The sequence below is a fragment of the Salvelinus sp. IW2-2015 genome, linkage group LG5 (assembly GCF_002910315.2).
Source record: "Salvelinus sp. IW2-2015 linkage group LG5, ASM291031v2, whole genome shotgun sequence".
Classification (NCBI taxonomy): Eukaryota; Metazoa; Chordata; class Actinopteri; order Salmoniformes; family Salmonidae; genus Salvelinus; species Salvelinus sp. IW2-2015.
The window spans coordinates 25,803,045-25,946,005 of record NC_036844.1 but is presented as its reverse complement, the minus strand read 5'-3'; the positions used below and the strand labels follow the sequence as shown (position 1 = coordinate 25,946,005).

At 42.6% G+C, this 142,961-nt stretch overlaps 9 protein-coding genes across 24 annotated transcripts in view; 8 read left to right on the top strand and 1 right to left on the bottom strand.

Annotated features, from left to right (window-relative positions):
• The first annotated feature begins 3,504 nt into the window (after positions 1-3,504).
• Positions 3,505-5,835, top strand: LOC111964122 (NF-kappa-B inhibitor-like protein 1). Of its 4 annotated transcripts, none has more exons than XM_023987859.2 (5): positions 3,506-3,654; positions 3,802-4,109; positions 4,199-4,311; positions 4,491-4,602; positions 4,693-5,835. In XM_023987859.2, the coding sequence occupies exons 2-5, from the start codon at positions 3,836-3,838 to the stop codon at positions 5,280-5,282; spliced, it is 1,089 nt and encodes a 362-aa protein (XP_023843627.1). In that variant the 5' UTR covers positions 3,506-3,654; positions 3,802-3,835; the 3' UTR covers positions 5,283-5,835. The 4 variants fall into 4 exon arrangements, with proteins under 4 accessions (XP_023843628.1, XP_023843627.1, XP_023843626.1 ...); XM_023987858.2 differs by having other exon boundaries at positions 3,506-3,706; XM_023987860.3 differs by having other exon boundaries at positions 3,505-4,109; positions 4,696-5,835.
• A 969-nt stretch (positions 5,836-6,804) lies between these two features.
• Positions 6,805-18,878, top strand: LOC111964121 (V-type proton ATPase 116 kDa subunit a 2). 3 transcript variants are annotated; one of them, XM_023987857.2, is made up of 20 exons: positions 6,805-7,021; positions 8,478-8,556; positions 8,987-9,087; positions 9,442-9,579; positions 10,170-10,264; positions 10,364-10,490; positions 10,599-10,681; positions 10,814-10,907; positions 11,071-11,283; positions 11,651-11,801; positions 13,704-13,843; positions 13,960-14,117; positions 15,348-15,438; positions 15,893-16,011; positions 16,141-16,351; positions 16,498-16,617; positions 16,713-16,847; positions 16,944-17,061; positions 17,190-17,361; positions 17,599-18,878. In XM_023987857.2, the coding sequence occupies exons 2-20, from the start codon at positions 8,541-8,543 to the stop codon at positions 17,699-17,701; spliced, it is 2,385 nt and encodes a 794-aa protein (XP_023843625.1). In that variant the 5' UTR covers positions 6,805-7,021; positions 8,478-8,540; the 3' UTR covers positions 17,702-18,878. The 3 variants fall into 3 exon arrangements, with proteins under 3 accessions (XP_023843625.1, XP_023843624.1, XP_023843623.1); XM_023987856.1 differs by lacking the exon at positions 6,805-7,021 and adding an exon at positions 7,028-7,531 and having other exon boundaries at positions 16,713-16,832; XM_023987855.1 differs by lacking the exon at positions 6,805-7,021 and adding an exon at positions 7,028-7,531.
• Positions 18,879-37,951: 19,073 nt separating this feature from the next.
• ewsr1a (EWS RNA-binding protein 1a) lies at positions 37,952-47,447 on the top strand. Of its 3 annotated transcripts, none has more exons than XM_023987854.2 (16): positions 37,952-38,062; positions 38,641-38,677; positions 38,840-38,894; positions 39,103-39,229; positions 39,624-39,825; positions 40,173-40,456; positions 40,570-40,756; positions 43,870-43,907; positions 44,480-44,497; positions 44,587-44,702; positions 44,813-44,942; positions 45,086-45,205; positions 46,125-46,293; positions 46,384-46,478; positions 46,582-46,825; positions 47,075-47,447. In XM_023987854.2, the coding sequence occupies exons 1-16, from the start codon at positions 38,047-38,049 to the stop codon at positions 47,112-47,114; spliced, it is 1,878 nt and encodes a 625-aa protein (XP_023843622.1). In that variant the 5' UTR covers positions 37,952-38,046; the 3' UTR covers positions 47,115-47,447. The 3 variants fall into 3 exon arrangements, with proteins under 3 accessions (XP_023843622.1, XP_023843621.1, XP_070299735.1); XM_023987853.2 differs by having other exon boundaries at positions 40,173-40,483; XM_070443634.1 differs by lacking the exon at positions 44,480-44,497 and having other exon boundaries at positions 40,173-40,483; positions 44,569-44,702.
• Positions 47,448-48,938: 1,491 nt separating this feature from the next.
• osbp2a (oxysterol binding protein 2a) lies at positions 48,939-67,531 on the top strand. 5 transcript variants are annotated; one of them, XM_023987850.2, is made up of 15 exons: positions 48,939-49,783; positions 51,700-51,905; positions 59,441-59,691; positions 59,946-60,114; positions 60,421-60,544; positions 60,819-60,888; positions 61,372-61,506; positions 61,605-61,850; positions 61,975-62,095; positions 62,246-62,349; positions 64,264-64,359; positions 64,442-64,626; positions 64,780-65,000; positions 65,162-65,318; positions 65,439-65,551. In XM_023987850.2, the coding sequence occupies exons 1-14, from the start codon at positions 49,620-49,622 to the stop codon at positions 65,302-65,304; spliced, it is 2,235 nt and encodes a 744-aa protein (XP_023843618.1). In that variant the 5' UTR covers positions 48,939-49,619; the 3' UTR covers positions 65,305-65,318; positions 65,439-65,551. The 5 variants fall into 5 exon arrangements, 4 of the variants coding, with proteins under 4 accessions (XP_023843618.1, XP_023843616.1, XP_023843620.1 ...); XR_011479910.1 differs by adding an exon at positions 65,595-67,531 and having other exon boundaries at positions 48,949-49,783; positions 65,162-65,517; XM_023987848.2 differs by having other exon boundaries at positions 48,949-49,783; positions 65,162-65,551.
• A 3,784-nt stretch (positions 67,532-71,315) lies between these two features.
• LOC111964118 (solute carrier family 35 member E4) lies at positions 71,316-81,476 on the top strand. 4 transcript variants are annotated; one of them, XM_070443633.1, is made up of 4 exons: positions 71,316-71,444; positions 71,949-72,078; positions 74,143-74,756; positions 78,503-81,476. In XM_070443633.1, the coding sequence occupies exons 3-4, from the start codon at positions 74,162-74,164 to the stop codon at positions 79,021-79,023; spliced, it is 1,116 nt and encodes a 371-aa protein (XP_070299734.1). In that variant the 5' UTR covers positions 71,316-71,444; positions 71,949-72,078; positions 74,143-74,161; the 3' UTR covers positions 79,024-81,476. The 4 variants fall into 4 exon arrangements, with proteins under 4 accessions (XP_070299734.1, XP_024002848.1, XP_023843613.1 ...); XM_024147080.2 differs by lacking the exon at positions 71,316-71,444 and having other exon boundaries at positions 71,869-72,078; XM_023987845.2 differs by lacking the exons at positions 71,316-71,444; positions 71,949-72,078 and adding an exon at positions 73,345-73,618.
• A 2,245-nt stretch (positions 81,477-83,721) lies between these two features.
• LOC111964117 (smoothelin-like) lies at positions 83,722-95,601 on the top strand. The gene is made up of 8 exons (XM_023987844.2): positions 83,722-83,932; positions 87,666-87,832; positions 93,526-93,601; positions 93,747-93,872; positions 94,250-94,304; positions 94,423-94,543; positions 94,719-94,870; positions 95,147-95,601. The coding sequence occupies exons 2-8, from the start codon at positions 87,689-87,691 to the stop codon at positions 95,292-95,294; spliced, it is 822 nt and encodes a 273-aa protein (XP_023843612.1). The 5' UTR covers positions 83,722-83,932; positions 87,666-87,688; the 3' UTR covers positions 95,295-95,601.
• A 1,312-nt stretch (positions 95,602-96,913) lies between these two features.
• Positions 96,914-107,361, top strand: LOC111964116 (inositol polyphosphate 5-phosphatase K-like). Its single transcript, XM_023987843.1, has 13 exons — positions 96,914-97,622; positions 99,343-99,945; positions 100,444-100,551; positions 100,734-100,842; positions 101,121-101,237; positions 101,784-101,959; positions 102,421-102,532; positions 102,833-102,942; positions 103,062-103,272; positions 103,478-103,615; positions 105,762-105,827; positions 105,973-106,077; positions 106,190-107,361. Exons 2-13 carry the CDS (start codon positions 99,347-99,349, stop codon positions 106,658-106,660), a joined length of 2,322 nt encoding a protein of 773 aa, XP_023843611.1. The 5' UTR covers positions 96,914-97,622; positions 99,343-99,346; the 3' UTR covers positions 106,661-107,361.
• A 20,524-nt stretch (positions 107,362-127,885) lies between these two features.
• On the top strand, positions 127,886-132,996 carry mat2aa (methionine adenosyltransferase 2Aa). The gene is made up of 9 exons (XM_023987840.2): positions 127,886-128,120; positions 130,395-130,472; positions 130,679-130,801; positions 130,932-131,044; positions 131,159-131,302; positions 131,504-131,722; positions 131,906-132,088; positions 132,301-132,434; positions 132,615-132,996. Exons 1-9 carry the CDS (start codon positions 128,030-128,032, stop codon positions 132,715-132,717), a joined length of 1,188 nt encoding a protein of 395 aa, XP_023843608.1. The 5' UTR covers positions 127,886-128,029; the 3' UTR covers positions 132,718-132,996.
• Positions 132,997-134,285: 1,289 nt separating this feature from the next.
• LOC111964115 (prosaposin) overlaps positions 134,286-142,961 on the bottom strand; it is a 16,477-nt gene continuing 7,801 nt past the window's right edge. For both annotated transcript variants that reach the window (XM_023987841.2, XM_023987842.2), the window contains 6 exons: positions 139,665-139,848; positions 139,362-139,504; positions 139,189-139,269; positions 138,344-138,454; positions 138,061-138,131; positions 134,286-134,767 (listed from right to left, as the gene is read on the bottom strand). In XM_023987841.2, coding sequence (XP_023843609.1) covers positions 138,096-138,131; positions 138,344-138,454; positions 139,189-139,269; positions 139,362-139,504; positions 139,665-139,848 — 555 coding nt within the window. In that variant the 3' untranslated portion in view covers positions 134,286-134,767; positions 138,061-138,095. The remainder of the gene's footprint in view (positions 134,768-138,060; positions 138,132-138,343; positions 138,455-139,188; positions 139,270-139,361; positions 139,505-139,664; positions 139,849-142,961) is intronic.

The window sequence follows — 142,961 nt, the reverse complement described above, 5'->3', positions numbered from 1 at the left end:
GAGGCTGGGGCAAGGTAAGGGTTCCTGTCCAGGGATATCCTGTCTTTCAGCAGTATCGCTCCGCTTCATTCCCCTGGCCCGAGAGACGCATGCCCTGCCTAACCCCATGGGAGTTCAGGGTGTTAGCAGGAACAGCTACGTAACACTGTGATATGATCTGATCAAACCTGGCACATGACCCCACTCTGAGGCAATGGTATGGGGGAGGTGATCCAGCTCATCTTGCTGAAACAGACTGTCAGTGAGAATCACATCTATCGCTTTCAGCCCAGTCTCTACAGAGAAGTAAGGATGTGACCCAAACACCTGAGGTGAGCATGTGACCCAAACACCTGAGGTGAGCATGTGACCCAATCACCTGAGATGACAGAGTGGAGCCTTCTCTCTGACATTTCAAAGGCTTTCACACAAGAGGGGTATCGTTAAAGGAGTCACGTCGTTTCCGACAGCCATGTGGGTGGAAGGGGGTTGTGACTGGGGGACCGCTCCGGATCTACGGGTGTGAGGAACTGAATTATCCCGAACAGATCCTCCTCTCCAGGGCACAAAGCACCCCTTCATCTCCTTCTCTATCCCCTCCATTGTGARGGAGCCCTCTCTCTGCACAGAAGGCCTCTCCCTCCCTCAGACCCACCAGAGGGCTAAATGAAGCCCCTGTCATCAGCCCCAGCACAGAGGCAGTTCAGCTGGACTCATTCAAGCCCTATGAGCATAACATTACTGCATCTCAGGGACTGACAGGTACACTGAYAGACRGACAGACCTGGAGACAGGTACAAATGTGTGAGGTTTGCTGCACTTTAGGACAAGAGTTAGCTCAGCTGATTCCATCCTTATTTGATCACAGGGTAAGTTTGTAATACAAATACAGTGCATTCTGAAAGTATTCAGACCCCTTGACTTTTTCCACGTTGTTTCGTTACAGCCTTATTCYAAAATTGATTACATTACTTTTTYCCCCTCAWTAATCTACACAGAATACCCCATAAGGAGAAATCAAAAACAGTTTTTACCAATTTTGCAAATGTATAAAATAAACAGAATAACTTATTTATATAAGTATTTAGACCYTTTGCAATGAGACTGGAAATTGAGCTCAGGTGCATCCTGTTTCCATAGATCATCCTTGAGATGTTTCTACAACCCATCGAATGAATTGTCCGTAGAGCTCCGAGACAGGATTGTGTCAAGGCACAGATCTGGGGAAGGGTACCACAAAAGTTCTGCAGCATTGGAGGTCCCCAAGAACACAATGGCCTCCATCATTCTTCAATGGAAGAAGTTTGGTACCAGCAAGACTCTTCCTAGAGCTGGCCGCCCAGGCAAACTGAGCAATCGGGGGAGAAGGGCCTTGGTCAGGGAGGTGACCAAGAACCCAATGGTCACTCTGACAGTGCTCCAGAGTTCCTCTGGGGAAAAGGGAGAACCTTCCAGAAGGACAACCATCTCTGCARCACTCCACCAATCAGGCCTTTATGTTAGTGTGGCCAGACGGAAGCCACTCCCCAGTAAAAGGCACATGACAGCCCGCTTGGAGTTTGCCAAAAGGCACCTAAAGACTCTCTGACCATGAGAAACAAGATTCTCTGGTCTGATGAAATCAAGATTGAACTCTTTGGCCTAAATGCCAAGCATCACGTCTGGAGGAAGCCTTRCACCATCCCTACGGTGAAGCATGGTGGTGGCAGAATCATWCTGTGGGGATKTTTTTCAGCGGCAGGGACTGGGAGACTAGTCAGGATCGAGGGAAAGATGAACGGAGCAAAGTAGAGAGAGATCCTTGTTGAACACCTGCTCCAGAGYGCTAAGGACCTCAGACTGGGGCGAAGTTTCACCTTCCAATAGGACAACGACCCTAAGCACAAAGCCAAGAAAACACAGGAATGGCTTYGGGACAAGTCTCTGAATGWCYTTGAGTGGCCCAGCCAGAGCCYGGACTTGAAYCCGATCAAACATCTCTGGAGAGACCTGAAARTAGCTGTGCAACGACRCTCCCCATCCAACCTGACAGAGCTTGAGAGGATCTGCAGAGAAGAATGGGAGAAACTCACCAAATACAGATGTGCTAAGCTTGTAGCGTCATACCCAAGAAGACTCAAKGCTGTAATCGCTGCAACTAAGTACTGAGTAAAGAGTCTGATTACKTATGTAAATGTGATATTTCAGGGGTTTTTCTMAWACATGTGCAACATTTTCTAAAAACCARTTTTTGCTTTGTCAATATGGGGTATTGTGTGTAGATTGATGGGGGGGAAACAATTTTATCCATTTTAGAATAAGGCTGTAAMATAATAACATGTGGAAAAAGTMAAGGGGTCTGCATACTTTCCGGATGCACTGTATGCATTGATTACTATTTATAGACATTTTCAGATGAGTTATGATTAATACAAATGGGGGACGGCATTAAAATGTGTGGCGAAATCTGTGTTTATCAAAATTCCCTCACACACACATTCAAATCCACACACACAGATACAAAATATTATTATTATCACTGCATTGTTGGAAAGAGCCCTCAAAGTAATAATGTCACTGTACTATTTTACACCCATTGTATCCTGTACACGTGGCGAATAAACTTTGAAACTTGAAACACAAATTACTCTTGTAAAAAAAAAAAAGAGATTAAGTCTGATGTTCCACATTTCTGCATTTTGGTTATGTTATTCTGTTATTTCTGGCGCCATTGATGTTGGTGCCTGCGACAACAACTAGCTGCTGCCCACCTACACAACACCCACACACAGAAAGACAGATGCTCTCTCATAGCCTACATAGTYTCCTCTTCCTGACAGGTGGTAAACTGAAAGGACCTCCAGAACAGATGCATGGCARAGCATCAACCCCCAAATGAGAGGAAAGGAGGAACTTGACATGAGAAACGATGATCAGACCAAAATAATTTAATATAAAGATGTAAGGGGGCCAACCAACAATTAAAAAGAGAAAAATACACTTGCTCAACAAACTTCAGCTCTATAGCTACATCATATGTTATGTAATTTATGGCTAAGATTTATATCAGTTGCCTAGACACAATCAATCAATGACACAAATTCACATTGYTATTTAAAGCAGCACAGGGGATCAYCAGCTCCTCCCCTGCTAAAGCGGTCTACCTCGAAAAGTATGATCACTTGGATTAAAAGCAGATGTTAGTTTTACCAATCTGCTTGGTGAAAAAAATTGCATAAACTTTAAACACGAGCAATCAGAGCAAGAGATTAAGATATCAATTAAGTGCAGTGCATAAAGCCAGTAATTTAACGTTTTGATTATAGCAGTATACCGCCACTTAGTGATTAAATACAGAATTACAACCCACCCGGAACTGAATGACTCGGAAGAAATATACATGGGAGGAATCTCAATTGAATTCTCCTCGCGTCTTTCTCAACCYCCATTGGAAGAAAAGGTCAGGGAGGCGGGATCTCTGGCTTTATTATCCAATGGGWTTTGAGGACGCGGGAAATCGATTTGAGCTTTTCCCACGATATTGACTTTGTGTTACATTGTTATTTGTCCGTGCTACCTCAAATTTGGTCGATGTTACAAGCATCAGCTAATCGGCAAACTAGCTAACTAATGGGGGATGCGAGCCATTGACATTGGCTTAATCAATTGACAAAAACCTTTATGCACCAAAGACGGGTAATAGGATTACGCCATCCATTTTTGGTATTTTATGACAAGCTATAGCTAGGTATTATTTTTTGTTGTTGTTGAGTTGTTGACTAGCTAATTTGGGTAACGTTAGCTGAATTATCAAACTAACGTTACTAGCTATTGTTGTTACAGCAGATTACAGTAAATCACCATACGGAGGCAAGTCATGGTGACTCGTACACAGAAAAAGATGATAAGATACGTGGAAGAGGGCAGTTTAATGAAGCTGAAGTCATACTTGCGGAAACACTCCGACCTTGACGTCAACTTCTCCCAGGGGAAAAAGCGCAGGACTCCCCTGCACCTGGCCTGCTCGCTTGGTGATGACGCCATCCTCCGGCTTTTGTTGAAAAATGGAGCCGACATCCTTTTGAAAGACAAAAAAGGGGACACGCCTCTACACATTGCTGCTAACAAGGCTCTRAAACATGGCAAAATAGGTAATGGACTGCCAATATTAGCTACTAAACAACAAAAATATGTAGAATAATAAAAACATGCCTTAACCTTGTTCTTCTTTTTTATCCAGTATATGATGACCTCGTAGTGCCCCTTCAAAAGAGTTGCCCAGAAGCCATGGTTGCACCAAATAATGCAGGAATTACACCTCATGACCTACTGCAATGGATAAAATTTGAGACGGTATGAATGTCTCAGCCATATGTATGAGTTGCTAATATGTGTTTTAGGAGAGTGCTGGGACATAACTTCGTACAACCATCCAGAAGTCTTGCACACTTACATTTGGTAACCAGTCTGGTAATTATGAAGCTAGGGGTATGGTTGTATTGTGTGCACTGAATCTTTCTTTTCTCTAAAAGACTGCACCGAAGGGAAACATTTCTAAAGAAAAAGACGCTGAGAAAGAGTGGCAGGAGAAGCTTTTTGGAGAATGCCAGGATGAGTTCTTTGAAACCTTTGGACAATATGATGGTAAGGTGGCAAGATTTCACTCCTGAATAATCTGATTTGATTTAGATCATTGTCCATTTGTCTTCTCTTTTTTTMTTTTCTCTCTTACAGCAGATTATTTATTTGAGGACGATACCGATGAGGAGGACTTTCAAGACTGGGCAGATAGAATTAGACAAGAGTATGTCACAAAACGGCACGCAGAAGCTCAAAGACTGGCATCCTCAGGCTCTCATGGGAAGARGAAGAAAGGAAAGAAAGAGGCAGAGGAGGAGGAGCGGGCTAACAGAGAGCTGCATGAGAGGCTACAAAGGGAGCATGAAGAGTACCTGGCGCGTGCGGYACGAAAAGAGGAGGAGACACGTCAGGGGAAAAAACTGCGCTATGAAGAGCGATGTGCAGCTACCTTCAGCACTGACACTGCAGCAGCAGTCACCACAAAGCTGAGTTATGGGGACATACCCTGGCCGGCACCGAAGGGTTCAGTGGAGGAGATGGTGGAGGTGATGTTGCATGGCGCAGACAAGAAAGATGTTGCAGTGTTCCGTAAACATCTCCGGCGCCAGCAGGCCGTTTGGCACCCAGATAGGTTTGCCCAGCGCTGTGGGGCCCGGCTGGAGGATGGAGACAAGCAGAGGATCCTGAACACTGTCACTGCTCTCTCACAAGAGCTCAATAGACTGGCTCAGAGCCTCAGGTGACAGTTAGACTGGAAAAGGGCTTCTGAGACCAGCCACAGCTGGTCCTGTAAATGCAGGRCAGTGGTTCTTTCCAGTGGAGGTCAGTTGTTTTGACCTGTCAAAACAAATCTCCACTTGAATCACCTAATTTATTGGATAAACTTGGCTACGCTTCTGATATGTTAAGTGAATTACATTTTTCTCTGACTGTGTACTTCTTGGCACTAGTATAGTACTTTGTAAGAGATGATGTTGCTAGAGAAAATAAATGTTTACAGTGCCTTGTGAAAGTATTCATACCATGAGTTTTAATTTCTACAATTGATTAAAAACAAATAACCTGTGATTTCTTAATTGCTTAACTATTGCTTGAATCAATACTTTTTGGCAGCAAATTGCCATTAATCTTTATGCACACCTTTGTGCAACAWTTATCCATTCTTGGCAAAAGTTATGCTGAGTTAGGGATCATTGATGGACACTGGACATCAATCTTCATTTTTTTAAATCACTGATTTACAAAGTGTCAGAACTGRGAATATTTGTACCCACAAATAAATGTTGAAACAAGTTGTGTAAAGCCTGTGTGTGCAACATTATATTTAAAAAAGAAGCAAGATGAAAACATCCAATACCACTATTTAGTAAGCACTTACTAAACACTTTTTTTGTAATTGCTACTAGCATCAATAAAATGATCATGTCATGGTAAACCTGCAGAAAAAAATATGTAGGTCATAAGACACTTGTTACTATGATGTCAGAAATCCTGTCTGCCTCATTCAACATGTTACCCAACTGGATAGATTATGCTATTTGGGTTAAGGATTGGGGTGATGACGAACTGAACAATTAMACTCTACCCTCTAATCTGGTCATGAAGGCAAAGTGCTGATGAGATCAAAGTGGGTTCTGAAAAAAAAMCATCACAGTAAACAGTTTGATTGAAATACACTTGACTTGACTTAAAATTATAAACTAGTGGATATTATTTATGACTCTACCACCATCTACAATCATCGCACAAACCTACACAGACTAAGAAAGGGCAGATGGTCGGCCCGAATTTGAATGATGGAATTGAATAAATCATAGGATGCCTTGGTTGCCAGAATAGGTCCACATTGTAGCTATGGTGCTTATTAGTCCCGATGTATTAGTCTCCATACAGGCTATCAGAAAAGTGACAATTTCTTGAAGTAAATATAGACTAATACACATTAAATGGGAATTCATCTACAATGTTCCGTGTTTTTGGAAATGTTATAGAAAAATATATTGACTGTACTAGGCCTACTGGATTTGTTTATTTCTCTCTTGCCACAAGGGTTCATAAGCTTTATCGAGAATAATGTGGTGTTTGCGCATTAGTAATTTCGCAATCAAAATGTGGTCATATTTAAGTGTATAGACTGTGGGTGTAGTAGTCTATACCCTACCTTTATACACTTGTAAGAATAACTTTTAAAACTAACGCCCTATGTAAAATCTAAAGATCAGTGTTGAAAGAAAAATATCTGGCAACCAGGCGCAATCTGTCGCTATAGGTGGCCGATGTACTGGGATCAAGGCTGTATTTATATTTACCCACAGTTTAACTTGTACTTTTTATTTATATGTATAATTTTTGGATATTATCTTATGGCACGACTGATTTTATATATATATATATATTATTTTTGTTTTGCATAATGAGCAGTCTTGCCCAGCATTGCGACGGGGATAGAGTTGACTCGTTGTGATAGCGACAGCTATTAAAGGTACAGGATGACGCGTAGTATGTGGCTCGCTCGATAAAATAGGTGCAAAGCGATAGAAGGGTTAGGGTGGGTTATTGTGTATTCTTTGTATAGTGTATTCATAATTTAGGGGATCTAAGGACTCGAGCGCTATTATCGATTAAATAACTAAGACGGCTACTGTCACCAGGCAGAGTAATTTAGCAAAATTGAGAGAGCTCATACTCGATACGATGTATTAATTTTCGGRAACGTTATTGCGAAACGTGGCAYAGTAGAAACCKACAGAGTTGTGTTGTCGCTTTGTTATGATTTATTGAACGCAAGCAACTAGGCAACTGCTACAGTTCACGTAGTGTAAATTAATAGGCCTAGGCCGGAGATTTCGTCAGCAAGGTGCCGGTGGCAGATAAGATGGGCTCGGTGTTCCGAAGTGAGGAGATGTGTTTGGTGCAGTTGTTTCTGCAGTCCGGTTCTGCATACGATTGCATAAGTGAGCTGGGAGAAATGGGTCTGGTCGAGTTTCGAGATGTAAGTAGTTGTCAGTTGTCAACATAATTGACAACTGACAGGCACTGAGCAGGCCTAACTGATATACACTTGTGCTGGTATTATTGCATTGCAAGTCTGTACATAGGCTCGACAGACACCTGTCAGTTGTCAATTATGTCTGGACCAAACGTTTTCTCTGTGTGTCTGTCTGTCTACCTCTCTGTCTGTTTGTCTGTCAGTCTGCATCTATGTGTGTGTTACAAGACTGCCAGTGCACCGTCCTTAATCCTAAATGTGCCTGCCTATCATCATTCATCCTACATGTGTCTGTCTATCATCATTCATCCTACATGTGTCTGTCTATCATCATTCATCCTACTTGTGTCTGTCTATCATCATTCATCCTACTTGTGTCTGTCTATCATCATTCATCCTACATGTGTCTGTCTATCATCATTCTTCCTACATATGTCTGTCTATCATCATTCATCCTACTTGTGCCTGTCTATCATCATTCAACCTACATGTGTCTGTCTATCATCATTAATCATAAGTGTGTCTATCAGTCCAGTTAATGTGATACTTATTGACCAATTACTTGTCAAAGAAGTAGCACAAGCTGATTAAGCACACCATTAAAAGCCTAATTGGATCACATATCGTTGTTCCCCCTATTCTGTGATTGACTGGTAGTATTGATGGAGGTCTCAATGCAGCTGTGTGGTCTGACTAGATTCGGGGGCTCCAAAAACATCTTACCCAGGTACCATGGTCACATGGTTTGTTTAGTCTAATTGAACTGACCTGGCCTAAATTTTAAAAGCAATGGATTTCGATCTTTCAAAATTAAATGTTGATATTTGAGTGATACATTCTGCAGAATAGWAAATAATGGACTGGAAAGGCATCTTTTTGATGAATTCCATGGTGTGAGCATTGGTCCACCTGGCACTGTCACCTAACCACTGTGCTCCTCTGGTTTCAGCTCAACCCCAGTGTCAACTCGTTCCAGCGCCGTTTCGTCAGCGAAATCAAGAGATGCGAGGAGATGGAGAGAATTCTGGGTGAGGTCATTGAGATGGACACTAAAGCAGGACWACTACCACCATACATTTGATTTACTGGTGGGGTTTGATCAGGCTCTGGTCTACTCTACAGAATGACAGATTGCTTTTGGTAACAGCCATGCAGTCGGATTGAATTACAAGTCATGCTAAATATAGTGATGACAACAGCAGGAGAATGTATTATCAGCTAATGATATATATTYTTTGCTGTGAAAGACTAGCTTTGTGCTAGATATAGATCTCAGTTATTCCTCCACAAATATTTTTAGCAAGGCCTCTTTATGTTTTGATCAAACGTGTCTGGGTTTTCTAAATGTGGATGTTTCAACAGATTCCCATAATGATTGTGTGTTCTTATGTGCTCAGTCAGTGTTTGTTTAACTGATTAAACAATAACTATTTTTTCACCTTTTTTTTCTTTGGACAGGGTACCTTTTGAGGGAAATCCGAAAGGCAAATATTGCCGTGCCAGAAGATGACGAAATCTGTCCAGTCGCCCCTCCCCCCAAACATGTCCTTGAGATCATGGTAGGTCTGAGATGCTGTTTGTCATGTAAAAACAAGTGAGTGATGTGGTTGATGGGCACTGCCATTGAGTGCACTGTATTTAGGTTGAATCGCTGAGTTGGTAAATGTTTCAAGATAGTATTGAGCAGGGTTTAGGGTATTGATTTTGTGTTAATAATGGTTGAGGGGAACTGATTCCCATATGATTGCTGTGGTCAAGGGGAGTTGACCGTGTGTGGTCTCTCTGCTGTGGTCAAGGGGAGTTGACCGTGTGTGGTCTCTCTGCTGTGGTCAAGGGGAGTTGACCGTGTGTGGTCTCTCTGCTGTGGTTAAGGGGAGTTGACTGTGTATGGTCTGTCTGCTGTGGTCCCCCAGGAGCAGCTCCAGAGGCTGGAGGTGGAGCTTAGTGAGGTGGCCAGGAACAAAGAGAAGCTGCAGCGGAATCTTCTGGAGCTGACTGAGTACACACACATGCTGAGGATCACGCGCACCTTCGTACACAGCCGCTCCCGGGTTAGTGCCAGGTTATCATGTCTATTTACACCATACACTCTACTATTACATGACCTCGCCTCATAACTACCTCATGCCATTTAAGTAACGCATACTCTTATCAGACTCACCCTTTGCTCTATTGCCCTCCCAGACGCATTTGTTTGTTGACAGTGACACCATATTTTGGCTCTTGCTGTCCTCTCCATGTGAGTTCCCATAACCTGGAATAAGACAGGGTGAAGCAGAGACCGTTCTGACATGATACGGTCACACCACGCGCATGAATGTCACCTGACTTTGAACAATGAACACAATATGTCATTTGGTCATGTGATTCCACAGCCTATGATGCATGGTTTTTAGCTTGCAGATTATAGGCTACACTTGACAATAGGTGTAGCAATGAAGTTCAACCATTATGTAATAACTTTGCAAGTACAGATTTACAAACTATCTATAAACTAGTAAATTAACATTTAATAACTACTTAAATACCATTTTATTTAATCATTACCAATTTTTTAAAGAATTACCAATGTGTTTAATTAAATCTAGGCTACTGGTGTTTGTGTGTTGATAATGCTAACCTGGCCTTTCCTTGTATGCAGCATGAGGCCCTTGGCCCCCAGTATGAAGAGTTCCAATCCATTGAGTCAGACTCTGCAGGCTGCACTGGTATGCAGAGACTGGGAGCCAAGCTGGGGTGAGTTTAACAGAGAAATAGACACTCACATTATGTGTAGCTAATCACATTCAGAATCAGCTTGAGTTCTGAATAGTAAAGTCTTCCTCTTGGCTGTAGGTTCGTGTCAGGTCTAATCCACCGGGTGAAGGTGGAGGCCTTTGAGCGCATGTTGTGGAGGGTGTGTAAGGGTTACACTATCCTCAGCTATGCAGAGCTGGGCGAGAGCCTCGCTGACCTGGACACGGTGAGTAGAAATAGATAGATTCCTCAAATCCGTATTGCTATGTCCACCATATCAATTAATGTCATAATAAGAGGAATACTATACATGTCATGTGTGTGTCCCTTTCAGGGTGAGATCAGCACAAATGTGGTGTTCCTCATCTCATTCTGGGGTGACCAGATTGGACAGAAGGTCCAGAAGATCTGTGATTGGTAAGTGTACTTTTGCCTTCACAAAACAGACAAAATCATCCATTATCAGCATCAGATCTGCATCATTTGACAAGCCTGTCTGTCATTGATCTGTATCAGGCCACAATTATATTTTTTATTATTTTCTTCCAGTTACCACTGTCACCTTTACCCCCACCCTGAGAACGACGAGGAGAGGGCAGATGTGATGGACAGCCTAAGGACACGCATCCAGGACTTAAACAATGTATGTATATGTCTCTGTTTTTTTATGTCTATGTCATGTTGAGGCAAAGCCCAAACAAAGTATGACAGAGGATGGCTAGATGATTTGCATTAACACTAGTAATAAGACTACATGCAAATGCTTGAACGTGCAACATCTTGTAAATGTCCCCTGGCTTCACCAGGTGCTCCACCGCACYGAGGAGTACCTGAGGCAGGTGCTGCAGAAGGCCTCAGAGTCAGCCTTCACCTGGGTAGTGCAGGTGAAGAAGATGAAGGCTATCTACCACATCCTCAACCTGTGTAGCTTTGACGTCACCAACAAGTGTCTCATAGCTGAGGTGTGGTGCCCTGTCAATGACCTGACCAACCTGCGGGGGGCGTTGGAGGAAGGCTCGGTGAGTGAGGCTGTTGAGGATGCTGTAGTCCTACAGATACGCACGTCGACATTTATTGGGATGAGTCTTGTCCTGATCGATTTCCACTAGATTGGCCATTTTGTAAAAATTCATGAAAACAAACATTTGCTTTTTGGTCTTAATTTAAAGTTACGGTTAGGCATTAGGGTTAGCAGTGTGGTTAAGGTTAGGGTTAGGTTTAAAATCAGATTTTATGACTGTGGCTGTGCCAGATAGTCACCACTCTGCAGAGCTGCCTCCAGTACGTGAGTCATTCCAATAAATGYTAACCTGCTACAGATACAGTTTGTTTAGTCAAATCTGGCAGTAGTGTATAAATGTAATACATGGATTTTTCCCTTATCAGAGAAAAGGTGACGCCACTGTACCATCCTTTGTAAACCGAATCCCAAGCAACGACACTCCGCCTACGCTCTTGAGAACAAACAAGTTCACCTCTGGCTTTCAGAGTATCGTAGAGGCTTATGGGGTTGGAGACTACAGGGAGGTTAGTCCAGGTGAGTACAAATACAGTTCACAGACAGACCTACAGGTAAGCTAGTTTGGAACACTTCAGACACAATATTTAGGCAAGCTCAGCTGAGCACTTTTATTATTTTTTATTTTATTTAACCTTTATTTAACCAGGAAGGGCTCATTGAGATTTAAAATCTCTTTTTCAAGAGCGTCCTAGCCAAGATAGGCAGCACCAAGTCATTACAAAAATTACAGACAGACAACATGAAAAACTACAAGTAATCTAGTAAAAACCATTGAATTCACAAGAGTATAACAAAATCAAAAACAGCAAATTAAAAACATTGACAGGTCAGGGAATCAGCCTCAAAATCCTTCATCAGTGATTTAAAAACACCAATCGGGACAAGTTCTTCCAGTTTAAAATTATTTTGTAAGGTGTTCCAAGACGATGGCGCAGAGTACATAAAAGACCTTTTACCAAATTCAGTTTGGACATTTGGAACAGTTAGCAGGATAAAGTCYAGCGAAYGAAGAGAGTACCCACCACATTTCTGAACAATAAAAATGCCCAAATAAAAAGGTAGTAAACCCAAAATGACTTTGTAAATAAAAGTATACCAGTGACTGAGCCTATGAGTGACTAGAGAAGGCCAGCCAACCCTGGTATACAAAGTGCAGTGGTGCGTAAGGGTTTTGCAGTTTAAAATAAATCTCAAAGTGCCATGGTAAAGWATGTCAATTGATCTCAAACACTGAGCGGAAGCATTCATATATAAAATATCCCCATAGTCTAGTAAAGGCATAAATGTAGTTGATACTAGCCTCCTTCTGGCTTCAAAAGAAAAACAGGCCTTATTCCTAAAATAAAATCCCAATTTCAGCTTCAATTTTTTTGTAAGTTGTTGAATATGCAATTTAAAAGAGAGGCCGTCATCAATTAGAATTCCAAGATATTTATATGAGGTTACAACCTCAATCTCCTTGCCCTGACAGGTAGTAATAGGTGAAAGGTTCAGAGGTCTATTTCTTGCATTAGAAAACACCATTAGTTTAGTTTTGTCAGTATTGAGGATAAGCTTCAATTGACACAAGGTATGTTGAACAGTATAAAAAGCAGTTTGCAAGTTCTGGAAAGCTTTTGTAAGAGACGAGGCACAACAGTAAATAACAGTATCATCAGCATAAAAATGAAGTTGTGCATTTTGAACATTTTTGTCTAAATCATTTATATAAATAGTGAATAAGAGAGGACCAAGTACAGAGCCTTGGGGCACACCATTAAGGACAGACAATTTAACAGACATAAGCCCATCAAATTGAGTGCACTGAGTTCTATCAGAYAGATAGTTAGCAAACCATGCAACTGCATGCTCCGAAAGAMCTACACTCAACAATCTCTGCCTKAGTATAGCATGATCAACTGTATCAAAAGCCTTAGAGAGATCAATAAAAAGTGAGACACAGTGCTGTTTTTTGTCAAGGGCTTCAGTGATATAATTTAAAACCTTCATGGCTGCTGTAATTGTGCTATGCTTCTTCCTGAAGCCCGATTGGTACATTGATAAAATAGAGTTAGTAAATAAAAACTCTTTTAGCTGTTCACTTACAAGGGTTTCAAATATTTTCACCAGGGGTGACAGCTTTGAGATTGGCCTATAATTATTTAAAAGAGTTGGATCTCCCCCTTTTAAAAGTGGTAGGACAAATGCTGATTTCCAGATCTTTGGAATTTCATTACATTCCAGGGTTAGATTGAACAGATATGTAAGTGGTTCAGCTATGAAATCAGCTTCCAGATTTAAAAAGCATGGATCAAAAAGTACGAAGTACGACTAACCACTTCATGTAATGCAGACAGGTCAGGTTGAGCAAAGTTACATAGGACTGAATGAAGGCCAGCAAAGTTGTCCATGCTGATCATGTTTATCTCTGATTGGCAGCCCCCTACACCATCATTACGTTCCCGTTCTTGTTTGCGGTCATGTTTGGGGACCTTGGTCACGGCATGGTCATGGCATGCTTTGCCCTGTGGATGGTGCTGACAGAGAAGAGCCACAAGCGCAAGCGCTCTGATAATGAGGTAAGAACGTTTAAAGAGAAATTTCTATCACATTCGACTGCGTTTTTGTGGTCATCTTGATTTTGCTGCATAAATTGATAGATTTCCATTAATATTGGTTTCTGTGTTGTCCTCAGATCTGGACAATGTTCTTCGAGGGACGTTATATCATACTAATGATGGGCCTTTTCTCTGTGTACACGGGGCTGATCTACAATGACTGCTTCTCCAAGTCACTCAACATATTTGGCTCAGGCTGGAGTGTTAGGGCTATGTTCACAGATCAGCAGTGGACGTGAGTCTAAACTAACACACAAAAACATGCACAAGCACAGTACGCACGTACATTTTTGTCAATGTACGMTACCGTTCAAAAATKTGGGGTCACTTAGAAATGTCCTTGTTTTTGAAAGAAAACCACAAAACTGGCCTTTAGACTAGTTGAGTATTGTCACGACTTCCACTGAAGTCGGTTCCTCTCCTTGTTCGGACGGCGTTCGGTGGTCGGCGTCGCCGGTCTTCTAGCCATCGTCGATCCACTTTCCACTTGTTTTCCTACACACCTGGTTTTCATTTCCCTCATTAATTGTTGTCTATTTAACCCTCTGTTCCCCCCATGTCTTTGTGAGGAATTGTTTGTTGTAAGTGCTTGTGCACATGTTTACTGGTGCGCGACGGGTTTTGTACCCATGTTTGTTATTCTTTATGCCGTTGGTTTTGCAATTAAACTGCTCCGGCTATTACCTAGTTCTGCTCTCCTGCGTCTGACTTCCCTGCCACCAGTTACGCACCCCTTACAAGTATCTGGAGCATCAGCATTTGTGGGTTAGATTACAGGCTCAAAATGGCTAGAAACAAAGAACTTTCTTCTGAAACTCGTCAGTCTATTCTTGTTCTGAGAAATTAAGGCTATTCCATTGCCAAGAAACTGAAGATCTCGTACAACACTGTGTACTACTCCCTTCACAGAACAGAGCAAACTGGCTCTAACCAGAATAGAAAGAGGAGTGGGAGGCCCCAGTGCACAACTGAGCAAGAGGACAAGTACATTAGAGGGTCTAGTTTGAGAAAAATACGCCTCACAAGTCCTCAACAGGCAGGTTAATTAAATAGTACCCACAAAACASCAGTCTCAACGTCAAAAGTGAAGAGGCGATTCAGGGATGCTGGCATTCTAGGCAGAGTTGCAAAGAAAAAGAACACCGACACTGGAACTCTGCCTAGAAGGCCAGCATCCCGGAGTCGCCTCTTCGCTGTTGAGACTGGTAGATATTCCTTAATTATTTATTTTTTATCCGTTGCCAGCTACAATAGTMATTTACAATATTAACAATGTCTACACTGTATTTCTGATCAATCTGATGTTATTTTAATGGACCCCCMAAAAAACTGTGCTTTTCTTTCAAAAACAAGGACATTTCTAAGTGACCGCAAACCTTTGAACGGTAGTGTACCTGTAAATGTGTAGTTTCATTTAGCAGTAACTGGCTGAGGTTATTGTACTCATCTTCACCTTTTATTCCAGAAATGAAACACTCCAAACAAATACTTTGCTCATCCTTGATCCTAATGTCAGTGGTGTCTTCGTTGGACCATACCCTTTTGGCATTGATCCTGTGAGTATACATGCACAGACACAAATAAATAGTTTAATGCTACACACAATTATACTCTTCCTTGTGCCTTTCACTGATCTCAAATATCCAGATTGCAACGAAGACGCAGGGAGTCAGGAAGCAGGTGCAGTCTGTGAGTTTAATACGAATGAACATAAAGTGAATACACAAACAAGCGTAGCATCTGAACATGAACACATAAACAATAYCACCTGATGGGTAACAACAACAGAATGCTAAATAAATCAGGGAAGTGATGATGTCCAGGTGTGCCTAAAGATGAGGCGCAGGTGTGCGTAAGGATGGTTGCCAGGTGATGTAATGATGTGTTGCCAGGACCGGTGGTTAGTAGACCGGCGACGTTGAGTGCGGAGGGGGGAGGGGGGTAGACGTGACACAGGTATTGATATTGTCTGATGTTATGTTCATGTTATGCTTTGTATCACACCTACAGATATGGAACATGGCAGTGAATCGCCTGTCCTTCCTGAACTCCTACAAGATGAAGATGTCTGTCATCATAGGGGTCATGCACATGAGCTTTGGGGTGGTGCTCAGTGTTTTCAACCATCTGTGAGTGACCAGTTAGTGGATCCTAACAGTAGTTACTACTGTGGAATACAAAACATCAGAAAGAGTTCCTCTACATTTATATAAATTCGTTCTTCCCCTTCCCTTCCCTCTTCTCTTCCATTTATACAGGCACTTCAAACAGAGGTTCAACATCTACCTGCTGTTCCTCCCTGAGTTGCTGTTCCTGCTGTGTCTCTTTGGCTACCTGGTCTTCATGATCATCTACAAGTGGCTGGCGTTTGGTGCACGTGACTCCCGCCTGGCCCCCAGCATCCTCATCCACTTCATCAACATGTTCCTAATGCAGGGAGGGGACAACACCCCTCTCTACCCCGGACAGGTGGGTGTTAGTGACGGAGTCATGATTCAGAGTGTCCCCCCTGACTCTGGGTTTTCTCAGCATGTCTATCTGAATCTCTGAATGTCTCTTTTGACCATCTCTGTACATGTGGCTCTGTGTTTGACCCTGTGTATTTTGCTCCACAGACTGKGCTGCAGGTCTTCCTGGTGGTGGTGGCTCTGCTGTGTGTGCCTGTGCTGCTGATAGGAAAACCTGTCTACCTCTACTGGCTGCACCGTGGAGGGAAGAGCCTGCGATTGCGCAGGGTGAGTATGGTGGAAAGAGTCGTGTCATGAGTTTGTTACCCATGTGTTTTTAGTGAATAATATATGTGCATTTTAATGTCTTGTCTGTATTTTAGGGTTATGAGAGAGTTCGGCGTGTGAGTGAGGATGATATGTCCCAAGCACCAGCTTACGCTGATGATGAGGAAGAGGGATTTGATGACCTCATGACCAGCAGGGACACCCAGCCKAAGGAGGTCAAAACCGCAACTGTACATACATCTCATATAAATATTTGAGTAAGAGCAGTTGGATTTCAGTCATCACTGTTGCCTTTCTATCTAGTCAATGTGTTGTACATCTTTCAGTTTGACTTTGGGGATGTGTTCCTGCACCAGGCCATCCACACCATAGAGTATTGCCTGGGCTGCATCTCCAACACGGCGTCTTACCTACGTCTCTGGGCCCTCAGTTTGGCCCATGCTCGTAAGGATCGTACTCACTACACCTTTAAAAGGCCACAGGGGGGCAATTACTATCAATTACTGTCTCCRTGTTCAGATATTGATTCATAAATCTCCCTCTTACTGTGTGTCCATCTATGTGTTTGTCAGAGCTTTCCGAGGTGCTGTGGGCCATGGTGATGCGTCTGGGCCTCAGGATGACCTCCAGACTGGGGGTGCTGTTTCTGGTACCAGTGTTCAGCCTGTTCGCTGTGCTCACTGTGTCCATCCTGCTGGTCATGGAAGGGCTCTCCGCCTTCCTCCATGCCCTCCGGCTGCACTGGTGAGTCTATCTTTATACTTAACCAAATGATGCCTTACTGAATGACTCATTCTGTCAGTCAATCAATCACTCTCTGTTAATCACTCATCCACTCTCACATACTCTCTCATTCCCCAGTGGTCACCTACTCGGTATACTTTTTTTCATCTTTAACTCTCTTCTAATTATTCACTCAGTCATTTATTCATGCATGCATTCATACTGGTTATTTACATATGTGAATGCTCTCCTTTGTAGGGTGGAGTTCCAGAATAAGTTCTATCATGGGACGGGTATCAAGTTTGCCCCCTTCGACTTCTCTGCCCTGCCCTCAGTCTTTGAGCAGGACGGTTTACTGTGACCAGCAACAACCAGATTCACTGGAATTGAATTGGAAAACATGTACCAGGAAGGATGCTCTGAGTTAGAGCAAGATGGCATACTGATGATGAGGAGAAACTGCAGAGCAGTGGTGGGATGACTTGTAGCAAAGTCTTTCAGCATATGACTTTTGACACTATTGGCTGCACTGACTTCCTTACATCATCATTGCGTCCATATCCAGCTAACCTCAATTCAGTGGGATTCAAAAACTTTCATCTAGGTCTGTTGATATGTACTTTGTAATATTCTGGATGAATTGATGCATCTCATATAGTGGTCACTTTAAGTCAATTTGGTGGCTTTGAGCATTTTATTTGCTTTTTGTAGAAAATTATTATTATWATTTTTTWAAGTTAATTTATTACTTGATTCATATTCATCCGAGGCAACTTTAAAGTACAGAAGAAGAAAAAATATAGAGATTCAAAACATAAAGGACTGGAGGTCTTATCAAATATCCTGATTTCTAGTGCCATAACAATTTCTTCCCGATAATGACAAATGTGAATGCCATGGCTGCTAATTGTGCAGTTTTTCACAGTGCTTATCCACATGAATACAACTCTGAAGAAATAGTATTGTCTAATGAATTGTAAACTTGTAGAACATATGTTCCTCTGGTTTTGCCATTATACACTCCTTGTGGCATTTCGGGGAGGATAAAAGATGACAGATCAATTACGAATTTTTGCAGAGGACATTGCCACAGAGCACTTTTCAAAGAACAATGCAGAAATGATTGTACAATAAAAGTCAGCATTTTCACTGATAACTATTACTCTGACGATGCCAAATGTTAGGAGATACTTACACCAAGACAAATTGCACAGGCTTGAAATATTTGTTTAAATGTTGGTGGTTAAGGACATCCACTGAAGTTGACTTGAAGCTCAAATTATAATTTTTGTAGACATTAATTGGACTCTGACCATGGACTGTTGATCCGTCTGGATTGTGTCTGTAGTGAAGGGAGGTGCAATTTATTTGCTAGTTGGTAAATGGATTACTGGTATCATCATGATTCATGTCATTTAGCTACATGTATTTATTTATGTCTTTTTAAGAAGCTAGGATCTTAATCCTTTTTTAGAACTAGTTTTTGGATGTGATGCACAAATGCCAGCAAATAAAGAGTCAATGTTCAATACCATGAATACAGACTAATCAATGACATTTTCTAGATCTTGTAAATATATCTAATTTAATATGCCATGAATACAATAGGTATTCCAGGTAGTTGACTTACAAGTTCCTGTGTGGATTAAAGTTTTCTTCAGATTGATGCCATGTCCATTCACACTTTTACTGAAGTATTTCAGAGAGGAAGAGGCGAAGCGAGAACTTTTACTCAGCTCAAAATCTGCCCACGAAAATAAGCCTACAAAATTAGGCATTTTTGTATGGAGGTCAATGATAGTGTCAAATTTGGTCAACAAAAAATATAATTGCCAATTTGCCATGTGAGGGTTATTTGATTGAATATACGTTTTGTAATGGTTTGGATGTTAGGAATGCACTGATATAAATGGACGCATGTGGCATTTCTTAACTTTGAAAAAAAAAAAACTTAATATCATATTAATATTAATGCCTGTTGGCATAGAGCTAGATAGAAGATTCATCATGGATATAACCCATTTTAGCATGAACATTGCCATTGAGGGCTTCCGCCATTTTAAAGTAGTCAACTGAGTGAGGATTCCTATGAGTTGGGAGAAATCAGCCAATGAAGAAGAAAATGTATTACTTTAAAATAAAGATAGCTTCAATGGTGCTGCCCATGCTGTCACAGACAGCATAATGGCACAGATACAAAGATGAGTCCTCTATCTCTATGGCCTGTTGTTCACATTYGTATCTGCCCTCTCATTGGCTAGAATGGTCCCACCTAATCTTACATMTTTGAGGACATCTATTTCCATTGTTGGAGCAGTCACTTGACTATCTTGTCAATATAATAGACTACCTTTGACTGTGTCCAGTCCTCAGGGTTTTGACTAGTTACCACAGCCACAAAGTGAAAATTGGCTATATCGTAAAAATTCATGAAAACAGGTTAGGATTGAGGTTAGGATTAGGTTTAAAATCAGATTTTAATAAAATGAATGGTAGTAGAAGCATCAGTGTGTAGGAGGGAGATTCTTAGACATGAGAAGTGTGCAGGCGGACATGAGACAAAGGAGTGTATAGTATTGATGGAAGAAGTTGTGTGTATAAACTGTAGGGGTACCCATGGTACTGGAGATCAGAGGTGTCTGGTGAGAGAAAGGCAGGTTGAGGGTGCCAGGATCACAGTAGTGCAGAAGGTGTAGAGGAAGAGTAGTAGAGGAAGATGGGGCCCAGGGTGAGGGATTCTAAGAAGATCCTTGTGAGTAGGCCAAGTCCAATAGAGAGGGATGGGAATAATGTCTTTCAGGAAGGTTGTTTTTTTGTCGTTCATGGCCATGGTCGTCAATTGTACAGCAGAAATGGAATGTAAATCACAGAGGATAGATGTTGTGGTGGCAGCTGCAGAGAAGTACTTGGGTGTACGATATTTTACTGCAGAAGCGTTACAAGATGTTTTGAACTATAGTGTTTAGTCCTCCCAGGCTGCTGGCCTGGAGTAGGATCAGATAGAGCCAAAGTAGTGGAATAGTGGTGAGGTTGTAATGGGTGCAGTGTTAGTTGGTAGGGCAAAATATATACAGTACCAGTCAAAAGTTTGGACACACCTACTCATTCCAGGGTTTTTATTTTATTTTACTATTTTCTCATTGTAGAATAATAGTGAAGACATCAAAACTATGAAATAACACATATGGAATCATGTAGTAACCAAAAAAGTGCTAAACAAAAACAAAAAAATATATATTTCAGATTCTTCAAAGTTGCCACCCTTTGCCTTGATGACAGCTTTGCACACTCTTGGAATTCTCTCAACCAGCTTAATTTCTTTCCTTCTTAATGCGTTTGAGCCAAATTGTTGTGTTGTGACAAGGTAGGGGTGGTATACAGAAGATAGCTCTATTTGGTAAAAGACCAAGTCCATATTATGGCAAGAACAGCTCAAATAAGCAAAGAGAGACGAGAGTCCATCATTACTTTAAGTCAATACAGAAATTTTCAAGAATTTCAAGTGCAGTAGCAAAAACCATCAAGCGCTATGATGAAACTGGCTCTCATGAGGAACGCCACAGGAAAGGAAGACCCAGAGTTATCCTGCAGAGGATAAGTTCATTAGAATTACCAGCCTCAGAAATGGCAGCCCAAATAAATGCTTCACAGAGTTCAAGTAACAGGCACATCGCAACATCAACTGTTCAGAGGAGACTGTGTGAATCAGGCCATCAGGACAACGCTGGGCCAAATGTGCGCCGCCCTATAGGACTCCCAATCAGGGACTGTAGTGACGCCTCTCGCCTCTTGCATTGAGAAGCAGTGCCTTAGACCGCTGCACCACTCGGCAGCACTTGCAGCAATTCATGGTCGAATTGCTGCAAAGAAACCACTACTAAAGGACACCAATAAGAAGAGACTTTCTTGGGCCAAGAAACACGAGCAATGGACATTGGATCGGTGGAAATCTGTCCTTTGGTCTGATGAGTCCAAATTTGAGATTTTTGGTTACAACCACCGTGTCTTTGTAAGACGCAGAGTAGGTGGACGGATGATCTCTGCATGTGTGGTTCCCACCGTGAAGCATGGAGGAGGTGTGATGGTGTGGGGGTGCWTTGCTGGGGACACTGTCTGTGATTTATTTAGAATTCTAGGCACATTTAACCAGCATGGCTAACACAGCATTCTGCAGTGATACGCCATCCCATCTGGTTTGCGCTTATTGGGACTATCATTTGGTTTTCAACAGGACAATGACCCAACACACCTCCAGGCTGTGTACGGGCTATTTGACCAAAAAGGAGACTGATGGAGTGCTGCATCAGATGACCTGGCCTCCACAATCACCAGACCTCCACCCAATCGAGATGGTTTGTGATAAGGTAGACCGCAGAGTGAAGGAAAAGCAGCCAACAAGTGCTCAGCATATGTGGGAACTCCTTCAAGACTTTTGGAAAAGCATTACAGGTGAAGCTGGTTGAGAGAATGCCATGAGTGTGCATAAGCTGTCATCAAGGCAAAGGGTGGCTACTTTGAAGAATAAAAAATATATTTTGATTTGTTTAACACTTTTTGGGTTACTACATGATTCCATGTGTGTTATTTCATAGTTTTGATGTCTTCACTATCATTCTACAATGTAGAAAATAGTGTAAATAAAGAAAAACCCTTGAATGAGTAGGTATCCAAACTTTTGGCTGGTACTGTATTTATATTTTTTTCACAATTGTAATGAATTCATACTACAGAATAGTAGGCTGAAACACAACCAATACAATAGGTGGCGGCATGCACCTATAACATTTGTTTGCGGACCACCATAATATCAAAGAAGAAGAAGAAGAAATGGTAGAAATGGGAAGGGTTATTACTTTATGGCTGTGGTAACTAGTGACGACAGGTTAGGGGTTTGATGAGCGCAGCACAGAGTGGGTTCAGGAGAGGGATGTCTGCCATGGATGCCCTGGTGACAGTTAGTACAGAGATAGCCAAGGCCCTGATAATAAAAGAGGTGATGAGTGTTGTGTATTTTGACATTGAGAAAGCTTACGATACCATGTGGAGGGAAGGGTTGTTGATCAAGTTGCGTACATTGGAGGACATCTGTATAACTGGATCATGAACTTCGATCGAGTCATATGGGTGAGGGTGGGGTCAGAATTGTCARTGCGGTTTGAAGTGGACAATGTTACTCCTCAGGGAAGTGTGGTTAATCAGGTCTTGTTCATCCTGATGATAGATGACATGTTTAAAGAGGTGGAACAGAGAGTGTGTGTGGCCTTGTATGCTGATGATAGGGCTGTATGGAAGAGAGGTGGGAATGTGAAATATGTGATGAGGAAGATGCAAGTTGTGGGAGTTGTGGAAGATTGGTCTCTAACATGGGGGTTTAGGATGTCTGTGGCCAAGTCCTGCGTTATGGTGTTTTCTAGGAGGAAGGTTGAAAATGTTAGGCTGCAAATATACGGTCAGGATATAGGCAGGGTGTCTGAGTTTAAGTATTTAGGTATGTGGTTTGATGAGAGGATTACATGGAAGAGACATGTTGAGCATATTGAAATTAAGTGTAGGAAGGTGCTGAACCTCATGAAGACACTGGCAGATATGATCGGGGGTCGGATAGACTAACACTGTTGTATATGTATCAGGCATTGATCAGGTCATTTTTGGATTATGGGTGCTTTGTATATGGATCGGCAGCCGAAGCGGTACTACAGCGCCTAGATAGGATACAGTCAAGGGCCCTGAGATTGTGTTTGGGTGCCTTCAGGACAACGCCTGTTGAGGCATTGCAGGTGGATAGTGAGGAACTGCCACTGAGGATAAGGCAGGACAAACTTGCATTAGCGTACTGGGCAAGGTTGAAAGGGAGTTCAGAAGGACATCCTGCGGTCACGGCAACTGGGGAATGCTGGGAGCGAGGAGGGGGTAAGCATAGGGCATACAGGTGGACAATCGGGCAGAAGGTGGTAGAATATATATATAGTGAAGACAAAAATTACTGTTTTTCTGATCCACACCCCTACCTTTTATTTTGGATGGAAATGGTGATCTGATAGAAATTAAAGAGCTGGTGTGCCTGAATGAATGGTGTGCCTGAATGAAAAGTCTGCCTTGGACCTCAATCCGTCACGCCCTGATCTGTTTCACCTGTCCTTGTGATTGTCTCCACCCCCTCCAGGTGTCTCTTATTTTCCCCAGTATATTTATCCGTGTGTTACTGTCTCTCTGTGCTATTTTGTCTTGTATGTTCAAGTCAACCAGTGTGTTTTTCCCGTGCGCCTGCTTTTTCTATTCTCTTTTTGCTAGTCCTCCCGGTTTTGACCCTTGCCTGTTTCTGGACACTGTACTCGCCTGCCTGACCATTCTGCCTGCCTTGACCTTGAGCCTGCCTGCCACTCTGTACCTCCTGGACTGGGAACTGGTTTTGACCTTTTGCCTGTCCACGACCGTTCTGTTGCCTACCCTTTTGGATTGTAATAAATATCAAAGACTCAAACCATCTGCCTCCTCTGTCTGCATCTGGGTCTCGCCTTGTGCCCTTATACAATCTGGCATCCAGTAAGATAGGATGAATCGACAGTATTTAAAWATATATATATATATTTCCCCTTTATTTAACCAGGTAAGCTAGTTGAGAACAAGTTCTCGTTTACAACTGCGACCTGGCCAAGATAAAGCAAAGCAGTGTGACACAAACAACACAGAGTTACACATGGAATAAACAAGCGTACAGTCAATAACACAGTAGAAAAAAATAAAGTCTATATACAGTGTGTGCAAATGGCGTGAGGAGGTAAGGCAATAAATTGTCCATAGTAGCGAAGTAATTACAATTTAGCAGATTAACACTGGATTGATAGATGAGCAGATGATGATGTGCAAGTAGTGATACTGGTGTGCAGAAAGGTAAATAAAAACAATATGGTGATGAGGTAGGTAGATTGGGTGGGCTATTTACAGATGGACTATGTACAGAAGCAGCAATAGGTTAGCTGCTCAGATAGCTGATGTTTAAAGTTAGTGAGGGAAATATAAGTCTCCAGCTTCAGCGATTTTTGCAATTCGTTCCAGTCACTGGCAGCAGAGAACTGGAAGGAAAGGCGGCCAAAGGGGGTGTTGGCTTTGGGGATGACCAGTGAGATATACCTGCTGGAGTGCGTGCTACGGGTGGGTGTTGTTATCTTGACCAGTGAGCTGAGATAAGGCGGGGCTTTACCTAGCATAGACTTATAGATGACCCTGAGCCAGTGGGTCTGGCGACGAATATGTAGCGAGGGCCAGCCAACAAGAGCATACATGTCGCAGTGGTAGGTGGTATAAGGGGCTTTGGTAACAAAACGGATGGCACTGTGATAGACTGCATCCAGTTTGCTGAGTAGAGTATTGGAAGCTATTTTGTAGATGACATTGCTGAATTCGAGGATAGGTAGGATAGTCAGTTTTACTAGGGTAAGTTGGGCTGCRTGAGTGAAGGAGGCTTTGTTGCGAAATAGAAAGACGATTCTAGATTTGATTTTGGATTGGAGATGTTTAATATGAGTCTGGAAGGAGAGTTTACAGTCTAGCCAGACACCTAGGTATTTGTAGTTGTCCACATATTCTAGGTCAGAACCGTCCAGAGTAGTGATGCTAGTCGGGCAGGCGGGTGCGGGCAGCGAACGGTTGAAAAGCATGCATTTGGTTTTACTAGCGTTTAAGAGTCGTTGGAGGCCACGGAAGGAGTGTTGTATGGCATTGAAGCTCGTTTGGAGGTTAGTTAACACAGTGTCCAAAGAAGGGCCAGATGTATACAGAATGGTGTCGTCTGCATAGTTGTGGATCAGAGAATCACCAGCAGCAAGAGCAACATCATTGATATATAAAGAGAAAAGAGTCGGCCCGGGAATTGAACCCTGTGGCACCCCCATAGAGACTGCCAGAGGTCCGGACAACAGGCCCTCCGATTTGACACACTGAACTCTGTCTGCGAAGTAGTTGGTGAACCAGGCAAGGCAGTCATTAGAGAAACCAAGGCTATTGAGTCTGCCGATAAGAATACAGGGATTGACAGAGTCGAAAGCCTTGGCCAGGTCGATGAAGACGGCTGCACAGTACTGTCTTTAAACGGTGGCGGTTATGATATCGTTTAGGACCTTGAGCGTGGCTGAGGTGCACCCGTGACCGGCTCGGAAACCGGATTGCACAGTGGAGAAGGTACGGTGGGATTCGAAATGGTCAGTGATCTGTTCGTTAACTTGGCTTTCGAAGACTTTAGAAAGGCAGCGCAGGATGGATATAGGTCTATAACAGTTTGGGTCTAGAGTGTCACCCCCTTTGAAGAGGGGGATGACTGCGGCAGATTTCCAATTTTTAGGGATCTCGGACGATACGAAAGAGAGGTTGAACAGACTGGTAATAAGGGTTGCAACAATGGTGGTGGATCATTTTAGAAGGAGAGGGTCCAGATTGTCTAGCCCAGCTGATTTGTACAGGGCCAGGTTTTGCAGCTCTTTCAGAACATCTGCAATCTGGATTTGGGTGAGGAGAAGCTGGGGAGGCTCGGGCAAGTAGCTGCGGGGGGTGCGGAGCTGTTGGCCGGGGTTGCGGTAGCCAGGAGGAAAGCATGGCCAGCCGTAGAGAAATGCTTATTGAAATTTTCGATTATCATGGATTTATCGGTGGTGACCGTGTTACCTAGCCTAGGTGCTCTTGTTCTCCATGGACTTTGCAGTAGAGAGTGATCATTACCTCATAGTATGCACAGTAGGCTGGAGGGAGGAGGAGGTGTCAGTGGATGGAATAGGCAGGTGGGCGTTTGGAAGGGCAAAGTGGGATCCGTTTCAGGAGCTGAGGGAGCAGGTGATGGCTCGGGTGGATATGAGAGGGGATGTGGACAGTATGAATAACTGGGTGAGAACAGCTTTAGTGGGGCAGCTACTGAGTCTATTGTTATAACTTTAATGGCTTACAGAGTTAATGTTTAAAGTTAATTAATCTTTACAGTTATTTACATAAGYAATTGTATTAGAATTCGTGTGTTGGAGATTGAGAGAACTACATACATATTTCTGTTGTATTGGTTAGTATTGGATTACGCTATTGACTTTAAGTTCCAGAATGCCTTGCGAAAGGAGGTAGCGAGAGAGAGCGCACCATTTATGTACAAGTGASAAGTGATTATCCTGACTTTCGCTAGCAACTTTCTTTTATTGTTTTGTAGAATCTAAAATTGTTAAATGTAACGTGAACAAGTAGTATTACTAAAAGAAGCTTTCATTTCAAACCCGACGTCCCGAGTCATTACTCTGAAGATAATTATTCTACATTTTGGTGCCGAAACCCGGGACAAGTATGAGCTGCAACGAAGATCATTGGGATGAAGCGGCTGAAATTGCTGAGGAGGAACGTCGGCATGCAGCAGAAAGAATGAGACGAAMGCGGGGTACCATACGAGGTGCCACAACACGGATTTTGAATCAGATTGACGTGGAAATAACCCAGTCAAATTCGGATACCGATCACTTGAGTACATTGTTGGAATTGCTGTCGGCTAAGGAGGACAGTTTGCTTTTACTTGATCATGGAATTGAACAGTTAACGCTTTTGGACGGATTGGAGGCTGAGATTACATGCACGGAGGATTACAAAGAGCGCGTTATCATGCTGAAGAGCCGTGCACAAAGAGTGATAAAGAAAAAACAGGACCTCAATCCACTACCAGCACGGGTGCACGCTAACTCAAACAGATCACAGAGACAATCAGTAAGGMTAMCRAMGTTGATTATTGAGAAATTCTATGGAGATGTCAGTATGTGGCAGGAGTTTTGGAGYCAGTATGAGACYGCTATTCACAAMAATGATTYACTGTGTAATRAARAGAAGTTTACCTWTCTGAAAACATATCTCACTGGACCAGCTGCAAAGGCAGTAGCAGGACTGATGTTAACAGACAGTAACTATGATGTTGCAATCGCTCTGCTCAAGAGCAGATTTGGAAGGAAAGATYTTGTGATTAGTGCTCACATGTCAAAGCTGCTGAATCTCACTCCTGTGAAGAAATCCTCTGATCTAAATGCATTGAGGCAGCTATATGATGAATCTGAAATTCAGATTAGGATCTTGGAATCACTGGGTGTAGTGTCCGAAACCTATGGAAGCCTACTRTGCCCAATCTTACTGCAGATGATTCCAGAGGACATATCTCTTGACTATAGTCGTCAGAGGGGAGTAGATGATGAATGGAAAGTGCCTGAGATTGTCAGTTTCCTACAGAAGGAGGTTCAGAGCAGGGAGAGAGCACTACAAATGACAAGATCATGCAACCAACAGAAAGAGAGCAAACCATGGAACCGGTCATGCTCCTCCAATGAAATGAAAACAAAAATACCCAACATGCCATCTGCTGCGGCACTGCACACAGCCAGCCAGAAGGAACAAAACTGTCTATTCTGTGACAGTGCAGACCACAAATCAGAAAACTGCTCTGACCACAATATTGCTACACGCAAAGAGAAACTAAAGAAAATCGGAAGATGCTTTGTATGTGTAACGGATGTGAAATGGCTAGCTAGTTAGCGGTGGTCCGCGCTAATAGCGTTTCAATCGGTTACGTCACTCGCTTTGAGACCCTGAAGTAGTGGTTCCCCTTGCTCTGCAAGAGCCGCGGCTTTTGTGGAGCGATGGGTAACGATGCTTCGTGGGTGACTGTTGTTGATGTGTGCAGAAGGTCCCTGGTTCGCGCCCGTGTCGGGGCGAGGGGACGGTCTAAAGTTATACTGTTACATATGTTTAGGACAGAAACGCATAGCAAAATTCTGTAAAGTCAAAGATGTGTCATGTGCAACATGTGGAAGCAGACATCACATTGCTGTGTGTACCGGAAAGAGGAGTGAGGTGCAATCCCCTACTGTTTCTGCAGATGCTGTTTTTCCTCAGTTATCCCCCATTCAGTGAAGATGAAACCAGAYGGACAGAACACTGTGTTGCTACAAACGGCAAAGGCATGGGTAGAAGGCCCATCGGGCAGGAAGATAGCTCGTTGCTTACTAGATGGAGGCAGTCAGAGAAGCTTTGTACATGAAAACCTTGTGAAGGGCTTGAAGCTTCCAGTAATCAGACAAGAGGCACTCACTCTTCACACGTTTGGCTCCTCTGCTCCAGCAACGTCCCAACGCAACAGAATGAAAGTCATCTTGGAGAATGTCTGGGACAAACAGCAGAGAATAGAGATGGAGGCAATTGAAAAAGTGTGCACAGCTGTGATGAAGGTTCCTGGTGAACAGATTCAACATGAGCTCAAAAGAAAGGGACTGCAGCTCGCAGACTTTCCAGGAGATGACAATGATCCTGAACTCTCTGTCCTGATAGGAGCAGACTACTACTGGCAGATAGTATCAAGCAGAGTGGAGTGACTGACGGAGACGCTGGTTGCTTTAGAGAGCACCTTTGGATGGTCGGTGCAGGGACCAGTGTCCATGTCAAGTGTCACTGAGGCAACATGCATGTTCATCCTACTTGATGAAGACACACTAGTCTCCAAACAACTGCATGCATTCTGGGAACTTGAGTCTCTGGGTATTATAAGCAAGAAAACACAGAACCCAGAGGAAAACGAGGCTCTACGGAGGTTCGAGAAAACAACTACCTTCAAAGATGGACGATACCATGTGGAGTTGCCATGGAAACGAGAAATGCCAAAACTCCAAGACAACTATAGAATCGCCAAGAAACGGTTTRAAGGTCTGAAGAAGGATGTGACGTTGTACAGCAGATACAATGAAGTAGTAGAGGACTACTTACAACAGGATATGGCAGAGGACGTGCCCAAAGACAACGCATCAAGGGCAGACAACGTAAAATACTACTTACCTYACCATGCAGTACTCCGAGAAGATAAGGTGACGACAAAACTGAGAGTGGTATTTGATGCCTCGTCCCATGAAGATGGCTGTCCATCCCTCAATGACTGTCTACTCACAGGACCGAACCTGAATCCGGATCTGCTCAGCGTTCTGATAAGGTTCAGACTAGAGGTCGACCGATTATGATTTTTCAACACCGATACCGATTATTGGAGGACAAAAAAAGCCGATACCGATTAATCGGCCGATTTATAAAAAATAAAATGTTTTATATATATATATATATCATACACACACACATTTTTGTAATAATGACAATTGCAACAATACTGAATGAACAATGAACACTTATTTTAACTTAATATAATACATAAATACACACACACACACAGCTCTGAAGTGACAATGATACTGAAGAGTCTGCTTAGGAGACAAATACTCTCAACTGTTTGAATAAAAATTGAGTTTAAGTTACCTGKGATGAATGAAAACAAAAACTGTCATTTCTATATGCAGGAAATCCTATTTTAATAATGGGCATGGTAAGAATTGACGACCAAAGTGCGAGTCATAATTCCCATGACACCTTCTAGCAAAATCTGAAAAGCGGTTCCTTCATTTATTCCATAGGATATTTTTAGATTCACTTAAAATAAGGTCTGTGTTTTGTGTATGCTTACACCACCTTGCCAATTTTATAACTGTAGATATCCATAGGACAAGGTAACTATGATCAATATTGGCTAAATATAAGCGAAGATCATTTTTTTTGTAGGGTGGATTTATGAAAATATGTTGACAAACGTTACCTTATCCTAGTGAGATTTGCACGGGTATCAAAACGTCGAGGCGGTTTAAGCCTGCACGAAACACAGACCTTATTTGAAGTAGATCAAGACATTCTCTATGGAAGACATGAACGGTAAAATAACGAAGGAACCCCTTTCAAGTTCAGCCGCAAGTTATTACAGGAATTATAACGCGTCGACTATTTCTCTCTAAACCATATACCTTTGACTAATCCGGAAACTGTTAGGATTTATGTTTATGCATAATAGCCTGTTAGCATATTGGTTGAAGAGGAATATTGTTTTGTTACACACATGTACGCACACCCCGCTCTGTATAGTGTGTGTAGGTGTAAGGACTGACCAACACAGGCCATAAAAGTTGTGGACAGTCTGGAGAGGGGAAGGGTGCAGCTCTAGACCAACCAAGAGGTTAGAATACTGGACAATACCATATTAGGAACTGTTTTAGTGTAGAATCGACAGACCCAAGACGGAGCTAATCTACCCAGCAACCAGAGGAACAAAGGAACGCGCCAAGGGGCCAGCAAAGGGGGGCAGAGTCTAAACCAAGCCCAGCCTCTACTGTGATAGGCTAACAGACGCGTTGAAACGACGTCATCACGGTATAAGAACAGCTGTTTACGTACTTCTTGCCAGTTCCCTGTTCATCCTGCGCGGTGAAACAGCGAACCCGTATATACGAAAATTGCATTTGCCATTCATTGTTTGCGGTAATTAAACATAATTAAAGAAAGTTAACAGACCTTGCTTTTTATGTATCCTGACACCGGATGTGTTACACGCAGCGTTCACAAAACTATCACCTCGAAAACAAAACATTTATTCCGTTCCGTATTTTATCTAACGGGTGGCATCCATGAGTCTAAATATTCCTGTTACATTGCACAACCTTCAATGTTATGTCATAATTACGTACAATTCTGGCAAATTAGTTCGCTAAGAACCAGGCGGCCCAAACTGTTGCATATACCCTGACTCTGGCCGTGCACATGACGCAAGAGAAATGACACAATTTCACCTGGTTAATATTTGCCTGCTAACCTGGATTTCTTTTAGCTAAATATGCAGGTTTAAAAATATATACTTGTGTATTGATTTAAAAAAGGCATTGATGTTTATGGTTAAGTACACATTGGAGCAATGACAGTCATTGATTGATTGTTTTTTATAAGATAAGTTTAATGCTAGCTAGCTGCTCGCGGCACAGGCAGGCTCCTCGTGGAGTGCAATGTAATGGTGTTAGAGCATTGGACTAGTTAACTGTAAGGTTGCAAGTTGGATCCCCCGAGCTGACAAGGTAAAAAATCTGTCGTTCTGCCTCGTTCCTAGCCCGTCATTGAAAATAAGAATGTGTTCTTAACTGACTTGCCTAGTTAAATAAAGATTAAATAAAGGTGTAAAAAAATACAATAAAAAAATCGGCAAATCGGTGCCCAAAAATACCGATTTTCCGAATGTTAGGAAAACTTGAAATCGGTCGACCTCTAGTTCAGACTACATGAGATCGCATTCATGGCAGACATCAAGAAGGCTTTCCTGCAGATATCCCTAGCAGAGAGAGACAGAGAAGCCGTGAGATTCCTATGGCTCACAGKCCCACCAAGGGGAGAAAATGAAGAGGAGCTGCGTGTGCTGAGGATGAAGAGTGGTATTTGGAGCTTCCCCAAGTCCATTCTTCCTGGCAGCTACAATCAGGAAGCACCTGAAACAATATGAAACAGAACAACCAGAAGTTGTGGAGATATTGAGAGTCACTCTATGTAGATGACTTCATTGCAGTTCACACAATGTTGAAGAGGCTTACCTTGTGACAACAACTGCAAAGCGAATGCTGTCGATTACAGGCATGGACCTCTGCAAGTGAATTACCAACTCTCCTGAACTGAAAACAAAATTGGAGGAGAGTACGACAACTGACCAACCGTTGATGCTAGAAACACAAGGAGTAGTGCTGAAGGTTTTAGGTTTAGTATGGAGACCAGGAACAGATGACTTTGTGTTTGACCTCAGGCCGCTACTGAGCATTCTAAAGAAAAACACAAAGAGAAGTGTTCTGCAGTCGTCTGCACGTATCTTCGACCTTCTTGGTTTCCTTGACCCCCTTCACCATCAGGATCAAGTGCATGTTCCAGGAAATGTGGGAGAGGGGACTCAGCTGGGACTAAAAATTACCACCTGATCTGACACGAGAATGGCAACAGGGGTGTTCAGAACTAACCCAGTTACACCAACTCGCCATACCAAGGTGGTACAGAACAGACATGCGGCCACAGAACAGCCACACCCTGAAACTACACGTGTTCTGTGACGCAAGTGAAAGGGCTTACGGTGCAGTAGCTTACTTGCAAGGTGAATCGGGAACAACGACAAGTCTAGTCGCATCCAAGTCCAGGGTAGCCCCACTTAAGAAAATTACGCTGCCACGCCTGGAGCTCATGGGAGCTGTGATTGGAGCGAGACTAGCAAACAACCTGATGACCACACTGAAAATGGAAGAAAAACAGATCAAAATGTGTACAGACTCGATGATCGTGCTGCATTGGATTTGCAGCTCAGCTCAGAAATGGAAACAGTTTGTCGCGAACAGAGTGACTGAGATCCAGTCCTTGACCAATCCAGAGTCATGGTCACATATTGAAGGGAAAACTAATCCAGCCGACCTCCCTACAAGAGGACAAACTGTTCGAAACTTGACACAGAGCGAGCTATGGTGGAATGGACCCAGAATTCTGACATCACCCAATCAGTCCAGACTGATAAGGTTCCAGAAGAGGTAAATACAGAACTCAAGTCCAGTCGCCAGGTTACTGTACAACTCGCAGCAAACAGCACAGACGGCRCTGAACCTGTGTTGGAGCTTGAAAGGTACAGCAAACTGAAAAGAGTGTTCAGAGTCACCGCCTGGATAAAGAGATTCTAGCCAATACTCGTACAAACATAAAGATGCAAGGTGAACTGACTGCTTAGGAACTGTTCGATGCAGAAAAGTACTGGATCAAGGTAACGCAACAACAGAGTTTCGGACAGGAGATCAAACTACTGAAGGCAGGAAAAGGCCTAACCAATGACTGTAAAATCAGAGAACAGAAACCGTTCTTGGACGAACACGAACTACTCAGTGTAGGAGGAAGACTGCAACAGTCCAACTTCACATTCAGAGAGCAGAACCCATGGCTTTTGCCCAACAAGTACAGATACTCAGAAATGCTGATACAGTACCACCATGAGAAGGTGATGCATTCCGGAGCAAGAGAGACTCTAGTACAAATCAGAGAGTGATACTGGATCCTGCGTGCTAGGCAGCTAGTCAAGAGCACAGTGACAAGATGTATAGTGTGCAAGAGATTCAAGGCAAGGGCCGGACAGCAGGTCACCGAGCCTTTACCAAGGCTCGGTGACCTTACCTATCCAGGTGTGGATTTTGCAGGACCGCTCTACGTGAAAGAAAATGGTTCTGTGAAGAAGTCACCAGAGCAGTGCATTTTGAACTAGTCTCAGATCAGTCAACAGAGACATTCCTGTTAGCTCTAAAAAGATGAATCTCAAGGAGAGGACTATGCAAGGTAATCTACTCAGACAATGCAAAAACGTTCAAGAGAGCTGATCAGGACTTGAAAGAGCTGTGGAAGGCAATCGAAGAGCCCCAACTCTTGGCGTTCTTCTCAGAAAGGGGCATCACCTGGAGGTTTATCGCTGAGCGAGCAGCCTGGTGGGGCGGATTCTGGGAAAGACTCGTCAGGTCAGTGAAAACATGCCTGAGAAAGGTTCTTGGGAGAGCTTCACTCAACTTTGATGAGATATGCACAGTCCTGACAGATGTTGAAGCTAGCTAAATTCTAGGCTTCTGACCTTCGTGCACAATGAAGTGGATGAACCACAACCCCGGAYCCCAGCACACTTCCTGGTGGGTAAAAGACTAACTTCTTTGCCGCCAAAGCSAGTTAGGTCATGTTCAGTTCATACTGCGTCAGGAACTTTGTTGAGGAGACCTGTTCAGTTGATATACTGCTTTGAGATTTAGATGAACACAGTTGTTCATCGGGGGGAGGATGTTGTAACTTTAATGGGTTACAGAGTTAAGGTTTACAGTTAATTAATTGAGCTGTATCTAAAGATATTTTCTTTACAGTTATTTACATAAGTAATTGTATTAGAATTAGTGTGTTGGAGATTGAGAGAAACTACATACATATTTCTGTTGTATTTAATTACGCTATTGACTGCAAGTTCCAGAATGCCTTGCGAAAGGAGGTAGAGAGAGAGAGAGAACGTGCCAGTTATGTACAAGCGACAAGTGATTATCCTGACTTTCGCTAGCAACTTTCTTTTATTGTTTTGTAGAATCTAAAGTTGTTAAATGTAACGTGAACAAGTAGTATTACTAAAAGATGCTTTCATTTCAAACCCGACGTCCCGAGTCATTACTTTGAAGATAGTTATTCTATAGCTATACCTAAGTTCAGGGAGGAGGAGGAAGGAAGCTGTCCCGTGTGGGGCAATGGTGAGGAGTAGGAACAGGGCATTTAGAGTACTGAAAAGGACGCATAACTTCCAACTGATTCAGTATAAGCAGTTCCAGGCCCTGGTGAGGAGAACTATCCGTCAGGCAAAGAGGTCATGTTGTTGTCGGTTCTGTGACACCATTGGAAGGCGACACCTGTGGGAGAAGTGTGGGGGAAGATTAAGAGGTCAAGGGTCAAAGAGGTCAAGTGGGGTCAAAAGAGAGTGGGATTATCCAGTGTTGAGGAGTGGGGAGGATGTGGCAGTAGCAGATGAGAAGGCAGAGATGATGGCAAAAGCGTTTGTCCAAGTGCATAGTTTGCCAAATTTGTCAGAGGAGGGTTAGAGGGGGAGAGAGAGAACAAGAGAAGAGCACCCTGGAGTGCTAGATAGTAGGGAGGAGGTAAATGATGCGTTGAATGCACCATTTACAATGACAGAGATGAAAAGGGCAATAGGTAAGGCTGGGTTAACTTCACCTGGGAAATATGAGGTGTGCTATGTTATGTTGGCCCGTCTTAGTGGCACTGGATTTTGGTGTACAACAGAGTTTGGGAGGAGGGGAAACTACCATGCAGCTGGAAGGAGGCAGTAGTGGTACCAATCCGGAAGCCAGGGAWGGACCCAACGAAGCCAACAAGCTATCAGCCAATAGTTTTAACATCACATGTATGTAAGATTATGGAATGTATGATTACGGAAAGGCTAACTTACTTCCTGGAGGGGAAGGGGGCTAGTATCGCCACAGAGTGAGTTCAGCAAGGGGAGGGGAACTATGGACCCAGTGCTCTGCTTATAAGCAGAGGTCAGGAAGGCTCAGGTGAACAAGGAGACTGTTGTAGCTGTATTTTTCGATGTGGAGAAGGCGTATGATATGATGTGGAAGGAGGGGTTGTTAATCAAGCTTGATATTATGGGGGTATGAGCAGTAGAGGTGCGTAGGTAAAATCACTGGGGAAGCTAGGAACAAAAGCCATATTACAACCTATGTGTTGTGATAATTGCGTTGTTTGCTCTATAACTTGTTAGTTCATATGTCTTGCCAATAAATTCAACCAGTATACTGTCTAACACTCTGTCATACAGTAAACCTTCTATCACTCTGTCATACAGTAAATGGTCTATCACTATGTCATGCAGTACACTGTCTAGCACKCTGTCATACAGTACACAGTTTTATTTTTGTTGTCCTAGGCTACCTGGCTAAAATGCTTGCTCKCTAGCCTAACTTCCTTTCATGCACAACACTAGCTAGTTAACATTAGCCTACTACATCTAGCTACATATTGAACTTCAACCCTCTCAGGCCAGCAGCACAACAATGTATGAATTAATGGTTGGATCAGAATCACCGTTAGAATCATTGCCAGTATGTAAAATKAAGTCCATATCCCTATTTTCATTCATGGATAATTTAGGAAAGGGACAATTTTAACTAGTTAGCTAGCCACCGAGGACAACAACACAACCACAACGAGATGCAACAACTCAAGTTGTTTCTGCCAATGACGTATGCTCTCAATGCGATTTGATAGGAGTGATGCCAAATCCAAACTGGCTACCCTAGATACTTTTTTTTTGGTGCGCCAAGACCATTCACAGTTGAGCTCAATCAGTTTAGCTCAACGCTGATTGGCTATTATGTTATACTTTTTTTTGATCAAGGGAGGCCAAATGCTCGCTGGCTTCCCTTGCATTCAATGCTACGGGCGGCAACAATGTCATACTCTTTTGGATCAGACAGCATCAGATAGTTGTTATCAATCATGATCAGTGACGTTTACTCTCAGACATTGGGCGGTCATTATTTGCAGATGATGGGGCCTTATGGGAGAGGGGAAGAAAACTGCCGTACATAGTCAGGAAGGTACAGGAAGTAATTGATGAAGTAGAGAGGTGGGGATTCAGGTTCTCTGTCGGGAAAACTCAGACAGTGTTCTCTACCAGGAGGAGGGTGTGAGATGAGGTACGCTTGAGGTTATATGGGAGAAACTTGGAGAAGGTGGGGTCCTTCAGGTTCCTTGGGGTATACTTTAACACTGGACTAACACGTTGAGAGAGTGGTGTGAAAGTGTAACATGCTGACCAGACCAGACACGTCGCGTGCGCGAGCGTCGTAAAATAAATTTAGAAATCCATGTTATTCAATAATTGCACCCACACTGCTTGTGCGCGCCAACGAGCGTCTGCGACACCAAGGGCTAAAATAGATGTTGTTCCTATTTCTGACGCAGATCGCGCTGCATGTCCTGCCTCTCCCATCTCCTCATTGGTTTATAGAAGCAGGTACCCACGTGCCATCTCCTCATTGGTTATACCCACGTGGGTGATAGAAAGACGAACTGTTTTGCCGGTAGTCGTGCTAATACAATGAAAGTTTAGATGCGATCACCATATAATTTAAACGATGAAAAAGCCTGGAAGGAGGAGAGATGACTAGAAACGATTCGGTTGGCCGTTTTATGTGTGGATTAATTGTCGGAGTAGAGATCCTTGTGCATTTCAGGTAAAATAACAACTCAATGTTTATATCCCAGGACAAATTAGCTAGCAACAGCAAGCTAGCTAAATAGGACGAATTAACGTTAGCTAACTAGCTAAATTACCATACATGTTTAATGCTTTTCGACCTGTCCCCAAATTAATGTCATTGGTTCAGAGTTTGTTTTGATATTTTAACCTGCGTGTCGTGATCGCGCTTGGTGTGGGGGGGCAAAATAAATGTATGCACGATAGCGCTCACCAATCCACACACAATAGACCATAATGATGAAGTATAAACAGGTTTTTAGAAATGTTTGCTAATTTATAAAATTTAAAAAACTGAAATATCACATTTACAAAAGTATTCAGACCCTTTACTCAGTACTATGTTGAAGCGTCTTTGGCAGCGATTAAAGCAGTGAGTCTTCTTGGGTATGATGCTACAAACTTGGCACACCTGTATTTGGGGAGTTTCTCCCATTCTTCTCTGCAGATCCTCTCAAGCTCTGTCAGGTTGTATGGGGAGCGTTGCTGCACACTTATTTTCAGGTCTCTCCAGAAATATTCCAGAAGTCCGGGCTTTGTCTTTGCCACTCAAGGATGTTCAGAGACTTGTCCTGAAGCCACACCTGAGACTTTAAATGTGATAGGAAAGCATCCAACAGGAAAGTGGGATTATTTCCAGGAAACAAAGACTGTGGAGCATGTATTGCTACAATGTGGGCAGTATCAGAGGGAAAGAGAGTGAGATCTGAGATCTAGTATGAAGAAGAACGGGATACAGGAAATTAGTTTAGAGTATATTGAGTAGAACGTCATTAGATATAGTCTTATATTGTATTATCTTTCTTAAGAGTAATGGGGCTGGCAGGTAGGATTCATTATCTCCCTGTCTCTGTCCCACACTCCAGCACAATAGGTGGCGGTAATGCACCATAACGTTGGATGCCAACCGCCGATAAACCCCCCCACAACGAACAAGAAGAAGATCGTCCCTTTCAGTTAGGTCCGCCTTCGTTTAAAATCAGGCCAGCTGCGCGGGCMTGAATAGAGAGAAGAACATTCTGTGAAGACCAGACATCGAAATGGCATCAGCAGCGGGTAAGGATTGCGAAACCGTAGTAATAGGTCTACATATCAGTTTATCAATTTCAATATTAGGTATTAGACATGTAGGCAGCAGCTAAGTACCGTTATGTGCAGTGCGAGCCATTTAGCTACATTACCTTGTATGGGGGAGGGGTTCTTTCGCTAGCTTTTAATGCTAGCTAACTAGCTATAACTGTTACTGCATTTTGGAATTACATTTTCAAAACCCCAAGCCTATAACTATTTTTGAACCGGTTGTGAGTTATTTTCCCGTCGAACTTACATCTCATTCCTCTAGTTTGCTAATTCTAACTATAGTATCGTCCGATGGCTCTTACTAGTTAACGTTAGCTAACTAGCTTTTTCGTTAGCTGAGCGAATGCGCGCCTGTTCTAACGTTAGTTGGTGTGGACACTGTAAAACAAGCTGATAAAGGCGGCCATTTCTTGAATTGAGCTTTGTCAACTAATAGCCAGGTTTTGGAGACTGCATTTTCCACAAACAGTAATTTTGACATGGTAAAGAAGCATGTTCATGATGACATTTTATTATCAAAATGGAACTGTCCTCATGGTTGTTGTATTTTGCAGACTACAGCTCCTATGGACAGGCGGGAGGCCAACCGGGGTAAGTGTTTTCTTGCACTGAAAAACGAATGTATATAATTGAACTGTTTATCGCGTTGATAGTACCCCCGAACATTAGTCTGACTCTACAATTATTGTATTGACGAGTCAATGAAGATGGTGGGGGGTGGAGTATAGCACTAAGGCTGTTTTATTTTTGTAGGTATGGCTCCTATGTGGCTCCGCCCTCTCAGGCTGGCTATGGACAAAACACACAGGTAGGATACTTTTGTTCTGACCAAAGCCCCTTTCCATAGCCCCTAGCTTTTTAGGGTTCAATGATCTTTAAGGACTCAATGAATTAACACAATATGAAGCTTCTCTCCTGRGTTTGGGAGGGCAGATTTCAGAAACGTTTTTTTCTGAAGAAACAACTGATCTGTAATGGTGTTGGACTTTCGATAGATGACATCTGTTGTTTTTCAGCCGAGTTATGGCCAACCGCAGGGATATGGGTCATACAGCCAGCCGACTGAGTCAACCTATCCCCAAGGTGGTAGCACCTCAAGTGGTTACGCTCAACAGGGTTACAGTCAGCAGCCACCCGCTGCAGGTGATAACTTTGATCTATTCTGATAAAAACATGATCCACTAACTGAAAAGCATTGTACTCAAAAGTTATACAACTTTTTATGTGAGACCAGCACGCATCAAAATGTACAGTTTTATGCCACTAGCCCAGGGATGAGCAACTCCAGTCCCTGAGGGCCTGGTTGGTGTCACTTTCTCCATCCCTAGCAAACAGCTGATATTCAAATGGAATTCTAAACTGAAGATCATGATTAGGTGATTTTTGGAGTTGGGTGTGTTAGCTGGGGCAAAACTGACACCTATCAAGCCCTCTGGGACTGGAATTGCCCACCCCCTGCATTAGCCCCTAGTTTGTTGTGGGGCAGCTGGGGCTTGTGTATGCAGTTTAACACTGACTTATGTTTTTCTCCTCTCAGCTGGTTACGCTGCCACTCCTGCTGCCCCTCAGGGTTACAGCCAGCCAACGCAGGGGTATGGAGCTGGAGGGTATGCTGCAGCCCCCGCTGCTGCCACCACCACCAGCAGCAGCCAGGCCTCTTATGGGGTCCAGGGTGGATATGGAGCCCAGACTGCATACCAGGGATATGGGCAGCAGCCGGCCGCTGGAGCACCACCCAGGTGTGTCTTTGAGCCCTCAAATTTCACACTTAMAAGTTTGCTTAACTGTCAGCTCAAGCTCCTTTACCTGAACACTGGTTAATATGATATGTGCCATTTGGCAGGCACTTTAATCCAAAGCAACTTAGTCATGCATGCACTGGGAATCTAACTTACGATCCTTGGCGGAGGCATTGGTAGTATCCCACCCATCATATAAAATGTTATTGATCACATGCAATAACATCTGCTAAATGTGTGAGTGAAGCCAAATGCTATGTATTTACTAATCTGAGAAAGACCAAGCTGCATTATGCAGGCTGGAGGTTTGACCCAATTTCTCTTGTCCTCATCTCCTGTCCCCACAGCTACAGCAGCAGCAGCCAGCCACCCACCAGCTATGAGCAGAACTCCTACTCTCAGGCACCCCAGCAGGGCTCCTACTCCCAGCCGCCACAAGGTGGTGGATACCAGAGCCAGCAGAGTGGCTACACCCAACAGGGTGTCGGTTACCAGGCGCCACAGGCCCCTCCACCCCAGCAGCAGGCCCCACCTTCCAGCTATGCTCCCACATCCGGAGGGTCCTACAGTCAGCCACCTGCCAGCCAGTATGGACAACAGGGTGGACCAGGAGGCAGCTATGGTCAGCAGGGTGAATATAGAACGCCTAGCCAGTACAGTAAGTCTTATGGCATTGTATGATTTTATACTGGTTATACATAGTTCTTAATTGTGGTGGGTCCTAACTGTCTGCTCTCTCCCCAGGCAACTACAGGCAGGATCATTCCAACGGAGGGGGCTACTCGGGGCCAGAGTCGGGTGGATATAGGGGCCGCGGTGAGGGCCGAGGCATGGGTGGGGGGGAGAGCCGGGGCCGCGGCCGTGGGGGGTTTGACCGCGGCGGGATGATGCGTGGTGGCGGCATGCGTGGTGGAATGAGCAGAGGCATGGGGTAAGTGCTCGCCCGTCCTCTCACTTCATCAAACCTTTTCTCCTACAGGAGCAGAGTGAGGCCTGCACTGGGCTGAGAGTGGCACATCACCCCTYACTGGATAGGGCAGTTAGCCAAATTAAGCTCCGCAGAAAGACATGATACACATGATTTCTGCTGTTGGAATTAAGTGGGGAGTTGAGGCATAGGATGTAGGTTACATTTTAAACTACACTGAACAAAAATATAAATGCTACATGTAAAGTGATGGTTTCATGAGCTACTATAAAAGATCCCAGAAATGTTCAATATGTACAAAAAGCTTAATTCTTTCAAATGTGCATAAATTTGTTAACATCACTAGTTAGCATTTCTCCGTTGCCAAGATAATCCATCCACCTGACAGGTGTGGCATATCAAGAAGCTGATTAAAYAGCATGATCATAACAGGTTCACCATGTGCTAGGGACAATAAAAGGCCACTCTTAAATGTGCAGTTTGTCACACAGCACAATGCCACGGATGTTTTGAGGTAGTGTGCAATTGGCATGCTGACTGCAGGAATGTCCACGAGCTGTTGCAAGAGAAATTAATGTTAGAGAATTTGGCAGTACATCCATCCGGCCTCAGAAACGTAGAGCATGTGTATGGCGTTGTGGGTGAGCGGTTTGCTGATGTCAACATCAGGAGTGCCCCATAGTGGGGTTATGGTATGGGCAGGCATAAGCTATGGACAACAAACACAATAAGTTATCTGAGACCARCAGATGCATATCTGTATTCCCAGTCATATCCATAGATTAGGGTTTAACACATTTATTTCAATTGACTGATTTCCTTATGAACTGGAACTCTTTGAAATTGTTGCGTGGTGTTATTTTTATTCAGTATAGCTTGATGACCACATCCTTTAAAATATTATGTGAAATCAGTCATCGCCCTAGTAGATGTATGTTGTGCCACTGGTTGCTGCTCTCAGCCCTCCCACTGTATGGCCAAAGGTAAGAAGGTATCCACAAGCTAAAGACCATCAGCAAATATCTCCCCTTTGGCCCCCTAGTCTAGGGGTGTCACTCATTCCACGGAGGGCATAGTATCTGCTGGTTTAAATTTTTTCCTTCAATTAAGACAGACAACCAGGTGAGGGGAGTTCCTTACTAATTGGTGAGGGGAGTTCCTTACTAATTGGTGAGGGGAGTTCCTTACTAATTGGTGAGGGGAGTTCCTTACTAAATTGTGGAGGGGCGTTCCTTACTAATTGGTGAGGGGCGTTCTTCAATTGAGTTAAAGGGAGGAGTGTAAATCCGCTGACACTCGGCTATCCGTGGAATGGGTTTGAGATGTGACCTAGACCCTCCCAACTGAACTTTGTCAAGCAAATACCGGTTAGCCATCTTCTGGGTAGCCCATGTTGAGAGAAACTTTCCCGTGGGAATTATTTTCAATCACAGGAGCACACAGGAGCCAAAGTCAGTTGGGATAATAAGTGGCAGGCATGTTTATTCTACAAGGATGCCCGTGGGCCTTTTTGAATGAGGGCACTTCTGGTCACATTCAAATAAATGGTCATGAAGGAGTGCATTTTGGATAGGCTATTCAACCACGTTGTTCTAATGGGACTGAGTGAAATTAATTAAATCTTTCTGGTCTTTATGTTTTTTAAATTCGGGAAATAATTTTCTATAGATTTAGCCATTTCTCATTTTGAAGGTATTTAGTTTGTGCAGACTTTGGCACTCCTTTAGGTATACAATGCTACAATTGTGTGAGCTGGACTTACACTGGGAACTTATAGCTCAACCTGCATACATAAAGTACAATTATGCATTTAGCCATGTTAGGTTTTGATGTTAGTCGTCGAGTGTGTCAACATTTTAGTGAAATGGTCTGAAGCATTTAACTCTGAATATTTGTTCAGAGTTGGTGTTGGGGCCGGGGGGGGGTTGTATTATTTATTTGTTTTTTAAAAAGGTGAATGCATTGCTTTGTCACTTCAAGGCTATGTCTATCTATATCACTATCTTCTACCAGTGCTTATTGTATTGGTCAAATCAAAAGGTTTAAAATCAGAGGCACATTTACCTTAGTCTTCACTAAACATACTTAATGTTTAATTACCCCAATAATCACAAATGCAATTCATTCACCTTTCTTACACACAGGTAAGAAACAAATAAGTGTAAAAATGGTATAACTTCAAATGTATTGCTGAAGTGCACTTTTCTTTAACATGCTTTGTCGCATTTATATGCTACAGGTAACAAAGTGAGATCCATGTAAACACACCAATACTTTTACAGTACCACAACTCAGTTCTGGGTCTGTGCCGGCAGCCTTTTGAAAAGGGGACAATATCGGTGGTGTCAACAAGAGGTGGCCAAAAATGTCCCCCAAAAAAGTCAGAATGTCATCAAGGGGGAAAAAACGTTTTTAGAAAGCAAAATGTTTAGTGAAAATTATTGGTTGCATTTTTTTGCTTTGTGTAATCAAAAAATCTTGTGTAAAACAATGTTTATTGGCTGAAATTTTACTTGAAATGATTGAATGTACCATACAAGTTATTTGTAGCAATTGTCTCAGGTACAGCTCTGAATAGTAAAGGCTTCCATGCTTGTCAGCCAAGCACTTCCATGTTATGGCATTTTGTGTGTGGGGGGGGGGCAGTTTTTATATTGACCTTATCCTCTAAGCCTGAAGTCTATGAACAAATTTTGGTTGTATAGTCCTTTTCAAATCCAACTAGATCACTGGTCTATAACTTGAGCTGCATCTGAAACAATTCAAATATATCCTGTTGTGTAAAATACAAGGGTTTTCAATCCCAGAGGTAATAAAGATTAAAGCCACCCCATTATGCCAAACATTGATACTCGTAGAAAGTTATGCCGCTTGAGTTCATATATTGTATTCAGCAAGGGAACCCATAGATCACAAACGTTGTATAGACCCCTACCCCTGTCAAGATTCTATAGTTCCTTTAAAGATTTAGTGTCTTTTGGGGGTTTAATAGCTAAGTTTCTTGGGCATTTTATAAATAAGAGCTAGTCAGAACTGTGCCAAATCTCCCCATCCCTATGTGGTACAAAGTGGCTGTTAAAGGGATATCGTCTTCATATCTCCGCTTATTCCCCCAGCATCACTGGAGACAGAGGTGGCTTCAGTAAGCCTGGTGGTAAGTTTAATGACAATTACAAGACGATAATACACTAGACCACCTAACACATTTATACATTTGTATCTACTTGTCGTGTTGTATTTTCTAGCCAAAGGGGGAAACAAAATAAATGTATTGCTGGTTCATTAGGGTTTTTCTCACACACTGCTTTGAGGGTATTTTCAATATCAAGCGTCCACTTGATTACTATTTTTAAWGTGTTCCCACTGATATATTTTTATATGCTGCCCCAAGCCAATGAAGCCATTAGGCTTTTAACCACTTTTCTAAATATTTATTTTGTTAATGTGGTCTTTTGATTATTTAACTTTCAAATTAGGTTAATTTTCAGCCTTAGGTGTTTTGGGTGTTCAGTTCATTTGAAAACACTTCTTATATATTTGCCCAAATTGGGTTTCAATAATCTAATTTCTAAGGTTGCAACACCATGTTTATTTTTATACAAAGGGGAATGCTCAGAGGAGCATGTGTGCCAGGGTAAAGTTAACCTGCAGCATGTGGGGTAGATCAGGCAAATGTGCATTCTAACGTTTGGTCTCTTGTCTTCTCTCTTTGTGGATGGGCAACAGGACCAGACTCAGACACAGGTGAGTTCATCATGCCATGTATCAAACACAGCAATGTTTGTGTGCATCAAGTTATACATTTTTTTAAACAGGCCTTACTCTGTCCACAGGACGCCCAGAGGAGCAGGATGACTCTGAGAACAACACTATTTACATCACTGGCCTGACGGAGAATGCAACGCTGCCCGAAGTCGCTGACTTTTTCAAGCACAGTGGAATAATCAGGGTTGGTACTAGACTATGATGCAGTTTGGAGGCCTTTCCTAAATGTTATCACAGGCTTTTGAAAAGTATTGACTGATGAATTGGGTGATTTAACTGTTTTCCATCTTTCAGATCAACAAGCGTACAGGTCTGCCTGCTATCAACATCTACACCGACAAAGATTCGGGGAAACCAAAGGGTGATTGTACTCTGTCTTATGATGAGCCCCCATGTGCCAAAGCTGCAGTTGAGTGGTTTGATGGTGAGTGTCTTTTTTGGGGGGTACTAAGAGGCCCTCTGATTGCCCCTTGATAATAATTATTAGGGCTTCATGCATAACCTTAGCAGAGTTCTTTCAGTGAATGTTGGTATTGAATATGCACCTCTCTTCCCCCTTCTACCTAGGCAAAGACTTTCAGGGGAAGAAGCTAAAGGTGTCGATGGCTCGCCGTAAGCCCATGATGGGGATGATGCGAGGAGGCATGCCCATGAGGGGTGACCGGGGAGGCATGATGAACCGTGGAGGTATGTTCTGCCAAATCCTGTTCCACACATCTGGAATGGACATTTCCAAACTGTTCTGTAACTGTTTCACTTGTAGCATTTTAGGATATCTTTAGGGATGCAAACTCATTGCTTTTTGGCAATCGCCGTTATGATCTCAATGGACCATCCACGTGAATCATGCCTATGGACTGAGCACAAATTTTAACGTGGTGAACTTATTACAAAAGTAGTTATTGATTAGTTTCATAATTTATGAAAAGAATGCATCAGTGATTCATGTTTCCTGCCACTTTCAGAAGTAATACATGTTTCTGTGCGCCTATGTTGTGTAGCCACTTAGCATGCCTAAACAGTCATTTTTAAAGGTTTTCCCAAAAACCTTCCCTATGAAATGTTGACTGCAAAGTAGGCCTACCTGGCAGAATGATATGRTTTGTATCAATCGGGTGGGCATTTGCTTTACAAACTCTCCCATCACATGAAACGCTGTTAGCCACCCTGGAAAAAATAATGGGAAAATCCAAAACCAGGAAACTAAACAGATTAGAAAATAAAAATATAAACAAGGTTTTTACATTTTTCTAATCTACTGTCCTATGTATTCCTGTCTGGGGAGACTTGAGAGTATCATAATGAACCTTAACCCCAGACCAACGAGCCTGACTTCCCCACCCCAGGGCATTATTTTCTTTTTGTGCTTTAGAAAGTTGGGATTATTGAGATTAATCATGTTTATAATATACTTGTTGTTCTCTGAAAGTAGCCACTTTCCGTGTGAATTGTTTGTTGGGCCCTTACCAATTTGCATCCCTGCGTCTTGGTAGATAGAAAATATATTTGTGATGTTAGGTATACTTGGCAATTAGATGGTGGTAAAAGTTGATCTCAAACTCAGTMACATTCTGAACACTGACTGTTATCCATTGGTCACTCTTAGGGCCAGGAATGATGAGCCGTGGTGGTCCAATGGGACGCGGTGGGGAGCGTGGCGGATTTATCCCCAGGGGTGGTCCCCGTGGCATGGGCAGTCCTCATGGCATGGGTAGAGGTGGACCMTCAGGGGGCAACATGCAGCAGAGAGCAGGAGACTGGGAGTGCCCTAAAGAGTGAGTACTAACAAAATAAGTAAATTGTTCAGTCTATAACTGCCTTTCTCTGTGGTTTGGGGTAGTCCTGACTGAGGCTTATGATTGCAGGGGCTGCGGTAACCAGAACTTTGCCTGGAGAATGGAGTGTAACCAGTGCAAATCACCCAAACCAGAAGGCTTTGGACCACCTTTCTCCCCTTCAGGTAAATGCTTTGCTTAAAAATATCTACTTCATGAAGGATAAATTTAAGTAGTAGGGGAAAAGCTATAAATTGTCTTCCAACCAACACATTGTCTTGTTTTTAGGTGGCGATCGTGGTAGGGGTGGCCCAGGCATGCGTGGGCGTGGAGGGATGGACCGTGGAGGTCCAGGGGGCCCTGGAGGCTTCCGTGGAGGCAGGGGTGGTGATCGTGGAGGCGGATTCAGAGGACGTGGTGGCATGGAAAGAGGAGGCTTCGGCGGCAGGGGCCGTGGTGGCCCTCCCATGGATGACATGGGCGGCCGAGGCAGGAGGGGTATGGGCCCCCCCGGCAAGATGATGGAAATGAAGTGAGTAAAGAATTATTCACATTCAGCCAGCTCCCATCAAACAAGCTTCTAATGCCACTTGAGGTTCTCACATTTAAACCCCCACATAGTTTCACATTTTGGCAACAGAAATTACTTGATTGCATTGTAATCCGTCCTGGTTAAATTACATACAGTTCTGAATGAAAAGGGAAAGACCAAAAGAAATTCTGAAAGCTGTTTGAATAAATCGGTCATGGTTGTTAACGGAAATGTTTATTCCCTCTCCAGGGGAGACCATCGCCAGGACCGCAGAGGTCGTCCCTACTAAAGGATACAACGCTTGAATAAATTCCCATGTTATACAGGATTTATTTTTAAATGAACATTTTAAACTTGTATCTCCATATTTATAAATGGTTAATGGTGGGAATTTGTGGCTCGATAGTCAACTTCGGTGACCTTTTTTATTTTTTACCAGTGTTATTTGTGTTTTTTTGTTCTGGTCTGGTTGAACATTTGTGAACCTGTGGCAAACGCATGCTGTCGTGTACAGATAAATTGTGAGATTGTATTTGTGAAACCTTGTGGTAAGCAAAACATTTTTTTACTTATTCTGCCCTCCCTTCTCAGACAATGTTGAATTAAAAAATGTAGTCACTTTCCTGGAAAAGGGGTTTGTCTACTGATTTAGTAATGGAATGAGCATCGTTTCACTACAGATTTAAGGAAATGYTGAGGTCTCATTGTGGACAGACGGATAGTTACGCAGACTGTCTAGCTTACCATGACATTCGAGAGATGGGCCCAATATGTATGCTTGCTCAAAGGAGTTGTACATATTGATTATGCTTATCCTATGGGGACATCATGCTTAACATTTTGGAATTACAATAATGCCCCTTGGTAATTTTACCAGTAAGCGTATGGGCTCATGAGTCTTCTCAAGTGCAGATGCTAGTGTGGTCAATGGTCAAATTGCTGCAAAGAACACCAATAAGAAGAGACTTGCTTGGGGCAAGTAACACGAGCAATTGACATTAGACCGGTGGAAATCTGTCCTTTGGTCTGAGTCCAAATTTGAGATTTTTGTCTTAGTGAGATGCAGAGTAGGTGAATGGATGATCTCTGCATGTGTGATTCCCACCGTGAAGCATGGAGGTGTGATGGTGTGGGGATGCATTGCTGGTGACACTGATTTATTTATTATTCAAGGTGCACTTAACCAGCATGTCTACCACAGCAATTCTGCAGTGATAYGCCATCCCATCTGCTTTGTGCATAGTGGGACTATCTGTTTTTCAACAGAACAATGATCCAACACACCTTCAGGCTGTGTAAGGGCTATTTGACCAAAGAGTGCTGGAGTGCTGCGTCAGATGATCTGGCCTCCACAATCACCTGACCTCAACCCAATTGAGATGGTTTGGGATGAGTTGGACTGCAGAGTGAAGGAAAAGCAGCCAACAAGTGCTCAGCATATGTGGGAACTCCTTCAAGACTGCYGGAAAAGCATTCCAGGTGAAGCTGATTGAGAGAATGCCAAGCGTGTGCAAAGCTGTTAAAGGCAAAGGGAGGCTACTCTGAAGAATCTAAAATAGAAAATATACACTGCTGTTCAAAAGTTTGGGGTCACTTAGAAATGTCCTTGTTTTCCATGAAAACATATGAAATTAGTTGCAAAATGAATAGGAAATATAGTCAAGACATTRACACGGTTATAATTATTTTTAATTGAAATTGTGTCCAAACTTTGCTTTTGTCAAAGAATCCTCCATTTGCAGCAATTACAGCCTTGCAGACTTTAGGCATTCTAGTTGTCAATTTGTTGAGGTAATAGGGTCACTTATTGTTACCACTCCCTCTTCTAATTGGAAAAGCTGTTCAAAAGAGGACATTGTATTATTTTTTTGTACTCCCTGACGARGGCCATGCAGCCGAAACGCGTCGGGTTTTTAAAACTTTGTTTCTATTGAACATGCAATACTAATAAAGGCATTTTAATTAATTATATGAAGTGCCTTGGTCCTCTCTTTTTGATGACCAATTTACCAAAGACCACCTTCTGTCTACCAAAATGTACTATTGTGTACCTTAGTAGTGCTTCCCTTCCTCCTTTCTACTAATGTAGCCTTGTTTAAATTTGACACTTCGCGGCCACCATTGTTTGACAGGTGACTGCAGTTTGGATTGAATTGTGGGTCTTCTCAACCCCACAAGTGATCAAAGTTCTTCACTCGCTCCCTCGAGCTAAATCGAAGGCCGAGGGGGTAACGTTAGTGAATTGGACCTCCACTTAAAATGGCAATTAAACTGCATCCGGTTTCGACGGGGATYCCCGGAGGGAAAGTAGCTAGCGCGAGGATTGAGGTTAAAAATAATGTTAAAAATAACGTGTTTGGACCGCAGACTGATCTCGCTTCCTCCCATCTTTGAGGACATGCATTTCCTTTGCTAGAGCGGTTACTCGAATATCTTGTCAATATAATAGACAATCTTTGTCATAAACCAGTGTTGGATTTGGCCGAGCATCTACGTCACACTACTTTTCTTCCCCTGCTCGCACCAGGAACAGTGCTGAACGCTCGGCTCGGGGGAATCAAGCGAGCTAAACACGCCTTCCATTGCCGTGGTAGCCCCACTCCGTCTAGCTGAACTACTAGTAAATAACTACAGTGGGTTACCTCGTCGGCGTTACTTCATGGGTACGGTGTCGCGGTCGTTCATAGGCAAGCTAGCTAGCAGTATCATCCCTCCAGCGCTAGTTAGTAGCCAGCTAACGTTAGCAGCTCAGTGTTGATTCCTTTGACTCTATCTACCGCTGACACTGGTGCAAATGAGTGAACCGGGGAAGAGTTTGCTTTCTTCCCCTACTTCTTCAGGGGGGCAACCTGCGGGGTCTGACACCTACAAAGGCTGGCTGTATAAATGGACTAACTACTTGAAGGGCTACCAACGCCGGTGGTTTGTCCTTAGCAACGGCCTTCTGTCATATTACAGGTAATTGCTAGCAGCTAGCTATGCTACCGTTAGAAAGCTAGTTAGAATGCTAGCTGCGTTAATGCAAGCAAAGTCAAGTACAGTTTAGAACCAATCCCACAGTGACTGTAATTTCTATAGACTGCTTGGCGTGCACAATTAATATAAATGCAGCACCGTTAACAGGTAGCTTTAGAACTGCTGTAGTTGGACCAATATTACTCACCAAAACAAGTATGTTAAGATATTTGGCAATTGAGAACAGCATGCCATGATGAGCATCATCCCACAGTAAGGCAATTCTCTAGTCAGTCAATGACCAGGCATAAATGCTGAATGTGTGGGAGACAATTAGGCAAAAATAGAAACTTATCAGACTCTAAATGAATGAATATACACTCAGTGGACAGTTTATTAGGTACACCCATCTAGTACTTGGTCAGACCCCCCTTAGCCCCGAATAATTCAGGCTGTTCTGGAGTCAATGTTCGGGTGCACTGTGACGTTCACACGTTGCTCAATTGGTATCAAGGGACTTCCCCATTACACCACCGCCACCAGCCTGTACTGTTGACACTAGGCAGGATGGTGCCATCGACTCATGCTGCTTATTCCAAATCCTGACTCTACCATCAGCATGAGGCAGTAGGGACTGGGATTCGTCGGACCAGGCAATGTTTTTCCACTCAATTGTCCAATGTTGGTGATCACATGCCCACTGGAGCCACGTCTTCTTGTTTTTAGCTGATAAGGGTGGAACTCGTTGTGGTCAACTGCTGYAATAACCCATCCATGACAAGGACTGACGAGTTGTGTGTTCCGAGATGCTGTTCTGCACACCAGTGTTGTACTGCGCCGTTATTTGCCTGTTTGTGGCCAGCCTGTTAGCTTGCACAATTCTTGCAATTTTCCTTCGACCATTCTCAACAAGCTGTTTTCGCTCACAGGACTGCCGCTGACTGGATGATGTTTGTTTGTCGCACACTGTCGTGCGTGAAAAGCACAGGAGCCCGGCCGTTTCTGAGACACTGGAACCAGCGCGCCTTGCACCGACGATCATACCACGCTCTGTCGCTTAGGCCACTCATTTTGCCCATTCTAGCCATACTGTTCACATTTGTGAACAGGATGGTGTAACTAATAAACTGACCAATGAGTCTATATTTATGGTTGCTTATATGATGACATTTGCACATTTCATGTAGATAATTGTTATCAATGAAGCTTTGAATAATATTTTAGATGAGATTCCCATTGGAAGAGCTTTTTTTTGTGGGTGAGGGGTTATTTTACAGGAATGACTGTCAGCGCGTACGACACTGCATATCTATGTAACCTACAAGAGGTCGTTACATTTCATTATGATGTATAAGATGTCAGACATGATTTATCTGATGCTTTTAGAATGTGTGGTCCTCTGATTCAGTAACGGCCTTCACAGTTGTTAGGCACAGTTCCCTAAAACCAGTTAAGAGGGATCTCAGCCAGACTGTGTTATGCACTAATTGTGAGGTATTTGTCAGAGGTGTGTGTGTGTGGACACACTTGGACATCACCACTTTCCCCGGCTGCCCTACAGTCTCTGATGGGAATGCATGACTGCTTTGCCGTGTGTGTTTATGTAACTGAACTCTTGAGTACCAGCACAGAATAAAGAGTTAAATGCCCTGGCATAACCAACGCATTCACATTGCACTGACATGCACACACAGATACACTGCCAAGCACTCACATCAGCTATGCTCAAGTAGGTGCAGGTGTAACAAACCATGAGATACTGTACTCCTATGAAATATAAATAATTGCATGTGTGTGTGGCTGAATTTGTGTGGTGTGCATGTGTGTGTGGCATTTCTGTCTCTAGAACTAGATTTAGTCAGCAGACTCTTTTCCCTTGTCTCTGTGTGTGTTGGTGTGTGTGCGTCTCTGTGCATTAGGACTCAGGCAGAGATGGCCCACACTTGCCGTGGCACCATCTCCCTGACCACGGCACACATTGAAGTGGGTGACGCGTGCCACCTGGTGCTAACCAGTGGAGGGCGGAGCTACCACCTGAAGGCCACCTCAGATGGGGAGAGTCAGCGCTGGGTCTCTGCCCTCCAACAGGCTAAGGCCAACGCCAGTCACATGATGCACCAATCAGGTGAGAGACAGTGGAAAATTATATGTTTGAGTGGATTGGGATGTTTTTAAATGGGAGAGTGAGTGAAGAATGTTTATGACAACACTGATTTGTGATCCTTAGAATKATGAAAAAGTTATGCCGAAGTATTGAGACTAGGATATTTTACCTTTGGAGGTGAAAATGTATTAACTGTCCACAGGTTCTGTTTTTGGAACTTTCAAGGTTGGGCACCCGAGGTAAACAAATCGTATAATGTAGCATTCCATGTCAAGGTTACCAGTGTCATTCATGCAATCAACCACAAGGTGGTGGACTTGCTCAATAAATGTTGACTGTTTATGACAAGTGTTCCTGTTTTCTCTATTTTTTAATTTTACTAGGCAAGTCGGTTAAGAACAAATTCTTATCTTCAACCGACTTGCCTAGTAAAATTWAAAAATGGTCCAACGCTCTAACCACTAGGCTACCCTGCCGTATAATGAAACATTTGAATATAATTATTGTGGGGGTTGGTTCTGTTCCCTTAAAAACCTCAGATGGAGACACTCACTTATCAGTCATTTCAACAAGCTATCATGTGGCTTTTTTGCTAATTGCATTGCTAAGAGTGGGCACTGCTCTGGTGTCCTTGAGAATACATTTTCTTGATTGAACTGTGTAGTTTTGAGCTGTCTCCACCGATTGCTGGTTTAAGTCCAGTTCTCTGATTTGCACTTAGTGAGCTTGTGGAAAAGAGGGTGACTGCGAAGGATGGTGCAAGCGCACAGCTTGTAATGGCATCTCTCTCTCTCTCCTCTCTCTGCCCTACATCTAATTTCTATCTTCCCTCACACACTTGCTCTCTCTTTCCCCCCATACCCCTCCCTTTTTGAGTATGACGACAGCCAGAGTTGAATGAAGCGACCTTCCAGCATTTATACTCCTCCTCCCACTGCTATGGGGGGAGAGATGCTTCATATTTCCATTAAGACTATTTTCTCTCCATCTGCACTGTAGAGAAAGAGATTGAGTGCAGCCTCCTAATGAGTTTTCCTCTGTAAGTATTTATTACCTGCAATAACTATATTGAGGAAAGAATTGTCAAGTAAGCTATAGTGGAGGGGTTGGTGTGTGTATTTGTGAGTGGATTCATTCCCTGTGTGGTACTGTAAGGTGTTTTTGTCCTCATGGTAATTCACTTTGACAGTCAGTGGGGTAGACTTATTTTGTGGGGTAGACTTAATTTATCAGCTGCACAATGTTATTTGGCATCTTTAATGTGTCCGCTTCTCTTTGCGGCAATGCTCAGTCAAAAATCTATCTTTAGCTCCTTACTGATTTGAACTGACCTAAATATGACAGATGGTGGTAATACATGTAATGCACGTTTTTCTACAGATAGGATTTATGACTGATTTTCTCAGTGCTCTGCATTCATTCATTAGAGAGGGGTTGTGCCTCTGCTTCGTTCCACAGTACTCTTACCCTCTGGAGGGTTTGTCTGTGTATGCTTGTGTTTATGGACATGGGTTTAAACTTTAAAGTCATCTGTTTGTTTACTTAACCTTTATTTAACGGGTCAGTTAAGAACAAATTCTTACAGCCTGGTGAGTGGTGAGTCAGGGAAGTCAGTTGAGAAAAGATTCTTATGTACAATAACAGCCTGGCAAGTGGCTATGGTCAATGCGGCTAAACAGATGTAGCAAATGAAGCTACGCTAAGTCACTGAACAGCATTTGTTAGATCTGAGCCCATTTAGATGATTTTCCATTCGCCCATGGCTCAGAAACTGCTGAAACTACAGTAATATAGGACATTGGACACTTGTGGTGCAATAATAGTAAACATCATTCCTTTCGCAGAGCTGTGGATTTTAATTGAGTATTAGCCTCATGATCTCTGCTTTAATTCCCTGGTCTCTGAGATTGGGCACCGTTGGAAGAGTTGCCCCCATATTTAGGAGCTGTTGTTGTGGTATTGTTTTGTACCAAGGGAAGTTAATCAGATTGGTGTTTACTGAAGGTGTGTGTGTGTGTGTGTGTGTGTGTGTGTGTGTGTGTGTGTGTGTGTGTGTGTGTGTGTGTGTGATCTACTGATGATTATAACAGAGGTCTTCAGTAATTAGATTCTAGATGATAATAGATGGACACACCAGTTGTCTTAGATGATTGCAGCAGAGCAAGATGTTTTGCCGGCAACTTTAGCATGCCGCCAGCTTTTTGCTGACTTTCCTTTATATCTGAAAGGTATTGCCGGCAACAAAGCCTGTACTTTTATTTCCGCCAACCGACCTAGTCATAATTTTGGTAAGATGTTTAAAAGTCCCGCCAACCCATCAATGTAAAGTATTCATACCCCTTGATTTACAGTGCCTTCAGAAAGTAATCATACCCCTTGACTTATGCAAATCTATTAAATTAAATACAGATATCTAATTTACATAAGTATTCACACTGCTGAATCAATACTTTGTAGAAGCACCTTTGGTAGCGAATACAGCTGTGAGTCTTTTTGGGTAAGTCTCTTTCCACACCTGGATTGTGCAACATTTGCCAATTATTATTTTCAGATTTCTTCAAGCTCTGTCAAATTGGTTGTTGATCATTGCTACACTACCATTTTCAGGTCTTGCCATATATTTTCAATTAGATTCAGTGGTGGAAAAAGTACCCGATTGTCATACTTGAGTAAAAGTAAAGATGCCTTATAAGAAAATTACTCAAGTAAAAGTGAAAGTCACCCAGTAAAATACTACTTCAGTAAGTAGTATACAAGTATTTGGTTTTAAATATACTTAAGTATCAAAAGTAAAAGTAATTGCTAAACTATACTATAAGTATAAATCATTTCAAATGTCTTATATTAAGCAAACCAAACTATTCTAGTTTTTTACATTTATGGATAGCCAGGGGCACACTCCAACACTCAGACTATAGGTCGACCGATTAATTAGGGCCGATTTCAAGTTTTCATAACAATCGGTAATTGTCATTTTTGGACACCGATTATGGCCGATTTACATTGCACTCCACGAGGAGACTGCGTGGCAGGCTGACTACCCGTTATGCGATTGCAGCAAGGAGCCAAGGTAAGGCGCTAGCTAGCATTAAACTTATCTTATAAAAAACAATCAATCTTAACATAATCAATAGTTAACTACACATGGTTGATGATATTACTAGTTTATCTAGCTTGTCCTGCGTCGCATATAATCGATGCGGTGCCTGTTAATTTGTCATTGAATCACAGCGTACTTTGCCAAACGGGTGATTTAACAAGAGCATTCGTGAAAAAAAGCACTGTCGTTGCACCAATGTATACCTAACCATAAACATCAATGCCTTTCTTAAAATCAATAAACAAGTATATATTTTTAAACCTGCATATTTAGTTAATATTGTCTGCTAACATGAATTTCTTTAAACTATGGAAATTGTCACTTTTCTTCCGTTCTGTGCAAGCAGAGTCAGGGTATATGCAGCAGTTTGGGCCGCCTGGCTCGTTGCGAACTGTGTGAAGACCATTTCTTCCTAACAAAGACCGTAATTAATTTGCCAGAATTTAACATAATTATGACATAACATTGAAGGTTGTGCAATGTAACAGCAATATTTAGACTTATGGATGATAAAATAGATAAAATACGGAACGGTTCTGTATTTCACWGAAAAAATAAACGTTTTGTTTTCGAAATTATAGTTTACAGATTTGACCATATTAATGACCTAAGGCTCGTATTTCTGTGTGTTATTATATTATAATTAAGTCTATGATTTGATAGAGYAGTCGGACTGAGCGGTGGTAGGCAGCAGCAGGCTCGTAAGCAGCACTTTCGTGCATTTGCCAGCAGCTCTTCGCTGTGCTTCAAGCATTGTGCTGTTTAGGACTTCAAGCCTATCAACTCCCGAGATTAGGTTGGCAATACTAAAGTACCTATTAGAACATACAATATTTAACTGTATATGAAATACAAATGGTATAGAGAGAAATAGTCCTATAATAACTACAACCTAAAACTTCTTACCTGGGAATATTGAAGACTCATGTTAAAAGGAACCACCAGCTTTCATATGTTCTGAGTAAGGAACTTAAACGTTAGCTTTTTTTACATGGCGCACATTGCACTTTTACTTTCTTCTCCAACACTTTGTTTTTGCATTATTTAAACCAAATTGAACATGTTTCATTATTTATTTGAGACTAAATTGATTTTATTGATGTATTATATTAAGTTAAAATATGTGTTCATTCAGTATTGTTGTAATTGTCATTATAAATATATATATATATATATATATATAAAAATCGGCCGATTAACCGGTATCAGCTTTTTTTGGTCCTCCAATAATCGGTATCGGTATTGGCGTTGAAAAATCATAATCGGTCGACCTCTAACTCAGACATCATTTACAAATGAAGCATTTGTGTTTAGTGAGTCCGCCAGATCCGARCCAGTAGAGATGACCAGGGATGTTCTCATGATAAGTGTGTGAATTTGACCATTTTCCTGTCCTGCTAAGTCTTAAAAATTTACTTTTGGGTGTCAGGGAAAATATATGGAGTAAAAAGTAAATAATTGTCTTTAGAAAGTTGTCATAAATAGTCAAGTACAGATACCCCCAAAAACTATTTGGGTAGTACTTTAAAGTATTTTTACTTAAATCTACTCAGTGCTGTAAAGTACTTAAGTCAGACTTATAACTCGGCCACTCAGGAACATTCACTGTCTTCTTGGTAAGCAACTCCATTGTAGATTTGGCCTTGTGTTTTAGGTTATTGTCCTGCTGAAAGRTGAATTAATCTCCCAGTGTCTAGTGGAAAGCATACTAAATCAGGTTTTCCTCTAGGATTTTGCCTGTGCTTAGCTCCATTCTGTTTCTTTTTTATCCTGACAAACTCCCCAGTCCTTAATGATTACAAGCATACCCACAACATGATGCAGCCACCACTATGCTTAAAAATATGGAGACCCCAGGCGTCCTTCTTTTCACTCTGTCAATTAGGTTAGTATTGTGCAGTAACTACAATGTTGTTGATCCATCTTCAGTTTCCTCATCACAACCATTAAACTCTGTAACTGTTTTAAAATTACCATTGGCCTAATGGTGAAATCCCTGAGCAGTTTCCTTCTTCTCCTGCAACTGAGTTAGGAAGGACGCCTGACTGGGTGCATTGATACACCATCCAAAGCTTAATTAATAACTGAGGCTGTAACACAACAACATTTGGTAAAGTGAAGGGGTGGGAATACTTTCCGAAGGCACTGTAAGTGTCCACTCGTAACACCTTACAGTAGCTCACACCACCTGTCTCTCCTCTTTCCTTACTCCTTCTCCTGGCATCTTTCCTTTGCCCATCCCCATTGTGTGTTCCCTCTCCATCACCTGTAGGGGTGGATCACTGTCACACATGAGTCATTCAGATGTATGAGTCATGGCCATCTCTATCAATTATCTGCTGACATGTTTTCCTCTGACTCCCAGATATGACAGATGATGATGTGTACTTAACGATTGCACAAACACAAACATACCATGCAGCCCTCCTCATCTCCTTCTACTGTGTAGCAGATATTACTAACAGTCAATTTAGGCTACATTATCACAGTCCATTTAGACTACATTATCACAGTCCATTTAGGCGACATTATCACAGACATTTCCTAGGATGGGTGTGCTTCTATTCAGAGTCACAGGTTTGGTGACTATGGTAAAACAATTGTACACTGGGTTCATAGCCAAGCACATTTAGAGCAAGCTGTCGAGAGAGAGAGAGAGAGAGAGAGAGGAGAGATGGATGAGAGAGAGAGAGACGAGAGAGAGAGAGAGAGAGAGAGAGAAGGAAGAAGAGACGAGAGAGAGAGAGAGAGAGAGAGAGAGAGGAGAGGCAGAGAGAGAGGAGAGAGAGAGAGGAGGAGAGGAGAGAGAGAGAGAGAGAGAGGAGAGAGAGAGAGAGAGAGAGAGAGAGAGAGAGAGAGAGAGGAGAGAGAACGAGGAGAGAGAGAGAGGAGACGAGAATCAGGCGATTGGTGTCCCGCAGGCTCGAGGCGTAGAAGTGAAAGAGAGAGAGAGAGAGAGAGAGAGAGAGGCAAGCATCTCCTGGGTGCTCTTATCTGTCTCTCTCCCCATGTGCTGTATATGTGTCATCGGACCACTGCAGATGTCTGAAGGAGTTTTCACTCTCTCTCATTTTAATCTTCTTCCCCTGAGAGCTCATAAATCCACTTTCCATTATTTTGTTTTTTCTCTAATAACAGCATGGGAGTCCTTGACTGTTGTCTGGCGCTCCAAGGCTGCTCTGCCTGACACTGGCCTTGATTCAGACAACCTGCCTGGGAGATTGTAGCTTATATATGCATGCATGTCACATGAAGCAGGCAAATGCAGAAGCTGATGGATTTGGCCCAGATCTGTGTTTTTACGGTAGGATCTACTGTAGGTATTTGTGATATTTACATTGTTTATTCTGACATTTACTTAACAACCACTGGATTCACACAACAGTAGTGTTTGAGTTTGGCAAAGTTCTGTCGATATGGAGATGAGTAGCCTAGATTTTATTTCTAGACAGCAAGGGCTGTTTATAATTTGAGTTGTTCTGATTTGGTGCTTTTTGATGCCTCTGGCACCATGTAAAGTGTCAGGGTTTTACAATGTTGTTTTCTCTAGCGTTCCATCTTGTCCAATGTCCTAGACTACCAGTTAACAGTAGGATTCAGGTTCTGAGGTGTCAATAATCTAGTCTACAGGGTARGACTCCAGATTACTTTGTTGTTGTAGGATGCAGATGGCAAGGTTGTGGAGATCTAGGTGACCGTGGCGGGTGTTTCAGACACCAGGCTCCAGCAGCTCTGAGATGTCTGTAACACTGCTGCTCTCACTGAGAGACTTGTCTGTCTATTCCGCCTGTCCTCACTCTCTGAGCTCCTTAAAGTCCACATAATGATCGCACCCCAGGAATATGTCTGCCTCTGTTGGTACTGGTCGATTTATTTCCTCTTGCTGCCTCTCAGCTGCCTGTGACTGATGGTACCAACACGGGGGAGGAGCGGAGGGAAGTGAAGTGCGTCATCGTTTTTCTCCCTCCGCTGCTAAAAATAACTCAGTCCTCCAATTGCTTGGGCCTGTGTTTCCACAGCGACCATAGAAATGTAATTCATAGCTTCCTGTTTGCGGGGGGGGTCACAGCGGTGTATAGCGTTAATATCTCTCTTCCCGTCTCACACTCTCGATCTATTCCCATACATAACTTCACATCTCTGTAGTATCTCTCCATCTTTGTCTATCTCTTTGTCAGTGAGAAGTTATTGTTTTATCTCTGCCTGCATCACAACTATAATTGTCTACAGTATCTCTATCCCATCTTCTCGTCCATAATGGAAACTGTATGACCGTCCGAGGGCACGAAAGGAAATAACAYATTCCGCCCTTCAAATCAATCATGTCTTCTCCACTTGCAGATTTATATAGTCAATGCTATTCTAAGAATATGGCTTTGTAAGCAAATGCCTGAATGAATGGAACAAATTCAGTGCTGCTCCCTCTAACCATCCCTACCACCCTCTGTCTGTACAGATGACTCTGGAGACGAGGCCCCCGTGCCCCAGCCTGACCGAGCCCTGACCCAGGGGGCTCTGAAGACCCTGGCCAGTAAGCTGGACGACCTGAGCACCTGCAACGAGCTAATCGGCAAACACGGCGCCGCCCTGCAGCGATCCCTCAGCGAGCTCGAGGACCTGCGCACGGCCACCGACGGCACCGACAAACTCAAGACTGTCAACGAGCGTGCCACACTCTTCCGCATCACCTCCAATGCTATGATCAATGTGAGGACCGACTCACTTTGCTAACACTTTGCCAACATTTCAGTACTGGCTACTTCAATCGATTTTTTTAGTATAACCAATGCTAGTAGTCATCCTACTGCTTTGATCAATACAACAATAAGAACTCTTAATGCCATGATCAATAGGAGTGTTTATTATATTGGACTGTGTGTTGTAGCTATGCTCTGTAACTTTAGAGGTGTCATTGATATATTGTACCCTCTGTGGCTGCCCTCTCCTCTGTATGGTCTCAGGCCTGTCGGGACTTCCTGGACGTAGCAGAGACACACAGCCGGAGGTGGCAGAGAGCCCTGCAGTATGAGAGAGAACAGCGCCACCACCTGGAGGAGACTATTGAACAGCTAGCCAAGCAGCACAACAGCCTGGAGAGGGCCTGGAGAGAGGCTCCCAGCACACACCCAGGTCAGAGGCGCGCACACACACACACCAGTCTGTTCTCTCATATTTGATTAAGATTAGAAAACACTCAATGGTTTAAGCTCCTACCGTGAAGGTAGTTTGGTGTAGTTTATTGCTTGGTATTGATTGGAATCTCACAAAAAAACTGTCCCTCTGGTCATCCCAGGCACTGCATTCATAATGGGATGTTGCTGGTTTATCTTTCAGAATTTCGTTTATTGTAGCATAAATGCACTCCGGTTTGAGAAATAAGATCTACACAAACAAAACACCCGAACTCAAACTGTAATTATCCTGTGTATCTGGCAGACGGAGGTGAGAGAACGCAGGAGGGGGACGCCAGTGATGAGAATGAAGACACAGAGTTCTTTGATGCCATGGAGGACTCCCCTGCCTTCATCACAGTGACCGCCTCTGACCACACCCAGCACAGGTCAGTTAGGGTCACTGGGATGAAACCCTGATGAAGGAAGCTTGCTGTTGAAACATGAGTTATTACATGTGTTGCATCGGATTCAGAACCAGAATTTTCCTCAGTCAGGGTCACTGACCTTATCTCTACTGATCATGGGGCCAAGTAGAGTTCATTCATATAGCTATGTAATATGACGATGCTAGCATAATTCATTAGGCTTTATTATGTATAATGAATTCATTTGACTGTTTTGTGTATACAGTATAGTAGTTATAGTGTGTTTGTGTTTCAGACGCTCCGGCAGTAACCAGAGTATCATGAGTGGAGGATTACCCAATAATGAATGGAGCCACAATGAGAATGTGAGTCTGCAGTCTTATGCTTTACCACCTCTTTACATACAGAGGTTTAGTAAACCATAGGCAAGGTTATCTTACCTTAGGGAAGGGATCATCAACTAGATTCAGCCGCGGGACAATTTGTTTTTCATGAGTGKATGGTCGGGGGCAGGAACCGAATTACAAATCATTTGTATTATTGTAAATTAACTGCAAATTAACCGCAAGAAGCCCAAACATATAAAATGTTTGATTAAAACCTATTAAATTTAAACCTTGCTTACATTTGTATACGGTCACATGTGTCTCTCTATTATGTGTGGGAATACGTTTTTTGCTCAGAAAACTTGGGGGGCCAAATAAAAGCACCCGTGGGACACCAGTTGGGGGAACCCTGCCTTAGGGCCTCAGGGATTGTATGATACAATACTTTAGGGTGAAATAATATATCCTGTAATACCTCTGCTTACCTGATTAACCGTGGTTGACCATGCATGTGTTCCTCAGGACTCTGGCTCCAACAACGTGCAGCTGCGTAGAGTTAGACGGAGCCGCATCCCAAACAAACCCAACTACTCCCTCAACCTGTGGAGCATCATGAAGAACTGCATCGGCAAGGAGCTGTCMAAGATCCCCATGCCTGTAAGAGAAACGACAAGTGATTATATGGTCTGTACTAGTGTTTGTGTATTAAGCGCAGGACGCAACACCAACGTGTCTGCCTGCATCTGTGACCTCAGGTAAACTTCAACGAGCCCCTATCGATGCTGCAGCGTCTGACTGAGGATCTAGAGTACAGTGACCTGCTGGACCGGGCGTCTCGCTGTGAATCGTCCCTGGAGCAGATGTGCCTGGTGGCAGCCTTCTCTGTGTCCTCCTACTCCACCACCATCCACCGCACTGCCAAGCCCTTCAACCCCCTGCTGGGGGAGACCTACGAGCTGGACCGCCTGGACGACTTCGGCTACCGCTCCATCTGCGAGCAGGTCAGACACAACGAACACCCCGGCACACTCTCTCTCTGAAACATGTATGTCTAACATGCACAGAGATAAACAGAATGGCCCACGCACTACTGACGACGTCACCCTCCTCGTCCTGCTCTCTCAGGTCAGTCACCATCCCCCAGCTGCCGCCCACCATGTGACGTCACAGCGAGGCTGGACCCTGTGGCAGGAGATCACTATCGACAGCAAGTTCAGAGGGAAATACATCTCTGTAATGCCATTAGGTGAGCCGTGCATACCCAGTACATACATTGTCCTCCAATATGCACTAAATACTGGTTACATATACAGAATCATGTCACATAGCTATTTCAAATCCATCTTAATTAGATATTTTGTATAATGTTGTGTATTTGAATTATCTTTTTCTCTAGGCTGCATCCACCTGCAGTTCCACTCCAGTGGGAATCACTATGTGTGGGGCAAAGTCACCTCCACGGTGCACAACATCATAGTGGGCAAACTGTGGATTGACCAGGTGAGTGTCTCACATATTTAATGTGTGTTTGTATATTTGTATACAGTCCGTTTGTCCCTATTGTTTATATACAGGTGTAGGATGGAGAAAAAAAAGACCTATATTGTCACAGCTATGTAATCCTGCAGCAACATGATTTGAACATTTAGTCCTTAATGTTGCTTGATTGGTGGTTAGGCTATTGGCTGGCCAAAAGTAGGCTGCATAAGTGCAATACTCTTAATGTAACTGTGGGTTTTCAGTGAATTTATGTAAAACACAAAGTTGTTCTGCATTTCCTGCGGCGCATGACAATTCTCAGCAACAAAAGAGTGATCAAATGAAGTGCGGCACAGGAGGTTGGGGCAGCTTCACTGAGGAAGACGGTGTCGCAGTAATGACTGGGGTGAAATGGTATCGAATACATCAAACAAATCAAATTTATTTATAAAGCCCTTCTTACATCAGCTGATATCTCAAAGTGCTGTACAGAAACCCAGCCTAAAACCCCAAACAGCAAGCAATGCAGGTGTAGAAGCACGGTGGCTAGGAAAAACTCCCTAGAAAGGCCAGAACCTAGGAAGAAACCTAGAGAGGAACCAGGCTATGAGGGGTGGCCAGTCCTCTTCTGGCTGTGCCGGGTGGAGATTATAACAGAACGTGGCCAAAATGTTGAAATGTTCATAGATGACCAGCAGGGTCAAATAATAATAATCACAGTTGTTGTCGAGGGTGCAACAGGTCAGCACCTCAGGAGTAAATGTCAGTTGGCTTTTCATAGCCGATCATTCAGAGTATCTCTACTGCTTCTGCTGTCTCTAGAGAGTTGAACACAGCAGGTCTAGGACAGGTAGCACGTCCGGTGAACAGGTCAGGGTTCCATAGCCGCAGGCAGAACAGCTGAAACTGGAGCAGCAGCACGGCCAGGTGGACTGGGGACAGCAATGAGTCATCAGGCCAGGTAGTCCTGAGGCATGGTCCTAGGGCTCAGGTCCTCCAATAGAGAGAGAATTAGAGAGAGCATACTTAAATTCACACAGGACACCGGATAAGATAGGATAAATACTCCAGATATAACAGACTGACCCTAGCACCCCCGACACATAAACTACTGCAGCATTAATTCTGGAGGATGAGACGGGAGGGGTCGGGAGATACTGTGGCCCCATCCGACGATACCCCCAGACAGGGCCAAACAGGCAGGATATAACCCCACCCACTTTGCCAAAGCACAGCCCCCACACCACTAGAGGGATATCTCCAACCACCAAGTTACCATCCTGAGACAAGGCCGAGTATAGCCCACAAAGATTTCCGCCACGGCACAMCCCAAGGGGGGGCGCCAACCCATACAGGAAGATCACGTCAGTGACTCAACCCACTCAAGTGACGCACCYCTCCTAGGGACGGCATGGAAGAGCACCAGTAAGYCAGTGACTCAGCCCCTGTAATAAGGTTAGAGGCAGATAATCCCAGTGGAGTGAGGGGAACCGGCCAGGCAGAGACAGCGACATGGTTTCGCATGTGTTTGATTCCATTTGCTTCATTCCGGACATTATTATGAGCTGTCCTCCCCTCAGCAGCCTCCTGTGGTGGGCGGTGTTGTAGAGAATCTACCTCACTCTGCTCTCTCTCATTATGTCTGCATGAATCATCAGGTCTCCATGTTTGCCAAAAACACAATCCAATCTGTTTTTTCCCATCTATCTATCTCCATCCCTCCCTGTCCTGCTTTGCTGTCCTCACTCTCAACATTGTCCCTCATGATTAATGACACCAATAGTAATGATTATGATATATTGCTAACATTGATAAACCAGAAGTATTTTGTAATCATATTGTTGACAGTGTGTAGATAATGCTGAAGCTAATTTCCACCAGGAGAATCATCAGCCTGTGGCATGGGATAAATAGCCTGTGTTTTTCTCTTTGTAGTCTGGGGACATTGAAATAGTCAACCACAGGACCAAGGACAGCTGCCACCTCAAGTTTGTCCCTTACAGTTATTTCTCCAGAGACCTCTCACGCAAGGTAAATCTATGGTTTTAGAAACAGAGGCAGTCCTTCCCACATCCTCAATGTTTCCTCCCTCTCTCTGATGTTGTGACTCCAGGTGACAGGTGTGGTAGCAGACAGCGAGGGCACGGCCCATCACATTCTGTCTGGGACCTGGGACGACAAGATGGAGAGCGCCAAGATAGTGGAGAGTAGCCGGGGATGTGGAGGGTCAGAGGGCAAACAGAAGACCCTCTATCAGACCCTCCAGCCCAAAGTGCTGTGGAAGAAATACCCTCTCCCGTAAGATCAGCCTGCCTGCATATTACCAAGTCAGCCTTAAGCATCTTTGCGACACTTCTTACTCCCATATCACTACCCGTCGCTACTCRCCCTCTCCCTCTCTGTCCATCCTATCTATCTGTCTCACCTCAGTGTTTTCTCTCCACTCCCCAGGGAGAATTCTGAGAACATGCACTTCTTCTCCTCCTTGGCCCTGACCCTGAACGAGCCTGAGGAGGGCGTGGCCCCGACTGACAGCCGCCTGAGGCCCGACCAACGGCTGATGGAGGCGGGGCTGTGGGACGAGGCCAACGCCCACAAACAGCGTTTGGAGGAACGACAGAGGCTGGAGAGGAGGAAGAGGGAGGCACAAGCAACACAGGTCCTGGAAGAAGGTGAGGAGGGTAGTGAAAGGACTTGATAAAGGACATCTCAAGAGAGATTACAGTATAGAAACTAGGAAGCAAAAGTGTGACAATTGCAATACAGTGTATGTCAGCAAGATGTTACCCATATGGAGTTACATATGTGTATGTTTGTGTCTCTGACTCCTTAGGCCAAGACATCGAGGGCTTCCAGCCACTGTGGTTTGAGAGGAGGACAGATGATTCAACGGGGGAGAGCACTTACGTGTACAGGGGTGGATACTGGGAGGCCAAAGACAGACAGGACTGGAGCCAATGCCCTGAGATCTTCTAAGGCTCCACCCCTAGGTCTGTGACATCACTGGAGGGCAGAGCTGAGGGAATAATGGACAAGCAGAGGGAGGGGTCCACATGCTGCAAACACATTGACATGTGGCCAACTCTTTTGTCAATGTGTGTGTGTTCCAGAAAGACGGAGCCCTCCATGCCAAACTTCAAGAACATTCTCTGTCCCCTTCACCGACCAGTGTTTCCCAAGCATGGCCTCGTGTGTGTGTGTGTGTGTGTGTGTGTGTGTGTGTGTGTGCTGTCTCTTATACACATCTAGATGTGTATAAGAGACAGGTGTGTGTGTGTGTGTGTGTGTGTGTGTGTGTGTGCGTGTGCGTGTGCGTGTGTGTGCGTGGCGCAACAGAGTAAGTTAGAGAGACAACCTATTTGAGATATTTTGATTAAGAGTTACAAAATAGATAGAGCTATTGCATGGAAACCCATATTTATTTGAGGTGGTATGTCTAGTGGTGCCTAGCGCCCAATTGATCTGGTAATAAGGTAATAACTACCGTAAGTTTATAATATTATAGAATAATATTGGGACAATTGTATGGATAAGGGGGGGAAATGAAAGAGGTTGTGTTTTGGTTCTAGGATGTCCTGTTCCAGTCTGAGCAACTATCTCCAATATATACCAAGGGTACAAAACATTAGGAACACCTTCATAATATTGAGTTGCACCACCTTCTGCCCTCAGAACAGCCTCAATTCGTTGGGGCATGGACTACAATGTGTCAAGCGTTCCACAGGGATGCTGGCTCATGTTGACTCCAATGCTTCCCACAGTTGAGTCAAGTTGGCTGGATGTCCTTTGGGTGGTGGACCATTCTTGATACACACAGGAAACCGTTAAGCATGTAAAACCCAGCAGCATTGCAGTTCTTGACACACGCCAACCGGTGTGCCTGGCACCTACTACCATACCCTGTTCAAAGACACTTACATATTTTGTCTTGCACAATCACCCTCTGAATGGCACACATACACAAACCGTGTCTCAAGGCTTGAAAATCCTCCTTTAACCTGTCCTCCCTTTCAGCTACACTGATTTGAAGCAGATTTTCTTTTAGTTGACAGCAATAAGGGATCAAAGCTTTCACCTGGATGCCGTGTCATGGAAAGAGCAGGTGTTCCTAATGTTTTTTATACTTTACATATCTATATGTAACTATGCATATCTATATGTAACATTGTGCAGTGCCAGTGTTTCCTTCCGTTGCAACAGCTAGGCACTCCCCAGATTTGTAACTTAACAGTGCATTTCTGCAGTGCATGAAAACACCCATGTAGTGGACGCTGATATCACTGGACACTTTTGATCTGTACAGACCTCATCTCGGAAACCAAGAACTAAAGTCTTTACCAGTTATGTTACATGCGTCTTTCCATGAGTGATTAGTACAGACCAAAAACGGTAGGGGAATTTTTAGTATGTGAGAAGCTACCCACGATTATGATCATTCGTAAACGATATCGATTGTGTTCTAATGTCTTGATTTCTCAAATGTTGATGAGGGTGCATTATGAACAGACAAAATGGTAAATCTTAACAAAATTGGTTAATGATTCCACCCTGTGCAATGAAATGTTTCAATGTCTTAAATATTTTTTTAAATATTAAGAAATCGTCTGAATTATACTATAGGATGTGTAATGTCGGGTTTCACAATGCAAAGGAGGTGTGTACTCCAATTATTACACATCTTTGTGTTTGACTGCAGGCATTTAAACATGCACCATCAATGAACTCAGATCAGTGTTGTGGCATCACTTGTAGCTAATGCATGGTTTAATGTGCTCATGCACTGCTGCCTAGTATTAATTAGGCATTAGCCTCAATAGTTGTTTCTAGACTTCATTCACAGAAGATCATCGTGTGAATTCACCTCTTGTGCCCTAGGTCTTCGAAAATTGACCTTTTTTTGCTTGAACAAACATAAACTGTCTCAATGTGGTCTTTGTAAACACCCACAGTGTTATCAGAGATGGTCTATRATGTAGTAACCAGCTTTGGTGTCATGCAGTTCTCAACTCAAGACATGATGAGAAATAAATGAGACAAGTTGAAGACTCAAAAGCCAAGAGGAGATTTCCCCTGGGACAGTCTGTCTGATCTGGGCTAGCCGGTCTGATGGGGCTGCACACTCCACATTACTCGTTTGACGTCATCTTGGCTCTAGCACACATATGTATTCAAGGTACCACTCAATAAAAGCAATTCAATCTAATTATGTGCACTTTATTGGCTTGCCAGATTTGTAATCATGATAAATGTTCGTCTTCAACTGACCTCAACCTGAAAAATACTTTTTCTGTTTTTAATGTTGCTGCAGTTGCACTTACATCCAGCAGGTGCCGCTATAGCCTACATTTTAATATTGCTGATGTAATGCCATGWCCACTTAAAGTTTAAAAAAAAGCTTCATTCTGACATCGGGCTTGCATTGTCAAATGCCATGTAAGTATTCAAGCATACTATGGCTTGAAAGCAGATTGGTGTGGCGACAAGTGGTATTCAGGTCTAATAATTCAAATACAATTATTGTGTTAGGCTATAGATACGATTAGAAAAATGAAAATGCATTGCAAACAGTGAATAGGTAATTGCCTTGTTCACATGATACCATGATTTGAAATATCCTGGATGTACATACACACCATGTTATATGCTTAATATGGCACAGAATTTAGGATGACATAACCTAGGATAACCTTAGTGAATGGAATATCCTAGTGTTCCTGTGTCTTCTTATAAAAGATCATTTTGGAATTAAGCATTACAGTAATTATATCTGAACAAATGTGAAAGTTTGCACAATTTGTTGCTGATCAGTCAACATACAGTCCTTTTGGCTGTTTTAAGGCGGTGGTGTCGTGCTCACTGGCAAGATAACATCTGTACTGTATTCTACACTTGAGAACAGAATGTTCCAAACTGAGGCAGAGTATCATGCATTCTGTTTTTCACATACAACTCCTCACTAGGGGGTGGGAATGCAAGGTGGTGTGGTAAAGGGGGGAACAATCTCACTGCGATTTCTGTCCCATGTGCTATATTTGCATTGGTGGATTGTTTGTTTTTTAATACAATCAGTAGATCAACATTTGTTCACTGTGTACATTGAGTGCTCTGTTTAGGTTAATTCATATTTGTGCAGACATGTTTTATTAAGTGTTATATAAAAACAAACGCCTTTAGAGGAAGAAGTGTGCTGTATGTGCTGACACTGCATAATAAAGTAACGCTTCTTATTCCTCTCAGTTGCATTTCAGTATGTGTTTCACTCTGCAGCTCCTCCGTACTCCTCTATCGGCAGGTTTCTAGGTGAGGCCTATTTCTATCTAGACATGTAGCAATATGRCCATAGACTGATATTTTATACTGTATCAGGGACCAACGTGGGCAACGCATAAGTGTCAAAGATATAAGTTGGATAGCCCTAAGAGGCAAGCAAAGCAAGTAAGCTGTGAGTGTGTGATGTTTTATGTAGTTTTTACCTAAGCTTAGCCTACTGTAAAAGGTATAGGCATGAGCTCTTGTMCAGGCTAAGGTAATCTTTTCTTTGTTACTGTCCCAGTAAACAAAGAGAGGGTGATTGTTTTATCAGACTGTGGCTGCTGGTGTGGCCATAAGTTGGGGAGTAGGAAAAAAAGGATAAAAGTGGAACATGTTTTGAGTGAATATGGAGTGGTGGATCACACAGAACTTTTGGAAGAGTTACAGAAGGAAATTGAATGTGAGGAGAGTGAGGATGAATTAACTGCGGTGGAAGGTTCGGTGAAGACCGTCGAATTTGAGCCTTGTCCTGATGATGATGATTCTGATCATCAGAGTAGTGCAGAAGGTGTCGTATGCTGACGAAGTGCAGAGAGTAGTAGAGGAAGGTCGGTCCAGGGTGAGGTATCCTTAGTCCCTGTGAGTAGGCCAAGGCCAATAGAGAGTGATAGGAATAACATGTGCTTCATTAAGGTTGTTGTTTTGGCGTTCATGGCCATGGTTGTCAATTGTACAGCAGGAATGGAACGTTAATCACAGAGGATAGATGTTGTGGTGGCAGCTGCAGAGAAGTACTTGGGCATACGARATTTTACTGCAAAAGAGTTACCAGACGTTTGAACTATAGTGTCCCGTCCACCCAGGCTGCAGGCCTGGAGTAAGATCAGATAGGGCCAAAGTAGTGTAATAATGGTGAGGTTGTAATGGGTGCAGGGATAGTTGGTAGGGCAATTTTTTCACAAAGTGTAATGAATTCATACTACAGAATAGTAGGCTGATGCACAGTCAATACTGTAGGTGGCGGCAGAAGAATATATWTTTTTTTTAACCTTTATTCATTTAAGAACAAATTTGTATTTACAATGACGGCCTACCAAAAGGCAAAAACCTCCTGCGGGAACGGGGGCTGGGATTAAAAATGTAAATATTGGACAAAACACACATCACGACAAGAGTAACTCCACAAAACTACATAAAGACAAACCTAAGACAACAACATAGCATGGCAGCAACACATGACAACACAACATGGCAGCAGCACAACATGGTAGCAGCACAAAACATGGTACAAACATTATTGAGCACAGACAACAGCACAAAGGCAAGAAGGTAGAGATAACAATACATCACCCGAAGCAGCCACAACTGTCAGTAAGAGTGTCCATGATTAAGTCTTTGAATGAAGAGATGGAGATAAAACTGTCCAGTTTAAGTGTTTTTTGCAGCTCGTTCCAGTCGCTAGCTGCAGCGAACTGAAAAGAGAATCGGCCCAGGGATGTGTGTACTTTGGGACCTTTAACAGAATGTGACTGGCAGAACGGGTGTTGTATGTGGAGGATGAGGCCTGCAGTAGGTATCTCAGAGGGGGGGAGTGAGGCCTAAGGGGGTTTTATAAATAAGCATCAACCAGTGGGTTATGCGACAGGTATACAGAGATGACCAGTTTACAGAGGAGTATAGAGTGCAGTGATGTGTCCTATAAGGAGCATTGGTGGCAAATCTGATGGCCGAATGGTAAAGAACATCTAGCCGCTCGAGAGCACCTTTACCTGCCGATCTATAAATTACGTCTCCGTAATCTAGCATAGGTAGGATGGTCATCAAATCAGGGTTAGTTTGGCAGCTGGGGTGAAAGAGGGGCGATTATGTTAGAGGAAACCAAGTCTAGATTTAACCTTAGCCTGCAGCTTTGATATGTGCTGAGAGAAGGAAAGTGTACCCTCTAGCCATACTCCCAAGTACTTGCATGAGGTGACTACCTCAAGCTCTGAACCCTCAGAGGTAGTAATCACACCGGTGGGGAGAGGGACATTCTTCTTACCAAACCACATGACCTTTCTTTTGGAGGTGTTCAGAACAAGGTTAAGGGCATTAAGGGCAGAAAAAGCTTGTTGGACACTAAGAAAGCTTTGTTGTAGCATTTAACACAAAATCCGGAGGCGGGCCAGCTGAGTATAAGACTGTATCATATGAATATAAATGGATAAGAGAGCTTCCTACTGCCTGAGCTGTTGTTGATGTAAATTGAGAAGAGCGTGGGGACTAGGATCGAGCCTTGGGGTACTTCCTTGGTGACAGGCAGAGGCTGAGACAGCAGATGTTCTGACTATACACTGCACTCGTTCAGAGAGGTAATTAGCAAACCAGGCCAAAGACACCTCAGAGAAACCAATACTCCTTAGCCGGCCCACAAGAATGGAATGGTCTACCGTGTCAAAAGCTTTGTCCAAGTCAATAAAAATATCAGCACAATATTGATTAGAATCAAGGGCAATGGACACATCCATAACCTCAGCGGAAACCAGATTGCATACCAGAGAGAATACTATAGACATCAAGAAAGCCAGTCAGTTGACTATTGAGAAGTTTTTCCAAAACTTTTGATAAACAGGGCAAAATAAAATWAAAATAAGAAGAAGAAGAAGAGGGTGATTGCAGCAGAAATACTTTTGAGGAGATGGGAAACTCCATTGGAATCGTATTTTCGCCCGTCGTGTGTACATTTGCCCATACGTTGTCAATTGGCCGCGCGGTGCATTCTGGGTGATTCCGGGACAGGGAGATCGCTCCATCAAGGAGTAAATTGGAGTTATTTGGGCGTTAGCTCCAAAAAACAACATTAGCATGAATTACGTGAACAAGAGGTACAACGTTACAAATCTTTTCCGATATATGTGATAATGAACTTGTTCTCTGCAATATCGTATAGCTTTGAAATCGTGACATTGCGTTCTTTCGAGGAAAATAAGCAAGTTTCTTGACTCATACCCTGCCTTTTAGAAGGGATTGCKTGACGATTAGTTTAGCAACCGCGTAACGCAGCATGATAACGTGAACGCGATTGGTCGACAGTCTGCTGGGCGGAGCGTTATGTTTCTCCATTCCCGCAGGGATTCTTATCTCTTCCTTTTAAGAAATATATATGCAATTCAAGAGGCTTTATTGGCATGGGTTAAATGTTAACATTGCCAAAGCAAGTGAAATTGATAAACAAAAATGAAATAAACAAAGTGAACAGTAAATATTACACTCACCTAAGTTCCAAAAGAATAAAGACATTTCATATGTCATATTATGTCTATATACAGTGTTGTAACGATGTGCAATATCTCTGATTGCAGAGTTGTAACAATATCTATTGCTTCCAGTTAGAGAGCAGTGACGTGACCGGTACAGCTGATCGGGCGATAACGAGGCACTGAGGCAGACAAGCAGTCAGCTCGTTCGCCTGGGATGTTTTTTGTGATGTTACCAAGACAAAGATACACAACTACAGAGGTAAATGTAACCAAAAGGCATAACTAATAGTCATTAATGCCGTTATGCTGCCGCGTGATGTTACATTTGGGGAACATGGTTCACGTTCGCTATTTTAGCTGGTCAATTGTTGCAGTGGGCAACATTAGCTGGCGATTCTGTGATCGTTTATCAGGCCTTTCTGGTCTGACATTACGTTTGAATCGGACTTGTTTAGGTATACGGGTAGTTTATATAATAAATTAAGTTGATAGAATAGGCACAGAGTTTCTAAACCCAGAAACGCAACATCGCGAGACTTCCTGGAACGCTTGTCAAAGCAGACCAGGCCGGGGTTTGAGAAGTAAAAATATTCCTTAGCTGTTAATTTTCGCAATCTAAAAGCACAACTCGATTGGAGCCAATGTCTTAAGTAGTTGAACATGTTATTAATCCAACCTCGTGAAAGTGACACCTTTGTGTTGATGGCGTGCACATGCGCAGTTCGGCGCTAGACGACCGTTTGACCCGATGACTTATTCTGCGCATGAGCTTAGCTAGCCAACATCGCCACATATTCGATATTAGGTGGATATTGATTTTCTCATCAATACCTATTGAACCAAGCATGCCATTGCTATGAAGGTGGTATATTCTGAATCAGGGGTGGATGGAGAGAAATCACATTATTATTGACTTTTATTGTTATTTTTAAATAATAAGATTTTGGATTTCAATCTTCAATAGCTCTTACACAGTGTTCCATGACCATGATAATTATATATTTATTGTAAAAATGTATTAGGAAAAAAATGTGTCCATCCATCCCCGATTCAGAATATATMATTTTAATAGTCAGGGCACGCTTTGTGTAAGAGCTATTGAAGATTGAAAGCCAATGAAAATAAAATAAATTTCAACAACAACAAAAAAAGCGGTAGATTTTTGTTCATCCTCCAATGACTCAGAATATATCATTTTCATAGTCATGGCACGCTTTGTGTAAGTGCTATTGAAGCTTGAAAGCAAATAAAAATAAATAAATTTCAACAACAACAAAAAACGTTGGATTTTTTTGTCCACTCCCTCATTCAGAATATATCATTTCAATTGTCATGGCACGCTTGGTGTAAGAGCTGTTAAATTGAAAGCTATATATATATATATATATATATATATATATATATATATATATAAAATAAAAAAAGGTGGATTTTTCTCCATTCATCCAATTCAGAATATACCATCTTCATAGTCATCGCATGCTTTGACAAGAGAACCGAATATCCAATATAAACTAGTTTTACCTCGGTACTTCACGGATGACGCAAAGCATGTGAAATAGGGCGTAATGATGACGCTAGGTCCGTGCACTCATTTCGCTGTGTAGAACCTTGCGGGGCCTCATCTTTTCAATGTGTGAACAATGTATGTATAGGAATTGTCGTAGTTCTGCTGATAGGACGAGACCCCTCGCATGAAGTAAGTTTCTATCTATGGGCATTACTTGCAACTGCAGCCGCTGCAAGAGCGAGTGGCCGTTTGATTTCCGGGCCGGCGACGTAATTCATGGCAAACAACGGTAGGATAAATATAGCCAGCTGAATGTAGCCAATATAATACTCTTTGGAAACTTTTCTGTGTCATCATTTGGGGACTTTAAATTGTAACCAATCACGGACGCACCAGTAGAGGATGTAGGAGAGTCCGCAATTCTCCAAGGGAAGAACAATCTCCTGCTACCCACCACTTCGCACTTGTCTTGCACTCTAGCTAGCATSTGTCACTACTATTTGGTTACACAATCATCTCCTATGCAAAACAGTAACACGTGTCTCAGCCTGGTGTAAAAAAAGCCTTGTTTACCTCAGCAAAACAACACAGAAAACTATGGATATGTCATCAACAGAATAGTCTCAAGTAAGTTAGTTAGCTAAGGTTAGATCTATTTTGTGAGACGATTATCAGGATGAGGGACATTTTATACAGCTGAAAACGGCTAGCTAACGCCGACCGTATCGAAAAGGGTTATGCAATCGGGACAGTTTGTGCAGACACTAATGTGATGTTATTGCATTACGAAGTCAAGATGTGTTTGTCTTACAGAAAAGAGGATGAAAAGAACATGATTAGCACCGATGGCCTCTCTAAATGCGAGGCGACCCGGCGCAAGACGGGGAAAAGGCCACTGGGGGAGATGCTGCACCTTCTGTCCGCTGTCATTGTCTGGCTTGTGACGGGGACGACCATCTCCAGTCTTAACAAATGGATATTTGCAGTGTACAACTTCAGGTACCCCTTACTGCTATCGGCCCTGCACATGTTGACAGCAATAGTGGTGGACTTTTGGCTTATTAAACTTCGAATGCTCCAGCACAAAGGCGGTGTTGACAAGCATAAGGACCTTACCAACAGCGCCAAATGGAAGGTGTTTCTATTGAGCTTGACATTTTGTGCCAGCATTGCGTTTGGCAACGTGGGTCTGAACTATGTCCAGCTGTCCTTTGCGCAAATTATCTACACCACCACGCCAATCTTCACCCTGGCGATTTCCACCCTGATCTTGGGCAAGCAGCATCACATCCTCAAATACACGGCCATGATGCCCATCTGTCTGGGAGCCTCATTCAGCATTATGGGCGAGGTCCAGTACGACCAGACAGGTTGCTTCTTCGTATTCGCTGCGACAATGTTGAGAGGTGTCAAAACCATCCAGCAAAGTGAGTAAAGTCCCAGCTGCTACCTTTTTATTATGCCTGTATAATAGTTATTATGTTTCATTTCTGATGAGTGTTGACACATTGTCTGTATAACTGTGGTAGACCTAAGCAATTAACGTATGGGTGTTATGTTGGAATAAATCAGAATGGCCCTGTGTACTTCAATACTTTCCCTTCAAGAGCGTGGAAGATAATGCCCCTAACTGAAATACTCTATCAGTGTAGTTTTGGTGTTCCCTCCAATCCCATGTTCATATTAAACTTCCCACACTGCAGTTAGGGTTGGAACATTTTACTGATGCTCTGAGTCACTCCTCAAGTGACACACCCAGTCTAGCTAGAGATGGTGTGTTGCCTGTTGCTAAGGAAACTTTCAAAACTACTGACAGTTTACCCATGGAAAACGTATCAAAAAGGACTAATCCCTGCCTGGTAAACAGGTTCGAGCSTATGTTTCCTCTCATTTTTTTCATCACTGAGCAAATTTCAGGGCTGCTGAATGCGAACTTTCTGTGCAACTTCCGGCTCACGTTTACTGTGAACACTGAGGCTGTACTCGCTTTAAGTTAGTTTTAATGGTGGTCAAGTAGGCTACTGTGGCTATTTGACCATAATGTAGGCCTATCAGAGAGGCCTACCATCAAAAACAATGGAGACATTAACATTTTAACATGGAAATAGCTCTTCTATCATTCAGCCTACAGTAGCAGCCAATGTGTGGTGTTCAATGTAGGCCTACATTCCATGAGACTTTTGGGGGGGAAAAACATGCAGGGCTTGACATTAACCTGTTTATCCACTTGTCCATCAGACAAGGAGGTGACTGAAAATGTTGTTGTGGTGTTTGATGCAAGAAACCACTTTACAAAATAAAATGTATAATTATTCCCATATAATACTGCCCCTTTAGGACAAAATAAATCTATTTACCTGACTGGCTTTTCAAGGATGTCTAGAAATGCACACGTTTGGTGCTCTTGTAGGAACCAATCACTCTCCCATTGCTGCCTACAAATGATCTATAACTGGGCTAATAACTTACTAACTAACAAAGGATATGAACAAATGTGCACACGTCACTACATGAAGCTCTCGCTTTGATCTCAAAACAAGCGCTTCTATTCATGAACGCACATGCTGTAACAATTCAGTTCAGTAAGAGCACCTCCTCCCAGCTGCCCACTACACTGAGGCTAGGAAACACTGTCACCACCGATAAAGCCACGATAATTGATAATTTCATTAAGCAAATCTCTACGGCTGGCCATGCTTTCCACCTGGCTACCCCTACCCCGGTCAACAGCCCTCCACCCCCACAACAACTTGCCCCCCCCCCATTTCTCCTTCACCCAAATCCAGATAGCTGATGTTCTGAAAGAGCTGCAAAATCTGGACCCCTATAAATCAGCTGGGCTAGACAATCTGGACCCTCTTTCTAAAATGATCTGCTGAAATTGTTGCAACCCCTACTACTAGCCTGTTCAACCTCTCTTTCGTATCGTCTGAGATCCCCAAAGATTGGAAAGCTGCCGCGGTCATTCCCCTCTTCAAAGGGGGAGACACTCAAGACCAAAACTGTTACAGACCTACATCTATCCTGCCCTGCCTTTCTAAGGTCTTTGAAAGCCAAGTTAACAAACAGATCACTGACCATTTCGAATCCCACCGTACCTTCTCCGCTATGCAATCTGGTTTCCGAGCTGGTCATGGGTGCACCTCCAGTGGCACGCTCAAGGTCCTAAACAATATCATAACCGCCATCGATAAGAGACAATACTGTGCAGCTGTATTCGTCGACCTGGCCAAGGCTTTCGACTCTGTCAATCACTACATTCTTATCGCCAGACTCAACTRCCTTGGTTTCTCAAATGACTGCCTCGCCTGGTTCATCTACTTCTCAGAGTTCAGTGTGTCAAAACTATCCTGCCGATCCTTGACTTCGGCAATGTAATTTACAAAATAGCCTCCAACACTCTACTCAGCAAATTAGATGTAGTCTATCACAGTGCCATCTGTTTTGTCACCAAAGCCCCATATACTACCCACCACTGTGACCTGTACGCTCTTGTTGGCTGGGCCTCGCTTCATATTCATCGCCAAACCCACTGGCTCCAGGTCATCTAGAAGTCTTTGCTAGGTAAAGCCACRCCTTATCTCAGCTCACTGGTCACCATAGCAGCACCCACCCGTAGCACGCGCTCCAGCAGGTATATTTCACTGGTCACCCCCAAAGCCAATTCCCTGTTTGGCCGCCTTTCCTTCCAGTTCTCTGCTGCCAATGGCTGGAACGAACTGCAAAAATCACTGAAGCTGGAGACTCATATCTCCCTCACTAGCTTTAAGCACCAGCAGTCAGAGCAGCTCACAGATCACTGCACCTGTACATAGCCCATCTGTAAATAGTTCATCCAACTACCTCATCCCAATACTGTATTTATTTATTTTGCTCCTTTGCACCCCAGTATCTCTACTTGCACATTCATCTTCCGCACATCTATCACTCCAGTGTTTAATTGCAATATTGTAATTATTTCGCCACTATGGCCTATTTATTGCCTTACCTATCTTATCCTACCTCATTTGCACACACTCTATATAGACTTTTTTTCTATTGTATTATTGACTGTATGTTTGTTTATTCCATGTGTAACTCTGTGTTGCTGTTTGTGTGGCACTGCTTTGCTTTATCTTGGCCATGTCGCAGTTGTAAATGAGAACTTGTTCTCAACTGGCCTACCTGGTTAAATAAAGGTGAAATAAACAAAAAAGTTAAAAGTGAATGGCACAGATCTATATATGGCAATGGTCTGTTTTGGATATAGGCCTACTACAGCTCTGATTGGTTATGGTGCACCCGTCTGTGTAGAATATGTGCCTGAGTCATGCCTGTCAATGCAATAGAGTCCTACTCCGATGCATTCTGCCTACAACAAAATCTCTTGCATAGTTAGTTTTGCATGCTAAGTATTGCATAGTTCATTTTGTAGTGAGTGGCCTGTTGCATTGAAAGTGGCTAGTATTGCATTTATTTGATCACAATTCCCACAGTAAAGTGAAACGTTGATAGTGTTAACGGGGGAAACTCTAGTTCAATCTTGTGCTTCTCTCCGCACGCTTATATTTATTCTGTGCGCAGTCCTGTGGGTAGCTGCACACACCCTCGCAGGCCCGCAACTTAGAGGGAACATTGGTTGGAGCACTCAAAAAAACAGGCAGAGAGCTCCAACCTGTTTACTGTAATTAAGTCCTATCACTACATTACATACTGTCAAGAGCAGAATGTCCATCCACTTATGAATACCAAACGTAGGTAAGGAATCATAGATGTGTTCTGTTTCCCCTAGGAATTGATGTCAGCTGGAGGTTTATGTTGGCTTAAGTGATGTCCTAGTTAAAATCATCTGACCAATCTCCTAGCTATGTTCAGAGAAGGAACAATGTGTAATTTGAATCCTGGTTCTGTATTTGACCAGTATGAACTTGTTCATATATTTGCTTTTGACCTACTTGTTTTGTCAGTGTACAGCGTGTACAGTACAGAGCTGTAATGATAATGAGCCTGCTAGTCTCATGATGTGAAATCTACTCCCGAGTTCACAAACCTTTGACATTTTGATGTTCTGAACATGGCAGATGTGGCAGACTTTGTATTTGACCACTGCGTGTTAAGCCTACTTTTGTGTGTGTGTGTTCTGTCTCTATGTAGGTTATATTTAAATGGTTTTCTTTGTGTGTGTTTCTCTCAGGTATCTTGCTCCAGGAGGAGAAGATCAACTCTGTGTTCCTGCTCTACCTGATGTCCATCCCCAGTTTCTGCATCCTGGCCGTAGCTGCTCTGGCCCTGGAGAACTGGGCCGTGCTAGAGTCTCCAATGCATTACGACCACAACTTGTGGCTCTTCATCCTGCTCAGCTGCCTGGGCTCTGTCATGTACAACCTGGCCAGCTGCTGCGTCATAACCCTCACCTCCGCCGTCACCCTGCACATCCTCGGCAACCTGAGCGTTGTGGGCAACCTGCTGCTCTCCCAGCTGCTGTTCGGCAACGAGATGTCAGCGCTCAGCTGCGTCGGCGTGGCACTCACACTCTCCGGCATGCTCATCTACCAGAACTCTGAATTTATCTCAGACTACATGGACGCACGGCGAGCCAAAGCCAGGGCGCTCATTCGTGGGAGGGAGGAGGACATCGCTGGCCCATCACAACCCCCCCAAGACCAGCAGGGGAGGAGGGATGCCGATGGCAAGCGAGAGGACAAGATAGACTGAAAGAGAAGAAGAGAGAAGGAGAATAGGAGTTGGACTGTTTACAGCAACCCTGTCCTTCGGGGTTAGTTAAGTCAGGTGGTTCTGTGGAGAGGATCAGGAGATGGGCTTTGAGGTTATAGTTGATGATGATGATGACATGAGTGACAGAACTTGTTTGTTGGGTCGTTTTTACCTCTTCACTGTGCCAATGTATTTATTTCTGCCATGGTCTCATAGAATGAGAAGTCAGTCTAGGCCAGCTGACAAAAAAATCTGATGCCTTTATGAAAGTGACAGTTGAGTTTTCACTGTTCTAATACCCATACGTGCACACATACTGGTATATGCATGCATGAGCACACAAACAATGTGATATATCTCACGAGGTGTCGCTCTCACTACTCCACTGTGAAAATGTTCAACATGAGTGAGCACTCAATGGGATGTTGGGAGGGAAGGACTAGGAACACCTCATATAGATGGGCACAAATAAAAAAATAAGCATGGTACTTTTACCTATCCTTCCCCTGGTCTTGTATCAGTGTGAAAGAGGTTTCCTGGCAGCTTTTTATGTGGTGGATCTTAATATGGGGGGTGTAGCATTTGTTATAGTGCTATAGCTTTTGTCTAGATGACGTTTACAATGGTGGAGACATGCAAGCTAACAGGGTCGGCATATCATTTCTGTTGGCTGTTTGTAGGCATGGAGGTCAGTGAGCCACACGGTTAATCTACTGCATAGTGAAGCGCAGATCTGAGGGCAGGCACTCCTGCTCAGCGACCTCTTATTGAATTTCCTCTTAATAAAAGGAACCTCTTATAATCAGTTTAATAACCTCCAASCTGAACAGCAGTTCTCACTGCAGAAAACCTCTATTATTAGGCCCATTCACTCTAAGGAGTCTCACTCATCTTTAGTACAGTTATTTTCTTCTGGGAGAGATCATTAAAAAGGATTTCATGTTCCTCTCCTTACCGCCACTCCTGGGCCGAATAGAAATGTCTACTCTACCAGGTCTCATGTCTCCACTCAGAGGGTGCCTCTATTTTTAACCTTTTACATTTAGTCTCCCTTATAACCTCTGCTGGACAGTGTTATTGTAACTCCCATTACAATACATTTGAATATTTATTAAGACATTTTAGTTTTATTGTTTGTTTGTTTTTTTCTGCTTTTTGAATTGGGTAAGGAACATTGTTGTTTATTGGTCTTAGAAAGGACAAAGAGGATGTTTTTGTTTTGCCATCTACATTAAAAAATATATGTAATTGAAGTTTGAAAGCTCTTACGTTATCTTGTCTATAGCAGGGTTTCCCAAAGTTGGTCTTTGGGCCCCCTGGGTGTACGGTTATTTTTTGTTGCCTGTAGCGCTACACAGTTGATTCAAATAATCAAAGCTTGATGAGTTGGTTATTTGAATCAGCTGTGTAGTGCTAGGGTAAAAAAAAAAACGTGGGGGGACAGAGTTTGGGAAACCCTGGTCTATGGTATTGACATATGACAGCGGTCACTCAGTAGCTGGAGGTCTAATCAACTGGTCTGTCACTTGGCAAACAGTCATGTGACTGGAGGCCTTGCATAACTCAGATCCAGGTGTAAAATTGCATGTCTGGCCAATGTACAGCAAGGAGCTTATGAAGGTGTTGAATGAAGATGTTTCTAATCTTCCTTCCCCAGTCAAAAGAACCTTCCGGTGTGCCAAACATTGACTTCTTGGTTTAGCTTCTGTTCAGCCTCGGATAGACACTGGACAACAAAGTTGCTCTCTAATGGGAAATGGTTATATATTTTGTTACCCACCTGTTATTTTTTCCCCTAATATGTTGCCATATGCACAGCAGTAGACACAGAATGATTTGTTGCCAGCCTCGACCTGATAAATGAGACGTTGAATGAAGATAAGATTAATGCCAGTCACCCATTTGTTTTAACATTCATAGTTGTATCAAGAGGGTCTTGTTATTGATGTTAGTTTAAATACCTCATTCTTCAACATGGCTTGTTAAAGACCATTTGTTGAATGACTTATGTAAGTTAGCAGTTTAAGAGAGATCAAGCAGCTGAAAGCATGTCTGCCCACAACCACGGTTTGTCAACTGTTTATATTCTGTTAAATTGCCTACTGTTTTTTAAAAGCCAATTTGGTTTATTACCTTTGGATTGACGATGAGGGCTTTTCAATCACACAGCCCTTAGAATATCTATATATAGACTGTACCAGCTTCACAGATCGTGGTTTGATTTGTCAAACTGAAAGTCGGTTTGACTAGTCAGGCTGCATGTTCATACGGAGTTATCTTTGAGGGTGGGGAAAAGCTCATATTGCACTGACGAGTTTTGGAGATGCTGCCTTTACAGCATAGGGCTCATGTGTATGTACTGTTTTTGATGTCTGCAAAAGTTAAATGTAAATCATTTTAATATATTTATGTATTTTACAATCATGGCTGGCTCAAATATACTAGTTCAAGAACATATGTCTCCTGTCTTATTTTAGATTAACAAAAAGCTAAATGGCATGTCTAGACACACTAAGCAAACACAAAGTACAGTTAAAAAAAAAAACGAAAACACTGGTAAAGTAGATGGCCACACTACTGGTATGGTTAAGGTAAGGGTAGGGTCGTCCCAAGGTTCCCAGATAGCACTAACTTATGTACTGTACTGTATGTATTTAGTTGAGCTTACCACGTGGTGGAGGCATTTCCCTAGTTACTGATATGTTTTACCTCAAAATCCCCCAGTCTCAACTAGGACTGGGAGTTGCCAGTGAGCTCACGATACGATATTATCATGATACTTCGGTACCAACATGTAGCGATTCGATGTTCCAAACGTATTTCTCACCAAATGTCTACTGTAGAGGGACATGGAAATAAAAGTGCTCCCTATTTAAAAGGATWTAGAACAAGCTATGAAGGAGAAATACTGGAGTTGTGGTGCAGGTACAGCCAACTAACGCAAAAATAATATTGCGATATTGTCAAAACGATAGTGCATTCGTAAAGTATTCAGACCCCTTGACTTTAACATTTTGTTACGTTACAGCCTTATTCTAATATTGATTCAATGTTTTATTTGTCCCTCAATCTACACACAATAACTCATAATGACAAAGCAAAACAGGTTTTTAGACATTTTTGCAGATTGATCTCCTGCATTGTCTTGGCTGTGTGCTTAGTGTCATTGTCCTGTTGGAAGGTGAACCTTCGCCCCCAGTCTGAGGTCCTGAGCGCTCTGGAGCAGGTTTTCATCAAGGATCTCTGTACTTTGTTCTGTTAATCTTTCCCTCGATCCTGACTAGTCGCCCAGTCCCTGCCTCTGGAAAAACATCCACACAGTTTGATACTGCCACCACCATGCTTCACTGTAGGGATATTGCCAGGTTTCCTCCAGACGTGACGCTTGGCATTCAGGCCAAAGAGTTCAATCTTGGTTTTATTAGACCAGAGAATCTTGTTTCTCATGGTTTGAGAGTCCTTTAGGTGCCTTTTGGCAAACTCCAAGCGGGCTGGCATGCCTTTTACTGAGTGGCTTCCGTCTGGCCACTACCATAAAGGCCTGATTGGTGGAGTGCTGCAGAGATGGATGTCCTTCTGGAAGTTTCTGCCATCTCCACAGAGGAACTCTGGAGCTCTGTTAGAGGGACCATCGGGTTCTTGGTCACCTCCTTGATCAAGGCCCTTCTCCCGATTTTCAGTTTGGCCAGGCCACCAGCTCTAGGAAGAGTCTTGGTGGTTCCTAACTTTTTCCATTTAAGAATGATGGAGGCCACTGTGTTCATGGAGACCTTCAATGCTGAAGAAATCTTTTGCAACCCTTCCTCAGATCTGTGCCTTGACACATCCCTTTCTCGGAGCTCTACGGACAATTCCTTTGTCCTCGTGGCTTGGTTTTTTTCTGACATGCACTGTCAACAGTGAGACCTTATATAGACAGCTGTGTGCCTATCCAATTCATGTTCAATCAATTGAATTTACCACAGGTGGACTCCAATCAAGGATAATCAATGGAAACAGGATGTACCTGAGCTCAATTTTGAGACTCATGGCAAAGGGTCTGAATACTTATGYAAATAAGGTATCTGTTTTTTTAAAATAAATTTGCTAAAAATGTCTACAAACATGTTTTTGCTTTTCATTGTTGTAGATTGATGAGGATGTTTTTTTATTTAATCCATTTTAGAATAAGGCTGTAAAGTAACAAAATGTGGAAAAAGGGAAGGGGTCTGAATACTTTCCGAATGCATTGTATATCGTCAAATAATATCTCAATATGTAACTGTATCGACCCCCCCCCCCCCCCATCACTAGTCTCAACCTTATGAAAATAGCATAATGAGAGTAGATTGGATTTGCTATCCATCTTCTGCCAAATGTGTGTGTGTTCTGTCTTTCCATACAGGGATGTCTTGGCTCTCTGTAAACAGTGAACAGTCGCCTTTTGCCTGAATAAGGCAGTGTTGTTGCTCCCCTTCTGCCTTGTATTTAACCCTTTCACTTCCTTTCAAATTATTTGTATATAGGGCTCTCTAAACAACTCTTCACTCACCCACTGAGTTGATTAAGAGCTTTTTGTCAAAATGGTGTCATTACAAAGACATGGTACTCTCTCTAGTTATGCCTCATAAAGTTTTGCATGACATAAGAGTCAATTGAGGAGAAGAGTTTTGAAGGAAGTAGTGAGGGAGGAGAGGACCGACAGTCCCATGATTCATTCTGTTCTTCCTCCTCCTCCATCCTGGTCCAACTCTGAGGCAGGGAGTGTGGTGTTAAAGGGCTGAGCACTCTCCTGTGCAAGTCTGAGGAAGAGGAGAAAGTGGGACAGGGGTACTGAACTGAACATCAGGGTAAATACTGAAGTCTCCATCACCTGCCGCAAACAGCTGCTGCGTTGTCCCCCAAGACACAGACAGAACCCACAAAACAGGTAGGTGTGTGACACTATCACTCTGACTCTCCTGTTGTCTCAATTTCTATAACAGATTTTAGCTTCCTCTATATGAATTGATGTTACCCTTCATGTACTGTATGTGTAGTTACTGTGTGTGTAGTTATATCAGTCTGTCTGTCTGTCATTGTCTTTTTATCCATCTATTTTCCTCTGTGTAAATTTCATGGATGATTGGTGTTACAATGTGCGAAGCTAGATTACTATATTTGTACATGTTTTATACTGTTTGTGTGCTGGTCTAGGCTGGTTGCAGAGAGAATAAGGGCACTTCAGTGTTAACACAAACAGTTCTCTAGAGCAGCATGGTTTATGTCAGTTTAGACCCACTCACTGTTTATATTCAGATTACTGGACAGACTACAAGTCGAACAGATGGTGTTATGCGTTTACATTATGAGAACGCTGCTATCTGCACATCACTGGGTGTTGAAACTTAAATCTAGAGGTTAGGACTATAAGGTTCTATTTGTAAAAAGATGATTCTGAGATAATTGTCTTTCAAGTTCCCGAACCCTAATTGGTTTGAATGGTGTCAGCAATTTTTTTTGTATCTAGTATTCTTTTGAACTTAACATAAATTGTGGTGTTCCTAGTACTATAGAGGTAGAGAGCCTTGAACAGAACAAGGCTACATCAATAACTTAATTTAGACAAAAATGCAGATAGAACCTTATAGTCCCAAGCGCTCTAAATGTCAATGCTGCCTAACCCTGTTAGCTTTATGAATGTAATTATATAACTAGCTTAAATTAATTATGGTATGTACTTATAATGATTAATGTAGACAGGGCTAGTCCTCTCATCTCCACACACCAAAAACATTATATCTCTAGCACGCAAATACTGTACCCACACACACACACACACACACTTTATCCTCAACCTCTGGCCACTTGTCTTGCTCTTTTAGTCTGCCTTTCTTCAGATGTCCCTCTGGTTCAGGGAAAAGAGAGAGATGGTTGAAGATTATCATATGTTTAATGTAGGCCTATGTGCAGGTAACTGCCAAAATAAATGAAACCCCAACATAGTGTCTTAATGGGGCATCAATAGGGCGTTGGGTCTTGGCATAGATTCTACAAGTGTCTGGAGTCATGCGACACCAATTCTCCATAATTTGGGGTTTTGTTGGAGGTGGAGGAAAATGCTGTCTCAGGCACCGCTCCAGAATCTCCCATAAATGTTCAATAGTGAAGGTGCATAAAAACGGCAGCCCCCATGTACTTACCACAAATGCCTTGTTTGCTAAATTCTACGTATTGTACATTGTTCTCCGTTACTCTTCTTTTGTATCGGCATTAACACAGTATACATAATCCCAATTCTAGCTCAATGACGGCGGCAATTAGAAAAAACGAAAAAGTTGTTTGTGCTGATTTACTAGCACGTTGGACCATGTTGTGCGCCGTAGTTTAAGAACTATGTGGGTAGTGCTAATAACAATGACGTCATATTTTAATTCCTCCACCTTTATGCACCTTCACCATTGGGTTAAGATCTGGTGACCGAGACACACACACACTTTAAACCCCCTATGCACATTTGAGACCCCTCTTCAAATTCACTGACATCTCTTCTAGCCATGGTAGCTAAAATAATGGGCAACTGGGCATTTTTATACATGTTGTTGCTTAGGGAATTAATGTTATTTATAATAAGGGTTACATGGAGAAAATTGGACCTCTTTGAAATGAAAGTGGATGGCCCTCCCTTTATGCAAAGTATACTTTACCTAAACCCTCCCTGAACCCTTCACTAATTACAACAAAGTGGATAGCAGAGAACATGTCTACCATTTACCCTCACTTCTTGGACAGATCAGAGACTTAGATATGCAGTTATAGAAACTGTTCTTTGTCCTGTCAGCATTACATGGCAACTAGAATTTGCTTACTTTCAGCACAATGAGCTTCCATTTCTGATTGATTGTGCCATGGCTGCTGTATCAAGTTTCAGCACAACAATGTAAGTTACTCAAATCTGGTTTATTGTGAGGTCAATAACTCTGATAAATACACCATGGGCAAGAAACATATTGTTTTTAATAAATTAAATTATAGTAGTAGCAAGCTATCAAAGTTGACCTCTGGTCCTCTTTATCTTCACACTCTCCTTCTCAAACTGAACAGAACACAGGCTATAGGCTAGTCCGCGCGCAAGATAAAGCATTTTTTGGACTAGGCCTAATCAAAAATTATTTACAAAAGGAACCTTTGACTTTCCTCCTGAACAACCACTGTAGCCCTAAACAGCACAGCCATTGGTTAAACAGCACACAACATGTTTTGATCAGCAACAGCAGAGCGGGCCGGGGCTCATGGTTGGAATGTCCCTGCCGTGTGTAATGCAGCCTAGATATATTTACACCATCCCGGCAGCTATCTTAGAAATATAACTTTGCTCTGTGCTTCTCCGAGAATGCACTTCATAGCATATAGGCTATGGATCATTTGATTGAGACCACACTAAATAGCCTATAGGCACACTTGATATAGCCCCAGCTGAGAATCAGAGATGAGGGGTGGCACCGGGCACACATCGATATATAGGCTAATAAGCAACTAATTATAAAACACTGAGAAATATAGAAATTTCATCCATTTCAAATTACATGACACTCCCCTGGACTAGATACACAAAAATACTAAACCCTCCCCTTGACTGACATTGAAAAAGCATGACCCTCCCGCATTTTCCTTCAGATACCCATTATGTAAATGTTAATCCGTCCCTTAATTAACTCAGAAACCACAACTGTGTGGAAGCACCAGCTTTCAATATATTTAGTATCCCTCATTTAATCAAGTGTTTCCTTTCAAGTGTTTCTTGGCCATGTACTGTTATAATCTCCACCCGGCACAGCCAGAAGAGGACTGGCCACCCCTCATAGCCTGGTTCCTCTCTAGGTTTCTTACTAGGTTTTGGCCTTTCTAGGGAGTTTTTCCTAGCCACCGTGCTTCTACATCTGCATTGCTTGCTGTTTGGGGTTACCTGTATGGCAGTTACCTGTATGTCTGCTAGCTATGCAACTGCTTGCCATGGATCCATCAACAACATATAATATTAAAATGCATGTCAATCTCTCCTCGCTCAAAGTAGAGGAGAGATTGCCTTCATCACTACTTGTATTTGTGAGAAGTATTGATATGTTGAATGCTCCGAGCTGTCTGTTTAAACTACTAGCACACAGATCAGACAGCATGCACACCCCACAAGACATGCCACCAGTCTCTTCACAGTCCCCAGGTCCAAAACACACTATGGGAGGTGCACATTACTACATAGAGCCATGACTACATGGAACTCTATTCCACATCAAGTAACTTGTGCAAGTAGTAAAATCTGATAAAAATACACCTAAGGGAACAGCAGGGACTGTGAAGGGTCACAGGCACAGACACATGCATACACACCCACATGTACACATGGATGATGTGTTGTAGATATGTGGTAGTAGAGTAGTGGCCTGAGGGCACACACTTAATGTGTTGTGAAATCTGTTTTGAAATGTAATAGTTTTGAATAATGTATATAACTGCCTTCATTTTGCTGGACCCCAGGAAGAGGTCCTTGGCAGCAGCTAATGGGGATCCATAATAAATACAAATTCAAATTCAACAAATGACGTTATATGTTCTGGCTCTTTGGATATTTGTGTAAGAGTTCTTGCCATTGGAGCCCCCTTATTTCCGTTCTTTACCTTATTTAGAAGTCCCATACAGTACGTTGGACATGGAGGCGGGACCTGATGAGGGAGTGGCGGGGGCTGTGTCTGCAAACGAGACCTCCGAGACGAACCCCGGTGACACACCGTCAGGCATACTGACCAGTCAGCAGTTATCTGCTATTGAGGATGAAGAAGTCCTGAATAAACTGGTGAGGCAGTAGTAGTGCAAACTTCACATAAACTGTTTCCATTTACTTTGTCCAATTACTTTTTTGTCGACGTTTAGAAAATAGATGTGACAATTGCCTGCTAGGGTATGTTTCCATTTATCTTGGGTTGATAAAAACTGCTGGACGTAATGACGTCACACACACACACACAGACAGACAGACAGACAGACAGACAGACAGACAGACAGACAGACAATCTGTCTGTCTGTCTGTGCAATTAATTAATTAATTAATTGCAAAGTCCCTCTTTGCCATGCAAAAGAACTGAATCCCCCAAAAACATTTCCACTGCATTTCAGCCCTGCCACAAAAGGACCAGCTGACATCATGTCAGTGATTCTCTCGTTAACACAGGTGTGAGTGATGACGAGGACAAGGCTGGAGATCACTCTGTCATGCTGATTGAGTTTGAATAACAGACTGGAAGCTTCAAAAGGAGGGTGGTGCTTGGAATCATTGTTCTTCCTCTGTCAACCATGGTTATCTGCAAGGAAACACGTGCCGTCATCATTACTTTGCACAAAAAGGGCTTCATAGGCAAGGATATTGCTGCCAGTAAGATTGCACCTAAATCAACCATTTAGCAGATATTCAAGAACTTCAAGGATAGCGGTTCAATTGTTGTGAAGAAGGCTTCAGAGCGAACCAAAAAAGTCCAGCAAGCGCCAGGACCGTCTCCTGAAGTTGACTCAGCTGCGGGATCGGGGCACCACCAGTACAGAGCTTGCTCAGGAATGGCAGCAGGCAGGTGTGAGTGCATCTGCATGCACAGTGAGGCGAAGACTTTTGGAAGATGGCCTGGTGTCAAGAAGGGCAGCAAAGAAGCCACTTCTCTCCAGGAAAAACATCAGGGACAGACTGATATTCTGCAAAAGGTACAGGGATTGGACTGCTGAGGACTGGGGTAAAGTCATTCTCTCTGATGAATCCCCTTTCCAATTGTTTGGGGCATCCGGAAAAAGCTTGTCCGGAGAAGACAAGGTGAACGCTACCATCAGTCCTGTGTCATGCCAACAGTAAAGCATCCTGAGACCATTCATGTGTGGGGTTGCTTCTCAGCCAAGGGAGTGGGCTCACTCACAATTTTGCCTAAGAACACAGCCATGAATAAAGAATGGTACCAACACATCCTCCGAGAGCAACTTCTCCCAACCGTTCCAGGAATAGTTTGGTGACGAACAATGCCTTTCCCAGCATGATGGAGTACCTTGCCATAAGGCAAAAGTGATAACTAAGTGGCTCGGGGAACAAAACATCGATATTTTGGGTCCATCGCCAGGAAACTCGCCAGACCTTAATCCCATTGAGAACTTGTGGTCAATCCTCAAGAGGCGGGTGGACAAACAAAAACCCACAAATTCTGACAAACTCCAAGCATTGGTTATGCAAGAATGGACTGCCATCAGTCAGGGTGTGGCCCAGAAGTTAATTGACAGCATGCCAGGGTGGATTGCAGAGGTCTTGAAAAAGAARGGTCAACACTGCAAATATTGACTCTTTGTATCAACTTCATGTCATTGTCAATAAAAGCCKTTGACACTTATGAAATGCTTGTAATTATACTTCAGTATTCCATAGTAACATCTGACAAAAATATCTAAAGACACTGAAGCAGCAAACTTTGTGGAAATTAATATTTGTGTTATTCTCAAAACTTTTGGCCACGACTGTACACTACCGTTCAAAAGTTTGGGGTCACTTAGAAATGTCCTTGTTTTGGAAAGAAAAGCACATTTTTTGTCAATTAAAATAACATAAAATTGATCAGAAATACAGTGTAGACATTGTTAATGTTGTAAATGACTATTGTACCTGTAAACGGCAGATTTTTTATGGAATATCTACATAGGTGTACAGAGGCCCATTATCAGCAACCATCACTCCTGTGTTCTGATGGCACATTGTGTTAGCTCATCCAAGTTTAGAATTTGAAAAGGCTAATTGATCATTAGAAAACCCTTTTACAATTATGTTAGCACAGCTGAAAACTGTTGTCCTGATTAAAGAAGCAATATAACTGGCCTTCTTTAGACTAGTTGAGTATCTGGAGCATCAGCATTTGTGGGTTCGATTACAGGCTCAAAATGGCCAGAAACAAATAACTTTCTTCTGAAACTCGTCAGTCTATTCTTGTTCTGAGAAATTAAGGCTATTCCTTTCAAGAAATTGCCAAGAAACTGAAGATCTCGTACAACGCTGTGTACTACTCCCTTCACAGAACAGCGCAAACTGGCTCTAACCAGAATAGAAAGAGGAGTGGGAGGCCCCGGTGCACAACTGAGCAAGAGGACAAGTACATTAGAGTGTCTAATTTGAGAAACAGATGCCTCACAGGTCCTCAACTGGCAGCTTCATTAAATAGTACCCGCAAAACATCAGTCTCAATGTCAACAGTGAAGAGACTCATACTCCAGGATGCTGGCCTTTTTGCGTATTTGCAAAAATCTACAGTGTCTTATAAAAATGTAGTGGTTGAAGTGTTTCTATTACCCTTTTAGGAAAATTGTGCATGAATAAATTGGCGAAAGCCTGTGTGCCCTTCCACCTATCTGTTTTATGTCTCAGGTGGCCCGTGCAAGCCCGCATGTATAGAATACAATAATTGACTAATATTTGCCATATTCTAATAATTATCATGTGCCAATGTATCACCACGGCCCGTGCCATGGTGAGACTTGCACTCCTGTAGATCTGTAATAATTGGATGGTGAAACTTGCATCCAGCCAATCAGAAAAGCAAGATGAAACAATTCAGGCATTCTTGAAAGTCAGGGCAATCCTTGTCCTGCAAAGAAGCATTATTTGTTTATAGTTGAAAAAAAAAAAAGATTTTGCAAGCAGTAGGCATTTAGAATTAAATGTGGAGTGGAGGGTGGAGTAAGGCTACATGATGACATCACGTGCTCTGCCTACCTGCAAAAGTATTCGCCAATGATTACTTATTCGGAAAAACACTGTTTCCATCAACATTTGTCGTAATCAAGAAAATCCACCCCTGTAGAAGTGTAGGCTATCTTTAGATAATTTATCCTATATCTGCCATTTCCATGACATATTTTGTAGAGTAAAGCTGGGTCAATGGACACCTGCCAATAGACAGCAGGTGACATTTTTTGTTTGTTTCGCACACCAAGTAAGAAGTTTTAGTATGGAGGTTAATGAGTGTCGAATTTGGTCAACAACCCCTTATTGAATATTCAAATAAGGATTACAATAACGAGATGTATCCACCAATCCAAAGAAAGGTGAGAGATAGACAGCCTGCCATGCCGCTTTGTAAACAACGACTCCCATTGTTAGGGCAGAGAGACATGTATCTTGTCAGTATTTCCATAATCTTTGCTATAAATCTCGCCAGTTTGTAGTCCTAAAAACGGAAATGATTTACCTCTAGTTCCTTTAGCCATTCCGATGGGCAAAATGAATGGAGAAAGGATAGGCTTATGAGATCTTATACGTTTTGATCTATGAGATGATACAGTGTCAGTTAACATGACCTTTATGAATTAGGAAGCCTTTATGTGCGTTATGGGTTTTTTAATTACATAAATGCTTCAAAATTCACAAAAAGTGACATTAGCTGATGAAGWTTATCTCATTGAATTTTTTTATAAGATCTCCTATGCCTTTGTTTACCACAGACCTTATTTTCTGCATTTATCCAAAAACCCTACAAAAACCATGCTGAAGAGGAAGGAAACTGCTCAGGGATTTCACCATGAGGCCAATGGTGACTTTAAAACAGAGCATGGTGAAGTTATTAATTATACTTTGGATGGTTTATCAATACACCCAGTCACTACAAAGATGCAGGCGTCCTTCCTAACTCAGTTGTCGGAGAGGAAGGAAACCGCTCAGGGATTTCACCACGAGGCCAATGGTGACTTTAAAACAGTTACAGCGTTTAATGGCTGGGAGAGGAGAAAACTGAGGATGGATCAACAACATTGTAGTTACTCCACAATACTAACCTAATTGACAGGGTTAAAAGAAGGAAGCCTGTACAGAATATAAATATTCCAAAACATGCATCCTGTTTACTAAAGTAACACAGTGAAATATTTGGCAAAGCAATTAACTTTTTGTCCTGAATACAAAGTGGTATGTTTGGGGCAAATCCAATACAACACATTACTGAGTACCACTCTGTCACGCCCTGGCCTTAGTATTCTTTGTTTCCTTTATTATTTTAGTTAGGTCAGGGTGTGACATGGGGAATGTATGTGTTTTTGTATTGTCTAGGGTGGTTGTATGGTTTAGGGGGTTAAGTAGAGTAGATGGGTTTGTGTTTAGTGTAGGTGTCTAGCTGTGTCTATGGTTGCCTGAATGGTTCTGTCTCTGATTGGGAGCCATATTTAAGACAGCCATAGGCACTAGGTTAATGTGGGTAATTGTCTATGTTCTATGTTGCATGTGTGCACTTAGTTCGGTTTAGCTTCACGATCGTTTGTTTTGTTCATTTTGTAAGTGTTTGTTTTTTCCCTTCATTAAAAGAAGATGTATTTTCCACACGCTGTGTTTTGGTCCTCTCTTCCACGTCAAGACGATCGTGACACACTCTCCATATTTCAAGCATAGTGGTGGCTGCATCATGCTATGGGTATGTTTGTAATTATTAAGGACTGGGGAGTTTTTCAGGATAAAAAAGAAGCAAAATGGAGCTAATCACAGGCAAAAACCTAGAGGAAAATGTTGTTCATTCTGCTTTCCAATAGACACTGGGAGATGAATTCACCTTTCAGCAGGACAATAAACTAAAACACAATCAATCAAATTTCAATCAAATGTATTTATAAAGCCCTTTTTACATCAGCCTATGTCACAAGGTGCTATACAGAAACCCAGCCTACAGTCCCAAACAGCAAGCAATGCAGATGTAAAAGCACGGTGGCTAGGAACAACTCCCTAGAAAGGCCAGAACCTAGGAAGAAACCTAGAGAGGAACCAGGCTCTGAGGGGTGGCCAGTCCACTTCTGGCTGTGCCGGGTGTAGATTATAACAGTACATGGCCAAGATGTTCAAGCGTTCATAGATGACCAACAGTCTCAAATAATAATAATAAATGGTTGTAGAGGGTGCAACAGGTCAGCACCTCAGGAGTAAATGTCAGTTGGCTTTTCATAGCTGAGCATTCAGAGTTATTCAAGGCTAAATCTACACTGGAGTTGCTTACCAAGAAGACAGTGAATGTTCCTGAGTGGCTCAGTTACAATTTTGACTTAAATCTACTTGGAAATATATTGCAAGACCTGAAAATGGTTGTCTAGCAATGATCAACAGCCAATTTGACAGAGCTTGAAGAATTTTTAAAATAATAATGGCCAAATGTTGCACAATCCAGGTGTGGAAAGCTCTTAGAGACTTACCCAGAAAGACTTACTGCTGTAATCGCTGCCAAAGGTGCTTCTACAAAGTATTGACTCAGGGGTGTGAATACTTATGTAAATGAGATATTTATGTATTTATTTTCAATACATTTGCTAACATTTCTAAAAACAACAATATTGGGGTACTGTCTGTAGATGGGTGAGAAAATATATTGAATCATTTTGAATTCAGGCTATAACACAACAAACCATGGTGGAGTTATTGCCTACAAAAGACGCCATTACTATTGAGTTTGGCCTTGGTCTCCTCATCTTTTGGTTTCTACATGGGTTTATCTCTGACAGTTGGATAAAGCTGTGGATTTTGATGAAAGGCGAATGATCCGCGCTGCATTGAGGGACTTGCTCAAGAAGAAGAGAGGTAAGATCAGAGAGCTTCAACGTGAAATGTGACAGGATCGCATCTTTGCTATCACTCCTGACAACCCCTTTGAATGTCCACTCGCTGTCCTACTTCCAATTTTAATACTACAATTCTCTTTTTCTCCCTCTACTTCTCTCCAAAGAGAAGCGAGAGAAAGAGCGGGGGTCCAGGCAAGATGACCTGAAGCAACAGGCTTTGAATAAAGCAGGCACAGGACGGATGGGAATGAACAGAGGCCAGACCAGCAACCACCAGCAAAGATCCCACAGTGAGTATCATATCCCTCCGCAGGACACAACACACACATATTTTTACATTTTAGTCATTTGGTAGATGCTCTTATCCAGAGCGAATTACAGTTAGTGCATTCATCTGAAGATTGTGGGATAACCACATGTCACATATCAGGCATAGAAAGTAACGTTTTTCCTCAATAAAGTAGCTATCAGTGGAGGCAGACCAAGTGCTGGCTTCTCTCTCTCTCTCTCTCTCTCTCTCTCTTCTCCTCTTCTCTCTCTCTCTCTCTCTCTCTCTCTCTCCTCTCTCCTCTCTCCTCTCTCCTCTCTCTCTCTCAAATCGGGATTGTGAGAGATGACCTGCTTCCCTACTCAAAATCACTACATGCCCCCTTCTGTTTCTCTACAGTGCACAGCCAATTTCCTGCATCAACCACCAGCTCCTTGTCTAAGACAACTAGCAGGTGAGTGAGTCATTGAGCTAACAGTCAGCCATGCTTCACGTGTGATTGATCAAATTCTGCATGTCTAAGTTGTGATACTAGTAGTGTGTTAAATAACGTGTTTATCCTCTCTCCCCAGCATGGCCAACCCAGCTATGGCACCAGCCCATCAGTGTTCCCCTGTTGTTGCAGCACCCAACATGAAAAATGTCAAGCAGATGTTACTGGATTGGTGCAGGGCCAAAACCGAACCATATGAGGTAAGCATTTGAGGACTCACTATCTTATCTCTACATTAATATATTCTTGTTTTATACCCACAGTGTCCCCAGCATACCAATAACCTTACTTCACCAATGTCTTTGTAAATCCAATCCCTCTCCTCGTTCTCTTTGCTGTTCCCTTTTATGTCCCCTCCTCCCTTACTCTGTGCAGGGGGTGGAAATCCGCAACTTCTCCTCCAGTTGGAGTGATGGCATAGCATTCTGTGCACTGGTGCACAGGTTCTTCCCAGATGCATTTGAGTACTCCATACTCAACCCCAATGCACGCAAAGACAACTTTGAGCTGGCCTTCAGCACTGCAGAGTGAGTTCCCTCTGTATCTATTCTAAACAAACATTGAAACACAAACACACACACACACCCTCAGCCACAGAAAACCTACTCTGACAAAATGCACTTTTTAGATGCACAGGAAGGCCCCAAGGGCTGTGCAGTGATCGATTGAACTTGACAAAAATACCTTCTCTGAGAAAAAAAATAACCTGTATTGTCCACTAGCTCAACTGCCAGTAGATCCTGCCTGGGGACAATGATTGTGATTGCTTAGGCCTGTGTCTCTCTCCTCTCTTTTGGCTGTAGAAGGCTGGCAGATTGCCCCCCTCTGCTGGACGTTGAAGACTTGCTGCGGATGCATGAGCCTGACTGGAAGTGTGTGTACACATACATTCAGGAGTTCTACCGATGCCTGGTGGAGAAAGGCCTAGTTAAAACCAAAAAGAAACTCTAGAGACGGATGTTTCACAATATGGGGATGGGGAGGGCATATAAGAGTTTGTAGTTTGCTGCAGTGCCTTTTAAGCACATAGCTGGGATTTTTGTTAACTGTGTGTATCTTTGTATTGGTTTGTGTGTATTAGCTGACACTTTCTGTTTATGTGTTGAGAGGACAGCTGGCACTTAAGATCAGTACATTCCACTGAGATTACACATCTGCTGTAATCTCAGTCAGAGCCATGGAGAATTTGGGAATGGCTTTTTATGGTGCTGCAGTGCTGTGCCCTGACTACAATGGCTTTTTGTGGGTAGGCTATGTATGGGTTAAAGATACATGAGGTCAAATGTAATGTGAATGATGTGGTTTAATTTGTGAACATTTATTTTGTTCTGATCACATTATAGAGTACTACTACATTTCTATTACGGGGAACCCTCACCATTTTCAGCCTGAAAGAGGATTGTTGCCAAATCATTACTGTATTTGGTCACTATTTAAAAATGGAAAATATCCCTGAAGTCTACTCTATTAAAAGTTTAGACCCAAAGGCATCTTGGTCCAGGGCAAATAAAAGGCAGTGACTGGCTCGCAGTAACACTGACTTATTATAGGCTAAGCTTCTCAGGACCACCATGTGCTCAGGGACAGACTATAATCATACTATATAAACACAGAGTTGCCATACCTTGTCCTGCATTTTTATTTTCATCTTGAATGGTTTGGATGTTTTTCCCTCCATTATTGATAGTGCACTATGTTAGTCATATAGCCTACATTATGTAGCCTAAATACATACAGTTTGGAAGTGATTCTTCAAAATTCTGGCACTCTACTCTAGCTCACCAGACTGTGTAGGCTAATGTATATCAGTGAATAACAGTTAAATAAACAAACCAAGCCTACTAATCCAATAGAGTGCGCTGTATGTGTGTCAATTTGGACTGATATAAACACACAATAAAATAACATAACATAACTCGCACCTCTGACACGGTGGGGTGTCTTCTTCTTGCCCACGTGCATGATTGACAGATGGTCACATCATCAATCAATCAATCAAATGCTTGTATAAAGCCCTTTTTACATCAGCTGTTGTCACAAAGTGCTATACAGAAACCCAGCCTAAAACCCCAAATAGCAAGAAATGCAGATGTAGAAGCGTTGTGGCTAGGAAAACTCCCTAGAAAGGCAGGGAACCTAGGAAGAAACCTAGAGAGGAACCAGGCTCTGATGGGTGGCCAGTCTTCTTCTGGCTGTGCCAGTGGAGATTATAACAGTACATGGCCAATATGTTCAAACGTTCATAGATAATAATAATAATCACAGTGGTTGTAGAGGGTGCAACAGGTCAGCACCTTATGAGTAAACGTCAGTTGGCTTTTCATAGCCAAGCATTCAGACTTTGAGACAGCAGGTGCGGGCATCKTTCACTACATTTTACGCTTTCACTACATTTTACGCTTTCAACGGACAAGCATAGTTCACATAACGGTTAAAACAATAATTTCACAAGTAAGATAACTCTGACAGCAGAGATAACATCATTTAAATGCGCTCAACCATAGTGGTCACGCGGGGCCCCAACTCCGGGCGCTCTTGCGCAGTGTCCTGTAGGATAACAACTAGGCTACACGGCTGTGCACGTTAAGATAGCCTACCAGCCTGACATTTTCATTCTGCGCAGTTCATTTATAGAAACCTAGTCACAACGCCTGCTGAATTTCGAGGTTGTGATTTCTTGGGTGCATTTATTACGGTCTCACTCTGACTCTATTCTCAATCAGATATTATCAGGGCGCTGTGTGAGTAATGTGGGTTCCTCTCTAGGAAAACAGTTGCACCGGTCAGGCAGCAGGTAAGCAGGATCGAGGCGCAGGCAGCTGTCCCGTTAACTGGGCAGTCTGCATCACGCGTACAGATGCTCTTCTGGTAGCCTATTTATTTAAATGAGCTAAACACACATCTCAAGGATATGTTTACTGGAAATAAGACACTAGGTTACTGTTTTTTCACGTTTTATGACACTAAACTCGCGTACCGGGACCGGCGCCAGGTTCATTACCTTTGACAGCTCGCGCAAGCGTCACTGACTGCTGTCATTCACCACCGTATGCACTTGTCTCTCCACGGTATCTATTTGTCATTCCCCCAGGCGTAGTATATATTTCAGACGCGTCGAAGAAAACCGTATACCGTAAAGTCCTGTCTTTTTGAGGATTGAAAGAAAGCGTAGATGTTTCTGTCCATATCCTGGACCGATTCAATTGGATAAGTCTATTTTACCATGCCCTGCCTTGCGCCAGTTTGAGACGGATTCCTTGTTCACCTTTCAGATAAAAGGTAATGTATTTGTCGGAGTGTGCGCAACCGTACAGCAGGCATCTGCCTATAGGCTATGTGATTATTATTGTATGTTGATTGATGATCATACATTCTTGTTATTTTTTTTTATGATGTCAGTGTGCCCCAGCAGAGAGGTGCATGGCTGAGGAGAGCTGTATTAAGTAGATCTGTTATAAACTTTGATGTGTGACAGATGGGTAGAATAGAATCTCCAGGCCATTACACTATTAATCCACCTATTTGACTCCCCCTCTGCTGAAATAGCTATTATCAACAACATTTGTGGTGGCTTTTCACTTTCCAATATATTGATGTATTGACACACCTTCAATGACCACAACCACAATCTATTATGTTTAGGCTACCCTTGCACAAGCAAGCAACATGTGCCCTTCAATTTTCAGAGCCACTCTGAATGTCATAAATAAATTAAGGGGGTCAGGGCCAGCTCTAGCATTATGGGGGCCCTAAGCGAGATTTGGTTGTGACTGTCAGTGACTGACAAGAGTAAAACTGCGGATGCACAACCAAATTTCGAACTTGCACCTTGTGTATTCTACTATTCTAACTCTCAACAGTAAATTGAGACCACAACTGAGCCCCCCCCCCCCAAAAAGAACAAATTATAATAATATTAATTGTTTTTGGGGGGTGGTTCAGGGGCTCTCTAGCGGCTGGGGGCCCTAAGCAACTGGAGCCGGYCCTGAGGAGGGTATTTTTTATTTCTGTAGGTCAGAGAACAAACAATGTGGTTGGTAAGTGAGCTGTCACACCTGCCACTGGCCTATAGGCTACTTCTCATAGAGAGGGGGACTATGTAGAYCACTATGTGGCTCGTCTGTTGACATTTGTGTTGTGCGCTGTGTCCCTCTATATCTGCTGCTGCAGTGGGTTAGTGTTGCATCTCTAAACACACACTCTCGCTGCCACAGAAAGTGTGTGTGTTAGAGTGTATTAGAGAGAGACCTAGCTAGTTCTACCTGAGGCAGAGGAGCATGAAATATTGGTTTCATGCACAGAAAGTCAATCTTCCCCCCTCCATCTCCAAAACATACAGTAGTTGAAAGGGAAGACACAAGGAGGGAATGGGGTAGAAAGGGGGTTGGAGGACTGAAATATGTTGCTAAGCAACAGGGAAGTAGACCACGATGGGGGTAGAAAGTTGGTACCCACCAGCTTGCCTGTGGTTCAGTATGGTGATGATGTCAGCAGTGGTGTCTGAGGACTAGGGGGCWGGAGGTGGACAGGTACTCAATGTGAGCCAGCTCCCCCCACCCGCTTCTGGCTCCATGCCAATCCCCCCCTCCTGTCGGGCCACAGGGCTCTGTGATAGATGGAGAGAAGTTCTGTGACCAGAGGGAGGATGAGGGAGGGGGTTGTGAAGGACAAACAAACACAGGTCACTCATCTTCTCATTCTACATTGGTATCAGTTACACACCAGAGGAGTCTGGTGGGAGGAGCTATAGGAGGACAGGCTCATTGTAATGGCTGGAATGGAATCAATGGAACAGAGTTAAACACGTTGTTTCCATGTGTTGGATGTGTTTGGTACCATTCCATTGATTCCTTTTCAGCCATTACAATGAACCTGTCCTCCCATAGCCCGTCTCACCAGCCTCCTCTATTACACACCCAGCCCAGCAGACTGCACATTCCTCTCTCTATCTCACAATCGCTCTCCCATCCCTTCACCATGATGTATGGTTACTAACCAGGTTGATGGATCAAATGCAGCATAAACAAAGCAGCACAGATCCAGCCAGACCCTCTGGACAACCTGGGAGGAAAACCTTTCCAGGACCTGCTCTACCCCGGCGACCAACAGCTCAGGACACCTCTATCCCCAGTCCCACAGGGGGGTCTGGGAAACTCCCAGGACTGGCCTCAGGTGTACGTCAGATGCCAGACCAGGTGAGGCTGGAGCATGTACAACCTGGGTCCAGTCCTGCAGTTCCAGTCTATTTCAGCCGTCCCAGACCTACTGCACTAAATTCCTCCAGAGATTCAGAGGCTGATATGAAGGATAAGGCCTCTATTCCAAACCGCATTCCTGGACCACACAGCTCCATCTCCCTGTCCCAGTCCCCTGCAGAGTCTTCCCTGTTGTCCCGCAACCCTCAGAGTCCTCACAGCACTCAGCCTTACACCGGCCAGCCTTACCTCATCCCCCAGCCTAACCTGCCTCAGCCCTGCCTCACCCCACCATCCAGCCTCAGCCCCAAACCAGGCTCCAGTCCACAGTCCCAGAGGACCAGCTCCCCTCTGGGCGCTATGGAGAATCAGCCACAGACTGAAGGAGAAACGGATCACGGTTTCAGGTGAGACAGATCACGACTGATGATGCCAAGTACTATTTTAGTAGCATGCCACTGTATGACATTTGTTCTAAAGTTTCTACTCCCTAACTAAATATAGTAACATGTTGTCTCCATGGAGATAGTTTTCTCTTTCCCTCCTTGGCAGACCAGCTAGGCAGAACCCAGCCTCAGTGATAGAAGCCATTTGCAGCATGATGGGTTGATTTGAGCCAGAGTGTGTCACATGAATCAAATGTCATACATCTCAGTAAGAGCTGTCTGAAGTGGACAGAATGGATGCAGGCTGTACATTTCCTTGACAGAGGTCCCAGAACCCCCACTGGTCACTGTACAGTATGGGTTCAACACTTAACATTGAGCTATACATTATTACATAATAATTACATTGTGACTACACAGTTATGATTGCAAATCACTGTAACGGGAAAGTAATGTATGTGTTTGCATAACTACTGATAATGTAGGATGTGCATGCTCACCTGTGTTGTCCTCTAATAGGGTGCACATTGTCACATGGAATGTGGGCTCTGCTGTTCCCCCTGATGACGTCGCATCTCTGTTTGGGCCACATGCTGGCGATGGGAGCACAGACATGTTTATCATTGGGTGAGCTTCTGCTCCAATCACAACGGTGCCAGGGAGACAGCCTTGAATGTCTCCTCCATCCTATCTCTGTCACTGTTCTGATCTCTCCTCTACTACCTCATCTACCCATCCAAACATTTTCTCATTGCTCTTCTGCTCCCACTGAGTTACGAGTTGTTCTTCCTCTCTTCCTCCCCACTCAGGCTTCAGGAAATGAACTCTATGATCAACAAGCGGCTGAAGGACGCTCTCTTCCACGACCAGTGGAGTGAGCTCTGCATGGACACACTCAGTCGCTTTGGATATGTGCTGGTCAGTAAGGAGTTAGCTCGCTATGATGTGCCAGTCACTGTCTCAATCTCTATAGGGACAGTTACTCACGACAGTCGTGACAGACAGAGTATAAGGTCAAACATCTTATCTAATGGTTTATCTTCTTAATGTACGATTATTTCTGCTTTCTCCTCTCTCTTTATCTCTCTATCTAACTCTTTATCTCTCTCTTGCTCTGTCTCTTTATCTCTCTTCATCTCTCTCTCTTTCTCTGTCTCTCTCTACCCTTCTCTTCACATCCTCCTTAATCACTATAGGTGGCGTCCCAGCGTATGCAGGGGGTGCTGTTGCTGGTGTTCTCTAAATTCTGCCATCTTCCATTCCTGAGGGGGGTGCAGACAGAGAAAACACGCACAGGCCTCGGGGGCTACTGGGTGAGTGTCACCCATAGCAACCCCTGCTCTAAAATAGGAGCTTGTCAGTAAATGCACAGTCCAGAAACCCTTGTACACAAATAGTTTTAGATTGCATTCAAATATGTTAATATGCCAGGGAGAGAGAGAATGAGTGTTGTTGTGTGTGTGTGTGTGTGTGTGTGTGTGGTGTGTGTGTGGTGTTGTGTGTGTGTGTGTGTGTGTGTGTGTGTGTGTGTGTGTGTGTGTTGTGTGTGTGTGTGTGTGTGTGTGTGTGTGTTGTGTGTGTGTGTGTGTGTGTGTGTGTGTGTGTGTGTGTGTGTGTGACCTTCCTGTGCATGTTGATGTCAGCATGACTACTGGCTGCTGGTGCAGTCTTCCTGTTCTTTGAGCAGTGCAGCAGGACTGTCAGGCTGTCTGGTTCTCTGATACCATGCCATCTGTCCTTTCATGCTTATCACAGTGGATGTTTGATTACAGAGACCTGGAGAGCATCTATGTTTAATCCATCAATGTGTGTGACATTTTCACACTCTCTCTCTCTATCGCTCTCTTCCCCGCCCCCAGGGTAATAAAGGGGGTGTAAGTGCGAGGATGACGATGTTCGGCCACCCGGTGTGTTTCCTGAACTGTCACCTGCCGGCTCACATGCGGAACCTGGAGCAGCGCATGGAGGACTTTGAGAGCATCCTGCAGCAACAGCAGTTTGATGGCGCGACCGCCTCGGGTGTGCTGGACCATGAGTGGGTCATTGGATGGGGGAGGGCTGATGTAAACAGTATGTGTAGGGCCAGGAGTTTTTCCCACCTGTCCACCGGGCGGCAGGTAGCCTAGTGGTTAGATCCTTGGACCAGTAACCCGAAAGTTTGCTAGTTTGAATCCCTGAACCGACTAAGTAAAACAAAACTGTCGCTCTGTCCTTGAGAAAGGCACTTAACCATAATTTCTCCCGGGTTGCTGTCAATAATGGCTGATACCATGCCGTGATTCCACTCTCTGAGGTAGTTGGGATATACAAAAAACACAATTCCATTTCACTACACATGTACATGTGTGAAACATAACAAATATAAGAACCCCCTATTTGACCTTTGGGAGTTTTTCCTTGGTCATATGGTCACGAAATACTCCTAATTATGTGGTCTGATGATCAGTCGTTGGCTCATGGAGTGGTCGATGAAATGGTTATTTGTTCTTCTCCCAGCGTGGTGTTCTGGTTTGGGGATCTTAACTTCCGCATCGAGGACTATGACATTCATGTGGTGAAGAGTGCCATTGACAGCAATAAGCTCCCTTTGCTGTGGGAGCGAGACCAGGTGAGAAAGCTGTAGAATCTACTTATTTGACATWAAAAAAAGTCCAAATGGAATTTTCTGGAAGTCATGATTATCTTTGGAAACAAAGACTGTTGATTCATTACCAACAGAGGGAGCTATAGCACCACAAAAATGAACCTACGCCCAATAATATTTATTCACTCAGTGACTACATCAAGTCAAACGAGCTACTTTGATGATTCATTGGTATATAATTTTTTTTCTCTCTCTCTCTCTCCCTTTCTCTCTCTATTTCCATCTCTCTCTCTCTYTTYTCTCTCTCTCTCATTTGTTTTGCAGCTTAACATAGCCAAAAACAGTGAGTCCATCTTAGATGGCTTCTTGGAAGGCCCTCTCAAATTTCCCCCCACATATAAGTTTGACGTGGGGACACACACATACGACACCAGGTATGTGATTCTGTGTAGAGAAATACACGGTTTGTGATTGATATGATGCTCCCTCCTCCATTAACTGATTCACTGACCTCTATTTCCCACTATTATCTCTCTCTCTGTACCTCTCACAGCAGTAAGAAGCGAAAGCCAGCATGGACAGACCGTATCTTGTGGCGTCTGCGTTGTACGGGCTCCCCTGTTCCTACCCACAATGCCGCTCTGCAGCGTGGCCTAACCTCGTGGCTGGGTGGGGCAACCAAGGTGGTGCAACACTCCTACCGCAGTCACATGGGCTACACCTGCAGCGACCACAAACCGGTCTCTGCTGTCTTCTCATTACATGTAAGTCTAACCTCCCTGTGACCCCTGAACTCTCACCCCAGCAGTCACACTGTTTGATGTTTATCCAGATATGGTGAAAAACCTTCACAGTTACTATCACATTATAACACTAGTATGACCTCACATCATTAGAATCAGCCTCTGAAATTATCTTTCTTTCCATCTGTCTCTGTGTCTGTTTTCACTATCATACTTTCTCCTCCAGTTCCCATTCAAAGTGGACCTTCCTCTTGTAACGTTAGAGTATGAGAAGGAGTGGACTAAAGTTTCTGACGCTACAGTCAGATTCACTGTGAGGTCCAGCTTCCAGCGCAGCTCATGGGACTGGGTTGCAATATACAAGGTAACTGTGACTTCAACTTTAAACCAGTGAGAGTTCATATTTGCTCTCACACATAGCTACAGTACAGTGCCTTCAGAAAGTATTCACACCCCACTACTTTAAAAACAATTGTTGGTGTTATAGCCTGAATTTTTTGGTTGATAAAAAGTAGATTTTTTTATCACTGGTTTCCACAATATACCCCATAATGCCAAAATGGAATTGTGTTTTTACACATTTTTACAAATTAATTTAAAAAATGAAAAGCTGAAATGTCTTGAGTCAGTAAGGGAAAGAGAAAGGGGGATACCTGTCACGAACGTCGTCAGGGAAATGACCGGACCAAGGTGCAGCGAGGTGAGTGTACATTTTTCTTTATTAAGAATGTCGCCAACAAAACAAGAAACACCAAAAACGAACGTGAAGCTTACTAGGGCTATACAGGCCACTAACAAAGACAACTACCCACAACTACGGTGGCAWAACAGGCTGCCTAAGTATGATTCCCAATCAGAGACAACGATAGACAGCTGCMTCTGATTGGGAACCACACTCGGCCAAACACACAGAAATACAAAACATAGAATGCCCACCCCACATCACACACTGACCTAACCAAATAGAGAAATAAAACGTCTCTCTAAGGTCAGGGCGTGACAATACCTAGTCAGTTGTACAACTGAATGTCTTCAACACACCTCAACACACGTTGTCTTCAACGTCAACTTCAACTTCTCTGAATCAGAGAGGTGCGGGGGGGCTGCCTTAATCGATATTCACGTCTTCGGCACCCAAGGAACAGTGGGTTAACTGCTTTGCTCAGGGGCAGAATGACATATTTTTACCTTGTCAGCTCTGGGATTTTATCCGGCATCCTTTTGGTTACGTGCCAAATAAGTATTCAACGCCTTTGTTATGGTAAGCCTAAATAAGTTCAGGAGTAAAAAGGTGCTGAACAAGTCACATAATAAGTTGCATGGACTCACATGAGTACTCTGTGTGCAATAATAACAATAACATAATTTTTAAATCTACCTCATCTCTGTACCCTACACTTACAATCTCTGTACCCCACACATACAATTATCTGTAAGGTCCCTTAGTCAAACAGTGAATTTCGAACACAGATTCAACCACAAAGACCATGGAGATTTTCCAATGCCTCGTAAAGAAGGGCAACTATTGGTAGTTGAGTAAAAAAATGTAAAAAGCAGACATTGAATATCCCTTTGAGCATGGTGAAGTTATTAATTATACTTTGGATGGTTTATCAATACACCCAGTCACTACAAAGATGCAGGCGTCCTTCCTAACTCAGTTGTCGGAGAGGAAGGAAACYGCTCAGGGATTTCACCATGAGGCCAATGGTGACTTTAAAACAGTTACAGCGTTTAATGGCTGGGAGAGGAGGAAACTGAGGATGGATCAACAACATTGTAGTTACTCCACAATACTAACATAATTGACAGGGTTAAAAGAAGGAAGCCTGTACAGAATAACAATATTCGAAAACATACATCCATTTGGCAAAGCAATTCACTTTTTGTCCTGAATGCAAAGTGTTATGTTTGGGGCAAATCCAATACAACACATTACTGAGTACCACTCTCCATATTTTCAAGCATAGTGGTAACTGTATCATGTTATTGGTATGCTTGTAATAGTTAAGGACTGGGGAGTTTTTCACGATAAAAAAGAAACGTAATGGAGCTAATCACAGGCGAAAACCTTGTTTAGTCTGTCCTCCACCAGACACTGGGAGATGAATTCACCTTTCAGCAGGACAATAACCTAAAAAAAGGCCAAATCTACACTGGAGTTGCTTACCAAGAAGACTGTGAATGTTCCTGAGTGGCTGAGTTACAGTTTTGACTTAAATCTACTTGAAAATCCAAGCAATGATCAACAACCAATTTGACAGAGCTTGAAACATTTTGAAAAGAATAATGGCGAAATGTTGCACAATCCAGATGTGGAAAGCTCATAAAGATTCCCAGCTGTAATCGCTGTCAAAGGTGCTTCTACAAAGTATTGACTCAGGGGTGTGAATACTTATGGAAATTAGATATTTGTGTATTTCAGTTTCAATACATTTCTAACATTTCTAAAAACATGTTTCCACTTTGTCAATATGGGGTTAATTGATATCTGTGGTTTTTCTTCACAGGTTGGGTTCAAACATCACAAGGACTATGTAGCATATGTGTGGGCCAAGGCAGATCATGGGTCACAGGTATGATACAAAGCCTGACAAACATGCTCTCACAACCAACCTCAGAGATCCATTGAGATAATAACATTACACACACACACACACTTGCTATCTTTCCATTTAATCTAATTTGTTCTTCTCTTTCTTTTTCCTTTTCTCTCCTCAGGTGACATTTACAGAGGAGGATTTACCCAGGGATGCAGGGGAATACATTTTGGGTTTCTACAGCAACAACATGAATACCATTATCGGAGTGACATTGCCCTTTCAGGTCAGGACCCTTCCTGCGGTTTTTCTTCCTGTGTTGTTCAATGAACAGAGAATAAAGCAATTGCTTCCCACCCTTTCCTCTACACTCTTCAACAACCCTCCATCTCCCATAGATCCATGTTCCTGTGCGCAGCCCGACAGCCCCACCAGTATGCCGCTCAGACAGTTCTGATGTCAGCTCGGAGGATGACAGCACACTGGTCCTGCTGGCCCCTGCTAGCTCCCGCAGCCCAAGCCCTGGAAAAGGCAAACACCACCATCGTCACCGCCGCAGCCGCAGTCCTGCTCACTCCAACACCCCCATGCCCTCCCTGCAGGGCCTCAGCTTGCACCCTCGTCCCCTAGAGGGGCTACCAAGCAGCCGCTCACCCTGCTCTGCAGCTAAGAAGGAGCGCCTGGTCTCCCCCCAGGACACCCTGCCGTCGCCCATCAGCCCACTCACGCCCCGCAGCCCTGTGTCCCCCGGGGGTGGGGTCTCAGCCCCAGAGGCTCTGATCGCTGCCATCCTGGGGGAACACAGGCCAACTCAGGTCACCCCCACAGGGGGCAGGTCACCAGGCAAGACTGGAGAGACAAGTTTATGAGAAGCCCAAGCAACAATCTCTGTGGGGTCGTGAATGTGCACAGACATTAAGATAAGACTGTTGAAATGAGGCCAGTAAAGACTATATGATGATAAAATCTAGGGCTGATATGGTCCATTATTCTGATGCTGATCTGACCCCACACTGTCACTGCACTCATAAAAGCAGTGCATTGTATGACTTGTAGTTTGCAACATTCCACATGGTAGTGAACCAGTTGTCTCTGTTTCTTAATCTACTTATCAGTGACTTCATCCCATACATACACTGTGTGTACTTTGGAGTCAGGAGCTAGTCCAAATCGATAACAGTCTAAGTCTTACCCCAAGAAGTGCTTTTACAGACTCATATCAATACTCTATGTACACAATAAATGTAAAGCCAAAGCAAGAGTAAATCTGCAATGTACAGTACTGCTGTTGTTATGGTAAGTTTAAAGGATGTCTATATGCCCTACCCATATGGGCTGGATCACTTGGTGTGGTATGATATCCATCTTTCCATGCCCCTAAGCGCCAACTGATATCAAACCACTCCAACTGGTTTGTTTCTGAATCTMCCCATCTTGTGTATATGTGTGTAGAATTGTACATGTTTGAGAGAAAAAAACATTCCTGTCTTATTTTCAGAGTGATAACGATTCTAATGATTTGGTGGTTTGTTTTGGTTGTGGACATATTGGTTGTGTGAGGAAAATAAAATTATAATCCTGAGAAAATACTTTTGGTTTTTGATATCATGCACAGAACATTCAATGGGACAGCTCGTAATTATAACATGCAGAGTCCACATAGGCTAATGGCCAATCCTCAAACAGGGCTTTCGTTTTTTGAGATATCCCTACCCAAGGTAGAACAAAACTTAGCCATGTTTTTTCACATCTCTTGTCTCCCATTTATGAAATGGATGGGTGTGTAAAAATATTTTACTGCAAAACCAGTTCAATTGATAGAAAATATGACACACATCCTAAACTCCAAAAGTGCACAATAATGCCGGGTAAAATAAGCTCTTATTCAGTTCTGTATGGTCCTGCCTGAAAAAAATACATGAAGTGCCTTCATAAAGTATTCATACCTCTTGGCGTATTCCACATTTTGTTGTGTTACAGCCTAAACTCAAAACGGATTAATTGAAACTAAAAACATATTTTTAGAATTTCTTTCAATTACAAAAAAAAAAAGATATACAGAAATATCACACCATTGGCAGTGATTACAGCTTAGAGTATTTCTGGGTAAGACTCAAAGAGCTTTGCACACCTGGATTGTACAATATTTGCACATTATTATCTTTTACAATTCTTCAAGTCTTGCCGTAGATTTTACAGACGATTTAAGTCAAAACTCTAACTAGGCCACTCAGGAACATCCAATGTCATCTTGGTTGGCAACTCCAGTGTGAATTTGGCCTTGTGTTTCAGGTAATTGTCCTGCTGAAAGCTGAATTTGTGTGTTGTGAAGCAGACTAAACCAGGTTTTTGTCTAGGATTTTGCTTGTGCTTAGCTTTATTCCGTTTCTGCATTATCCTAAAAAACTCCCTAGTCCTTGCCGATGACAAGCACACCCATAACATGACGCAGTCACCACCATGCTTGAAAATATGAAGAGTGGTACTCAGTGATGTGTTGTATTTGCCCCAAACATAACGCTTTGTATTCAGGACATCAAGTTCCTTTCTTTGCCAAATTTTTACTTTAGTGCCTTGTTGAAACAGAATGCATGTTTCTTTTCACTCTGTCATTTAGGTTAGTATTAGAATGTTGGCGTAACTAGAATGTTGTTGATCCATCCTCAGTTTTCTCCTWTCACAGCCAATAAACTCTGTAACTGTTTTAAAGTCACCATTGGCTTCATGGTGAAATCCCTGAGCGGTTTCCTTCCTCTCCTGCAACTGAGTTAGGAAGGATGCCTGCATCTTTGTAGTGACTGGGTGTATTGATAAACCACCCAAAGTGTAATTAATAACACCATGCTCAAAGGGGTATTCAATGCCTACTTTTTACATTTTTACCTATCTAACAATAGGTGCCCTTCTTTGCGAGGCATTGGAAAACCTCCCTGGTCTTTGTGGTTGAATCTGTGTTTGAAATTCACTGCTTGACTGAGGGACCTTACAGATAATTGTATGTGTGGGGTACAGAGAGGAGGTAGTGATTTAAAAATAATGTTAAACACTTTTATTGCACACAGAATGAGTCCATTTAATTTATTATGTGACTTGTTAAGCAAATGTGTACTCCTACACTTATTTAGACTTGCTCAAGGGGTTGAATACTTATTGACTCAAGACATTTCAGCTTTTCATTTTTTATTAACTTGTAAGAATTTCTAAAAACTTAAGTCCACTTTGACATTATGGAGTATTGTGTGTAGGCCAGTGACACAAAATCTCAATTTAATCCATTTTAAATTCAGGCTGTAACACAACAAAATGTGGAAGAAGTCAACAGGTGTGAATACTTTCTGAAGGCACTGTACAGTTTACATGTTTCTTTTTTTATGTTGTGGCTATTGTAATCTGCTCTGAAGAAAACACCCCTTGAACTCAAAAAATGCTGAATAATTCCTGGCTAGAGGTGGGATGGGCCACATAAGCTCATGTAACTCAATATTGAAGCTCTGATGTTGCTAGACTTTGAAATACAAGTAGTCAGTTGTCTGCACTACATACACAAACAAACATCGTCAGGATATCTTAATGCATCTTGGAATTACAGTCCTGTAGACACAGAGATACAATAGGCAGAAATATCAACTATGAATATTTATGATGAATGTAAGCTTTACTTTTTGGTAGCTGATTAATAGACAACTTTCCAAGTCAAATGTGCTCTCATTCAGTGCTGTATGGTCCTGTCTGACAAGAATACATACAGTTACATATGTTATTTGATGTTGTGGCTATTGTAATCTAATCGGCTCTAAGACAAACAAGTTGGGTCAGACACAAAAAAACAGTTTCCTCTGGGGATTTTGTTTGTTCAGCCCCTACTCTTGCAATTACATTAGGAGGCCCACCTAAATTTGACTATAAATCCAATATGGCATCCAAAATCCAACACGGCTGCCACAATACCATTAAATTGTGGTTAAATCACATGTAAATCTTTCAGATTTGTGTACTGTTCTTATGACCTGTACTCAATACTATTTTGTGCAATTCAACTTTGTTGGGATTCCAATATACCTGCCATAATTACATTTGTCTGGATATAGAAAAGGTAGCAGACTGCTTGACATGGCAACACTAAGTAGTAATTGAGGATCAATGAGGCAACTCAGAGGGTCCAACGAAAGGAAAAAGAGAATCCAACTCTGGACTCTTGACACCCTCTCCCTAACTCTACATCTTGCACTCACTGTGGTATAACTTGTGCCTCCAGGATTGGGCTCTTAAGTCCATTCGCTATCATTTAGAAATACATTTTGTTTCATGGCTATATACGAAATACGACTAGCAACATGACCTTCCGCTGGCTCACTAAATTGTGATGCGCATTGGGATATTCCGGTGCACTCCTATGCTGTTCAGGTTGAGCTAACACATTACTTTTTCCAGAAAACCATGTCTACCATCCTGGCTGTCTGTCCTGGAGATCCCATAGATGTTGACTTGGTGACATTATGGTGTATGGGTAGGATGCAACCACACATGATTACAAGCGCATAAGGCAGGTAGGTGTTCACTACACTGAACCAACACAACCTGACAATCATTGACAAGAAATGCCATCAACTTACTGGGCCTTCACATATGATAAGAATTAAACCTCTCCAATGTCAGTGCCATCCTGAATCTCCCAGAACTGTCCTCAATAGGCCCAATCCGACCATCAGTCCTCCACTCTGGCAGTTACTACAACCAGAGACACCTTAAAACTGGACTGCCACAGGTTAGAGGGCCATTCAACAGCCAAAATACCATCTAGAAAGTGCTGGCGTGCGTTGCCCTCTTATGTACCTATTTTGCTACCAACCATGGCTGGCCAACCCATGTGAAACCTGAACTGGACTCACATCTAAATAATGACTTCTCATGTTGGGGTGACTCATGCATTGGTCTGTGCAGTAATCCCTTTAATAAATGGATCACTAGTCACTTTAAAAAATGTCACTTTAATAATGTTTACATATCTTACATTACTCATCTCATATGTATACTGTATTTTATACCATCTATTGCATCTTGCCCATGCCGCTCGGCCATCGCTCATCCATATATTTATATGTACATATTCTTATTCCATCACTTTACATGAGTGTGTATTAGGTAGTTGTTGTGAAATTGTTAGATTACTTGTTAGATATTACTGCACTGTGGGAACTAGAAGCACAAGCTTTTCACTACACTCACATTAACATCTGCTAACCATGTGTATGTGACCAATACAATTTGATTTGATTTGAACATCCCTTTAAGGACATATGGCAYCTATGGCAAACAAGAGGCCCCTTAGAATGGTCAAATGTAAAGAAAGATGCTGTATTTTATCGTGTATGGTGACTGGGGATTGGCTTTGAGATATTGGCCTTTGTGCACCTTGCTTGACCAGCTTCACCTCCTCTGCAACCCCTTTACTGTCCATCAAAGCCCAGGGATCATCTTCAAATGTATATGTGTGTGGAGCTGTGCTACGTCCCTCACAATGCTTCTTAGTTGTACACTATGACCTACGATCTAAGTAATCTCTAGTTAACCTGAGGTTGCCCTCACTGGTTCTGTCACTCTCCTTATCTCCTACTGGGCCTGCCCCAGACCGTAATCACAGCCAACCACCCACAATTCATATCAGCCAAATTTTCATCCTACCTGACTTCCAATGGAATATGAAGGAATATATAGCACGTGACCTGAAACTTTTTGCCACATTCAACATAAAAAACTCGAAGGGCAGGTCTGTTTGTGCCAACCCTTTCACAGACTCTCCTTTACAACCAGGCAACAAAAAAATCCACTACTGGAGTATCCCCTGCATCATTCAGGCTGAGCTAACACTCCAGTTAGTCAGTGTGTCTAGTTGGCATGCAAGCTGCATCTGAGTGCCTGCACCCAACTGTTGTAGAATTGGAAACTGATCACCACACACCCCMAATACCCGGCCTGTCATTCAGGAAGGACACTGGCCTTGTCGCTGCAGCATTCCCAGAATGACCAGTTAGCTGTGCAAGCTGGTCAGGCCCCAGAACTACAACCACCACTGCCGACTTTGTCTACTCATCCTGCTAGGACACACTCATGTCCTGGTCACCTAGTCAAGACTTTGAATCAACCTTGCACACTTAGTTTCAGTGGGGAAAAGAGGGGAAAGGGTTAGAGCTGTACATACAGTGCATTCGGAAAGTATTCAGACCCATTGACTTTTTCCACATTTTGTTACATTACAATTTTATTTTAAAATGATTCAAATAATTTTTTTGCCTCATCAATCTACAGAMAATACCGCATAATGACAAAGCAAAAACAGATTTAAAAAATACCTCATTTACATAAGTATTCAAACCTTTTCAAATCAAATCAAATCAAATCAAATTTTATTTGTCACATACACATGGTTAGCAGATGTTAATGCGAGTGTAGCGAAATGCTTGTTCTTCTAGTTCCGACAATGCAGTAATAACCAACAAGTAATCTAACCTAACAATTCCACAACTACTACCTTATACACAGAAGTGTAAAGGGATAAAGAATATGTACATAAAGATATATGAATGAGTGATGGTACAGAACAGCATAGGCAAGATCGCAGTAATGGTATAGGTACAGTATTATACATATGAGCTATGAGATCAAGTATAGGTGTATGTAAACATCAACACAGTGAAGCTAGACCTTTGTGAAAGTGCGCTTGTGGAACATTGATCTATATAAACATCACAAAGATGGCACCAAGCAGTGCGGTAGTTGAGATGATATAGAGTTTACATGGATATACATTATACATATGGAGATTGAGTAATGGTGTAGGTATGTAAACATTTAGTTATTAAGTGACATTGTTCTAAAGTGGTCTTAGTGATGAGCTTTTTAACCATATATTTTATACCATCACAGATTCTCCAATTAGTTTTATAGAGTGGCTGGAGTGTGAAGTCAGTAAGTTGTTGGCAGCGTGCGCAGCTAAATTGTTAGTACGGTGCGGGCTGTTTAACAGTCTATAGGCTCTTGAGAAAGAAAAGCTGTTTATCAGTCTCTCGGTCCCTGCTTTCGATGCATACTCGCTACTGACCTCCCTGCGATGATAGCGTGTTAGTACACAAGGATGGCTCGGGTGTGTTGTGTACCTTTGGACTGATCTTTATGGCCTTCCTGTGACGTCGGGAGGTGTAGGTGTCCTGGAGGGCAGGTAGTTTGCCCCGCGGTGATGCTTTGGCAGACCTCATACCCTCTGGAGAGCCTTACGGTTGTGGGCGGAGCAGTTGCCGTACCAGGCGGTGATACACCCGACAGGAATGCTCTCGATTGTGCATCTGTAGAAGTTTGTGAGTGCTTTTGGTGACAAGCCGAATTTCTTCACCTCCTGAGGTTGAAGAGGCGCGGCTGCGCCTTCTTCACAACACTGTCTGTGTTGGGTGGACCAATTCAGTTTGTCCGTGATGTGTACACCGAGACGGATTAAAACTTTCCCTTCTCCACTACTGTCCGTCGATGTGGATAGGGGGTGCTCCCTCTGCTGTTTCTGAAGTCCACAATCATCTCCTTTGTTTTGTTGACGTTGAGTGTGAGGTTATTTTCTGACCCACACTCCGAGGGCCCTCACCTCCTCCCTGTAGGCCGTCTCGTCGTTGTGGTAATCAAGCCTACACTGTAGTGTCATCCGCCAAACTTGATGATTGAGTTGGAGGCGTGATGGCCACGCAGTCGTGGGTGAACAGCGGAGTACAGGAGAGGGCTCAGGAACGCACCTTGGTGGGGCCCAGTGTGTGAGGATCAGCGGGGTGGAGATGTTGTTACCTACCCTCACCACCTGGGGCGGCCCGTCAGGAAGTCCAGGACCCAGTTGCACAGGGCGGGGTCGAGACCCAGGGTTCGAGCTTGATGACGAGTTTGGAGGGTACTATGGTGTTAAATGCTGAGCTGTAGTCGATGAACAGCATTCTCACATAGGTATTCCTCTTGTCCAGATGGGTTAGGGCAGTGTTCAGTGTGGTTCATTGCGTCGTCTGTGGACCTATTGGGTCGGTAAGCAAATTGGAGTGGGTCTAGGGTGTCAGGTAGGGTGGAGGTATATGGGTCCTGACTAGTCCTCAAAGCACTTCATGATGACGGAAGTGAGTGCTACGGGGCGGTAGTCGTTTAGCTCAGTTACCTTAGCTTTCTTGGGAGCAGGAACAATGGTGGCCCTCTTGAAGCATGTGGGAAACAGCAGACTGGGATAAGGATTGATTGATTGAATATGTCCGTAAACACACCAGCCAGCTGGTCTGCGCATGCTCTGAGACGCGGCTGGGAATGCTGCCTGGGCCTGCAGCCTTGCGAGGGTTAACACGTTTAAATGTTTTACTCACCTCGTCTGCAGTGAAGGAGGGAGGCGCAGGTTTTGGTAGCGGGCCGTGTCAGTGGCACTGTATTGTCCTCAAAGCGAGCAAAAACCTATTTTAGTCTGTCTGGGAGCAAGACATCCTGGTCCGCGACGGGGCTGGTTTTCTTTTTGTAATGCCGTGATTGACTGTAGACCCTGCCACATACTTCTTGTGTCTGAGCTGTTGAATTGCGACTCTACTTTCTCTTATACTGGCACTTAGCTGTTTGATTGCCTTGCGGAGGGAATAGCTACACCGTTTGTATTTCGGTCATTCCGTTCATCCTTGCCTGGTTAAAAGCAGTGGTTCGCGCTTTCAGTTTCACGCGAATGCCCATCAATCCACGGTTTCTGTTTGGGAATGTTTTAATCGTTGCTGTGTGGGTACAACAATGTCATGCACTTTCTAATGAACTCGTCACCGAATCAGCGTATTCGTCAATGTTGTGTTTGGACGCAATGCGGAACATATCCAACCACGTGATCGAAGCAGTCTGAAGAGTGGAATCAGATTGGTGCGGACTAGCATTGAACAGACCTGAGCGCAGGAGCTTGCTGTTTAGTTTCTGTTTGTAGGCTGGAAGCAACAAAATGGAGTTGTGTCAGCTTTCCGAAAGGAGGGCAGGGGAGGCCTTATATGCGTCGCGGAAGTTAGTATAACAATGATCCAAGGTTTTACAGCCCTGGTAGCACAATCGATATGCTGATAGAATTTAGGGAGTTTGTTTTTCAGATTAGCCTTGTAAAATCCCAAGCTACGATGAATGCGCCTCAGGGTGTGTGGTTTCCAGTTTACAAAGAGTCAGATAAAGTTCGTTCAGGGCCATCGATGTGTCTGCTTGGGGGGGAACATATACGGCTGTGATTATAATCGAAGAGAATTCCCTTGGTAGATAATGCGGTTGACATTTGATTGTGAGGAATTCTAAATCAGGTGAACAGAATGACTTGAGTTCCTGTATGTTGTTATGATCACACCACGTCTCGTTAATCATAAGGCATACACCCCTCTTCTTACCATTAAGATGTTTGTTTCTGTCGGCGCGATGCGTGAAGAAACCAGCTGGCTGCACCGTCTCCGTTAGCGTCTCTCGAGTGAGCCATGTTTCCGTGAAGCAAAGAACGTTACAGTCTCTGATGTCTCTCTGGAATGTTACCCTTGCCCGGATTTCATCAACCTTGTTGTCAAGAGACTGGACATTGGCGAGTAGTATGCTAGGGAGTGGAGCGCGATGTGCCCGTCTCCGAAGCCTCACCAGAAGACCGCTTCGTTTGCCCCTTTTACGGCGTCGTTGTTTAGGGTCGCCGGCTGGGATCAGATCCATTGTACTGGGTGGAAGGCAAAACACAGGATCCGCTTCAGGAGAGTCATATTCCTGATTGTAATGATGGTGAGTTGACGTTGCTCTTATATTCAGTAGTTCCTCCCGACTGTATGTAATGAAACCTAAGATTACCTGGGGTACCAATGTAAGAAATAACACATAAAAAAACAAAATACTGCATAGTTTCCTAGGAACGCGAAGCGAGGCGGCCATCTCTGTCGGCGCCGGAAGTTGATATGTTACTCGAAGTTGAGTTCAAGTGCATCCTGTTTCCATTGATCATCCTTGAGATGTTTCTTGATTGGAGTCCACCTGTGGTAAATTCAATTGATTGGACATGATTTGKAAAGGCACACAACTGTCTATATACAGTAAGGTCCCACAGTTGACAATGCATGTCAGAGCAAAAACCAAGCCATGGAGGTCGAAGGAATTGTCTGTAGAGCTCAGAGACAGGATTGTGTTGAGGCACCGATCTGGGGAAGGGTACCAAAACATTTCTGCAGCATTGAAGGTCCCCAAGAGCACAGTGGCCTCCATCATTCTTAAATGGAATAAGTTTGGAACCACCAAGATTCTTCCTAGAGCTGGCCACCCAATGGTCACTCTGACAGCGCTGATAGTTCCTCTGTGGAGATGAGAGAACCTTCCAGAAGGACAACTATCACTGCAGCACTCCACCAATCAGGTAGAATTTATGGTAGAGTGGCCAGACGGAAGCCACTCCTTAGTAAAAGGCACCTAAAGGACTCTCAGACCATGAGAAACATTATTCTCTGGTCTGATGACTCTTTGACTTGAATGCCAAGCATCACGTCTGGAGGAAACCTGGCACCATCCCTATGGTGAAGCATGGTGGTGGCAGCATCTTGCTGTGGGGATGTTTTTCAGCGGCAGGGACTGGGAGACTAGTCAGGATCGAGAGAAAGCTGAACGGAGCAAAGTACAGAGAGATCCTTGAAGAAAACCTGCTCCAGTGCTCAGGACCTCAGACTGGGGTGAAGGTTCACCTTCCAACAGAACAATGACCCTAAGCACACAGCCAAGACAACACAGGAGTGGCTTCAGGACAAATCTCTGAATGTCTTTGAGTGGCCCAGCCAGAGCCTGGACTTGAACCCAATCGAACATCTCTGGAGAGACCTGAAATAGCTGTGCAGCGACGCTCCCCTTCCAACCTGACAGAGCTTGAGAGGATCTGCTGAGAATAATGTGAGAAACTACCCAAATACAGGTGTGCCAAGCTTGTAGCGTCATACCCAAGAAGACTCGAGGCTGTAATCGCTGCCAAAGGTGCTTCAACACCTTCAAGTACTTTTGAAGTAAAATATTTTTACACAACCATTTCTTTCATGAATGGGGGACATTATGGATGTGAAACAACATGGTTGTGTTTGTTCTACCTCGGGTAGAGGTATCTAAAAAATGTGGGTGTCACGCCCTGACTGTAGAGATCTTTTTATTCTCTATGTTTGGTTGGTCAGGGTATGACTCGGGTGGGAAACTCTATGTTCTGTGTTTCTATGTTTTGGCCGGGTATGGTTCTCAATCAGGGACAGCTGTCTATCGTTGTCTCTGATTGGGAATCATACTTAGGCAGCCTTTTTTCCTTTTGTATTTTGTGGGTAGTTGTCTTTGTTAGTGGCCTGTATAGCCCTAGTAAGCTTCACGTTCGTTTGTGTTGTTTCTTGTTTTGTTGGCGACATTTATAATAAATAAAAATGTATGCTCACCACGCTGCACCTTTGTCCTGTCATTTCCACAACGATGGCGATTGTGACAGTGGGGGCCTTGCCACTAGCTTAACAGGTTTTGTAACAAAGATGTGCACATACCTGACATTTCCCCTCAAGGGGCCCATTAAATATTTACATATTGTGTATATTGGTACTTGTAGTATGGTGATTGGACTGTTTTAAGATGACCTACTTGTTATAGTGATGAAGACAGGACTAGAACAAGAGAATCAAGCGCACCTGAGGCCTACCAGAAAGCCATGGAATTTATGCTATGTGGATTACAAGATGTAGTTTGCTACATGGATGATGTTGTTGTCTTTGCTGAAAGACAAAGTGAACCAGAACAGAGACTGAGGAAAGTCTTCCAAAGATTCCAAGACAGAGGGCTGACACTTAACAAAAATGCATTGTTGGACTTAAGCAGATTGAAATAATTGAACTTGTAGTCAGAGCAAAAGGGATAAAACCAGACCCACAGAAAGTTGAGGCCGTAGGAAAAGCCCCAAGACCAGAGAATGAAAATGGCTTTGAACTGTTGTAACTTTCGTTCTCCTCCTCGTCTGAGGAGGGAAACAGTCCCGTGTGGCACAAACACTGACACAGGAACAATCACCCACAAACAAACAGTGTGAACAGCCTACCTTAATATGGTTCTCAATCAGAGGAAATGTAAAACACCTGCCCCTGATTGAGAACCATATCAGGCTAATTGAAAAGAACCCAACATAGAAACACATAACATAGAATGCCCACCCAGCTCACGTTCTGACCATACTAAACAAAGACAAAATAAAGGAAATAAGGTCAGGAACGTGACAACTGTGAAACCTTGAAAAGTACTAGTTGTTATTAAAGTGAGTTAAACGAGATCCAGAACTACTTCTTTAATTCAACAACACAACAGTACTCATTGGATAATATATTCTGTAAACTGGAAAGTTAATATGTAACTGTTATCTTCAGGTCAGGTTATTGTTTTACATATCCTGTCACAGAATGTTTGGTGTAGCCTTGAGAAACTATTCATACCCCTTGACTTATTTCACATTTTGTTGTGTTACAGCCTGAATTCAACATGGGAAAAATGTATTTGTTTTCTCATCAACACACAATAACTCCATAATGACAAAGTGAAAACATGTTTTTAGAAAAGTTTGCTAATTAAAAAAAAATGAAATACAGAAATAGGTTTTCACACTCCTGAGTCAATATTTTGTAGAAGTAGCTTTGGCAGTGACTACAGCTGTGAGTATTTCTGGGTAAGTCTCTTAGAGCTTTCCACAGCTGGACTGTGTAACATTTGACTATTATTATTTTAAAAAATCTTCAAGCTCTGTCAAATTGGATGTTGGTCATTGATAGACAACCATGTTCAGGTCTTGCCATCAATTTCAAAGTAGATTTAAGTCAAAACTGTAACTTGGCCACTCAGGAACAGTCAATGTCTTCTTGCTTAGCTCCATTCTGTTTATATTTTATCATGAAAAAGTCCCTAGTCCTTAACGATTACAAGCATCCCCATAACATGATGTAGCCACCACAGAGTGATACTTAGTAATGTGTTGTATTGGATTTGCCCCAAATATAACACTTTGTATTCAGGACAAAAAGTGAATTGCTTTTCCACATTTTTTGCAGTATTACTTYAGTGCCTTGTTGCAAACAGGATGCATGTTTTGGAATATTTGTATTATGTACAGTCTTCATTTTTTTCACTCTGTCAAATAGGTTAGTATTGTGGAGTAACTACAATGTTGTTGATCCATCCTCAGTTTTTTCCTATCACAGCCATTAAACTCGGTAACTGTTTTAAATTCACCATCGGCCTCATGGTGAAATCCCTGAGCGGTTTCCTTCCTCTCTGGCAAAAGAGTTAGGAAGGACACCTGTATCTTTGTAGTGACTGGCTGTATTGATACACCATCCAAAGTGTAACTAATAACTTCACCATGCTCAAAAGGATATTTAACGTCTGCTTTATTTTTATTTTTTAACCCATCTACCAATAGGTGCCCTTTTTTGCGAGGCATTGGAAAACCTCCCTGGTCTTTGTGGTTCAATCTGTGTTTGAAATTCAATGATTGACTGAGGGACCTTACAGATACTTGTATGTGTGGGGTACAGAGATGAGGTAGTCAAAAACATTTTTTTAAACATTACTATTGCACACAGACTGAGTCCATGCAACTTATTAAGCACATTTTTACTCCTGAACGTATTTAGGCTTGCTATAACAAAAGTGTTGAATACTTATTGACTCAAGACATTTCAGCTTTTCATTTGTAATTAATTAGTATAAAATTTGAAAAACATAAGTCCACTTTGACATTATGGGGTATTGTATGTAGGCCAGTGACCAAAAAATCTAAATGTAAACAATTTTAAAATCAGGCTGCAACACAACAAAATGTGGGAAAGGTCAAGGGGTGTGAATACTTTCTGAAGGCACTGTATGTTCAAAATTGTTCAAAAGTTATTTGGATTTATCGGGTCCCTTATCTCCTTGCCTGCGTCATGAGTAATATTTGGACTTATAAGTATCAAGTTTGACTCTGTCTCCATCCTGGGAGTTTTGTGCATTGTGTGCATCTCATGGCCTTGAATCATCTTATAAAACAATGAAAGAAACTGGTGTCTGTCAACTCAAATTAATAAAACTAAAGAATGGAATCAAGAACTGTGATAGAGAACAATAGAACTGGTGAAAAAGCACCACACATTTAATTTAGCTCAGTAGCCTTTACGTGTCAGTCGGTTCAAGTCACTGTATCCAATTGAATGATTTGTTTCAATTATAAGAGGATTACCTTTTGTATCTGTCTAATGCTATTAGACAGATACATGTATACATGTGTTTGTTTGTGTGTGTGTGTGTGGTGTGTTTGTCTGGGTGGTTGTGTTGTGTGTTGTTGATGTGTTCGTACAGCATTGAGAGTGTTGTGAGGCAAGGAAAGTGGTATTTAGATCTGTCAGTGAGAGGAGAAGAGGCTAATGGAAAGCAGCTTATCCTGTCGTAAATCCCTGAATATGCTGAGAAGTCTCCTCACACAACACACACACTTTCTCCAATACAAAGCTACTGTAGCAGCACAGTCACACCTTGGCAGGCAGACACTCAAATATGAATCTGACAGTTGATTTAAGCAGCCCCAGCTGTTGTGGTGTAGAGAGATAGGAGTCACTGCCATGACTTCATGACTGAGAGGAAACATGCACACATTGTTGTGTGGTAGCTGTAGTCTCCCCTGTTTTTAGCAATCAGAATAATTACTCTAGAGATTAGAAAGAGGATAATCTGAGACTAAAGCTCTGTAGCAGCATGAGACATCACAAGGTGTAGTACAGAAGAGTCACATGGGCAACATAACTTGAGGAATTTGTGTGTTTTGTGACTTTTCAAGTGTTTGCCCATAAGCTCATCTTGGTTTGTGTGTGTGTGTGTAACAGAGTAGATGAGAGAGCATAATATATGAGATAAATTTTGATTAAGAGTTACAAGTTGAATAGAATAGTAAAGAAACCAAAATGTACCACAACTGGAACATGTTATTACCCAAAATAAAATAAAAGGCTATTTCTAGGGGGTTTAGGATTTTGAATGGATCAATTGTGTGCTAACCACAAGTTATATAAACAAACTGTGTGTGTGTGTGTGTGTGTGTGTGTGTGTGTGTGTGTTGTGTGTGTGTGTTGTGTGTGTGTGTGTGTGTGTGTGTGTGTGTGTGTGTGTGTGTGTGTGTGTGTAGAGAGAGAGAGAGAGAGAAGAAAGAGAGGGGGGGGGGGAGAAGAAAGTTTAGCCTACTTTTGTTACATTACAAAGTAAGCATTATGGTATATAAAGATGTAAAAACACATTTTATACTGATTACAAACCTCACTATAGATTACGTATGGGATAAATCCTGTCCGGACACAAACTGAAACAAAGTTCTGTAAATAATTAATTAAATTAATTTAATATAAAAACACCCCAAAAAAACATAAATATATCATACTACAGTTGGGTATGAATTACATAACTTAGGTAAGTAACTCTTTCAACCACTCCAACCAAAATGTTTGTAACAAACTATAGTTGGCAGTCGGTTAGGACATCATGGCAGACACAGTCATTTTTCAACATTTACAACAGATTATTCACTATAATTCCAAAATCCAGGTCAGAAAATGACTGTGCTTAAACAGCTGGAAAATGCCAGAAAAATGTCATGCTTAGAAGCTCTGAAGGAATGACATAATTTAGAGCATTGAAGGGTACTGTGGATGCTATTAAGGCACTTCCAATCAGATGCCTCTTGCTTGACATCATGGGAACATCAAAAAACTAGCAAGACAGAAAAAATTGCGACCTCCACAATCGTATTCCTCCTTGAGCAATGTCCAATCCTGAAGGATAACGCCTTCATACTACAAACAATGTTACCAAGTATAAACATAAACCAATGGAACGCAGCCGGACATATCGGCAGGAAGAGAAGCGTTCGCCGCTAGAGAAAGTACTTTGGGGCGAAAGTCAAATCAATCCCAGAACACAACAAAGACTTGGTGAAGACGGAGGAAAGTAAAAGTATCTATATCCCACACTAAATAACGAGTCTATAGACATATACCTAAAAGGCCGCTCAAGCAAGAGAGCAACTGTTCCAACACCATAAAAACAAACTACGGTTTGCCAACTGGCACATGGGAAAAGATCGACTTTTATAAAATTGTCCTAGGTCCTGAGAAAAAAATAAGAACTGTTTGCATAAGACACGTATGATGAGGAAAAACGGACCTTGCAAGTCAAAGAATACCAGCCAATTGAAGCACGGGGCAGAATCACTTGTGGTGCTTGCAGCAGAGCTGTTGCCTCAACAAAATTGATGGCATCAATAGCAGAAGTAGTGGATATTATTGAACATACATTCAAGACTCATCAGGAAAAGCGTTGTCGCAAATGGTCTGCCCAATGAACATAGATCCAAAGCAAACTCCAAAGTTGCACATGTTAAGCAACAAAGTAAGGGTATGGAGGCCATCACAAAGCCCTGACCTCAAACTCTATAAATTGTGGGAGAACTGAAAAAGGGCGGTGTTGAGCAAGGAGGCTACAACTGAATCAGTTTACACAGCTCGTCAGGAGAGGCAAGCACAATTATTGTGGGAAGCTTGTGGAAGGCTACCTGAAATGTTTGACCCAAGTTAAACAATTTAAAGGCAATGCTACCAAATACTAAATGAGTGTATGTAAACTTCTGACCCACTGGGAATGTGATGAAAGAAATAAAAGCTGAAATAAATCCTTCTCTACTATTATTCTGACATTTCACATCCTTAAAATAAAGTGGTGATCCTAACTGACCTAAAACAGGGAATTTTTAGTTGGATTAAATGTCAGGAATTGTGAAAAAGTGAGTTTAAATGTATTTGGCTAAGGTGTATGTAAACTTCCGACTTCAACTGTATATAATCTTTAAAATGGTCTGCTACAAAAAAAAAGCACATACTTCAGTATAAATAGAGTATGAACAGTATGTCCTCAAACTCTATTTATAGTGCCACTAGATTTGATTTGAGTACAATCCTGTTCTTGAATGCAGGCCAGAACTACACTATATGTACAAAAGTATGTGGACACCACTTCAAATTAGTGGATTCGGCTTTTTCAGGCACACCTGTTAAACTGCCACTGGTTGTCTATGGAGATTGCATGGCTGTGTGCTCGATTTTAATTACCCGTCAGCAACAGGTGTGCCTGAAAAAGCCGAATCCACTAATTTGAAGTGGTGTCCACATACTTTTGTACATATAGTGTAGTCAACTGTAAGTGCTATTATTGTGAAGTGGAAAAGTGTAGGAGCAAAAAGTGGTAGGCCACACAAGCTCACAGAACGAGACCGCCGAGTGCTGAAGAGCAACACTCACTACCGAGTGTTCTAAACTGCCTCTGGAAGCAATGTCAGCACAAGAACTGTTCGTCGGGAGCTTCATTAAATGGGTTTCCATGGCCACACACAAGCCTAAGATCACCATGCGCAATGCCAAGCATTGGCTGGAGTGGTGTAAACCTCGCCGCCATTGGACTCTGGAGCAGTGGAAATACGTTCTCTGGAGTGATGAATCACGCTTCACAATCTGGCAGTCCGACAGAAGAATCTGGGTTTGGCAGATGCCAGAAGAACACTACCTGCCCCAATTGATAGTGCGAACTGTAACATTTGGTGGAGGAGGAATCATGGTTTGGGGCTGTTTTTCATGGTTCGAGCTAGGCCCCTTAGCTCCAGTGAAGGGAAATCTTAACGCTACAGCATACAATGACATTCTAGACGATTCCGTGCTTCCAACTTTGTGGCAACAGTTTGGGGAAGGCCCTTTCCTGTTTCAGCATGATAATGCCCCTGTGCATAAAGCGAGGTCCATACAGAAATGGTTTGTAGAGATCGRTGTGGAAAAACTTGACTTGTCTGCACAGAGCCCTGACCTCAACCCCATCTTTGGGATGAATTGGAACGCCGACTGCAAGCCAGGACTAATCGCCCAACATCAGTGCCCAACCTCACTAATTCTCTTGTGGCTGAATGGAAGCAAGTCACTGTAGCAATGTTCTAACATCTAGTGGAAAGCCTTCCCCGAAGAGCGGAGGCTGTTATAGCAGCACAGGGGAGACCAACTTCATATTAATGCCCATGATTTTGGAATAAGATGTTCGACAAGCAGGTGTCCACATACTTTTGGTCATGTATTGTATGTTTGACTAAATACATGAAAGCTTCTATTTCTCCATGCCACTGCAATCTTCTGAGTGTGCGCCAGACAGTGGAATTAACAGCAACACACTGCAGCATTAGTTTGTTGTCATCTTATAAAATGCCCTCCCTGGCACTCAATGACCTCTTTCATTCTTTTTTGTTATTTGCATGTATTGTTTTGTATTGTTAGGTATTACTGCACTGTTGGAGCTAGGAGCATAAGCATTTCACTACACCCACAATAACACCTGTGTATGCGACCAATAAAATGTTATTTGGCTAGCACAGTAAACATCTTAAAGGAAGGACATCAGAAGATATTGATGAAAACAGGATGATTGATTATGAAGCACAATAACAAAGGGTATGGAGGAGTAGGCAAAACAACACCACAGTTCTGTGTAGGCCTTCTACCCCAGCCAATTGGTGTCTGGACTCTGGACCTTTATGGCACAGGACAGGAGGTAGTGCAGTTGACTTTGTCACTTGTTGTGACAAGGTAGGGTGGTATACAGACGATAGCCCTATTTGGTAAAAGACCAAGTCTATATTATGGCAAGAACAGCTCAAATAGGAAAAGAGAAACGACAGACCATCATTACTTTAAGACATGAAGGTTAATCAATACTTATATATACATTAGATGGCATATGCAATAATATATATCTGTGGACTGCAGTAACTACACGCCGCACCCACTACACACAGCGCCTACTGCCATTGTAGGTACTAGTAACAGTAAGTGTAACAGTATACCTTCCGTCCCTCTCCTCGCCCCGAACCAGGGACCCTCTGCACACATCAACAACAGCCACCCTCGAAGCATCGTTACCCATCGCGCCAGCAAGGGGAACAACTACTTCAAGGTCTCAGAGCGAGTGACGTCACCGATTGAAACGCTATTAGCGCGCACCACCGCTAACTAGCAGAAGCCATTCACATCGGTATACCACTCACCCCCCTTTTCCGCAGCAACCAGTATCCGGGTTCAACAGCACAATGTAACAGTATAGCTTCCCTCCCTCTCCTCGCCCCCATACCGTGGCTCGAACCAGGCACCACCACCACACAAAACAGTTCACCCACAGAAGCCATCGTTACCCATTGCGCCACAATAAGCCGTGCCCTTGCAGAGCAAAGAACAACTACTTCAAGGTCTCAGAGCGAGTGACGTCACCATTGAAACGCTATTAGCGCGCACCACCGCAACTAGCTAGCCATTTCACATCGGTACATAAGCCCATTAGCATTACATCACAACAAGCATTAAGTCCACTACATGCACGCTAGCTAGCTAGTACAACAAAGATGCAACACTAACTAGCTAGCTAGTACACATATACAGTGGCTTTCGAAAGTATCACCCCCTTGGCATTTTCCTATTTTGTTGCCTTACAACCTGGAATTAAATTTATTTTGGAGGGGGGTTGTATCATTTGATTTACTCAACATGCCTACCACTTTGAAGATGCCAAAATATGTTTATTGTAAACAAACAAAAAAATACAAAAAATCTAAAAACTTCAGCGTGCAACTATTCACCCACCAAAGTCAATACTTTGTAGAGCCACCTTTTGCAGCAATTACAGCTGCAATCTCTTGGTATGTCTCTATTAAGCTCGCACATCTAGCCACGGGATGTTTGCCATTCTTCAAGCAAAACCGCTTCAGCTCCTTCAAGTTGGATGGTTCTGCTGGTGTACAGCAATCTTTAAGTCATACCACATATTCTCAATTGGATTGAGGTCTGGGCTTGACTAGCATTCCAAGACATTTAAATGTTTCCCTTTAAACCCTCGAGTGCTTGAGCAGATGCTTGGTCATTGTCCTGCTGAAAGGTGAAGCTCTCCCAGTCTCAAATCTCTGGAAGAGTGAAACAGTTTCCTCAGAATTTCCCTGTATTTAGCGCCATCCATCATTCCTTCAATTCTGACCAGTTTCCAATCCCTGCCGATGAAAACATATCCACAGCATGATGCTGCCACCACCATGCTTCACTGTGGGATGTGTCTCAGGGTGATGAGAGTGTTGGTTTGCGCCAGACATATTGTTTTCCTTGATGCCAAAACTAAATTTTAGTCTCATCTGACCAAGTACCTTCTCTATATGTTTGGGGAGTCTCCCACATGCCTTTTGGCGAACACCAAACATGTTTGCTTATTTTTCTTTAAGCAATGGCTTTTTTCTGGCCACTCTTCTGTAAACCAGCTCTGTGGAGTGTATGCTTAAAGTGGTCCTATGAACAGATACTCCAATCTCCGCTGTGAGCTTTGCAGCTCCTTCAGGTTATCTTGTCTCTGATAATGCCCTGATTAATGCCCTATTTAACTAATATTCTGAAGGTAATTGTTGCACCAGATCTTATTAGCGGCTTCATAGCAAAGGAGTGAATACATATGCCACACCCTTTTCCGTTTTTTTTTTTTTTTTAGAATTTTTTAAAACAAGTTATTTATTTAATTTCACTTCACCAATTTGGACTATTTTGTGTATATCCATTACATGAAATCCAAATAAAAATCTATTTAAATTACTGGTTGTAATGCAACAAAATAGGAAAAATGCAAAGTGGATGAATACTTTTGCAACGCACTGTATATAGAGAGTTAGGCCAGGGTTTAGAACGGCCGCCATGTTAGCACCCATATAGAACTCTATTCTTGAAATGTTGGTGATGTAACAATACGAGAGTGCCTCCGACAGTTCCCTATGAAATTACCCGCTGTAAACGAGCAAATCAGAGCAACAAATTTAACAGACATTTTTATTGGTTAACATTTGAGATAATGGGTATCCAAGTTTTTACTGTGTTGTAGTGTCATCAAATTGCATATCTGCTTTCACTGGACATCTTCATATGTTTTGAAAACTATCAGAAACAAACAGCACAATGCGGAATCGTTAATTATCACTTAGCAACAACTATGGAGGAGAAAGTGGTGCTCTCGGAACGTTCAACCACAGATAGAAGAACGAGCCAGGTATTTCACCGGAAGCATCCGGTTGGCTTTTTCACTCACCACCAAATATGGTGATGAGAGGAAGCCCAATGGTCGGAAGTGGGAAAAGATGGATTTTGGTTGAGATTCTGCAAATTTTCTCATCGATAAAATGTTTGTTTATATTCTACCCCCTTTTTCTATCTTGTCTCATCGCTGCAACTCCAATTGAGCGCTGCCCTATGGGACTCCCAGTTACGGCCGGTTGTGACACAGTTTGGGATCGAACACAGGTTTGTAGTGCCTTAGACCACTGCTCCACTTGGGAGGCCATCGATCAAACGTATGATCTCCATACTATTTTTTTGTTTCCAAAACCAGACTCTGTAACAAACAGAGTGGACTGCGTTTTGTAGACTTTGCCAAAGTTTTAAAAAATGTTGTTATTTAGGAATGCAAGACCGAATTTAGTTTTTGCACACTTATCCTGTACTACTAAGAAAATTAAAAGAGACCTACTAACTTCTATCAAACCCTGCCCCATCCCCTTCATCCCCTTCCAACCTCAATAACCCTATACACCAATCTTTCCCTCTCTTCCACATACCGGTACTAACAACAATACATCAACACATGCTTCACCGTGGTACTACTGTTGTACTGTGTTGTTGTATGTGTCGAACTGCTTTGCTTTATCTTGGCCAAGTCGCAGTTGCAAATGAGAACTCAAGTAGCCTACCTGGTTAAATATAGGTGAAATAAAAAATACATTTAAAAAACGACTTGGTGGGCGCAGTGTGTACTCGATCATCACTACACCCCCCCCCCCCCCCGAAAAAAGACTACCTGGAACGTGTCCTTAGTCAACAGCCCCTCCTATACGTTGCAATTGGCTAAACAGACAGGACACGGGGACGCCCCTCACTGACGCGATTGAAGGATAAATATCAACGCCACCAGATTGTTTCAAGAACACCGGCGAAATAGCTAAGTCTACAGAAACCCTAATTTTTAAATTGGGCAATATACTTAGTATCAGATACATCATATTTTGTAAACTACAGTTGACTGAGTTTAGCTAGATATACTCTGCAAATAACAATTCCTTTAAAATGAACGGGCAATTGAACGGTTTCCATAACTCACTCATTGATGAAGACTGCTTTTTGTTCACCTCTGAATCTGTTGGAGAAGGACACCCAGGTGAGTTTGAGTCCGTATTATTTTAGCTAGCTAGTTTCCAACATAAGGAAAGGTTATGTGGTAGATTCAGCGAACTAGCAGCAAGTGCTGCCAAATGCCTGCCAGTCATTTTTACAAACACGCATAAACGTTAGCTAACATATTGTTCGTATGCCYCAGTCAGCTAGCTATTTGACTATTTTTCACATTTGCTGATCTGAGTCAGCCGATATTATGAATGGGGAACGCGAGCCAGAGTCAGGCCACGCGGGTTGCCTTCGCCATGGGATCGGGTGCTAGCTAACGTTAGCTAGAAGCTAATGCTAATCCAGAAAAGTGTGACACTAAAATACTTGTCTGGATGGTCAAGTCGCCACCTGTGGTGCGTTTATTTAAAAACGTAACATATATGCCATATTTTTATATATTCGTCGTTGTTCCTTTCATTGAATTTATTACCACATTTTGGGCGAGTCGAACAACGGTATTACATCAGTAGACTGCGAGCTCGTGCACGTGACATAATGCAACTGCGAGCGCGGACCAAGTAGCTTTTGTTGTTATCTGGTCATTGGGTTAGCGGAGTTCTCTAGCAGTGGTGTATTTTAGTTCATTCCAATGCGTGTAGTATAGTAACAGTTGTGTCGGTGATTTATTTTGATTTGACTGAAGCATGAGACCACGGTGTACTCATTTCACCTCAAATTACCATTGTTTCATGAGCTGAAATAAAAGATCCCAGAAATGTTCCATAAGCACAACAAGCTTATTTCTCTTAAATGTTGTCCACAAATTTGTTTACTTCACCCTTAGTGAGCATTTCTCCTTTGCCAATATAATCCATCCATCTGACAGGTTTGGCATATCAAGACTATGATTAAACAGCATGATCATTACAGGGGACAATTTAAAAAGTGACTCAAATGTGCAGTTTTGTCACACAACACAATGCCACAGATGTCTCAAGTTTGGGTGTGAAATTGGCATTTTGACTGCAGGATTGTCCACCAGAGCTGTTGCCAGAGAATTTTAATGTCTCTACCATAAGCCACCTCCAATATATTTTTAGAGTTTGTCAGTACATCCAACTGGCCTCAACCGCAGACCACATGTGTGGGCGAGCGGTTTGCTGATGTCAACGTTGTGAACAGAATGCCCCATTGTGGGGCATTCTGTTCACCTCTACCGACAACAAACAATTGCATTTTATCGATGGCAATTTGAATGCACAGAGAGAGCGTGTTGAGATCCTGAGGTCTATTGTCGTGCCATTCATCCACCGCCATCACCTCATGTTTCAGCATGTTAATGCACAGCCCCATGTCCCAAGGATGTGTACACGATTCCTGGAAGCTGAAAATGTCCCAGTTCTTCCATAGCCCGCATACTCACCAGACATGTCACGCATTGAGCATGTTTGGGATGCTCTGGATCAATGTTTATGACAGCTCATTCCAGTTCCCGCCAATATCCAGCTTCTTCGCACAGCCATTGATGAGTGGGACAATATTCCACTGGCCACAATCAACAGCCTGATTTAACTCTGCGAAGGAGATGTGTCGAACTGCATGAGGCAAATGGTGGTCACACCAGATACTGACTGGTGTGCTGATCTAAGCCCCTACCTTTTTTTGTCAAGGTATCTGTGACCAACAGATGCATGTCTGTATTCCCAGTCATGTGAAATTCATAGATTAGAGCCTAATGAATTTATTTACTTATGAAGTAAAATCTTTGAAATTGTTTCATGTTTTTATATTTTTGTTTGCATTACAGTAGCTAGCCAGGTTTTCTGGCTACAGTCCTCATGTACAGGTTTAAGTGCAATGCTCACTCAACATTTGGGGGAGGGAGACAGCTCCATTGCAGCTGATTATCTAGGCTTACCTCCACCCTAAATATAGGCCTAGGCCTCTTCTCCAGGGACTGCAGTGCAACTGTGGGCAGCCTGTCGCATTATGCACCTTTTGTCACAAGAAGCTGCTTTAAGCAAGCAGTCAATGTTGTAACAATTCAGTCCATATGATAATCTTTTGAATTAAAAGCCAACATGGTGCTAGTGGTGAGACTGTCTTGTAGAGACTGCCCCCCTCCTTGCAGGGCTGGGGGGTGCCAGCCAGGGTGTGAATGGACTGTGGTTAGGAATGTGGCCACCCTAGTGCTTTGCAGCTGTCGCTCATATTGGTCCATTGGTTTTGCATTTGCAGGGATAAACTGCCTGGGGAAGTGTTCAGCTGTGTCTTTTTTATATGTTTAAGCAGGATACACCCGTAACTCCCTTTTCTTGTTTAACAGATAAGATTTGTGACCAGATCAGTGACGCTGTGCTTGATGCCCATCTCAAGCAGGACCCTGATGCCAAAGTGGCATGTGGTAATGATCAAGCACCCATTAAAAACTTTTCTATGGATTTGTCCATGTTACATTAACATGACCTTGCTTCTGTCCCCCCTTTATCACCCTGAATAGCTAATGCTCATGTTTACCTCACTTCCACTCACTTTCCTTCACTTGATTTTCTTCCATTTGTCCCCTTCTTTCTCTCACATGCTTTCTCTTTCTGTCTGCATTTTCTTCAGAGACTGTAGCTAAGACTGGGATGATCCTGCTGGCAGGGGAGGTCACCTCCAGGGCAAACGTCGATTACCAGAAGGTTGTCAGGGACACGATCAAGTACATTGGCTATGACGACTCCTCCAAGGGTATTATGGCGAATTTGCTCTGATTAGATTAAATTGCTACTTTCCATTGAAAACATGGTTTTAAGAGGTCACAGGGTTTGCTTTAGTAGGTACAGAAAGTAACACTGAGGTTTGACTTCCCTTCCCACAGGCTTTGACTATAAGACCTGCAATGTCCTGGTGGCTCTGGAGCAGCAATCCCCTGACATCGCTCAGGGTGTTCACCTGGACCGCAAAGAGGAGGATGTGGGAGCTGGAGACCAGGTTAGAAGGCTCCTGTCTTTGAGTGTTTGTGAGAGGAAGTGACTGGGCCTTGACCGTATGATAGTGTTTGTTTTTGACCCCGCTCCAAGTGTTTGACTGTGTTTTGTGTTACAGGGTCTGATGTTTGGTTATGCCACGGATGAGACTGAGGAGTGTATGCCCCTCACCATCGTCCTCGCCCACAAGCTCAATGCCAAGATGGCTGAATTGCGCCGCAACGGAACCCTCCCCTGGCTGAGGCCAGACTCCAAAACTCAGGTTAGATTCAGCATTGTAGCCCATGAACACCCATGTACCAACTATGGCAAGGAAGTCATGTAATTCCTTGTCCAGATCTTCGTAATGAAGCTGGCTTTTCAGATGCACTCCAATCACATGCAGGTATCCTAGTATCTTGCCTTACCTTGTCAAACGTGTGTACTCTTTGATTGACATTTCATACCTCGTCGCCCTCTCTAGGTGACTGTTCAGTATAGGCAGGACCGTGGGGCCATGCTCCCAGTGCGTGTGCACACTGTCGTGGTGTCCGTGCAGCATGATGAAGTAATTTGCCTGGATGAGATGCGTGACGCGCTGAAGGAGCAGGTTGTGAAGGCTGTGGTGCCCACCGTGTACCTGGACGACGACACCATCTACCACCTGCAGCCCAGCGGCCGCTTCGTCATTGGAGGTCCTCAGGTGAGACTGAGAGATGTATTGTACACCACTGTCCTCAATAGACTCTAGAAAATGGCCATCCAGAGAGATGTGATCAAGTAGCTACATAGTCAGTCAGATTTGTTTTTTAAAGTAGGCTCTTSTCAACACGAGAGACATTTCCAAGGCTGTCCTGGGCTCCTTGGCTGACTCTCCCCCTCTCAGGGTGATGCTGGCCTGACCGGACGTAAGATCATTGTGGACACCTACGGAGGCTGGGGGGCCCACGGTGGAGGGGCCTTTTCAGGGAAAGACTACACTAAGGTGGACCGCTCTGCTGCCTACGCTGCCCGCTGGGTGGCCAAGTCCCTGGTGAAGGCTGAGCTCTGCAAGCGCGTACTGGTCCAGGTCAGGATTGAGCTAATGGCTGCAACCTAACAATTTTATTTGTCTTTTGTGGTTGTTTTCAGCTTGTGGATTCAGGTTTTGATTTGCTATAAGAGTCATTCACTTAGAACTGTTATGTATAACAATGAGATGAAAAGTAAAGATAGCATATTTTACAACCTGTCATGTGAATCTTGATCATGTAAGTTAATAAGAAGTGGCTGTGTTGTCAGGTAGCCTATGCTATTGGAGTGGCCCATCCCCTATCCATCTCCATCTTCCACTATGGGACTTCTCAGAAGAGCGAGAGGGAGCTGCTGGACATCGTCAAGAAGAACTTTGACCTCCGCCCTGGTGTCATTGTCAGGTAGTGTGGAATAATGGTGGCTGCCAGTAACATATTTTGTTATCAGCGGTCCCATAGGGCCGGAGCTGGTCCTCATGGGTCTAGGGGTTCTACATTTGAATGGCAACGGCTTGGTTTGCCCTCTAGTAATCTGCGCATTTATTTACCCAGTTCAACACTATTGTGCTTTCTGTGTTCCAGGGAGCTCGACTTGAAAAAGCCTATCTACCAGCGGACAGCTGCCTATGGCCACTTTGGGCGGGAGGCCTTCCCCTGGGAGGTTCCCAAAAAGCTTAAATACTGAATCCCTCACCCTGAGCTATGGGTGTACTACAGAAAAACCTACAAGCTCTGGGAGGGACGAATGTCCACAATCACCCCCAAACTCTCATCCCTAAAGGAAACATTTTACTCTCCTGTCCCCTCTACCCATCTGCAATTGCTTGCACACCCCCTGAAATCCATTTCCTGTCTTTCCCTCTGACAGTTGTTTTATCTTCACAGAAATGTATTTTCTCTCTTCTCCCTGCCGTTTCTGTACCTATCCCCCACCCAATGTTTCTCTGGTTGGATAAATAATTGATGGCACATTTTAGGCCTAAGAATGCTAGGAGTTGCAACAGGTAATTAGGATGTAAATCTTGTCCCCTTAACTATTTTTGATTAAAAGTGAAGTTTTTGTCAGATGCAACCAAAAACCCATTTGTCAAAGTGGAACTGCAGAACTTGAGTTTTCTTAAACTATAGTACCTTGTCTGGAACAGTTAACCCTTCAGACCATGTTTTCTGACGTATTACAGAGAAGTCAGAAGCTTCTAATGAATTCTGGTTCTGTTGGGATGTATGTTGTATCTCTATTCCCTCTGTCACATCCTTTGTCAAATTAAGATTACATGTGAAAGTTCTAGAATGTTCTGTTTGTCCTGATAGACCAAGGTAAAGGCAAGGCACTTCCCCTCTAGACAGTGACCACTGGGTGTCGCTAGAGAAACTGCTTCAGTCTGCTCCTGTGAGGGGCTCTCTTTACCATTTGATAACTCAATACTTGAAAACAAACGAAAGTGCTTCATTTGACTGCCTTTAGGGATCTTTTAACATGGATGCTGACAAGTGAGGAAGGTAAACTTAAACTTAAAAAGCATTAGAGCATTGTTTTACCCTCTGGTTCCTAAAGTGGTCCACAGAAAAACTTTGTTGCAGCCACTAGGTGGTGCTCYAAGCATTTGCCAGTGTTATTTATATTTTAGCGACAAGGGTTTGGGAGATGACTGACTTCGCAGAAGTATTTTAAACTTTTTTTTCCTTCCCACATGCCCACTGATAGGAGCAAAAGTCTGGCGGGTGTTGTACAGAGAAACCGGCCTCGTTTACAATGCTCTCTCTGTTGGGTATGTGCGGACTGCATCATTTGCATTCTCTACATTCTTTTAATATCTTTAACATTTTTGGTGGTGAGGCTCAGTCTGGTTACTGAAGGTGTAAAAGTGCCTTTTTTAATGTTTTTACCTCCCCACACACACCCTGCCTGCTCCTGCTACCATCTCCAACCCCTCACCTGTGATGCTCTCTTGATGCTTACAGACCCCTCCCCTTGGCTCAAATGTTCCATTTCCGAAAGACTTGAAATGCTCCATGTGAAACCTTTGAATAAAAGTCTACCCTGATGTTCTGTGCATAATTCCTTTTTGAATTTTTCTAAAATTCTCAATATGCAACTCTTGCAGCACTAACCTCCATGGGTACTGAAACAAATACATTAATTGGGAGAGGTAGATTATCATGTCCCTAATGAGGACACAATTTAATGTACACTGTTTGGAATTTCAATACAATTGCTCCTGTTTGTAGAAATTATTTCCATGAAAGGGTCAGTCAATGGGAAAARTTTTATTTATGATGTGATTTGATTTTGATAATGTCAGTAACCATAAAAGAAAGAGCATGAAGAACACAACTAATATTCATATGAGGATTGAGGTCACATGTAAAGCTAAAATCACAAGGTAATCTGACCATTTTCTTAGTACATTTAGCTTTGTAGACCACCTTTACTGCTAATGTAAGGTCTCTAAAAAGTTTCAATGTCTTTATCATGTTCTCTTAATCCCTAGCTCGCAGGAATGCATTGATTTATTCATACTGACTGTTGTGCTGCCTGCAAGTAAAAGTACAGAAGAGTTTTATAAAATCATATCCATTGGCAAAATATTCAGTGCAATGTTCATGTGTGAAAAGTGTTATCATATAGAAAAATATTGACACAGTAAATAGAATATTTGTAATTTGATGTTGAAAGCTTTGGGATCTTCCATTGTAGCGAAGGCCTCAGGCTCTCAAAGTCTTGGATTATCAATCTGAAAAGAGTGGGCACAACATTTATTTACAACCCGAGTCATTTGTGTGTGTGACAACCAGTTCATCTGAAACCTAAATAGCTTGCCTATCATAAGATTTATTCATATTTGTGTTACTATGGTCAGTTTAATAAATCATGTCTTTGTTTTTTATAACCCCCCCCCCCCTTCCTGACACATCCTAGTGTTTTGTAAGCCCAATCTGTGCATAAAAATGCAAAATGTTGTGTGATTAAATGTACCCTTGAAGAAAAAGGCCCTTTGTAATAAAGCATAGGCTACAGTTGAGTAGATTTCCACATTTATTTTTGCAGGGTCTGGAAAATGTGCCTTTTCATGCAATTYTACATAACATTAGCAGAATCTCTTTTAATGCCAAGCAAATTACTGTGAGAGTGGCTACTCTGACAGTKACAAACTTATCAATAAAAACAATCTGGCTTTGTGGCCAATGAAGCGACACACAGATTCAATGTAGCCTACAATATTAGGAGGAAATACACTGAGTATACAAAACATTACCAACACCTGCTCTTTCCATGACAGACTGACCAGGTTAAAWGTACAGTATATTATAGGCTACAGTTGGCTACTAAATAAGTGGCACACTGACTCACCCAATGATGAAGAAGAAGCCTAGTACTCACCGGTGATGGCCGATGCGCTGTTCGTGGCAATAGCATATCTCAAGATAAACTACTTTGAAAAACAGTGATACTGTTCCCTCAAACCAAAAAAATCTACATACAGATTATTCTTCTCTTTTCAGCAGTAGGCATTTGCTTTCCAAACTATGTTTTTCCTGTGATTGTATTTTTAAATTAGCAAAAGGCAAATTAACAGCCGTAAGAGGCTTCAAAACCCTTCTATGGAAAATGTGTCTATGGCCACAATGCAACAAACTGTTCTATATTTGGCGAGCATGCTGCCCAAATTGTAAGGCATACCTGTAACTGCCAAAATAAAGAAATGTGGCTACATTATGCTCTCTGGTGTATTTTGAACATTGAGAGCGGGCTCCTGTAAGCCCCTGCATTAAACCGGCCCTGTGTGTTAAAATGTGGGATTAAAATGGATTTAATTGTAATAATGAGAACTTGTTCTCAACTAGCCTACCTAGTTGAATAAAGGTGAAATAAAAAATAATAATATTTTGTCAGCGATTTACACAAACACATAACAAAAATATAAACGAGCTGAAATTGAAGATCCCAGAAACTTTCCATACGTATTAAAAGCATTTTTTTGCACACATTTGTTTCTATCCCTGTTAGTGAACATTTCTCCTTTGCCAAGATAATCCATCCACCTGACAGGTGTGGCATATCAAGAATCTGATTAAACAGCATGATCATTACACAGGTGCACCTTGTGCAGGGGACAATAAAAGGCCACTCTAAAATGTGCACAAACGCAGACCACGTGCATGGCGTTGTGGGCGAGCGGTTTGCTAATGTCAACGTTGTGAACAGAAAGCCCCATGGTGGCGGTGGGGTTATGGTATGGGCAGGCATAAACTATGGACAACAAACATAATTGCATTTTATCGATGGCGATTTAATACACAGAGACACTGTGACGAGATCCTGAGGCCCATTGTCGTGCCATTCATCCACCTCCATCACTTCATGTTTCAGCATGATAATGCACAGCTCCATTTCGCAAGAATCTGTACACATGTCCTAGAAGCTGAAAATGTCCTAGTTCTTCCACGTTACCCATTGAGCATGTTTTGGATGCTCTGGATCGACGTGTACTACAGCGTGTTCCAGTTCCTGCCAATGTCCAGCTTCTTCGCACAGCCATTGAAGAGGAGTGGGACAACATTCCACAGGTCACAATCAACAGCCTGATCAACTCTATGTGAAGGAGATGTGTCGCGCTGTATGAGGTAAATGGTGGTCACACCAGATACTGACTGGTTGTCTGATCCACGCCCGTAACTTTTAAGGTATCTGTGACCAACAGATGCATATCTGTATTCCCAGTCATGTGAAATTCATAGATTAGGGCCTAATTAATTAATTTAAATTGACTGATTTCCTTATATGCACTGTAACTCAGTAAAGTCTTAGAAATGGTTGCATGTTGCGTTGATATTTTTGTTCAGTGTATGTTGAATTTCATATTTGATTAGACATGTATTATTTGACCATGTTTCAATGTTGATGGTAAAATGGTATGTTTGAATGCCAAGAGTGTGCAAAGCTGTCATCAACGCAAAGGGTGGCTACTTTGAAGAATATAAAATATATTTGGATTTTTTTAAACACTTTTTGGGTTACTACATGATTCCATGTGTTATTTCAAAGTACAAAGTTGAAAATAGTAAAAATAAAGAAAAACCCTTGAATGAGTAGATGTGTCCTTTTGACTGGTACTGTATGTATACACTATCCAAGCAGAAGACACATCTCCTTYAAATGTTGATATGTGGTTGTGTTCACAATTCAATGTTCACAATTCAATATCCAGTTTGTCTCTCAGTTAATGAAAAGCACTAAATAAAATCCAACTTAAATGCACTTCAAATATAGTTTTATTTGATTTAGTCCTATTCTTCAACTTAGAATTTTGGTTGAGATGGAGACATAAATCCAACATATTACTAACTTGTAGATCAACCCACCGTCCTTCATAAAAAATAAATATCCAAAGGTAAAAGTGTATTATTAATATCACTAACTACTTCTAAACTTCCAAAGATCCATTCAACCATGAATGAATGATAATACTGTATGAAAAGATGATCTCTTCCTAAATATTTGTTCAAAAGATACATTTTGTGTATGGTTTCTTAGAAACAAGGGGTGGCTTAACTAACCCTTTCCCTCACTTTACCCCTCTCCCTTACTGGTTGATGACCCTTTTCAAATCCAATGTATTTCCATGTTGATTCTACGTCACAATATGTTGACAAATTACGTTGAAACAACAATATTAAACCAGTGTGTGTGTCCAGTGGGTTGTCATTCAAAAGTTGTGTCAACCCCTATTATATCATGTGATTTGTTAGGCCAATTTGTACTCCTGAACTAATGTAGGCTTGCCAAAACAAAGGGGATGAATACTTATGCAACAACTGTATTTTAGTTATTTAATTTGCATACATTTGTAAAGATGTACAGGATTTTTTTTCACTTTGACATTATGGAGTATTTTTTGTAGATCAATGGCAAAATATCATAGTTAAATCCATTTCAATCCCACTTTGTAAAGCACCAAATGTGAAAAAATCCAAGGCGGGTGAATACTTTTTATAGGCGCTGTATGTACATCAAGAGTCAACTTACCGTCCACTTTGAGAGTAGGTGCTGGGCAGAGGTTCTTACTTCCACGCAAACTTCTGGCAGATTGACATCATCTATATAAGACAAATTGCATGCAAAGATTTAAACACCTTTGTTCTGTTACGAAATGTGTACTATCCTTTTATGTATTTCCTATTGTGTAATTTCTTGTGTGATTGTGTGATGCAAGGCTCCCTTAGTCTTGAGACATTAGTCTCAATGGGACTCCCTGATAAAATAAAGGTAAAATAAAATAAAACTTTGTTGGTGCGTTCAGTGGCCTTACCCCGCATTCCAGGGCAGTCTTGAGGTCTCTGCAACTGTAGCTGGGGCCCAGAGTGCATGGGTCCCCTCCCTGTTCTCCTGCCTCTATCACTCCCCCACACAGGCCCACTCTCTGAGAAACAAACAAACTTAAAGTACATCCCCACCCCATAGAAATGTGAATTTAACCTCTAAGGGATCGGTGTCCCCCCGCGGGACGGTTGAGCTAACGTAGRCTAATGTAAGTAACAAAAGAAATTCCCAGGATATAGACATATCTGATATGGGCAGAAAACTTAAATTCCTGTTAATCTAACTGCACTGTCCAATTCACAATAGCTATTACAATGAAATAATACCATGCTATTGTTTGAGGAGAGTGCACAATTAGGAACTTGAAAATGTATTAATAAACCAATTAGGCCCATTTGGGCAGTCTTGATACAACATTTTGAACAGATATGCAATGGTTCATTGGATCAGTCTAAAACTTTGCACATACACTGCTGCCAACTAGTGGCCAAAATCTAAATAGCGCCTGGGCTGGAATAATACATTATTGCCTTTCTCTTGCATTTCAAAGATGGTACAAAAAAATACTAAAAAACGCATTTTTGTTCTTTGTATTATCTTTTACCAGATCTAATGTGTTATATTCTCCTACATTAATTTCACATTTCCACAAACTTCAAAGTCTTTCCTTTCAAATGGTATCAAGAATATGCATATCCTTGCTTCAGGTCCTGAGCTACAGACAGTTAGATCTGGGTATGTCATTTTAGGCAAAAATTGAAAAAAGGGTCAGATCCTTAGTGACTTTCATGTTATGTTACAGTGTGTAGTCGAGTGACTCTAAACATGACATACCTCACACACATCAAGGGCAGACTCTGGTTTACCCAGAACCCCCTTCAGCTGGTGGCCATGACGCTGGGTAAAGCCATCACACTGAAAAGAGAGAAATAAGACATGAGCCCAGGCTCATCTATAAGGCTCCTATGTGAGATGAGGGGAGATGTAGACCAGGGGGCAGGGCTGACCTTGGGCAGGGCCTTGGGGTGGAGCTGGCAGACAGAGGCCAGGAAGGAGGTGGTCTGGGGCTCTGAAGCATTGGAGCCCAGCTGTAGACGAGTCAGAACCGCCAGGGTCAGACAGGAGTCACAGTCAGACAGAGGAGCACTCTCTGAGAGGGAGAGAAAGAGGGAGAGGAGAGAGGGAAAGAAGAGAGACATTTCAAAACAGAGGATAATATAGAAGAGGAAATTATAGAGAGAAAAGTGATTATATGGTGGTGGTGCAAAGCAGGGCAGGAGGGATGAACGATGAAGTGGTCATGAACTCACCCAGGACAGGCGTATCCATGCCATGACAGGCTTCGACGAGGGTGCATATGACCTCAGGGGTGGCGTAGGTCAGGAGCATGTCCATCAGCATCTTACCATACTTCTCTATCAGGTTCTCACACTGCTTCCTGTAGGACATGGGTAGAATACCACACACCTTCCCCAGCAGATCAATCACAGCCATCTGGGACGGGAAACAGATACAGGGCATTGGGAAAAGGATTGTTTGTGTGTGCGTACATGCACACACATGTAGGGTGGCAGGTAGCCTAGCGGTTAAGAGTGTTAGGACAGTAACCAAAAAGTTGCTGGTTGAAATCCCCAAGCTSTCTAGATGAAAAATCTGTCAATGTRACCTTGAGCAAGGCACTTAACCCTAATTGCTCCTGCAAGTTGCTTTGGATACAAATGTCTGCTAAAATATAAATGTGTGCGTTAGCGCACAGAAAACTCTAATTGGTAAGTTTACACTGTGGGTGTACAATTGAATGATTTTTAAGTGTTTACATGAGAACCACCAGAATGTATTTTTCGAAAGACTTTTCAAAGTGTTGCCCTTTTAACAGTGTTACAATGTATATTTCCTAACACCAGCGATGTAGGTATTGAACGCTATATTGGGTGACGACAACACTTTTTAGTGTGTTCCAACTGATAGTTTCTAACACCAGTGGCATTAAAATGTTACACTAAGGTACAGTCCTATGGTGTTCACTGATACCGTGTATTTTGGAATTTGAATTTAACAGTTTACTAGCTTATAAACTGGCTACATCACATTATGCTGGCTTGCAAAATGATGTGTAAATCCTATTGAATTCCAGCCAGATTGAGGATATCCAACAATTTTTACTTTTAATCACCTGCAACCTGCATTTAGAATGACTGCCAAGGTAGAGCTCGAAAAAATGTAGACTACCTAAACTATCTAAACTGGAACAACCATCTCAGCAACGGGTGCAATCAATCCAACTACTAACAGATTGGATTAGTTTAGAAAAATGTCATGGTATTTACATTTGTGTAGCATAAAATCAATGTACATGCAAAAAAAAAAAATTATATATATATACCTGCAATTTTTACAACTAATTTTCAAATGACTAATTACAACACACAAAATCATACAGTCACCTTTCATCAAACTTAATCTAGAAATACATTTCACATTGCAATACATGTTCATATAAAAATAATTGCTTTTCACAATGCAATGCTCACATTACTTTTGATATGATTCTCTCCTCTTTTGTTAAAATACATTTTACTATAACTTAATCCGACTGCTCTGAATTGATGATCACTTAAACATTTGGTAAACCTATAGATTTGACAAAACTGTTTTGTCTACTACAGATTGAGAACTCCATAATTAAAATATACGTCTGTAAAGTAGAAACATAAAAAGTATGATTTACTGTATACTCAAATGTACTACTATGATGATAATGATGATTTTACTTCACAGTACATAAAAAAAATCTGACATTGACAAGATCAGATATGTACTGTACGTAACAAATCAAAGTTTATTGGTCGCATCCACAGATTAGCAGATGTTACAGCAGGTGTAGTGAAATGCTTGTATTTGTAACTCTAACAGTGCAGTAATACAATATCAATACAATACCAATATGCAATATGCAAATTCCAGAAAGTCCAAAACAAGAAAGAAATGCATCCTCCAGTACTGTAATATATGTCATTTACGTAGCAGACACTTTAATCCAAAGTGACAATAGTCTACACATTTTGGTATGTGACCCCAGTGGGAATCAAACCCACAACTCTGGTGTTGCTAGTGCTGTGTTCTAATGAACTAAGCCACGTACAGGACCAACACAATACATGATTACAATACAGGTGGAAGATGTATGATTGCCATCCCATAAGCGTACCACCCTCCTTCAGGCCATGGATGAGGCATGCAATGATTTCACACCAGACCTAAATCCGACTTTGATTTGCAATGCTAAAAGGTTATTCCCCAGGTGCATGAACAATAAGGATATTTACTTTGATTTCGATGAGAACCTATGTCCAAATGCTCAAGACAGGCTTGATGCAATTTAGTGCCTGCTAAACAATGTTTCTTTCATTTGATCACACCTTTGATCACACATGGGATAGTGTACCTAATATGAAAACAGTATAATGTACTGTAATTTACAAGTGTTACCAGTGTGGAGTTTTGTACTAAGAGTTTTGAAAATTCACCACAATTTCACCATAATACGGTAAAAAACTGTATTACATTTTTTTTTATCACTTTGGTACAATTTTCACAAGTATGTGTTACATTTTCACAATACTAAACACAAAAATCATCAAAATGACTATCACAAAGTCACTTGTTCATTGCACCAAATCACTCTTTCAATTTGGATGCATAATCAACCTAAGTATCTGCTTTTCAAAATGCAACATTCACTTGACTTTTGATTAGATTTTCTTATTTGTTGTTAACAATACAAATAATCAGACAATCACTTAATCAAACTGTTCAAAACTGGTAAGTACTGAACCAAAATTATGTAGTGCTTGTAGTTAGCATATACAGTATAGTTTGATAACTGCTGAACACTGTAAATGTATATATGTTTGCCTCATAAACGTATCAATCTGACATCAATTTATGATGGAAGGTAAACCAAATCATATACTGTATGTATGTGCCATTGTGCTTCAATAGGAAGTGGAAAGAGTCACTCTATGTGCTACCATTTGGAACGATAGTACAATGATCTGATGAAAGACCTGCGTTATATATAACAATATAGTCCACTCATTATCTGAATTTCATTGATACACTGTAAGCTGATGAATTTCAAGCAGATAGACAGGCGATACTGTATCATTTGACAAGTCCCGTAGAAAAGGTGATCTTGGAAAATGTAGCATGGGGCAGAAATAACATACAACACCGTGCTACGTTTTTACAGTAGCCAACTCCTTTACAATACCCCAATTTCTGATGATTTGTCCTACCTATTTACTGTATAAGAATAATAAAATGTAAAACTGACAGACATATTTCTCAACATGCTCACAATCTGCCATTGGATACAAATTATATATTTTTTTGCAAGTTACAGTCAAATACTGTATGGAAAATGATATTTACCATCTACTATTCTTTCTATTAAGCACTTCAAAAAGAACAGTTTTGAAATGCGTGTCTTGTATTTTTTGGTATTGGACTAAATGGTAGTTAAAATGACTAAATGGTGAGCCTGTCATTACCTGATATATTGGTGATTAAATTGAATGTTCTCATGGTATTTCATTAATTTTGCA

What these genes read in the sequence shown, in the direction of transcription:
- LOC111964118 (XM_023987845.2), top strand. Translation starts at nt 73,533, where the DNA reads ATGGGCATTACTTGCAACTGCAGCCGCTGCAAGAGCGAGTGGCCGTTT. An exon ending in GTAATTCATGGCAAACAACG is followed by an intron (nt 73,619 to 74,142) that starts GTAGGATAAATA and finishes TTTGTCTTACAG; the next exon opens with AAAAGAGGATGAAAAGAACA. An exon ending in TGTCAAAACCATCCAGCAAA is followed by an intron (nt 74,757 to 78,502) that starts GTGAGTAAAGTC and finishes TGTTTCTCTCAG; the next exon opens with GTATCTTGCTCCAGGAGGAG.
- LOC111964117 (XM_023987844.2), top strand. Translation starts at nt 87,689, where the DNA reads ATGGAGGCGGGACCTGATGAGGGAGTGGCGGGGGCTGTGTCTGCAAAC. An exon ending in CCACCAGCAAAGATCCCACA is followed by an intron (nt 93,873 to 94,249) that starts GTGAGTATCATA and finishes GTTTCTCTACAG; the next exon opens with TGCACAGCCAATTTCCTGCA. An exon ending in TTGTCTAAGACAACTAGCAG is followed by an intron (nt 94,305 to 94,422) that starts GTGAGTGAGTCA and finishes CTCTCTCCCCAG; the next exon opens with CATGGCCAACCCAGCTATGG.
- LOC111964116 (XM_023987843.1), top strand. Translation starts at nt 99,347, where the DNA reads ATGGATCAAATGCAGCATAAACAAAGCAGCACAGATCCAGCCAGACCC. An exon ending in ACACACACATACGACACCAG is followed by an intron (nt 102,943 to 103,061) that starts GTATGTGATTCT and finishes TACCTCTCACAG; the next exon opens with CAGTAAGAAGCGAAAGCCAG. An exon ending in ACTGGGTTGCAATATACAAG is followed by an intron (nt 103,616 to 105,761) that starts GTAACTGTGACT and finishes TTTTCTTCACAG; the next exon opens with GTTGGGTTCAAACATCACAA.
- mat2aa (XM_023987840.2), top strand. Translation starts at nt 128,030, where the DNA reads ATGAACGGGCAATTGAACGGTTTCCATAACTCACTCATTGATGAAGAC. An exon ending in TGATGCCAAAGTGGCATGTG is followed by an intron (nt 130,473 to 130,678) that starts GTAATGATCAAG and finishes CATTTTCTTCAG; the next exon opens with AGACTGTAGCTAAGACTGGG. An exon ending in ATGTGGGAGCTGGAGACCAG is followed by an intron (nt 131,045 to 131,158) that starts GTTAGAAGGCTC and finishes TTTGTGTTACAG; the next exon opens with GGTCTGATGTTTGGTTATGC.